This window comes from Chanos chanos, chromosome 9 (assembly GCF_902362185.1).
Source record: "Chanos chanos chromosome 9, fChaCha1.1, whole genome shotgun sequence".
NCBI classification, from domain to species: Eukaryota; Metazoa; Chordata; class Actinopteri; order Gonorynchiformes; family Chanidae; genus Chanos; species Chanos chanos.
In genome coordinates this window covers 11,706,927-11,843,456 of record NC_044503.1, presented here as the reverse complement: position 1 = coordinate 11,843,456, position 136,530 = coordinate 11,706,927, and the positions used below count along the sequence as shown (strand labels likewise).

General features: G+C 41.4%; 8 protein-coding genes and 3 non-coding genes across 16 annotated transcripts; 2 read left to right on the top strand and 9 right to left on the bottom strand.

The window, feature by feature from the left end:
- Positions 1-25,105: 25,105 nt before the first annotated feature.
- On the bottom strand, positions 25,106-32,813 carry zgc:136971 (S9 family peptidase). Its single transcript, XM_030784963.1, has 21 exons — positions 32,667-32,813; positions 32,422-32,548; positions 32,234-32,321; positions 31,561-31,636; positions 31,308-31,450; positions 30,207-30,341; positions 30,009-30,100; positions 29,746-29,783; positions 29,503-29,624; positions 29,279-29,339; positions 29,071-29,165; positions 28,771-28,822; positions 28,353-28,441; positions 27,841-27,979; positions 27,524-27,607; positions 27,347-27,427; positions 27,008-27,096; positions 26,611-26,804; positions 26,103-26,205; positions 25,843-25,949; positions 25,106-25,682 (listed from the first exon to the last, which is right to left on the bottom strand). Exons 1-21 carry the CDS (start codon positions 32,791-32,793, stop codon positions 25,574-25,576), a joined length of 2,151 nt encoding a protein of 716 aa, XP_030640823.1. The 5' UTR covers positions 32,794-32,813; the 3' UTR covers positions 25,106-25,573.
- Positions 32,814-36,411: 3,598 nt separating this feature from the next.
- Positions 36,412-36,485, bottom strand: trnan-guu (transfer RNA asparagine (anticodon GUU)). Its single transcript has one exon. It is a non-coding gene; the product is annotated as a tRNA-Asn (tRNA).
- A 614-nt stretch (positions 36,486-37,099) lies between these two features.
- On the bottom strand, positions 37,100-37,173 carry trnan-guu (transfer RNA asparagine (anticodon GUU)). Its single transcript has one exon. It is a non-coding gene; the product is annotated as a tRNA-Asn (tRNA).
- A 632-nt stretch (positions 37,174-37,805) lies between these two features.
- Positions 37,806-37,879, bottom strand: trnan-guu (transfer RNA asparagine (anticodon GUU)). The gene has a single exon. It is a non-coding gene; the product is annotated as a tRNA-Asn (tRNA).
- A 3,948-nt stretch (positions 37,880-41,827) lies between these two features.
- On the bottom strand, positions 41,828-52,643 carry dennd2c (DENN/MADD domain containing 2C). Its single transcript, XM_030785199.1, has 18 exons — positions 51,733-52,643; positions 50,186-50,310; positions 49,853-49,968; positions 49,438-49,608; positions 47,836-47,914; positions 47,412-47,456; positions 47,106-47,293; positions 46,860-46,969; positions 46,480-46,549; positions 46,121-46,198; positions 45,665-45,805; positions 45,180-45,328; positions 44,770-44,947; positions 44,159-44,200; positions 43,649-43,757; positions 42,380-42,625; positions 42,096-42,182; positions 41,828-41,981 (listed from the first exon to the last, which is right to left on the bottom strand). The coding sequence occupies exons 1-18, from the start codon at positions 52,641-52,643 to the stop codon at positions 41,950-41,952; spliced, it is 2,877 nt and encodes a 958-aa protein (XP_030641059.1). The 3' UTR covers positions 41,828-41,949.
- A 3,551-nt stretch (positions 52,644-56,194) lies between these two features.
- On the bottom strand, positions 56,195-64,871 carry ampd1 (adenosine monophosphate deaminase 1 (isoform M)). Of its 3 annotated transcripts, XM_030784159.1 has the most exons (16): positions 64,850-64,871; positions 62,819-62,824; positions 60,981-61,146; positions 60,526-60,685; positions 59,821-59,986; positions 59,471-59,690; positions 59,224-59,353; positions 58,702-58,896; positions 58,457-58,588; positions 58,202-58,365; positions 57,880-58,006; positions 57,600-57,763; positions 57,266-57,386; positions 56,988-57,161; positions 56,645-56,755; positions 56,195-56,353 (listed from the first exon to the last, which is right to left on the bottom strand). In XM_030784159.1, exons 1-16 carry the CDS (start codon positions 64,869-64,871, stop codon positions 56,195-56,197), a joined length of 2,217 nt encoding a protein of 738 aa, XP_030640019.1. The 3 variants fall into 3 exon arrangements, with proteins under 3 accessions (XP_030640019.1, XP_030640020.1, XP_030640021.1); XM_030784160.1 differs by lacking the exon at positions 62,819-62,824 and having other exon boundaries at positions 60,526-60,631; positions 64,835-64,871; XM_030784161.1 differs by lacking the exon at positions 62,819-62,824 and having other exon boundaries at positions 60,526-60,631.
- Positions 64,872-66,691: 1,820 nt separating this feature from the next.
- Positions 66,692-70,047, bottom strand: nras (NRAS proto-oncogene, GTPase). Its single transcript, XM_030783907.1, has 5 exons — positions 69,863-70,047; positions 67,807-67,943; positions 67,531-67,709; positions 67,192-67,348; positions 66,692-67,093 (listed from the first exon to the last, which is right to left on the bottom strand). The coding sequence occupies exons 2-5, from the start codon at positions 67,915-67,917 to the stop codon at positions 66,974-66,976; spliced, it is 567 nt and encodes a 188-aa protein (XP_030639767.1). The 5' UTR covers positions 67,918-67,943; positions 69,863-70,047; the 3' UTR covers positions 66,692-66,973.
- A 3,303-nt stretch (positions 70,048-73,350) lies between these two features.
- Positions 73,351-74,973, top strand: rassf11 (Ras association domain family member 11). The gene is made up of 2 exons (XM_030783906.1): positions 73,351-73,453; positions 73,577-74,973. Exons 1-2 carry the CDS (start codon positions 73,351-73,353, stop codon positions 74,971-74,973), a joined length of 1,500 nt encoding a protein of 499 aa, XP_030639766.1.
- A 956-nt stretch (positions 74,974-75,929) lies between these two features.
- csde1 (cold shock domain containing E1, RNA-binding) lies at positions 75,930-92,569 on the bottom strand. Of its 3 annotated transcripts, none has more exons than XM_030785037.1 (20): positions 92,389-92,569; positions 90,259-90,609; positions 87,713-87,911; positions 87,113-87,279; positions 86,358-86,444; positions 85,997-86,094; positions 85,778-85,859; positions 84,769-84,897; positions 84,409-84,534; positions 83,944-84,159; positions 83,569-83,709; positions 82,896-83,063; positions 80,500-80,607; positions 80,029-80,204; positions 79,706-79,818; positions 79,349-79,468; positions 78,112-78,290; positions 77,648-77,811; positions 77,343-77,475; positions 75,930-77,192 (listed from the first exon to the last, which is right to left on the bottom strand). In XM_030785037.1, the coding sequence occupies exons 2-20, from the start codon at positions 90,382-90,384 to the stop codon at positions 77,145-77,147; spliced, it is 2,580 nt and encodes an 859-aa protein (XP_030640897.1). In that variant the 5' UTR covers positions 90,385-90,609; positions 92,389-92,569; the 3' UTR covers positions 75,930-77,144. The 3 variants fall into 3 exon arrangements, with proteins under 3 accessions (XP_030640897.1, XP_030640898.1, XP_030640899.1); XM_030785038.1 differs by having other exon boundaries at positions 87,170-87,279; positions 92,389-92,568; XM_030785039.1 differs by lacking the exon at positions 90,259-90,609 and having other exon boundaries at positions 92,389-92,568.
- Positions 92,570-99,163: 6,594 nt separating this feature from the next.
- mapre1a (microtubule-associated protein, RP/EB family, member 1a) lies at positions 99,164-103,279 on the top strand. 2 transcript variants are annotated; one of them, XM_030784007.1, is made up of 8 exons: positions 99,164-99,233; positions 100,401-100,523; positions 100,969-101,114; positions 101,649-101,844; positions 101,935-101,976; positions 102,379-102,491; positions 102,712-102,864; positions 102,983-103,279. In XM_030784007.1, the coding sequence occupies exons 2-8, from the start codon at positions 100,403-100,405 to the stop codon at positions 103,031-103,033; spliced, it is 822 nt and encodes a 273-aa protein (XP_030639867.1). In that variant the 5' UTR covers positions 99,164-99,233; positions 100,401-100,402; the 3' UTR covers positions 103,034-103,279. The 2 variants fall into 2 exon arrangements, with proteins under 2 accessions (XP_030639867.1, XP_030639868.1); XM_030784008.1 differs by lacking the exon at positions 101,935-101,976.
- Positions 103,280-107,013: 3,734 nt separating this feature from the next.
- Positions 107,014-122,076, bottom strand: dnmt3ba (DNA (cytosine-5-)-methyltransferase 3 beta, duplicate a). Its single transcript, XM_030783580.1, has 24 exons — positions 121,953-122,076; positions 121,662-121,807; positions 121,277-121,481; positions 119,207-120,987; positions 118,701-118,878; positions 117,792-117,860; positions 117,377-117,450; positions 115,428-115,508; positions 114,579-114,728; positions 114,360-114,467; positions 114,059-114,199; positions 113,610-113,718; positions 113,324-113,368; positions 113,151-113,230; positions 112,866-112,978; positions 109,392-109,575; positions 109,163-109,247; positions 108,855-109,000; positions 108,562-108,652; positions 108,199-108,347; positions 108,007-108,092; positions 107,844-107,913; positions 107,587-107,705; positions 107,014-107,155 (listed from the first exon to the last, which is right to left on the bottom strand). The coding sequence occupies exons 1-24, from the start codon at positions 122,074-122,076 to the stop codon at positions 107,014-107,016; spliced, it is 4,476 nt and encodes a 1,491-aa protein (XP_030639440.1).
- Between the last annotated feature and the right edge of the window lie 14,454 nt (positions 122,077-136,530).

Sequence of the window (136,530 nt, the reverse complement as noted above, 5' to 3'; positions counted from 1 at the left end):
TTACACTGGAGCTATACAAAGCTTACAGAGAGAGAGAGAGAGAGACAGACAGACAGAGTGAGAGAGTGAGAGAGGGACTAACCATAGAGAGAACAGTAGAGAGAACAGAGGGAAGGAACAGAGAGAATGAGAAAGCAAGAAAGACTGAGCTGCGTATCCATCTCAGCTTTAAATGGATCCAGAGCAGAAGATAGTCTGTAGAGCAAAGACAGGACACGTTTATGTGGCCATAACATTCTGACCTTTTAAAAGCTGTCCTGGAACACCAGGCCTCCCTCTTTACTAAACAATATAAAACAACTCCTATTGACTCTCAAAAGGTTGGCCATGGTCTGCCAGAGCGGAGTGGTTTTTTTTTTAATCAAACATGGCCTTCATACATGAGTCCATGAAGTTTAATTTCCCATAAACTCTTCTCTCTGCCGACTCCAGAATGGCCTACTGTATATAAACTCATTTAAACTCATATAAACTCACCTCACAGCTGAGGCCCTGTTCCATTCCTCTCTGATGATGGGTAGCGCTAATGCAAAAGTGAGAGAGAGCATATTGTAATGTATACACACCGCTATTAACTGCTGAGAGAATGAGTAGCAAGAAACTGGTGCACATCTGTCCATTGAAGTAGGCTTTCACACAAAATACACACGGTCCTGAGAAGAAGTCCTTTAGCTGTCGAGTTAATTAACGACTATACAAGTAGTTGTGCAATTCAAAATAAAAGTTTCCAAAAAGATCCACCCACCCAAACAGCATGTGTATATTAATCATTAAGGATATATTCTGTGTCTCCTTAATCCACATTATAGATAATTATTTTGTATAAACCTCAGTCTGTATTATAACGTTACAGTCAACATTACTACATATTATTATTGCCAGCATACATATTTACTTGTTGTCATTGGGTACATCCCGTAGGCAATTTGTAGGGGGATTAGGGAGGATGCCATCCCCCTTGTTAGCAAAATGACCTAAATACATCCCCCTTGTTAACCTGCCATCCCCCTATATACTCTACAGTGTCAGTGACCATTGGGCCATCATCCCTGTTGGCCATTGGGCCACACCCCCCATTAAAAAATATTTATTATATATGGAAGCAGAGCTGTTGTATAGTGTAGTCAATGCTATACCATCAAAATTAGCTCTGTCGTATGGTACATACACTTCTCGAGTTTCTGTGTTTCTGTTCGCTGAAAACAGGCTACTGAACAACTGATCCATAACCCACAAGAAATTCAATACGACAGGTACAGAATCCACATGGATAAAACATTCTCTCCTGGGGTGTTGGATCAGTCATGCCTCTGATTCATACACCCGTTCACTCAAATGACTGACGCGTACGCATACACGTATTGAATACGCCAACATACACACACGGAGAACGGGCAATAGCTCATTCACCTGAACGAAACACAGCCAAAACTGAAAATTCTCTCGAGACATCCCTCAGTACCCAGCCATAGCCCTGGCTTCAGCTACCTTTTCCCCTCCCCACACAGGTCAACCTCTCTTCTGCCTGCCTGCACAATCTAAGCCCGGGATTGATCGGGCCTACTCCAACTGACAGCACCTCAACGTGAGCGTATGTCAAAAGTAGGCCTAGTCCACAGGGACAGCCTTCTCATATGGATAATTCATTAACTTTGTCCTTGCTGTCAGTTTCCTATACATCCTCTCCCCGCATTAAGAAACATACGCGCACACAGCTGTTCCGAGTTCAGACTGTCAGTTTTACCATGTTGCAACATTTCAGCAAAAAAAAAAAAAAAATCTCTACTGCATGTATAACATGGACCTTACAAACTTATTTTCTGTAAAGGAGGACTTGTGTCAGTGCCAGTGTGCATAAAGTGTATTGTTCCTTGGCTCAGGTTTATGTTAAGGGAGATCTGTCCCATGAATATCCCTTGGCTTTTACTGAAGGCTGTCTAAGCAAATCCTGTAGCAGAGGGATCTGCAGTTTTATGCGACATCTCTTTTGGGAGTCAGAGAAAGTATAACACAGTGTAGGATGATGAATAAAAAGGCTGTGTGTCTGTTTGTGTGTGTGTGTCTTTGGTTAGTTTGACTCTGGTCGTGATGAAGTTCCGGATGTGTGGAGACATGCGAACACACAAGACACACTGTATTTAGCTCAAATTTTGTGCTCTACACACAAACCCCGCAGAGATGATGGTAAGGCCATTCACTGCGTGTGTGTTCATTGGGAAAAAAAGCCCTCCTTTGTTTCTTAGAACCCCTCCTCAAAACACACGTACACACACACACACACACACACACACACACACACACACCACCCCTTCATTCCAATCGTCTCTCTAGAGATAGGGCTGTGTCAGTCAGACTGCCAGCCAAGTGTCTCACCAGAGGAGGGAGAGAGATGGAGAGAGGGATTAACAGAAAATGAAAGAAGGAGGAGAAAGGAGGTTTGTAAGGGACAGAGGTATGATGGAGGGAGACAGGTCGTAATTAAATCACTGACGATGATAAACGAGTATCCTCGTTCACTCAACACTCCCGTCTCATGCCGAAACTCATAAAATACACACACGCGCGCGCGCACACACACACACGCACACACACACATGTTTAGCTAAACCATCACTCCCTTGAATTCTTAATTAAGTCTGATCACACACTCACACACATACACACACATACTCCAATATCCTCCCTGCTGTCAAGGAAGTTTCAAGTCTAGAAGAAGTTTCATAAAGTAATTAAACACACTCGCAAACACAAACACTTGTCTACATTGAAAAATCCATGGTAAAATTAAGAAATCTTAACGCGTTAAGTATTATTCAGTATTATTCTTGTTGAAAGACACCAGAAGTTTAACATTATTACATTAACATTATTAAACTATTATTCAATTAAAAATCCACCAGTGATTCTCAAAAGGTTCATGTGTGGATAGATTCTGGGCACATCTCATTTAGAGATGAATCTTAGATAAATATGATTTCATTCACAGCTGATGCATTTATCCATCCCAAAAGTTAAATAATGTCACACTAACCACATCCACCCAAACACCTTTCACCATATTAGTTACACTCCCCTGAGAGAAATGACTAGTCCAGCTGTTTAGTTAGGGTGGACACTTCCAGCTCCAGCCGGTGCAAAAGCTGTCAGCACCAAGTAACAGATTCGGTTGTCAATAGTTTTGGGGGTGTTTGTTTTACATGTTATAAAAATGTACAACAAAATCTTTTGCTCTGTTTATTTTGGGGATTCAAACCGTCAATTGCATCAGCCATTTCACTGTTTTAACTCCATGGCAACCATTAGCCGTCAAAGACGGTGCGTTCTAACATTACGGCATGAGATTTCTTTTGAACACGGTGATGTATCTTCATTAAACGTTTTGGGGCGAGGCCTGCCAAGACTTGGATTTGCCTTCATAAATCTTCGGTCTTACTGTGAAACAAGGTTTCGGTCCAAACTGTCTCAGCGCTGGGCTCTGATCCACTGTGGTGACCGCATGTAGAGACAAGTTCAGTGAACTGCCATGGAAAAGAGCTAGAAAAAACAATGAGGATATTTATAGTCCTAAACCTCTATCCATTCTATAGACACCGTCTCTGAACTGACACTATTTCTGGCAGGGACAGAGAGAGAGAGATAGAGAGAGAGAGAGAGAGAGAGAGAGAGAGAAGCAAGGAAATGACAGGTTTGTGTGAACGGATTAAACAATGAGTGACATTGAGTGTATTATTAGTCATGGCCCGTTCACCTTGACTTGTTGGCACACACACCCTCGGACGGCATCAGGGAACACAGAATGGACACACAGAGAGAGGAGACGGTCTGGTCTACAGATTAAGAAAAAAAAAAAGGAGTGTAATCTCTGCATTTTGTGTTGTACACACATCCACCCACCCACACACACACAGACACACACACACACACTCACAAACACACAAGCACATAGGCTCTTTTATACACACGCTCTCGTGCAGGATTGAGATGGAGAGAGAGGAAAACAAAAGAAAGGAAGAAAGTCGAGTGAGAAACGATATTGCTCCTGCCAGTGGCCACCGACCTCCCGAATCTGTTTGTAATCAAACCTCTCGGCCTGGCCACGCAGCAACACACACAAACACACCTTTATACATTCACAAAGGGCTGATTGTTGTCTCAGAGTTCCCACCGATGTCTATCTGTTCCCTGCCCTTCGGACTCTGTGAAGTACATCAAGAGAAATCTGGCTATAATATACATCTACATAGCATTCTCAATCTAAGAGAAATGCAGATTAAATCTAAACTTTGCTGTCAAACAAAAGCAGGCAAGGAGCATTGGAATTTGAACGTATTCTAGCTTGGTTATATCATATGGATTGTATAATCTTAAATGTTCCATCTCCGTGCTTTTTATTTGTGCCAAATGTGGTTCGAGGACTGGACTATCCAGTATTGATCTGGTTTTGAGAGAGTTAAATAAGAGTCTCTGGGACTGCCCAAAACTGGCCTCTCCCAGGACCTCCACAGAGACATCCACAGGCCTCTGCACAGCCTGGTGCTAAAGTCGCTCCTGGCCCTGAGACAGAGGTCCTGACCCTGGCCCGTTCAGAAAGGTTGGATATGGCACTACGTCGCTTTTGTGTCTCTCTGTTGGAGCTCATTGGCTTTTTTTTTTTTTTTTTTCATTCCCTCTGCCTGTGACCCCCTCCTCCTCTTCTCCTTCCTCTCTCAATCTTTGTTTCAACCTTCTTTTTAGTTTTTCAACGGGTCTGACTCATCTCTCGTTTATCCACAGAGCGTTGTCTTACTCCTCCTCGTACCTACGGCTTCGATTCTCTTAGTTCTTTCTCTTTAATACCGTGCCAAGCTCACTTCAATTACATCCCCCACTCTCCGTCTCTTCTTCTGGCCTTCCTCATCTTCTCCTCGTTCCATTCCTCCCTGCTGAGGGTCCAAACCTCTCCTAAAAGGCCCCCCAGCCGCTCTCTGTCGCGCTCCAGGGCCCCTCGCCATTGCCACGGCGTCAGCCTCTCTCTCTTTATCCTCCTGTCTTTTTTTTTCTTTCACTCTGGCCCTTCCTTCCTGCCATCTGTCCCTCTCTCATTGATTTTCTCCATTCATTCGTGAAGAGCAAATATCTCCATTGTGTCCTGATGTCACAGAGTCATGGATGTTTTCTGCATATCAAACCAAGCTCTAACTCTTACTTTGGATCGTTGTCATACACACCAGCTAATGTAAATACACACACACACAAATCCAGAGTCAAACATACAAAGAAGGGTTAAGATGACTATTCAGAGGGATCACGAAAATGTTTCAGAGAAGAGATGAATCTTACATCTGGAATTCACGGTTCAAACAATAGTTATGCCAGACTTGCCGTCCGTGGCCAGGGGATCCAAGGGAATGTGATTGGCTGCCTTCCCTCGGGTGGGCGTGTCAGCCAAGGACTCTCGCTGTTCATATGAGGTCACCGACGCTCCATCAGTTAATGCAGCCAGCCAATTACAGCAACTGATTTCACAATTATGATTTCATATTTGGGATGTGACACTTATGAAATAAGTTTGTGTCAGCCTCACTCATCTACACTCAGGTGTGCACATTGGAAACCTCCAAAAAGCTTTTTGGTAGCTGGGCATACCAAATTTGGGAGAAAAATGGGAGGACAATAAGTAAATAAATGAGATACATTAAACACTTCAAAAAATGTTGTGTAACATATACAAATGAGAGTCCCTCTTTCAAATCGAGGAGAACTAGAGCAGCCATGCAGAACTGAGGTGGTTGAGCAACACAAACAAACAACGAACACTTACGCAAAACTGAAAATTTATTAATCGCATATTTTCAGCTCTTGCCAATTTACAAAGCGTAGGAAAGGATGATGTGTCCTATTACACACACTGGTCCAAAGTACTGATAAATCGACAAACTGTGTGTGTGTGTGTGTGTGTGTTCTCTTCTTTATTTGAAAGGGATCTCTTACTGTTTGGGCACTGCTTTGAAAAGTCATTCCCCGCTTTTTGGTATTAACCAAGCATATGCCTGGCTATCTTTACACTGGAGATACCATAGAGTAGCAAGTAAATACACCAAATACCTCTACTTTGACCGGCTCTCAGGTATATGTAAACACACATTCATAACACCAACACCCACACCCACACACACTTCTTCAGCATGCAAGCTACTCAAGGCTACAGTTCATATGTGGCTGCACACACACACACACACACACACACACATATACATACACAACCACACAAAAAAAAACCTCAAACACAGAGGCTTGGCACACCGGGTGACATACACACCACTCTCTGCTTCTGACAATGAGCCAAACAGCCACTGTAACGGCTATGCGTAATGCATCATTGTGTGCGTGCATGTGTGTGTGTGTGTGTGTGTGTGTGTGTCTGTGTACACTCCTCATTAAATCATAATAACAGCATCACTGTGCCCAGCCAGTTGTGGTTGCTGAAAAGGAAAAACCTAGAGAAGTGAACACAGGAATGTGTCAGCTCTGAAAGTCCACAGTCAACTCTAGTTCTGCTGTTAGTGGCTGGAAAATATGAAGGCAAAAACACAGACCTAACATTTACAGAATACAAAACCCAGTTCAGTGTTAATTCACAGAGAAAAAACAAACTACACACATTCATACACTCCATTGTCACAATAACATTTCGGTATGGGTGACTGTGGTTTATCGTCAGTATAACATTTCAGTATCAGTGCCTGTGGTTTATTTCACACACAGAGTGGTAAGGCTTGGCGACATGGCGTCACCACATAGTTATAGATATAATACAGCATGCACACACACACACACACACACACACACACAGCTGTAGTGCAGTATATGCATTATATACAATCTTCAGCATGGTTCTTGTCAACTTCATCTTGACAAAAGAGATTTATTAAAAAGAAAAAAGGAGAGAGAGAGAGAGAGAGAGAGAGAGAGAGACAGTACGTAGACAGTGATTGGGTCTTGGGGTTGCCGAACACGCAAGATTCATATTCCTGTAAGAGTGGTTGATTGACAGTCTACAAACAGGTTCATTAGTGGGTTAAATGAGGGGGCTGACTGTGGAGCCCCAGAGTCTGACCCCTCCAATCACATTCCTCTCCTGGGATGGGTTAATAGGACAAGGATCGTCATGACGGCCAGGCAGCACACCTGACTGGCTCTTCCATTGTCTCGTAATACACTCTTCCTGTGAAGAACGGCATCCTGGGAGCTGATACACCTGCAATGACTGAGCAGTGCATTCCAAAGCTATCATGTCTCTAATCGCACATATGAAGACATGCAACACACACACACACACACACACACACACACACACATACACACACTGTCTCTTGACAAGGGCGACACTGTCTTGAGTCAACTGAACCATTAGATATAACTTTAGGCTGAACTCTCTTTAAGTGGCTGTTCTCTCTATGGACTCTCTGTAAAAGTGTGTGTGCTTCCCAGCTCATCAATATTACAGCAGACTCCCTCAAACGACCCTAAGTACGTCTCTGACTAATCCAGCCGAGCCCAAACACCCCGAAGTGCCTCTAACTTTCCCAAAACTGTCCCCAACCCGCACTCCCCAAACACTTCCCCACCAGTGCCGTGGGTTCTGCTTATCCCAACACTCCAGGGCTCTATTTTAAAAAAATAAATAAATAAATAAAAGAAAACGTAAAAGCATTTCACATTACCTTATCTGAGACATTTATTTATTTATTTACTCTCCCAAACTCTGAGCAAGAAGTTCAAAGTGACCTATTTTTAGGTTACAGTCTCCGTATATTTCCAACCTAATTTTCCTCTATTCCTCTTAAGCTCTCTACCAATCCTCTACTGTAAAAAGAAACCCTCTCTGTTCTTCTATCACTTCTGTTACTCTTTTTTGGCATTCCAGTCTTTCCTCCCTCTTGCTCAATATCTATGTGAATTTGTGTCTGTTTGTAATATATTTTGAAATCAATGGTATGTTGTAGTCATTATCTAGCCCACTTCATATCTCTATCAAACTTTTAACACTGTATCCGTTTATGGTTGAGGTACACATACACAGTCACAAACACAGACAGACAGACAGACACACACACACATACGTACAGGGTCCGAGTTTGTTGAGATAGGTGCTTTACTGTTCTCTACACATGGACAACATGTGTGTGACCTTAATGACCTGTCTCTTCTCCCAGCTATACCCCTTTTCTCTCTCTAAATTAATTATCCCTTTCTCCCCAGTTACTCACCATCATCACAGTTTCCACTCCATTCCAGTCTCTGCTGTCAGTCATTCACTGTCTGCTCAATGGCCTTACAGTCTCACACTATAGACCCGCCCTCAAAACAAAAAACAGCCAATCAAATACCACCATTTGGTTCTTTTTTCCCTCTTACTGGTCGCTATTTTTTTGTGTTGCCCCAGTGATGACCCTTAAACTGAGATGAGGTGACCCCTGAAGGCCTGGGATTTTACTGAGGTTTGGTTTCACCCAGGGTACCTCCCTGCACGTGTGCGTACCCTCGTATACACACACACACACACACACACACACACACACACACAAACTTCATACGCACACAAACTTAAACCCGTCTACTTACGTAATGCGGCACAGAATGTTTGGATTCATCAGACGTTAATGTGCTTCAATTATAAACTAAACTTCAAAACTTAATATGAGAAAAGATGAGACACCAATTACAGCCAACAGCAAACACGCTGCAAAGAATCCAAGGCTGGGCTTAAGAAAAGAAGTTGAAGGGAAAAAGAAACTAGGTCATGTTTTCTAAGACTGCAAAGTTTTTTTTTTGTTTTGTTTTGTTTTTGACTTTTTGACTTTTACGGTAGACATGCGTGGCTTCCACTTATTCAGAAATATAATGGCAAAAAAGCAGTGTTTTTTTTTTTTTCTCCGCTATCTACAAAAAAAACCTGCAGTTTTCAAAGAAAATCCGGAACTAAATTGCACAAAACCAGGATTGATCTTTCCAAGGCAAGAGCAATGCTTTGATAGAATTTCTTGGTCTGTTTTTGATGGAAGGCCCTCTATTCTCCAACACAATGGGAGAAAATGGAGTTGTTTTAATCTGAGTGGGAATGAGTGTGGGTGTAAGGCTGTGCAAAAGGCTTGAGCTCACACACACACACACACACACACACACACACACACAGGGACACACACACACACACACACACACACACAGGGGGACACACACAAAGATCTATTCCTTTTCTATAGTACAGTGTTTATTTACACACGCCAGGCAAATCTCTCTATCTCTTCTGTGTAATTCTATTGACGGATACTGACTCAACACAATCTTGAACATGCAGACAGCTGAGTGTGTGTGTGTGTGTGTATGTGTTTGTGTGTGGGAGTGTATGCATGTGACTGTTTTCCTCTGCCATGAGAAGAAAATTGCTATTAATCTGAATGATTTATCAATAATGTTGATGTTTTGTTCAGCGCACAATGAAAATGTATGTATGTATTCTATGTGAACCTAACAGTCCCACGTGGAGGGTGGGTGCTAACATCTGTATCCAAGTATCTGTATGTGTTTTATTATCACATACAGATCACTGCTACCTCTGAGAGCTCCAGGGACTTTAGAAACCACAGAGACTCAAATCATGGGCTCCCATCCTGTCCCACATCTAAAGCCCACCCAGGAAACATCAAAAACAGATTCACTAAAATTCTTCCCCCTCTTAGGGCACCCCAGATAAAAGCCCCAGTCTACCCCTAAAACTCACTGCCCCCCCCCCCCCCCCCCCAAAAAAAAACCCCCAAAATGTTATCCAAGCCCTTCAACCACAAAAAGCATCCAAAATAAAAACCATGCAAACCCGAGAGAATCTTTTGAAAACCTCCAAATAACCCTCACTCTGACACCCCTAAACGGCTAATAACCAACACATTACCTCAAAAAAAAAAGATCCCTGACACACACCCTCATAACAAATAGTCCATGCTTTCAAAAGCTGACACGTCTTTAGAACTCAAAACCACCCAAACCATGGAAAACCAGACCTCTGCTTTCTCAAATCCCAAAAACCCAACAACCTCCATCGTTCCCCCGGACCTCCGTGAAAGTTCATCCCATACAGGCATAAACCTATGGGGTTGGGAGTATGGAATACAGGCATAAACCTAAGAGGGTGGGGGGGGGGGGACTGTAAAGTGAAAAGGAAACTGTAGAGAAAAAGCAGGAGAGGAGAGGAGGAGATGAGAGACGGGGCAATGACAGAAAAGTCTGAAGGTGAGGTGATGAGTGATGGACTGAGCTACTGGGCACTGCTTCCATTATATGAATGTGTGACTGTGTGTGGGTGTGTGTATGTATGTGTGTCTGTGTATGTGTACGTGTATGCGTAAGCACATGCGTATGTGTACGCCAAGGTGTGTGAGAGAGAGAGAGAGAGCGAAGGCAGAAAGTAGAAAGGAATCCGATGCTCTCATGTCCATGCCGTTCATCCTCACCTGTCCCTAGCTCCCCTTTTCCCTCTGCTTCTTTTCATCCTCAACTCCCTCCTTCCATCCTATCCGTTACGCTCCTGTTGCTTTAATTATTTTTACTGTAACATTTAGACCGCCACAGGAAGAGAGTTTAATAACAAGAGAGAGTCGTCTCTTCTGTCGGCAGCTAAGGGCTAGCACTGGAATTTGGCGTTAAGTTCAAAGAGCGCCGGTTGGTTGTCGTGCAGAACGCCTCCCGAGAATTTCGGAGAACTAGGGGTCTGAAAACTGGTCTGTGATGTGGTCAAAGCGGGGGAAGTCGCGCTCTACTGCACGGCACGTATAGTCACGGAAAACAAACTCCTCTCCCGCCGTTGAGAGGGTGTCATGATTGTTGCGAGCTAGTTCTGGCATCTGATACAAAGGACATTTTCTTCAAAAAAAAAAAAGCTACATGAAACAAGATCTGAAGAGGTGGGACTAAATCAGGTGTGAATGGACCATAGTAACTGTCCTGCCAAAGTTTTCTGTTGTGTCTATGTGCTACTCCAGAGACACATCAAAGAGGTGATAACATCTTTAAAAAGGGCAGATGTTTCAAAGAAGATTTAGTAAGTAAATAATACTGCTGTTCTGATTTTAGCATAGCAGAAGTTGCAATGTTTCTGTCAGGTCAGGTGAAGTAAACTGTTAGGGTACAGCACACCTACCACTTTAAAAGTTTAAAAACCTCTAGATATGCAGTTAGACATATTTGGCTTTGAATCAGTTTGTAATCTCTCTGTGGTCGTTTGTATGGTTTATCACTTTCTCAAAGCATCTCTGTGCATCTGAGAAAGTGTTAAACATTGAGCATTAAACTCTCACGTTACTGAGGAGAAGACTAACACTTTGATAGCCTCAATGTCAAAGGTCACAATTTCTCCCTGAGACAGGCCAAAATCAAATGGAAGGACAATGAGAGAGAGAGAGGGAGAGAGAGAGAGAGAGAGAGAGAGAGAGAGAGAGAGAGAAAGAGATGTATCATATTTATTTTGGGCAATGTTGTCAATCCTGCAATGCCTTAAAAAGACAAAAGAATCAAAAGAATACATCATTTTCAAAATGGGTTGTGATACCCTGAGATAAAATTCTTAGCAGAAACATACAGTGAAAGAGAGAGAGAAATATGGAAACATAGAAGCGTGCTAAACATTGTACACTGTTCATCTGCAGTGACTTCTTCGGAAAGCTATGTGTGTGTGTGTGTGTGTGTGTGTGTGTGTGTGTGTGTGTGAAGGGCGTATGTTTGCATATGGACAGCAGGGACATGTCCCTACCAATATTTTGGGAGAACAGAGATGTCCCTACCAATATTTGAGTGAACTCGTTCGCATTATCTTTGAGATGAAGTCATATTAGATCATTCCAACATGCCCTCCCAGACGCTTCAAGACGTCCAATTTAGGCATGCTAACATTGGATTGGCTGAAAGAGAGGGAGCCATCTGAAGGCTCACGTCACATGCAAATATCGTTCTTACTGCCAGACACGGAGGAGGCAAGAGCAGATCAGTGTGCTGACAACATTAAGTTATCAGGGCTGTCAGTCCATACTTCAAGAATGGGCAAAAACTCTGTCTTTCAGATGACTTACTCCCTTTCCTCTATGGCCTGCACTGCACAGCACACATGACGTAATTTTGTCCATGTCAACAAGTTTTGTACTTTTGTGCCACCAAAAAAGGAAAGGGACATCAGGAACTTTTTCACCACCCAGAGAATAAGTAATAAGTAGTAAACTAACTAGCCAGCTGCCACGTTGATTTAAAATGAAAACCTGCTAGCTACCTAACGTCACCAGCCTTTCCACTGTGGAAAATAATGTCAACTGATGTTAGTCAACCATGTTAGCTAGCATTAACTAGCAGGCTAACCCTGGCTTGTTTCATCTGTAGGCTAGCAGTCAGGTTGTTAACAGGAGTAAACATAAAATGGGTGGATATATCAAATTATGAGTTGAATTTCAGTCTAGAAATCCCATGAAAACGTCACCATCAATGAATTAGTTTGTGTGCAGGAAACACAAGAGCAGGCTGATGAGGAAACAGGCACATCCTCAGGGTTTCAGGTGAGGTCCTAATTATGAATTATAGTTTGGATATATGGGGAGGCATCAGCATTCAAGTTAGTCTTAGGATGTTCAGCAAATATAACCTTTGAAAGTCAACATATTTAGTCATGAGTTTATTTGGGGGGGGTGTTACATCAGAACAAGTTTGTTTCATAAGATCCTATTCACTCAATACTTAAAACTGCCCTCAAAAATAAATGGGGCCCCACATTTAACCATGTGTGTGTATGTGTCTTATTCATCAATGCATCGTTTTATTACACAGGGGAAACTCAGAAATCAAGTAAAGATGCCGTTGGGCAGGTTGAGGGAGAAGCAGCAGGACCTTCAGGGCTTCAGGTGAGGTCTTAAAATGATACTGCGATTAAACACATCCATTGTTTAACATTATGGATTAATTGTACATTACCAACTTACATGTAGTCTAACCATAGTCTACCTATTTTGATGTTAACTTAGCTGTAAGTTATTATAACACAGGATGCAAAAGAATAACTTGCTAATGTTGATACAGACCAGGTTAAGTTTTGTTTTCTCTTTAGGAGGTAGTCAGTGTGAGTGAGTATGATCCTAAAGCAAGTCAGTGTAGCAGTGTCATGGACATGGGGAGGAAGCCATACCAGCCTGATCCAAAATTCATAGAAGTACAGCAACTTCCAAACAAGTTGTTGCAGTTTCAGACGAACTGGTACAGTCAGTATCCATAGCTTTACTATAGTCAAACACTGAAAAAGGTTCTTTTGTTTTGAGTGTGTCAAAGCAGACCCTGCCCTCTGCACAAAGGGTTTCAATAATTGGAAGAACGCCACAGGTAAGTTTAGTCACCACCAAGCCAGCAAAACACACCATCATGCAGTTACAATCAGTGCACAGGAGCAAACTCCAGTTCACATACAAATATCAAGCGCATGGGCTGAAACGCAGGAAGAGGCGAGGCACTTTCTGGAGAAAATAACGGGTGCTGTAATGTATCTTGTTAGGCAGCGAGTAGCATTTCGAGGACATTAGGGAATTGAAGGGAATTTGTACCACCTTGTGAAGTTACTGGCAACCCTGCTCTTTCCTCTTCGCTCACCCGTTGCCATGATTATGTCAGTCCACAGTGCCACAATGAAAACTTAACCTTGCTCGGTAACACAATCATCAGAAGCACTGGAACAATAAGGTCCTCACCTGTGGTTCAGTTTTCAGTTCTAATGGACGGCACTCAGGATGTACTGGGAAAAGAGCGAACTTCCATGTGTTTTAGATATGCGGACCAAGACCTGGTGCCATAGGAAGTCTTTGTGGAATTGTATGAGGTGCCAGGGACAACTGGTGGGCAGATAGCCAAACTAGCTGTTGACGTGCTCTAGAGATTGAATGTTCCAATTTCAGGCTTACGAGGTCAGACGTACGATGGTGCTGCTAATATGGCAGCTCAGGGGCACAGACAGTGTCAAAGAGAGAACGGCCATTGGCTCTGTGTGTGCATTGTGGTTCACACTGTGTAAATCTTAGAATACACTGTGTTTGCAGTGCCTCTCCCCTGGTACGTGACGCATTGCAGTGGGTCCACGAACTTCGAACTCTGTGCAACCAATCAGGGAACATCAAGGGGCTATTGGCTGGACAGGCAGTATCAGAGGGGCATGCCAAAACACTGAAACCTCTGTGTCCGACTAGGCGGACAGTGCGTGGACAAGCTGTTGATACAGCTCTTAGTCAGTATGAGGCTGTGTTGTCCAGTTTGGAGGAAATGGCCTCAGTTGGTTCCAACTCTGGCACAAGGGCCAATGGTCTACTAGATCGATTCCAGAGGAGCAAGACTGTACTTGGACTGCTGGTAGAATCAGTGGTCCAAAAGCAGTTCCAAACAACTGAGGACATGCAGGATGCTGTTGAGTATGTTGGCTCAACTCTAAAAAAAAAAAGAGGAATGAGGAAAAGTGTGAAGAAGTGTTTGAGAGGGCAGTGTCAATGACAGACTCCCTGGGTATTGAGCCGATTCAAATCCTTCACCAAAGAACCCCCCCCCCCCTCCCCACCCCAGAAGATTCACTGGTTGGGCTAGTCAGACTAAGCCAAAAACATCAGGGGAATACTATAGGATAGATTTTTTCAAGGTGCCGGATAGTTTGGATGTTCAATTCAAAGAATGTTTGAATCAAGCAGACTTGCAGATCTTGAAAAAAGAGGTCTTGAGAATGCTCTCTTCACTGGGCAAATGGATGATGTCATTGGACAGTGTCCAGAGATAAACAGAGATAGTTTGAAGGTTCAGCTGCCAATGTTTCTCTCAAAGAATACCTTCACGTCAAGTAGTGAAGCTGCAGATGTCCTAAGAGGAATGCCGAGTGAGGTAAGAGGCTTATTCGATGAGGTTGAGAAGCTTGTGTGTTGTGTCCCTACCAATGTTGAGACCAAACCTATGCCCTTAGTGTGTGTGTGTGTGTGTGTGTGTATGTTTATGTGTACCGTGGTACTGGCTGCCTCTGTGTAATACTGAGTGATATGGGGGCCTGTCTGGAGTCCATGCTACGGGGTGCGCCGCCTGCATGATTACCCAGAGTTCCTGTTCCAGAGGGCAGCTCAGTCTGGTAGTCACGGCTCCATTATAAATGATTACTCATCCACTGCAGGCTGTCTCACTTCCTCATCCCCTCTTTCCGTATTTCTAACAATATCTCTTTCCTATTCACTATTACCACCCTCATCCTTCTTATACCCTTCCTCTTAATACCTCTTTTCTCCCTCTTTCATCACCTCTGGCTCAGCGTTTTAGCATAAATCTCTTTGTCTGTCAGACTTTCTTGTGCCATTCTCAAACTGCAGCTGCTCTTTGACTCCGGTCAGTTCATATATCAGGTCTAAGACAGGACTGCCTGACACACAAATCTCTCTTTCTCTCTCTCTCTGTCTTTCTCTGTCTCTCTCTCTCTCATTTTCTATTACTCTCTCTCTCTCTGTCTCTCTCATGGCAGATTGGATCCATATTTATCACTGAGATGTCACTAATGAATAGGTGAAAGTGCATGAAAGGGAGCTGACACATCCAAGAAAGCAAATGAACTGTTTACACTCAGTCAGCATCTCAGAATAACAGAAAGCACTTTCCCTGAACGTGTGTGTGTGTGTGTGTGTGTGTGTGTGCGCAAATATGTTAATTTGAGATCAATTACCTCTTTTCCTGCTGATGCCCTGACAGAAGCAGTCATTTAGAAAGTGTGATAATTAGATAAGTGCACACACAAGCATACACAGACAGTTTTTACAGTTTTTTCTTCCTGGTAGCCATTTTTCTTTTTGTTTGTTTGTTTGTTTCTTTTTAAGACTGATTGGTTACTTGGCATGTCTGAGCTATTGATGTTTACCTCTGCGGTTTTAAAAAGAGAGCAGATATGCAGCATAGGCATGTTTCATATACTCACCTCCACCAATCACACAAGAAATGTCAACCACCAAACTGACAAAAACAGAAGCCAGAAATGCGTTAAATCATCTAAACCTCAGACCTGACAGGGCACATTCCCACACTGGAGTATTTATGAATATGCATGTAGGTGTTCATGTCTGTAGTTTGAAGGAAGCCCAAATAAAAAACACACATACACACAACCACATTTCTTCCTAATTACTAGGAAAGACTGAAACGTCTTTGGGGATCCCATTCAGAGAGAGGAGCAGCCCCACTAGAGACACTCAGACACACAAAGGCTGAAAGTGTCATTGTTTCAAAGCAGTCTTTGTGACGACAGTAGTGTGGAAATAGCGAAACCCTTTACGTGCTGCTGTCTTAGTATCACCAGTGAATTACTACAAAATGGTTTTACTGACAGAGAGACATAGAGCTTGTTTTTGTCTTGCGTTTGAAAAAATTCTTTTCTGCGAGTGCACGCGCACACACACACACACACACACACACACACATACACACAGGAATTTCACACGATGTGAACTGCTCACCAGACAGAATGAATGGAAGATCTGACCTGTGGCTCCTCTCTTTCACAATGAAAACCTTGTGGAGTTATGTACTGTGTGTGCATGTGATTGTGCCAGGCATGATCTGTGTGTGTGTGTGGGTGTGTGTGTCGTGCGCTGGGGACCACAGTGTGTGTGTGTGTGTGTGTGTGTGTGTGTGTGTGTGTGTGTGTATGTGTATATAAAGGAGGCCATGCGAGATGGGAATTGGAGGGAGTGTGGTGGAAAAGACAGGATGAATGATAAATAGAGACTGAATGAAAAATGGGGAGAGGGAGGTACATAAAACGGCGTGTGAGAAGACTTGACAGAGACAATGTCGCTACCAGAACAGTTCCTGTTTTTAACAGATCACCCAGAAAGTGACTGTCAAGCACAGGGCAAGAGAGAGAAAGAGTATGTGTGAGAGAGAGAGAGAGAGAGAGGGAGAGAGTGAAAGAGAGAGAGAGGCTTCTTCTATTTTTCATAACAAAGATTTGTTTTTTTGGGGGGAGGGTTTGTTTTTTTTTTCGCGTCAGTGAGCCTCTGAGGGTTCCAAAAGCAGATAATTAAATCATTAGCAGTGAAAAAGCATCGTGGTCAAAATAGTTCCTCTCTCTTTTCACAATCTTTCCTCTTTCAGTCCTCTCTCTCTCGCTCTCTTTTTCTTCTCGCGTTAACTCTCTCCACGGGAGGCTGCTAATTGAGAACACATTCTGCTCTTCATGCTGTCTTATTTTCTCTTCCACACTGATTTATTTGGATTGAGAGTTCCTTGTCAAGGTATTAAGTGAATTGCCGGGTGTTTTCAGGCTCTTTTCTAAATGGAGGGAGGAAAAAGAGAGAGGGAGGTGGAGGTACAGGGCAGAGGTGGAGAGACTCTTTCAAAGAGAAGGAGGTAACTCTGGGAAGGGCACTGATTCCCCACCGTACACCCCCCCCCCCCCTTATTACGTCAACCCCCCGCTACATAAACACCCTATCCCCTAAAACCAACTGAGAGTTTTTATTATTCTCCTTGCCCAGATTCTCCCTTGTCATTCCAGATTTTTTTCATTCATTCCAAGCCCCTGTCGAACTGGATATCCATCAGGTCTTCTATCCATCTTTATGTGTCTCCACCAACATCTATAAGGTTTTTTCCTCCTCTTTTTCATATTGCATCTCTCTCTCTCTCTCTCTCTCTCTCTCTCTCTCTCTCTCTGGACCTGTGTGTTCCTGTGCTGATTTTCTGATCAGTTCATGGTGCCAAAGAACCTGGTTGAGAATGCTTGAGAGCCCATCATACTCCCCATTCCTCCTGGGTCCTCTGATCCAACACAAGCCAAAAACCTCCCAGACCTCTGGAGGATCTAATGGAGCGTTTAATCACGTCTGATCCCTTCACAGACACTGCATGCACTCTAAGAACCCTCATTGGTTCCCGGAGCTCCTCTGGGATCATCTTCACTAACGTTTCCCTTTTCCTGCGGAGCTGAGGTTTACCCCAGACGCCTGTAAATTCAGAGCAGTTAATTGAGCGCTCATCCTGGGACCTGTAAAAGAAGACCTTCATTGGGCTGGAGCTCACCCCTACCCTGCCCTGCCCCAGTTCTCAAATGCATTGTCTCAGATTCAAACTCCTCGTCCATAGACATTGCTTTGAGCTCCAGCACCTCATTTTTAGTGGCGGGTCAATGTAAGGACTGAACCAAACTACAGGAGCGAGGGGGGGGGGTGAAAATGAAAAGAGAACAGTGAGGTTGGATGTAGAGGAAAATGTAAGACAAAGGGGCAAGTGAGGACCTAAAATAAAGGATTAGAGGAGAGGGCAATTTACTGACTCCAGCACAATTTGGCTTAAACTAGATTGTCAGAGTCTGAAAAAATAGGTGCAAAGTGAGAGACTGGGGGCTTTCTCTTCACCCCAAGAGAACAGCACATTTGAAATTCCGTGACGTGACCTTGTGTAAATTCCTTGTGGCAGATTCTTCCTTGTCGTTCCATGTCCCTGTCTTGTGTAAATGGCTGTGTGCACACAGAGATAAATTAAAGAAAAGCCAGACAGAGAAAACAGGTAGAGTAAATACAGAGCACATGCGCAGCCAAAAGACCTAACCCTTATTCACACTAAACCAACTTTAGAGATCTCTGTGGACTCTGCAAGAGACGTGTAGAAGAAGTCAGCACCTGGAGAGTTATAGAGGAAGTTCACACTTTTTGACACATAGGCCAATTATAGCACTTACTAAAGTATTCCGATTTTTAAAGTCTTTTTTCTTGTATGTGCATGTGTGTGTGTGTGTGTGTGTGTGTGTGTGTGTCCTTGCGTGTGTAAAACAAACTCAAGCCTGCTTTCTCTCCTCGTTCCGAAATGTATTTGGAAATTCCTAGATGGAAACGCCGCAAATATTCCCACTCCTACTAAGAAAATAATCAGGACTGCTACTGGCAACCTTTTAAAACCGCTACACAACCGCTGACTAACCTTGAACAAACCATTCTCTTTTTTTCCTCTTTTATCAGCACACCCACACAGCTGTCTTACAGAGGGAGGGCAGTACACAACATCAGATGCTTTAAAATGTAACACAGCCAACATCAGCCACGTAGGTTCATCAAGTAAAGCAAAGTTAAACTTTAGCTGTAATCTCAGTATTTACCTGTGTGTTACGTAGTTACGGCCTATTTACTTATGGCTGTGGGCTTTTGCTGATTGGAGCATATGGAAGGTATTAGAACAGGTTTGAAGGTGCTCATATGTGATTAAGTGTAACTGTAGTTTGTTTTGGGGATTTATTTTTTAAGAACATCTTACCTTTACTCATAATGATTTCACTCAATTCCATTTTGCTGACCTGTTCTACAGTCATCCTTGGATATCACCATAAACACACACACACACACACACACGCAGGCTCACGTACTGCACACTCCCCTCAGGCTTTGTAAATATTAAGAGAAATTCTGTCATCTGAAGCCAAACACATCTAATCCTAGATAACCATTAACTGCTGGAAGATGGTACGAAACAGCAATTAGACCAGAGGGAGAAAGTGAGGAGAGAAGAAAAAAAACAGACTTCTGAGTCAGAGAAAGAAAAGACAGACAGAAAGACAGAGAAATAGAAAATGAGAGAGAGGGGGTGAGAGAGAGAGAGAGAGAGAGAGAGCAGTATAATTCTTTCAGTGAATCAGAGGGGAAATGAAGCTACACAGATGAAACCCAGACAAGATAAATAACCACTAATGATCTTGTTATAGCATAAAAACAAACAGAGATAACGAGAAGAAAATAAACACCAATACACTCATAATTACAAAGATTCTTCCTGCTGCAAGCCCACACACACAACTACAGGAAAGCCAATTAAAAGAGCAGTTTATTTTAATCTTAGTGTGGCACCAGCAGTGTATACATGACACTGATAGGTGCACTAATAAACACTAAAGTCATTAATGGGCAAAGGATCAGAGAAACGCTTTAACCAGGATTCTCCTATGATACCATAGAGGGTAGCACGTAGGTCTGTGTGTTGTTGTTGTTGTCGTTGTTGTTGTTATTGTTGTTGTTAGGGTTGAGTCTTTTCAATGAAAGCCAGGGTGACGTAAAATCAGATCTACAAAATTTAATGAGTTACCAGAGATATGAGCACATGAATATATACACACACACACACACACACACACGGACACACACACACACATGAACACATACACATACACATACACACACACACACACGAACACACACACACACGCGCGCGGACACGCACACACATGGACACACACACACACACAGACGCCCACACACACACGGACACACACACACACATGAACACATACACACACACACACACACACACACACACACACACACACACACACACACACGGACACACACGGACACGCACACACATGGACACAGACACACACACACACATGGACACACACACACGGACACGGACACGGACACGGACACGGACACGGACACGGACACACACACATGGGCACACACACACACAGCTTGACTCCATATTTTGATAATCCAAACCTAGACATATGACAAATAGCCAAAAGTTTTTCAAACATTTTTGTAACCCAGTTCACTCTCTGGGCACTGGTGAGAGACTATGCGAACGTATACATTTACCCAAACGCTCTCTCTCTCTCTCTCTCTCTCTCTCTCTCTCTCTCCTCTCTCTCTCTCTCAAGCATGTTTCTCTCGTCAGCTCTGTAGTATCTGTTTAAGGTTTGGGCCGTAACCCGTTGGGTGATAACGTTACCAGGTTGTTAACCCTCACCCCCAACCACCCACCCCTCCCTTCAAACACGCACACAAACACACACACCTCAACTTGCTAATGGCTCCACAGATTCAACCCCCTGACCCATTTCAGCACCTCTTTTCACCCTAAAATCTAATCATAACACTCTGATGCTGACAGGAAATGTCAGTCGTGTATGCTGACAAAATATTCTCGCGCAACTACATACCCTAGAAAGGAAAAAAGTTTCACTGAAAAGACATGTATAGAAAAAGACACAGAGAAATGGAGGTAGAGGGAAAATGGGAGAGAGACAAAAAGAGGGTCTGATGGAGAAATATGGAAAGATGGAGAGCAGAGGCTCTGAAGAAAGAAAGAAAGAAAGAAAGAAAGAAAGAAAGAAAACAGAGTGAGGGAGATAAAAGACAAAAAATTAGGATAGACAGAGACCTGTGGTGAGAGGCTGTTCACACATATTTCAGTGCACAAAGTGGTGATGCTCTGAAGAGAAGTAGTTTACTGACAGTTTTGCCCTTTATGTTCAGGGTTGAATGTGAGAGATGACCCCTCCCCCCCTGCCATGGGCACATAATGGACTCATCCATTACATCCAGTGACACCAGGATATAGTGCTGTGGACAAGCTCATATGTGGGTATATGGAGAGGGGTGAGATAAATTAACAGGTTTCAGTTGCCATGTCCTGTGCTAATTATCCCTGGTCAACTGTCTTCTTAATCTGTCTGCCCTCCCAAATGACAGTAAGACACATACCAACTCTCTCTCTCTCTCTCACCTCCCTCTCTATCTCTCTCTCTCTCTCACACACACATACACACACACACACATATATATATAGGCGATTTGTAGGGAGGTGAGGGGGGATGCCTTCCCCCTTGTTAGCAAAATGACCAAAATGCATCCCCCTTGTTAACCTGCCATCCCCCTATATACTCTATATAGCATTGTCAGTGACCATTGGGCCTTCACTCCTGTTGGCCATTGGACCCCCCCCCCCCTTTAAAAAATAATAAATCGCCTACTGTATATATGTCTGGAGATCTCAATTCCAATGGAAGACATGAAAAATGCTTTGAGGACAAAGTAAGTGTTGTCACCAGGTTGTCTTTCTCTCTCATACACCTAAACACTCAAAACTTTTTAAACTCAAAATATAAGCTCCCAAAAGCAAACATATGTACCACATTGCCTCTCACACACACACACACACACACACACACACACACACAGAGTAAATAATCAGTTACGGTGGGGGAAATGCTCCATTTGCATTCTGTTTTGTCCTGTCTGCACTCTCCTCACGTATGCCCAATCACTCTAATACTTTCCAGAACTTTCTCTGGTCCACCAACAAACATACTCTCATAAATGACTGTGAGTAGTCAAGGCTGGTCCTCCTCCTTTTCCACTCTATACTCATTTTCCTCCCCCTCTCTCTCTCTTTCCGTCTGTCCTCCTCTATGCAAACACATAAGCTGAAGTCAATTCAGAGGTATGCAGAAACAGAGCATCACTTGAATAATTCTTTTATTCCTTTTGACTCTTTTCACCAAAAAAAATCCTACATAAACCTCTTTCAGGAGAAATATCCATTTCCATCGGTATAATCAACAGCATTCAAGTGAGATTAGTATCTAAATCATCGGTTTTCGAACCTAACGGCTGACTAACTTTGGCCAAGTAGAAATGCACCGCGTTTCTGATTATTTTCACTCAAGCATACAATGCAGACCACACACACGCTATCTCCTTAACACCATAACCTCTGAAAACGTTCCAGTCGAATCGTAACCTCATCTTTTTCTCTCTCTCCTTCTCCATATTCATTCTCCATGGTCTCTCCGTTCTGTCTGGCTCACTCACATTTCAGCCTTCTACCTGAACTCTAAATACTTTGCCCTAGTTTTTCTCTTTCATCCACCAACCCAGCTCCTTTCTCGAACTGTCTTTCATCTCCGTTTTTTTTTTTTTTTTTTGAGCCAATATGTGCTTCTCTCAGAAGCGAGAATTCTTGCAGACTCCGGCTAAGTAAAAAGGAATAGAGCATGAAGGAGATGTTGTTATGGAGAGAGATGGAGAGAAAACGGATGAGTGGGAGGATGGAGAAAAAAAGCGACGATGACCAAAAGGAGGTGATGAGGTCATCCTTGTAGTTTCTCTTTAAGGGTAAAGTGAGATTTACGGGCATCCAAGGCAAGTGCCTGATCCATAAAGCAGTGCTGTGGGTAGACTCTGGGGTCCTGCCTCGTATTTGACCCAGGCAAAGTGAAAAAGAGCTACACCAGATCTCACCATTACCTCTGACCCAGGAAACAGCACTGACAGGAGAGACCATTCTTTTTTTTGGTTACTTCAATGCCTTAACACAAGGATATTCACGTGTACATCCAAACAATGGAGGGTCAGACAGAAACATCTCTCAAAATCTCTTGCTTCTGGATATATACGGGGGTGGTGGGGGGTGGGAGGGGGGGCTGTGTATGCAGGTGCTGGAAAACAGAATTGGAATTGATGACTTTCTTCCCGTGTGTGGATGTAGAGAAAGGAATCCATCTGTGGATTCCAGCATTCCATCAACAACACAGGAGTATGCACGCATACATGCACACACTAATGTACACATTCACATGCAAATAAGACTTTTAAGAGTTTTTTTGATCACCAAATGCCTCTACGAAATTCCAAACAATACTACATTTACACATTTGTAAACAGACCCAAGTCTAACACTGTAAATGTACGAATGGGCACACTGACAGACGACAAATTAAACATTTCTCTCCTTTCCCACCACTCTCTCTTTCTCACACTCACACTCACACACACACACACACACACAGAGCAGCTGTTTAGCAGTGCTCTTTTGTCCTCGTACTGTGTTTTGGTTTCCTGTGTGTTCATGCTGAGTGTAGAGATCAGGGTCTGATTACCATTTGAGCACCAGTGTAAGTCCACACTTCTACTGTGATTATATCTACATTTACCTACAGGAGGACATATACGGTACACCTCCTACCACCTCACATTAACACCTTACCCTCTACTCTCACTACATCTAGACACAGTTCTACAAAAATACTCCTACATTTACCCATCACTATGTCAACATCAGCACTAATGTAACCATATTCAGATTTATTTATAATTATCCCATTACACATCATTAGTGTTGAATTCATTCATGATTTCTCTAAAATGCATTTGTACGCATATTTATCTCTGCTTGGGGCATGGAAGGTTCTTAAGGGTGCAAACTCTAGATCGACCGAATCACACTCACCGTGTGCTCACTCTTGCCATTATGTAAAAACGAACACAATTTGAAGTTTTCTAAGAAAACTGTTTAGCAATTTCTGCCGTCTTCTTGCAAATATCAGAAAAAACATATTGCAGTCATCCAAAATAATTTCACAGCATCCAAAATGCATAGGCAATGAACATCGGACATCGGTGGATTGCCCAACACTGCTCTGTTACCGTCATTAGAACTAAGTGACCACTACTGGTGTTGAGTGGTACTGAACCTTACTGCAATACACTAAATTGAGGTTGTGCTGGCAAGTGCACCTCCATAAGGAGAAACACATGTTAAGAGTTCGTCATAAAGTTGAGTTAGAACGCGCTGGGTCAAGTTCAGCTCAGCATAAATTAAACATCTCCCTATTTTTTTTTTTTTTTTAGAGCGGCAGTTCTGAATAAAATTCATGCGCTGATAAACTTGTCATGAGGCATTTACAAGACAGAGACCAAATTCAAGCTTGGACTAAAATTAAAACCTTCTTTTGTCTCTAAAGCAGATACGAAATGACATCGTAATCAGTCTCAAATAAAAGCTAGTACTCAATGCTAATATTTATATGAGTGCTCTATAATGTATATCTGCATAGCAGATGTGGTTCTAGCAAAAAAATAAAACACAGAGGTAGAAAGGCATGTTGATAAGAAATCAGATGAAAGAAGATTAAACAGGAGGTCCAGAAAAAAAGGATTAATCCAGCTTTAGGCCAAATATCTGACAACACACAGCAGTGTGACTAATGTAAACAGATAATTGGGAACTGAAAGAGTCTTCTTAACTTTAGAAAAAGAGTCATTTCAAATAAATCACACACACACACACACACACACACACACACACACAATCATTTCCAACTGGATTTAATTTTTTCTTCAGAATCAAGCTATTTGTCTGGAATGAAAGCCTGAGTTTTGACTATCTGTATTAATACAGTATTGGCTTGAGCGCTGACTTACTTAAAGGCAGCAGAATGATACTGATAACATCTGACAACAGCAATGGCCAGATTCCTCATTATTCTCCCCATATCTAAACATTTGATTGGAACATTTTAAAATTATCAAACAACATACTGATAGTTTAGCTTTTGTTATACAAATGATCAGTTTAGCTTTTACAGGAAGTTTTACAGCCATAATCAGGATTACATTATCCTGAATTGTACTGAGATGACAGCGTCTAAGCACAATGCGGGCTGGCCTGCCCCCTGGTGTACAAACTGGGGAAACGTCCGAAATCAACACTGATTCCTCTTGTACTTCTGTAGAAGTACAGTTAGGTTATTAGACTCCCGAAGACAGAGCCTGTAGATCAAAGCAATAAGGTCATTGTAAGGTTGACTAACGCAAGGAGAATTGTGCGTTTCTGTTTTCCTAGCTCTGGGTGTGACCATCTGTTTTTATGTGCTGAGTGCCGAGCAGTAGACAGTTATGTGAGATTAAGATGTGTTTTTAAGATGTGTTAAGATGTTTTTGTGTTGAGCAGTAAACAGTTATGTCATGTTAAGATGCTCCTGGAACCACAGGGCAATGTTGAGGAAGCAGTTGACTTGAGTGCTCACTTTAGAGAGAGAGTGGCCGTCTTCAGCAAACCACAGCAACCTGAGAGAGACACACAGAGGACAGAGAGAGAGAGAGAGAGAAGAAATGAAAACAGGATGGATGGACAGATGTAAAAAAAAAAAGACAGATGGGAGTTTGTGTGTGTCTGTGTATGTGTGTGCGTGTGTGTGTGTGTGCGTGCGTGTGTGTGTGTTCTGACCTAACAGGAGACTCCCGGCTCTTCAGGGCTTTGTAGAGCTCCAGGCCCTGGTAAGGGGAGACTCTCTTATCCTTCCCACCCAACATCAGCAACACTGGGGCACAAATCTACATAACACAATACACACACACACACACACACACACACACACACAAATACACACACACACACATATTACTGAGACAAACATAACGCAAGCATCGTCACAATAACTCACCGTGAGCTTGTCCTACAGAGTGTGTGTGTGCCTGTGTGTTTACCTGTGCAGCGTGGGCAATAGGTGATCTCTGCAGCATGATGGATAGAGCATCTGCAGTGGGTAGCTGGCTGTAATTGTATTGCAGTCCAATAGAGGAGTATCTCCTGCAGATATAAGCAGCAAAAAAAAAAATAACACTCATACTGGGTCAGAATCAGAACTCAAGTCAGCCTCAGGAAACCTCTGTGCTCAATCTGTTCAATGATCACAAACTTACTAAACACTGAAGAAATCAGTCTGGCACCGACACTACAGTAAACAGATGTGAGTATGAAGCACTGAGCTCATAGAGGTATAAGAAAATAAACATAAGAAAAGACATGGTTTACGTAACTGAGAGAGGGAGTGGGAGTGTCTGGTTTTACATGTATCAGAAGAAATATGGGTTGGATCCTGGATCATCATTTAAAGCTGTTGGTTCATTTTTGGTTTGTTAAAGTCATGTGACGTGTATATGAGATATACTCTGTCTGTATGAAGTTGTGTATATGAGGGCTGGGTTTTAATACCAGTCGACAATGTCACTGGTTCCAAGCAGAGTCGCCGCGTTGATGACTGGGTTCCGTGCCGCACACGCTCGGTAGAACTTCGGATACTGACCAATCAGATGACAGGCCAGGAAGCCCCCGTGTGACCCACCCATAACCACCACCCTTTCGGGATCGAGGGTCGTATCAGTCTGTAGGGCATGCAGCACTGCCCTCTGGGAAAAAACAGAAATGAAGAGACAAGAGACAAATCATAAGTGGTTAATAACTGCTTTGTTACCCACCAAATCTCTGGAAAAAAAAAAACTTTTGACTGAATAACTTTATTATAAATCAAAATATATTGATGTGTGTGTATGTGTATTGTTTAGAGCAATGAATAAAACTGCTCCCCCTGGTGGACAAACATATGACTCACTTGAACATCTTTCACATCCTGACTGCCAATGTTTCCAATGAGAGACTCAATGCTGTCCTGGCCATATCCTGTGGAACCACGGTAATTCACTGCAAACAAGGGAACACACACATCTCTTCAGAAGACAGATGGTCAGGACTGTGAAACTCATTGAACCTGAATTTATGCCAATAAGGCAACTACAGCTCATCTCATAACAGATACTTAAATCATAGCTTCTTTTTACAGTGGTGCTCCAACTCTTATAGTTCAGACTGAGAGTTTAAGAAGACTGAGTGAGCAAAATAACAACCCCCCCCCCCCCCCGACACACACACACACACACACACACAGTCTCACCCATTAATACAGCAAACCCCAGTTTGATCAAAGCCGCAGCTGTGACATTCCATTCAGCTGAGAATGTGGAGTGAGGCCCACCTACAAGAAACGTTACAAACATGAACACACACACTTTTTATTAAAACAACAAAGATGAAAACATTGATTTACTGTAAGTGAATTACATGCCCTTACCATGAATAAAGACTACGACAGGAAACTTCTTATTCAAAGCAGAGCGACAGGGTTTCAGCAACAAAGCCCCAAAATGCAAACCAGCTAGAGAGAGACACAGAGGAAGAGAAAAGGGGAGGCATGAAAGAAATGAGAAAAAGAAAAGAGGGAAGTATGACTGTATGTCCTTGATCAATAACTTGAGTCATTCAGCCTCTTTTCAGACCAGCTGAATTACATCTTTCATTAACTAAAAGACTATAACATTAAATGTCTTCTGGGAAACACCTACAGTTTTGTCTCACCGCAGAACTTTCATCCTCTCATCCACTACTCACAGAACTGAGCGTTTTCCTCCTCTGACCCCGGCGTGACCTCCAGGGTCGTCCAGTCCAGGTCAATGGAAGAACCAGAGTCACCCAGAGGAGACCAGACCACACCCTCCGCCTCACAGTTACCCGGCAGAAACCCCACTACCTACACAGAGACAGAGACAGAGACACAACCAATACAACAGAGACAGCTTATTAGGGGGAGAGGTGCTACTTTTCCTTTTTTTTAATTGCAGTCAGAAGATATTTAAATTTCACTTAAGTTCTTTAAAATGTTGCAGTGTTGTTTTTCACGTAACTTTGTGGGCTTTACCGTCAAGCTTACCGCTTAAAAATATCTTGTGATCGGAACTGAGGGGCAGAACCAGGCATGGAAAATAAGTCTATATACAGAACATGGGACTAACAGGCAGTACCAGGCATGGGAAATAAGTCTATATACAGCACATGGGACTAACAGGCAGTACCAGGCATGGGAAATAAGTCTATATATTTTGTAATGAACTAAGGGGCATTACCAGGCTTGATGGTCTGTTGGGTGAGGAGCAAGAGGCCACCATTAAATTCTGATCTATCGTCAACAGCTTCCAACTGCCAAACTCAACACCTGATCAACATACATCATTATAAAAGACACAAATCATAATACAATACACATATCATTATACAGCACACATACCATCATAAAAGACACATACCATAATACAACACACATACCATTATAAAGCATATATAGACATATATCATTATACAACATACATACCATTATAAAAGACACACACCATAATACAACGCTCATACAATAAGACAGTCAGCTTCACTTGAACCGTTATATACAGTCAGACAGAATGTGGTGCAACAGTAGACTAATGTAATGCTATCAGTAATTATTCATCTTACTACACATCACTAATAGTGCTTAACCATGAGACTCACTGTTAGAGAGACGTGTTACTCTGCCAGTGTCTTTGTCCACAGTGTAAATCTCCTAAGAGGTAAAACAGAAAATGGGATTGAGGTGTAGAAGCAGAGATTTAAAACATTTAACCTGACAAAGAGATTTCACAAGTGTCTGTACCTCCTATCAATAATCATTACAGAATACATTTCTTCATTTCATACGAGCAAAAGCCAATATCTCTGAAGTGTCATGGTGTTTGCATGTACTATTCTTAAAGGAAATAAAGCAAATCATTTAGGATCTTAAAGTAAATCGTTTAGAATGTGTCCTGTTACCCTCCAATTCTCTCGGACGGTGCTGAAGACAACCCTCTGACTGTCTGAGGACCAGCAGCGAGTTGGGAGAGAATCGTACAAACCGGCGAACTCTCCTTTGAGAAAGAGAGAGAGAGAGAGAGAGAGAGAGAGAGAGAGAGAGAGAGGAGGGGCAAGGTTGTAACATTTGATCACAGTGGTCAGGGTGTGTGTTTGAGTATCTTAGTACCTCTCTCTGCTCTCCTCACTACATCCACCAACACAGAGGTCGTTCTGTTCTCCCAGTTATACTGAGGGAGTGAAAAAAAGGGAGAAAAAGAACATTAAGGATAGTTCTTGTCAGACACGGTTCTTACTCCTTTATTAAACACTTACTCGGGTCAAGTGAATCCCAAGCTCCCTGAGGCGTATATGAAAACATGTTTACGTGTGTACATGAGTGTGTGTACTGACCAGCCACAGACTGAGACACTGGCGATGAGGTCCAAACACTCGGCCCTGCAGGTACACCAGCCAACGGCCATCAGGACTGAATCGAGGACACAGCACCGAAACACAGTCACTGGACAGGGGTTCTGCAAAGGAGACAAGGTCACATGAAACCGAGGACAGTAATTTGAAACAGATTAACAACATTTACTACAATGTAATAGAAGTAACAAACAGTTACGAATATTAACATTTCCAAACGCTCACCGCAGTTTCCCGTCAGGTCAAGATAAAAAAGAGCCGATCTGGAATGTAGATTAAAAAAATAATTCAAATTTTTAGCATCGTTGGCTAGATTGAAATATAAGATGGTGTGTGCTTTTATTAGAAGCTCATGACTGGTATTTTCAAAAAATGAACTCTGGTTTTCTATGCACATTACTAGGGTCTATTTTCAGCTTAATCCTATCTTTCTAGTAGAATTAATCCTCTCTCTCATCATGGAAAAAGCACGGTGGCCAACATCCCACCTGCGATTGGAGCAGAACTTCAAACCCAGTCGAAATGGTTCGTGCCACCAGCTCACAAAAACAACACCCCGCCCATCAGGTGCCCACAGACCCTGCAGATAAAGACATTAAGACATAATCTGACGCATGGCTCCATCACACTGGAATACACAACTCTAAGTAAGACTTACGCCTGTTGGTGGACCTGTAGGGTCTTACCTGACCGGGAGACACCTGAAGAGGAGGACCTTCCAGAACAGTCACTTCTCCTTTCCTTAAATCAGCCACACACAGCACAGAAGTACTTTTCCCCACCAGCCCCTCTCCCCAGTCCTCCACATACACACTCCTGTCCTAGAAAACACAAACATACACCTCTCCCCTCCGTAAATCAGCCACACACAGCACAGAAGTACTTTTCCCCCCACAAAACCCTGTCCCCAGTCATCTATGCACACACTCCTTTCCTAAAACACACACAAACACTTCTCCTATACTTACTATAAATCAGCAACACAGGGCACAGAGGCACTCTTCCCCACAAAACACTCTTCCCCAGTCCCCTATGCACACACTCCTAAACTAAAACACACACAAACATACACACACTCATTCCTCACCAGATTAACCCCTCTTTCCCATTCACTATATTCACAACTGTGATATGCACGTGTTACGTCAAATACATCACACGTCTTACAAAACATAACCACTGCGGGAAAAACATCACTTTGCATTATGATTGTAACTAGAGGGAAAATGGACCTTGTGGCTATTGTCAGGGGAAAGTATTAATATCATAGGGACCTGTGCTTGCTTAATTACCATATGCTGCAAAATGTGTCCGTGTGTTTAGAGCAATGAGCATTTATTATGTAGAAGACAAGGCCTCTGTGTGTCTGCAACACCTGGGAGCAAACACCAAGTATCCGGTGTTCCATAAGAAAAATGATCTTGCATACCCCCACACATGTCCTTGGAAGGGTGCCTTACTGTATGAAAAGCTCTGCACTTGTTAACCTCAGTGAGAGCTGCGTTTCATCTCTGAGGTGTGCTTCTCCCATGATCATGTTATAAAGGAAAATGATTCATCACATCTGAAGTTTGTTGTCTCTGAGAATTAGCAACTCTCATTACAAGGGACTCCAAATTTCCCTCACACAACGACAGACTTTAAAACTCTATCATTTTAAACATTAATATTCTGGACACACTAGTGCTTTTGGAAGAGCAATAAGACATGTTTGTTATAGTAACTTTCACGGTTAGAGTTTCCATGGTGCACTATGAAAACCAACCCAAGAACCCTTAGGGGCTCACCTTGTCTGTCGTTTTTGTCTCTGAGCCGTCATTACTCGCCATAGACGCTGAATCTCCTGACGGCTCCACCTTTGGTCTCTTTCTTTCAGCGACGTACAGTAACTTCTGTTCACATGGCGACCAATCAAGGCAAGCAAACTGAGCTGCAAATACACACATATTAATAGAATAGGCCAACACACGCGCGTCTATGGCCAGATTCTACGAGGGGAACATAATGCAGCGAAACTTAAGCATCAGAAAATGTCCTTACCATCCTCATAGACTTTTCCGTGTCTGTTTAGAGAGGTGAGATCCAGACTTTTCACCAGACCGTGCTTACCCCACACCTGGAAAAGAAAGCATTTCTACATATTGAGATCATCAAGGATCCCGGTCTAATTACGACAGTTAAGATTCATAAATGTATACATCTGCAGATTACAAATAATGAGTAATAATGGTGACCTTTGCTCTATTTAAAGCTCGATTACAGGGGTGCAGGACAGCACACTGCTGCCAAACTCATTTCTCATGAGGAGAAATAAACTGCAATCACAAGCTTGCATCTGCATTAAATTTAGTATGTTACACTGGCCATAATCTCATTTTAAATTTCAGTTTAATTCATTCCAAACTGGTGTTTTAATGGCTTTTTTTTTAACCCAGAACACCAATATACATGTTCTATCAGTGTTAATTTTATTGAGTGTGAACTTGTCATATTATGAGACCAGTGGTGGGTTTGTCATGTGAATAAAACAGGCTGTGATTGGTTACACCTTTTAGTGAGTTGTGTGTTATCTTTTAAAAAACGGCAAGTTAAATTAATTCATACGTGGAAGTCCATTTCTGTGTTTTTAAATATTGGAAAGAAAATTTGTCAGTTCTTCCTCAGAATATGATTTTCACTTGCCGAATCAGTAACTAGACTTGTTCATTCTCACCTCCAAGTACTGCCGTCCTGCACCAGAACCACTGGTTTCCCTGACAACTGCTCGCAGTTCTCCAGAGGCTGAATGACTGCTTAGCAACCTGTGTATGTAGAGGAACTGTGTGAGTGACGGTTTGTGAACAGAATGTGTAGTCCATGTGTGATATGAAGAGAAAATGTGTGTTTTTGTTTCTCACTCACTCTCCTTGAGTGTGCATACATGGTCCTGATGGTAAAATTTGTAGCACTGTTCCCCTGTCACACTGTAGGGTCCAGTGCTGAGAGAACCGCAATCTGGCCGCCCTGCCTGACTCGCACTGATTCCACTCTGGAAGACATGCAAACATTCGCAAACGCCGACGCATTTTAAACAATGTACCAAACACATCAAAAACTATATAAGACTATAGAAAAAATGTTGCATGTTGCAGTATACAGGTTCTTACCAGTGGATACTGAAATGTGTTTGTTTACGGAGCCAGTTGTTGCTTCAGGGTACACAGAGACGGATGCTGCGAGAGGGCTGGGAAAGTGGTTTAACTGCCCGAATACCTCAGTTATCTCGGACTGCATCGTAACTTTGGGCTGCGGTGGCGATTTCTAACAATTATGTCATAAATACCGTGCAACTGTCAAACGCTGATGGTAAGAATGCGAACCACTGCAAACAAAACAGTCGGGTGAAATCGGTCTGCAACACAAATGCACCGTTTAACAACCATTTAAACAGGATAGTGAAAGTGAGAGTCAAAATCGCACAAAGTCAATGCCTTCTACAGGCTGAATCGACAAACGAACCAAAACATAGCATGTAGCTATTCACAGGCAGTGTCACAAAATGCGTAATGAAACAATCTTTGAAGCTGATGTAACAGCTCCTCGAGGACACAGACTTAATGTTTACTCAACAGACCGTTAGTCATTTGCAATTTACAGAACGGTCGGAGTTCAGAGTTCTGATTCCGAACACTGCACGGCCTTACCAGAGATTCTTCCGGACTGTACCATTTGCACATATATCCGGGGGTTCGTGGTCGCAGTCTTAGCAGGCGGTAGTTAAAAAACAACAGAGTTTGCAACAAAGAGCAATGAGGTTTATTTCACGTGTTGAAATGGAGGCCACAACGATGCACAAAAAATATGATTTATAAACTTTTGGAGTTCATTGTTCATTGTTTCAAGTTTTCTCCATGTGGGAATTAATGGGGAGAAGAGCATACAGTCTCTTTTTATGGGTGTTTTCTCTCATGGTATTGAAGAATCTCCATCACTGGCTGACCGTACTGCAGCATCATCTTGATAATCTGAGTTCTCAACACCACTGCCGCCCTCTCGCATATGGCAAGCCAAACTTGCAATGTTAGAGGATACATCTGGTATGTGTGTACAACATTCTTATCCAATTAAAGCACGGGCCCTGCTCTCAACATTTGTACTTAGAACCACCATCTCAGCATTAAGCTCCTGCAGGGTGTCTACAGCATCTTTAGTTAACTTCTCAAGAGAGGATGCAAAGCTTATGAGTTCACAGGCAGCTTTTGCTTGTGCCGTATGCTGGAAATGACATCATAAAGAAACATTCTGTCTCTGTAACAGCACATCTCATTCCAAGATGTTCCCACAATGAACATAACTGTCTCATCAGATGTGGTACAACATAAGCAGCATAGCATGAACCAGACCAATCAAAGCATAGGCACCATAACCACATACAAAATATGAATTATTCACTGTTGGAAGCAGTATTCCATCAGAAACCAACCATGAATTGTACATAACACCAGTGTGATTTTCTAAGTCCTGGGTAAGGGTAGTAAAATGAGGAGAGTAGATGTTAATATTAGAACAACAATCATTTGGTCCTGTAGAGAAGTTTCCTACCATGCTGTATATTAATCTATGGCACATTTGATCTATTGAAGCTCAGTCAGCCCATATTTCGGGCACGTTAGTTGGAACTGTGAGCTTTGGAGCACCTGCTTATGAAGAATGAAAGAGATGCATGCAGGCTTCATCACCTTGAGCTTTAGAAAAACTATGGGTGAGGGCTAGAAAGGTGTTGATACCATCAGTAGGTAATTTATAGGGCGATGGGGGGGGGGGGGGGGGGGGTGCCATCCAGCTTGTTAGCAAAATGACCAAAATGCATCCCCCTTGTTAACCTGCCATCCCCCTATATACTCTATAGAGTAGTGTCAGTGATCATTGGGCCACCCCCCCCCGTTAAAAAATAACAAACCACTTACTGGATACCATGTACCTCGTATTTACATAAGATAACCTCATCATGACCCCAGTGGATGTATTAGAGTAAACACATCAATATCAGGACAGATGACATTGCTGATGCATGGAATCAGATGAGAATGTGAAGTCCACTTTACGGCAGGTCCGTTAGTTTGTGGAGTAAATGTAAAGGCAGGTATATTTTCATAGACAGTTAGTACATATGTACATAGTACATATAAGTTCCCTGAGAGAGTCCCTTCCAGATTGAATAAAAAACAGTTGATACAATAAGGAATAACAGTCACAAGAGAATGACTGTATTGATCTCTGACATAGGCCCCGTAAGAGTCTGTGGTAACAAAGCAAAAAAATAACTGGTTCTTCTTGTAATGGTTCTGTAACACTAGATAAATAGGGCTGTCAAAGTTAACGCGTAACTTTTAAGATCGTTTTAAGATTAATGCGGGGTTTTTTTTTAATTAAATAAATAAATAACGCAGTTAATTTATGTCTCGACCTCTGACCCGTCACGTCATACAAGCGCTAATTTTTTGGATGGACTCTGTTAGAAACAGCCAAGCTTTATTCGGCTCTCTGAAAGTATTGTTCGAATATAAGCCAAAAGCTGATGGAATATTCGATAGAAATATCGTTGTACGTACGCACTGTATCAAAGAATTTGCCTTTGATCGAAGTACAACAAGTTTAAGGTACCTCTATTCAGCTTGATGCTAATCCGTATGAGACTCTCCGCAAAACTTGCTAGCATTTGTCAAACCGCGTTAACTGACCGGCGGTCGATGGCAAAGTTCACCGCGGATAAATTGACTTCTGAGATTACAAAATGGATTGCCATGGGCTGTAGACCCATTAACATGGTCGAGTACAAGGGACTGGCAGAGGCTATTAGAATTGCATCGTCTGACCCCGACTACAAGCCACCTTCTCGAGGTACCATTGTAACGAAAATTCACGAACTGTGTGAAAAAAAAAAAACAGAAAAAGAGGATGTGTTGGCTGAAGCACAGTATATTGCACTGACAGGAGACGACAGGACCTCTATCAGTAACTTCAATTATCAGGGTGTAACAGCACATTTAATCGATAAACGATGTGAACTTATGTCTTTTGCGTTAACCGTTATGAAAACAGAGGAGAGGCACTTCGTAGAGGCGTGTGCCCAACAGTTCCTGACAGCAGCACAGAACACTGTAATGTATCTTCTATTTTCATGTTTACAACACTATATCATTTAACGGTTCATTTAAAGTTAAAGTGACACATCAGCCAAAAAATGTTTTTAATAGAGATCAATCACAGTCTGCCATGTGATTATTTTTTTTAATCATTTGACAGCTCTAATTGTAAATTATCCAGCCAGGATTAAAACATGTAGCGACAGTATCTTTGTAATTTAGCTGGAGCAGGCTGTGGTAGTGGTCTTGAATTAAATTATGTGTCTTCTGCTTATTGGTTGAATCTTTGGAATAGTATGAATTCCTGTGAACTCCTCACAAACAGTAGACATTCAGTGTGGGCTAGTGGGCCTCCAGAAAGGAAACTTGTGAGGACAGGAAGCTCTCTGCCTTGGTAGCTATAGAAATTTGGATTCAGGGCATCCAGCAGAGAACCTGATCCCGGCATGGATTTAGACCAGTAACCTAAGCATGGCCAATACTGTCTATTCATGCTTTTGTTCTGACACCCTCTTTATGTAGACAATAAGACAGCAATGCCACAGATCAAACAGTTCCAGCCTCAGTAGCTTGACACTCACGGTTTGGACACTACAGAATCAGAACTGTCCCTACATTCCACATCTCTAACACCCTGTTTAAGTAGACAACAAAGTCATCTCCAAGTGAGCTGAAACAGCAAACCTTGCCAATATGTAGGGTAAGGATAGAGTAAGAATCCCTACGTTTCTCTGCACCACCACCCTGCACAAGACGACAGCAGTACCGTCCCTGGGTGGGCTCGAACCACCAACCTTTCGGTTAACAGCCGAATGCGCTAACCGATTGCGCCACAGAGACAGCACGGAAGTTGAAAGTCACAGCCTGTTGGACTCAGGGTATGGAGCTGTGGGGCCAACCTGTAAGGGAGACTCTGCTCACCCATTATTTACAAGAAGAAAAAAAAATGTTATTGGTTGGAAATAGAAGAAGATAGGAATGTGTTCGTGGATAACTGTCTCTGGAAGTTAGATCCAGGGCGCTTAGGAGTGAACCCCTTCACCTAGTTAGATTCAGTTAGCTTGTTAGGGTCTGGGCCTCCAGAAAGGAATCTTGCCCCAGGGGGAGCACTCTGTGTGGGTAGGTATAGCATGGCTCTGGGGGCTTTGAAATCTTGAGCTGGGAGCTCCAGTGGGGAACCTGACTCCAGGCATGGATTTAGATCAGTAACCTAAGTGTGACCTAAACTGTCCTTTCATTCCTCTGCTCTACCACACTATTTAGGTTGACAAGAAGACAGCAGTGTCATTCCTGAGTGGACCCACACTAACAACCTAGCCAACATGTTAACTGATTGCACAGGTGCATGTGGACAGAGCAGGTGATATTCAAGGTTTGGATGCCCCAGAGCCAGAATTGTCCCTGCATATATCTACCTCAACACCCTGTTTATTTATGGAAGAAAACAGGAGCTCCGTCCCTGGGTGGGCTCGAACCACCAACCTTTCGGTTAACAGCCGAACGCGCTAACCGATTGCGCCACAGAGACTGCTTGCATGACTGCCTCAAAATCTTGAGCCGGAAGCTGCAGTGGGGAACCTGACCCCAGGCATGGACTTAGATCTGTAACCTAAGCATGACCAAGACTGTCCGAACATTCCTCTGCTCTAACACCCTATTTAGGTTGACAAGAAGACAGCAGTGTCATTCCTGAGTAGACAACATGTTAACTGATTGCACAGGTGCATGTGGACAGAACAGGTGATGCTCAAGTAGCTCTTTTTCACTAGGATGGTGCCGGTGCGAAGCCAGTGCTGCCTTGGTGCCTTTTGAGAACCGGCCCGCATTTCCACAGGTTTGGGAACCGAATGTTATGTAGTGAAAGTTTAGGTAATTTCCGTGGGGAAAAAAATCATAGCGGACAGAACGCATCTGCTTTGCTTGCTTTTTATATTTTTTTTTGTTGTTGTTTCTCCCGCCTGTCTAGAGAACGTCAAGTACCAAACACATCACATGCTGAACTGATTGGCTCTCACGTGGTTCTCATTTGCACAGCCACTGATGTCAGCGGTTCCAACTTTTGGGACCAGCAATTCTGCACTGCCATACCGGTGACAGCTTTTTGGCGCTGCATATATCTGCGCCGACACCCTGTTTGTTTATGGCAGAAAACAGGAGCTCCGTCCCTGGGTGGGCTCGAACCACCAACCTTTCGGTTAACAGCCGAACGCGCTAACCGATTGCGCCACAGAGACTGCTTGCGTGGCAGCCTCAAAGTCTCGAGCCGGGAGCTGCAGGGAGGAATCCACCCCCAGAAATGGCCTAAAACTGGCAAGCTCAGATTGCACCACAGAGACTTCACTGACATAGGCAACCAACGCTCATGATGCTCAAGCTATGGAGTCCCAGGTGAGCAGTCTGTATGGGGTTGGTGTATATAGCTTTATTCTGGGGCCTGGAAATCTTGATCTAGCGGGAGAGAATGCTGTTCCTGCAGCCTGATTTGAGCCAGCAACCCCCATACCTGCTGTGATTCTTGGAAAAAAAAAAGGGGGTGACTCACAGAAATTAAAATGTCTAGCTAATCTTAAGTAGTTCACTGGTGAGCCATGTGGTGTAGTAGACAAACAAAAACTATTGTTAATGGGCAGCTTTCATAAGTTTCTGTGTTGGCTGTCAGATACCTCTAACAAAAAGAGAATATATAGCCATTAAAAGGAATTTCTTCATGACATCTATGAATATAAACCATGTTCGCTCGTGCACACAAGCATACCTTTATGCTCCACAGCCCTGGAGAGATGATAAAATGTTTTTCACTTTGTAAAAGTCATTGGGATGTAATACATCTGGTTTGCTAAAGGGACCATGGTAAAATAGGGGGCACCTCTGGTATCTCAACAAAAGACGTGGCAACCTATCCAGAATCGTCATATGAAACTAAAAGAAAAACAAAACAACAGATGCATTTATTCATTCTGTAAAATTTGACTTATGTAAAAGAATGCTAAATTTGACTGCTAGATACATGTATTGTTTACTATCATGCAGTGTTGGCCATGCAGCATAAAGGCCAGTCTACTCTTTATAATTAGCCATCCATGCATTTGAGAACATTTCTCTAAATCACATCCTCTATTTCAGGGCTTTCACTTTCACAACAGTCACCACATGAACACCTCCAAAGGATATGGTTCTCCCAGTACCTTGGCCCTCAGCCACAAGAGACAATGCACATGTAGGTAATTGTGGTAAATTTCTCTTGACATAGGTTTCTGTACATGTGGTGCTCATGTTAATGATGGCAGAGTTAACAAGACACTTACAGCGTACACTGATGAAGGCACGGGATGAAACTTAAGCTCCCATTTAGCTCCTCTGTGCTATTTATAATCTGAGTTTATTTCCATTGAATCTCTTGAATCTCCTGACTACAGTACAGACCTGTATTATTTTTCTTCATATCAGCTGTACCTTTTGAACACACCCAGAGATTCCTGTTAAGCATGATGTGTAAAGGTGTTTAGTAAAGCCAGTAACACAATAAACAAAGCTCTGCCTTTGAAATTCCAGGAAGGAGGTATTTTTGTTCCTGTTTTGACTCCTCCCATGTGTAGTGTCTCCAGGGGGGTATTCCAGAAAGCGGGTTTAGTTAACTCAAAGTCCTAATAGAAGAACCCTATGGCTTCATTCTCCTAGCAAAACAAAACCAGAAGGCTCTTCTGTTAGGAGGTTTACTACTTGTTCTGAGTTAAACTAACTCAGGGTTTTCAATAAACCCGCTTTCTGGAATACCCCCCCACCCCCCACCCCCCCCCAAGTCTGTGCAGTTGATGAGTATGTTTGATGTGTATGTTTGTGAGCTACTAGTGGATCTACTCTTTCCAAAGGTGGATAACAATAATCAAGCACACAGCTGCCTTTTCCAAAATATACGCAATCCCATAGAAGTCATACAGTCCTCTTTCTGGCAAGTTCAAAGCTGTAGGTACTTGACTGGTGAATGGTCAACAGTGAGTTATTAAAACTTGTCATCCAGATGACTGGTGATAAAATGTCCTTCAACAAATCTATAAAACAAAAGCTAGGTGCAATATCTTCTTCCTGATATTTGCAGCAAAACAATTACTTGTACAGTCTCCAAAGCAGCCTGTGATTAGTTATGGAACTAAAATAATAAATAAAGGTCAGGCATATACTGTATGTGGTTATATAAAATGCAGATGATGAGGAATTCTTTGATAGCCAGATAAATTTAGTAAACAAAATTTGTCCTTCCTGTTACCTGTTGTCCTTCCTGTTACCTTAGGTTTTTCTCACACCCTCCCTTCCAACAGCCTTTGGATACACCTATCAGCATTCATATTTGCCAAATTACTGATAATTAGACCATCAGACTGATTATTCAATCGGTACTTATACCTGTTTTGATGTTTATTGCGTCTGTTCTAACTGCAGGTTTGCCATTGAACCTTTGAAAGGTTTCTCATTTCCATAGAGTTTCTGAGCCTTGCATCTTCGGCGTTATGACCCATGCCTGTTTAACTGGGATTCTTCTTTGCCTACGTCACTACTGTTTGCCCTGGTTGCGTTGATACTTTGCCTGTTTTCGGATTACATCTTTGATTTCCCCCCATGTACTCGACTTACTGGTGTTTGACTCAAGCCTGTGGAACCTGTGCTTGTCAGAATAGACCACTGCTCATGCATGCAGCTCCATGGCTTGTTCAATACAATAACAGAGGTGTAAAACCTGACCAAGAAAACTTTTATTCTTAGTAGGCATGGTGTGCTGATTAAGCTGGATCCTTGGTTTTGCACGTCTAAATTCATCTGATTAATTTTGTTGCTGTTAAATATGCACCTTTTAATTCACATGGTTAATAAAAAAGGAGGAAAAAAAATCACCCTGGGGTATCTAGATTCATTTGTGGTGGACCAGTGTGTACGTTGGTATTTGAGTTAACCTTACTGTGTCTTATTAGTTAAGGGCTTGAAGATCTGTCAGAGAATCTCTGCTTAAGTGTCTCCAGCAACAGCAGCATCTCTAATTACAGTGGCTAGTCCCCAAGCAGGAAGCCCATGGAAACAATAATCTCATTTATGCCAAGACTAAAAAAACGCGCTCGAAGGAACTGGACCATAGATTGTATTTTAAATTTTTTTTTGTTTTGTGTAATTTGAGGTCAGGCTACCTTTTGCCCATAGCTATGGGGCATTTTGTGATAGCTCTTGTATTTAATGCCTCTACTGGCAACATTTCCCGTACAGATAGTCCTGACTGGTCATAGAGGAGAGAGACACCCTGACCTGAAACATTAGCACTATCTCATCTCTGTAATATTAGTTACAGGCGTAGCCTGTGGGAAAACGGAAACAACTGGGGTTTCTGTTATAAATTTCGTCCTCTTACTCATGTGGTATTCAATATGAGCAAACTCAGAAATCTAGTTTTGTAAAAAGATATTTATTCTGAAATGTTTGTAAAACAGTTAATAGTCATATACAATTATTTTATAAAACTGTACAGAGTATCAAAGTCCTTTCAAATATGCATAGCAGAAAATATGCATGATTTTGGACTTTTAGTTAGCCAATACAACCTGGCAACATGATTTAGGTAAAAGATTAAAAAGAAAACAGTATACAAAGTGGGACACAATTCTGACCAGAGTTGTGGATTACAATTTGGCCAAAAAATATCAAATAAATTAACTAAAAGGGATATAAGAACCATTTAATCTTTTCAAGTCAATATTTCTTTAAAAAACAATATTTTACACTTAGAAAAGCTTTGAAATAGAAACAAAATATCAAGCAAATTACATTAATGCTAAGAACATAGGACAGCAAAGGATAAGTATTCAGACATCAAAACAAAGTGTTTAGTTCAGGAGTCAGTACTATTTCCTACAGCAGGAGCGAAGCAGAAGGAGTCAGTACTATGTCCTATGGCAGAACTAAGTTTTAAGCCTCTGTTTCTAGAATATTCAAAAACACTGCTTCATACATGAGAAACAAACATTCATCATCAAAGTTAAGTCCATTCTGAAGTTATTTCCAAAAAAATCCACTTCCAGTTGTTCATCCAGTAACAGTTGGACAGGGACTGCTAACTGGAGCATTCTGAGCTCACGTTAAGAGAACATCTATCTCGACTTCCAGTTCGCCCTTCTGCTCTTCATTCTCTCAGGCAGAGGAACAGCATTGTGTCTGACTGATGAGTCAAAGTGCTCCTCCCTCCAGAGTCAGACCCAATCTCAGGATGTTCTCATCTTCACGATGACGGTGAGCTAATTATCTCTTTGACAGTTTGACAGAACACTTACTTCTTCTGCAGAAACTTCATCTTGTTACCTGAGTATAAAAAGAGACATATTTAAGATAAGCTAAATAGAAATATAGATTTGATTTGCTCGTTTTTTTTTTTTATTATTATTATTATTTAAATGAGAAAGGAATTGAGCTGACCTAGGCCTTTGAGAAATTTGTTAACCCCGCTAGGTTCAGGTTCGGAATCGGAGTCCAAATATTCTGTGGCTCTCACTTCAAAAAGTCCTGGAAAAAAAACCCCCAGCAGATTAAGTTATACAATCGCCCCCTCCGACACTGTCACATGAAAATTCTTACTGTTCTAAAAAAGATCAGTATCGTAAAATAAATTGTATTAGAGCATGGCAGTCCAAATGAGACACATTGGCTAGAAAAAGACGTTATGGAAGAATTTTTTGAATAAGATAATAGCTACACCTTACCCTTTACTCCACCCTTGCGATGTTCTCGATCGTGAATGAAGCCAGCAAACATTTGTGTGTCCATGAAGAGCTGGAGGAACTGCCGCACCCCTCGTGATGGATGGGACTTCCTGAAGGCCTCTCTCTGCAGTTCTCGGACTCCGCCGGCGTTCGCCTCCGTCATGTGGAGAGAGTAATGTCCCACTAATTCCACGAAGAAGCGCACAAACGCCTCCGACAACAAAGCACTCAAATCCACGCGCTCATCTGCGTTTAAAAAGAGCTCTGTGAGCAGTTGAACTAACTCTTTGTGAATACGCAAAATAAAAACATGGACTATGACTGCAAGCCATAATTAGCTGCAATACACCAGTCATGTGACAAACCTGTAACTGTATCCTAAAACAAACTTTCAAAATCAAACTTTCTAAAACAAACTTTGCTTTTTTTTACTGTCAAGGTTTGCCTGTTAAGTTTTTCCTTTTTAGTTTGGCTTTCCTTGGCCAAGGTTAACTGTAAATTACATCTGTAAATTAGCAACACACATTTTCAAATACTTTCTCCTATAATGAGAAACCATAGCCAACATGGTTAATAAACACAATAAAGGCAATCATAACCACTAATCACTGAACAAAATGACTTTACAACCAATTAATACAGGTAACTTTGAATGCCATTTGGAGATTAACGTACTGAAACCAAGTCACAAATGACTGTTCTTTTCCTCCAAACAGTCACTGTCATTGAACTCGTCATGCTATTGTAACTCAGTTTCATGTGGCACAACACACACCAAAACAAGATGCACATCAAAGTTCCCAAAATATTCCCACACATCACAGGTGACAGGCCTCCTCATAGTGTGTGTTACAGTTGACATTAGACAGTTTTAAAAATGAGACAACCAACACTGATTGTATTTACTAAGTGAGTCATGAAATGATTGTGCCACATGAAAACAAACCAGAAAAAAAAAAAAAAAAATCTGTCAGGAAATCAAAAGTCAAGATCAACAGCGTTTTGTGTAACTGATTTAATCGTGCGTTCGTGCCCATCCCTAATGTGAATAATTAGAGAAATGTTAAAGAAACATCCATCTCCTTTTAAGAAACCACCTGAATAAAAGAAACCCGAGAGTATCGTGACTAACACTTGGATGTCATGTAATGCAGTGAAATGAATGACCGCACCTTTTAAATACATGATTCAACAGGACTGACAGAGACTGAGTGGTTTTACTCTGTTTAATCTGTGCCAAGTATCAGCAACTGCTGTAAGTGTACAAACCTCTACTTCTGTAGACTTCTCCCTGGTTGAGAATTTGCTCTCTGTTTTCCAGGATCTCTTGCAAAGCAGCTTGTAGCTTATTGGGTAGGATGCAGTCTTCATCACCGAGCTATAAAGTACATGTTTAAAAAAGAAAAAAAAAAAGTGACTGTAACATGAGCTAAAATAACAGCATCATCTTCTTAAATCGTATGGCTGGAAGAGCCAGATACCTCTCTAAATACAAGGGTATGAATATAAATTCCATAAATCTTTCTAATTCTGTAGTCTCTAATTGTACAGATCTCAAGCTTTGTAATCCTCTACATATCATTCAACGCATCTATTGAGCTCAAAGACAGCGTGAGTAAACACAGACTGCTGAGATGAAACGTGGTCTTTTAGTCCAAGGCATTCAGTCAAGCATGCCCAAACCTGAACTTTCTACCACACCTACAACATCTTCAGTGATACTATGCAGAGACCAAAAGCAGTGTACACACACACACACACACACACACTCAAACACACCTGTACAATAAATCTGTCAGCGCAAAGGTCAACGATGAGAACCTGAGGGAGAGGTCAGACAGACAAAGAGATATACATCACATTCACTAAATAAAGGGTTCAAAAAGTCACACCTAAACACTTGGAATGTTTTTCAGGGCTCCTGCCTCATTTGAAAATTATTAATTGGGCATAAGTTGTGTGGGGTGAAACCTTTTGTGGGTTAATATATACTAATTTTCTCAGATTGGGTCAAAAATTAACTCATTGTTACGGCAAATTGTAAAACCACTAGATGGCACCTACACAGGAATCCATACATAAAGTTACTGTTTAATAAATTGATTGTTTTGTCACATAAATACCTATCACCTTTAAACGACCCTAAAGAAACTGAAAAACATAACATTTTTTTCTTTTTCAAAAAGGAAACGAGAATAATTTAAGCAATTTGAGAAACGCTGGCTCTTGAATAATACCGCGCTTTGTCCTAATCAAATCACAGACCTTAAATGAGTTCCCCTTTTGTTCTGAACAGGCATAGCTGATATATAAACTGTCTTTCAAATTGAATTTTAGTGGCAAATTCTTTCCAAACAGGGCATGACCAAGTGAAAAGCAGAGTTCCTAACCTCCTCTATGGGCATGTCTTGTAACTGTGGGAGAGATGCAGACAGAGCCCCCAGTACGAACGGAGTGGGAGAGCAGCATATGTCCAGCATGCTGGCCGGCAGCACGGGCACAAAGGTGTGTTGCCAAGTGAACGGGTAGAGCAGCGCCAATGCCGAATGGGCACAGCGTGATAAAGTGCTGTAAAATTAGGCGGGGGAAAGAGCAAAGAAAGATATATATTTGATACACGATGCGAATAAGAGAAAAGACCATATAATACATATTATATATATAATACAGATATATATAATACAGAACTTTGTAAATCACTATGATGTGTTTACATTTGCAAATATTCAAAACAACATTTGATTGGGCCAAAATTTAGACATTTGTCATTTGTGAATGAATGTTATAACTTGATGTGTACCTGAGTTTGTCAGCGATGAAAATCACTCTCCTTTCCAGTAACAGTGAGGCGAAGACTTGGAGGAGGTGTGGTATGCTAAGACACTGGAATAGAACCTCAAAATCCACATGTTCCAGTCTGGAGTCCACAGGTCGGCACAGAGTGAGAACCTACACACACAGTCACACACAGCCGTGACTCTACTGCATCTGTGTTTCATCCAGCTGACATATGTAACGACCAAGGCAAGTACACTGACGTACACACTGTACATCTGAAGTAAATCTAGCTTTCTATTTCAACAGAGTTCAGATATCATTCACTTTCACTGAATGCTCCACCTGACAGAACTCTTAAATATTTCAACTTCTCATTCACAAAAAACCTCTGGGCTATTTCCATTCAGACATTACCTATCTGAATAAGGGTTTCTTAGCCATTCCTGGATGTAGTATTTATGTTAATGTTTATCTTGTTCATAGTGGAAGTTTCAGATGTGGTTGTACCTCGTTCCCTGTGCCAGGTAAGAAGCTTTTGACTGTGATGGTGCGTCCAGGGGCAGGAAACGGGGCTTCCATTACACTACGCATGAAGGGGCTCACCAAGGCAGGGGAGATCTCCCTCCTTCTTTCCACCTCTTCCAAAATCTTTTCACAAACACACACACACACACACCGACACACACACACAGATTTCATCATACACTGCACAGACTTCATCCAACAGGTAAGAAAACAAGGTTTACCAAGCTTCTCATGTCCTAGGTCAATAAATTGCATATAATGACACCTATGTGTACATAAAACAACCACAGAGGGTCAAACGGATGAGAAAACATAAGCCCACTGTACAGTAAGTCCAATGTAATTTGTCCAGTGAAAGAACATAGTTTTGAAAATATCTGAAAAAGTATTTCATTCGCAGTCGCCTAGCAGTTTGCGTTAAGTCAAAAGGGGACCGACCTTTGCAAACAAATTGAAGCAGCCAAGTCTGCTAACAATACAGTGAACCTCAGGCAGTCTCTTCCCCTTTCCGCTGGGCTAAGAGAGACAAAGACACATAAACACAAAGATGTGTCAAAGGGATTATTTTACACTCCTCACATGTGTCCTCCCCTATTGAACAATGACTGAAAAGCGCTGTGAGAAAAAAAAAGAAAGAAAAAAAGAGAGAAAAACCTGAGCATGACAAAAGGTACTTTGTGACAGGAAAAAAAAAACAAAAATCTGCAATCCTTCATACAAAGGACGCTCCAGTGACCATGAAGTCATTGTAATTTTTTTTTTTTTTCCCCCACTCGACTTGGCTGATGCAGACTCACCAGGATCTTACGACAGTAACCAAACCAACGACTGCCGTCTTCCCCGGTCAGCACAAAGGAAAACGTTTCGCTGCAGACAAGAGGAAAATGTTCATTCAAAAAGACAAAATACCTTTTTTGGTTGGCTATTAACTTACAGTGTTGAAGCAAGTTGTCAAAACACCAACGGATTTATGTCGGCTGAAATACTGTAACCTTCGAACTACATTTCTTGGTCTTCAAAAGCTCATTCTATTTAGACACAGTGAATTAGTTAAAAGCAGTGAATTACTCAAGGTCTGGTCAATCAGACAGGCGCTTGTGAATCAGTAAGGAGTAGTGGGGGAGGTTAGAGGAGTCAAATGAGACATGAATCAAGCGGCTGTTGTCTTAAAGCTGACCTGGTCATGTCAGCAGATGGGCGCCAATCTTGGGAGTCCGGGAAACAGAACTTGGGGATGGCCTTCAAACGATCTTCTGCCTCTCTGGAGAGTCGGGACGGTTTCTCAAACTACTCCCGCCGTGAGGACAAACATAAAAAAATGAAGGTGAAGACCATTTGACTGTTAACAAAGACGGATAAAGTGATGGATTTCTTCAACAAACACGATGCTGGAACCACAGGAACTTTTAAGTGGTCAGTGTACCTTAGTGGGGAACTGTTGAGTGATCTCAGGCGAGTACGTGTTACCGGGGGAACTCTTTCTGAGTGACACAACCACAAACAGTTGGAGGAGCTGTTGTTGCTGCAGCTGTATCAAATCTCTCTCCAGGGTACGGTACCCTGGCCTCCTTTTCAGTGTAGACTGCACATAAACCAAGCGGTGGGAACCACCTGCGAAAGAACCAATTAAAAATGACCGTGAATTATTTAGAAAAAAAAAAAAACACAAGCCAAAAGATGACACGACTCACTGTAAGTATGTGGCAGTGAAATGAACAGATTGTCTGACCTTTGCTGTTCTCCTCTGGGTCGCTTTCTGTCCCACTAGTTTCCTCTGGAGCAGAAGACAGAGAGAGAATTCTATTCACCAGTGTGTCTTTGGCTTCCTCAACAGACATGCATTTATCTACTATCCATATGCAAGGTTTCCAGGGTTTCCAGGAATTATCAATGGTATCAAAATATCTCCAAAGAAAAAGATCCCATGCTAAGCATTTTGATGGAGAATAACTGAATAAACACTGACATTTTGCCAATAAGCTGCCCTGGTTCCTAAAAAACCTGGGTGTTATTTCTTTCTGCATGGATGTTTCAGTTTAAATGACCGTAAACATGACCATCTGTACCTCATAGATAGAATGCATTGCCTTTTTTTTTCTACTGATGTTCTCACTGATGTCTTCATTTATAATCTACACAAATGAGCGAAATACCTCTGGCCATGCCTGTTTGGCTCTTTACTCTCTTCCACCCTCTCTTGGCCTGGAAGATCTCTTGAATCTTATTCACATACTGCAATTAAAAACACATGTAGAGAGAAGAAGAGGGAAAGAAAGAGAGGGGGGAAAGAGAGAGAGAGAGAGAACTAGTGGATTAGTGCCTTTAACATGCAGAACACACATTTTTTTTTAAACCTCTCATTAGCTCTGCTGTAGTTGGCTTCTGTATAACTGTATCTCTGTGTAACTGTACAGCTAGTTCAGGTTGGGAGGACAAACAGAGTGTGACAGACACACTCCAGACAGTCAAAACTAAGAGAGAAGAGAGGAGTCTGTGCTCATTTAAACGAAACCCTGGGGGCTCTCTTCACGTCGATGTCTAGACTGAGAGAACGTTGCCTCGATACCCAGGGTATCCCCTCTACTACAGAACGGAAACAGATTACGCCGCTGCGTCTTCTCTGATAAGACACATTCCTCTTTCTGTCGCCATACTAACATGACTCTTCAGAATGTATACGTTACTCCCGTGACTTCAATGTAACATCGCCAGCAAAATCTAAACGTGGACGTTAAGACGGTTTAACATTTCTTTCTGATGAGGATAACTGGTGGACATTCTATTTGATCCCATTTTAAAACATTGTGTCTGATACCGTTATGTAAAAAATTAAAAGTGTTACGAGCAAGTGATGGAGAAGACAAAAGACAAATGAAGAAAACGAAGCTGTAGTTGAGATGGAAGTAGTTTGTTCTGTATGAAGTAATTGTGCATTTTTTTAAACTAATGACTGTGCTGCCAAAGCAAAGCAGTTCTCGTTTAACCTCTTTTATTATTTGGACTCCCCACCAATGCTTTATGACATTCCTGCGTGAGTAGGAAATTGTAAACGGCGCCAATATTTGGAACAAGAGAATACATATTTTCTGTTTGACATTTAACGTTCCATGTCACTACGCACTGCGTTTTCTTGAGCGTTCACATTTTAAATAGCCAAACAGATTTGATGCATCAGTTGTGAAAATGAGAACATTTACAGTAGAGATAGAGACTTCTTACCTCCCCAGACAGCTCTGTCTCATCAGACAAACTCCCAGCCATTACCTGCATAAGCTATTCACTAAAATCTTGGGGGTTTTTTGTTTTTTTACACACAGTTGAACCAAATACAACAAACCCTAAATGTGTATAGCAACAATATAGAGTGAACCCTCTATCATGAGTCTTTTCTAACCACATTGACTTATGTCGGCACATGGCCTGCTTTTAGCTGGTTAGTCAAAACTGGAGATAAAAAAGGGCATTTCCTCACCCAGTCCATCTCCCTACCACTTCCTCTCTCCCTCTTCCTCTTTCACACATCAAAAATGACATCCCCCTTATATTACGGTTTACTTTTGTTTTGTTTCTTCTTCATTTCTGGAAAAATTCATGCTCTCATTTCAATGTCAAATATTGTTTTGATTGCATCATCACAATTGACTTTCAACCAACCCCACAGCTCAGAGACATGCCTGAACACAACAAACACATAAACTGAACAGACACTGTTACACAACTCCTGGTCTCTGTGTATGGAAGGTTTTCCTTGTTACCTCAGGATGTCGGTATGTCTTATAACCCGTAGCCCGTTTCGACGCGGCTGATCTGGGTGCAGATACGGTGGATGCATGACTTGATAACGTCACCGAGTCCTTGTGTTCATTGTGCAATCCCATCTCCATTCTGTCAGTTTTGGGACGTAAGGTGAGAGGCCTAGGGGGAACCTGGATGCAGAGTCAATTGAGTGAAAAACAGATGAATACTGTTGTCTCAGAAGGGAAAACATAGGTTTTTTTTTCCGTCCAGACCAATAGTCACGTTACATATAATCCATACCAGCTATAACACCACATATTAGAAGTTACTTACAATATTATCGCTATATCAACACCACCACTTCTAGGCCTCCACAACATTCATGTCTTTGGTTAGCTTGTTTAGCTAAAAAATAAGAATTTCACTAACTACCTTCGGGGTTCTTGTGGTCGGCCTGTGAGTGATGGTGCGGTGCCTTGACCGCCCAATGGGCAGGCACATTGGAGACAGTTTGACATCCTCATATGGATTCTCCCTGGGCAAGTCAGCTGTTGAACACAAAAAAAACCCAATATGACATAATTATACACATGATCTTTTGTGATCATGTATAATTAAATGGAACAAGTTACTATTTCATCTATACAAGCACATGTAACACCACATCAGACTTAGGGGGACATGTAATTAAGAAAAACAGGCATCATTAAGTCCAAACACATGGCTTAAGTGACTCAGGCTCTAGTGGGATAAGTGCTAACTCACGGATAATGTCCTCGTAGATGCTGTCCTCAGACCGAGCGTGGTAAAGCCCTGAACGCCGACTCTCCTTCCCCCTCCCAGCCTGCTGGGCCGTCAGTCGCACCACATCCTCAAACTCAAACGACTTCCTGTGGAGAACGACCATATCAGTCACGTCAAACCCATTTACGAAGCATTGTTCAAGGAACCGCCTGCCGCACGTGAACCGCACGGCGGAAATGCTATTATAGATTTTCTTTACAAATAAATAAATAAAAATTGACATGGGAAAAACATGATCGATATATTCATCGAAGATCACGTCTAAAACATTACTAAAAAGAATAAATGGACTGGGAGGAATGACAAGCAGAGAGGAGAAGAGGCAGCGTAAACGCTGGAGTCGGAGAGTGGGTGAGCGTGTGTGCAGAAACGGTTGAATTTGACCCCTGAACCCTTGGCTGTGAGGGAAGTAGGCCATGTCCAGACAATAGGCTGCGATTCTGCCAAAGACCAGCTGACATCACAACTGGGAAGAGAGCCAGCTGCTAAACTCTCACCCACTCACAGTCTAAAACTCACTCAGCCCTCCACTGAGATACTACGTTGACCAACAAATCAACTGAAAGCTAAAAAGATCCGGCCCAAGGGGCTTAAATTTGCTGACATAATTATCTGCCAATTAAAAATAGTCCAAACACAACCACACTATTTCATCGAAGCAAACCCACAATGAGGGCTGAGCTGTAAATTCTACTCTAATTTTAGTTTTGAACTAAAATTTTTGTTCTATTTTGTAAACAGTGTTGAGAGCAGCCAGTGGAAAGGAAGTAGGGGTGCTATCTTGAGCCCAAGTAAACATTAAGGGACCAAAAAGGATTATTACAAAATTAGCCAAGCTTTTTCTATGGATATCAAGTGTCCTTCTTAACAAAACACTGGGACACAAGTCATTGTGTACGTACATTTTTACGGATCCGCTGAAAAATAAATCAGTGTGAGGTCAATGGTCTTTTAACACAAAGGAACAAGTTCATGTAAAGTGCACCATAACACTTCGTACACTTGGATGCTATTCTTAAAATGAGACAATCTGATTGGGAGACTATTCTCATGCAAGCATTCTTCTACAGAAATGGCTATGTGATTGGAATTATCTTAAGTTTACCTTTGACTCTACAGTGGAAGTCAACAGTCAACAGCGAAGTTGCTGATTAACAGATTATGGGCTTTCTGCCTGAGGTCTGGCTGTAAATCCAGCCATACCTTTATTATCCATTAACGGTTTACACTCTGTTTCAGTTCCCCTCCCAAACCAAAAACCGGTATCCATACAAGATCCTCTAGACGGTTAGGACATGACATGTGAGAATAGGGTGTAACGGAGTAACTGAAAAATTTGTAAACATTGAGGTTAGCATGACAAACCAGTAGTGCAGCCATGTTGCTCCATCATTAAATGATTAAAACCATTCTAGAATACTCCAGCTTGCAAACAGTCAAATTACTGTGCAGCCTGCTGTGTCCGATCAGCTAATCTAGGCTAGCATTACATGAATTTTACTGCTCACCTGTTCTTCCTGTTTCTAGAAAATCCATTGCTAGGGGTGACAGGACAAGGTGGTGGCGGGCAGCTCGGGGGAGATAACACGCCCCCGCGTCTGACCTGTGGCCGACAGGCATTGGAAGCTTGGTTTTCCCACTGAGCAAAACGTGAGGGGGGACACTCAACCCCCCGGTACTGGAACGTACGCTGTGGTTTAGGTGGAGGCGAATTCGGATCCAGGGAACCAAGACTTTTAGTCATTGCCGAGGAATCTCGTTCTTTCTCCCAGAGTGACTCATCCCCCTCCAGCCTACGCCAGAATCCTCTGGAGGTGTAGAAGTTCCCAGGCGGAAGGCCCTCCTCAGGATCGTCCATGGGCCGAGGTGCAGGATCATCGATGACAGCATCTATGACACTATCATCCATCTGTTCCCCATTATGAGTTTTAGCATGTTTATTAACGACGGATTTGTTTTGGGTTAAAGTCGTCAATGCTCTAGGCGTAGCAGCTGAGTTTGTAGCTTTATTCAAACACGTGTTGCTCTGTGGAGGGTCTGATTTGCAGCCGACTCCGACTTGTTCGTGGAGTCCTTGCTTTTCCCTGAAGTCCAAACCCAGACTTTTGGCTTTGGAGATGTTAGTTTTACTATGAGGTGCACCATGGCGGTTATCGATATGTACTCCATTTCCTAGGATGTCCGCAGAGAGAGTTCGGGATACAGCGACCCCATGGGTCTTGGCTTTCACATTGTGGCCTTCCTCATGCTGGCTCAGACCTTCCCACTGCGAGATCTTCTCCTTTATGTTAATACCAGGACTACGAGTATGCATGCTAACCGTGGCAGGAGAATTCCACATCGTCATCGCTTTTCCCTTTGCTCCTCCACCTCCTCCTTCCATCCTTCGTTTTCCATAATCCACTCCAAGGGCCAGCATGGTGACTGGGCCACAAAAGAAGTCAACCCTCACTGCACACACATTTCTGCAGGAGAACTCTGCACACACCTCCTGTTGTCTGATGAGCAAAAGAAGTTTAACGGTGACAGCAAGCCTGTCTGGTCGCTGGTCAACCTTTTACAGGCTGAGGTCAACAGAGTTCAACTACTGCGGTCTCCTCTCCAGCGTATTTATATTTCCAGTTTTTGTGCCATTCTTCTGTCCCTTTTGAGTCCTGTAAAAACACAAAAGAAAAAAAAATCATGAGAAGGAAGACTCAACACAGCAGAACGAGGATGTTTAAGAAGGATGCAATTAGGTTAAGCTGACGAACACACTGCCACAGACACAAACCGCTGTAGTAGCGGCAGTCCTCAGGATGTGCATGAAGGGAAGAAGCCAAGAGAGGGACTGTCTCAGTCAAGGTCAGCGACGTCCAAAAATAAAATCATCCAAGAAAAGGGGGAAAGAAAAAAAAAAAAAAAAAGGACAACGACAGGAACACGGTGCTGAAGCGTAAGCCTATGCAGGCAGTCTGGAAGGGCCCAGTTATTCCAGAAATGATCCCAAGCTTTTTATTTTTTTTCCTCCCAGATGGGCCATCCCAAAACGCCACCATGTATCACACCATTTAAGGATAATGTAATTCAATTTCACTCTTTTCAAAAGCCTCTTTCAGCAGTACACGAAAGGACAGGCATTCCAAATATTTTTCAATCCCTGCACAAAGAGGAGAACCCTCTTCAACACACAAGAACACTGTTAAACTCACAGATAAAACATCAGTCATGAAAACATGCGGAATTTCATGCATACATATAAGCACAACACGACGGCCAGCGATCCGAAAACAAAAGATTCTGGGGTTTCCTATTTGTTTCCATTTTCAAACTTTTACTGTAACTGTGATGATTCAGGCAGCCAGCATATAAGCTCCAGTCTGATGCCAAAGTATTTTTGGACAAGTTGCCTGTAATGTCGAAAGGGCTGAAACCGTTTAGAGAGGAGACGCGGTGAAATTCCTCAATGCTGACCATCTACACCATAATAATTCTGTGTGATATATTCCAGAAGAATCTAGCACTGAGGGAGGGGAGCTGGGTAATAAATATGAGGAGAAACAGTGAGTCGGTCAGTCTAGCAAATGACGCCTTTGTCTAATTTGACCTACATCTAACATATGCACTGGAATCTCTCTCTAGATCAGAGCCAGAACCCATCCAGACGAATTATCACATCAACTGACCCAATTGTGAATGTCCGTGCACAAGTGTGTATGCGAGTGTGTTTTGCAGGAAGGCCTAGCCTGTGTTTCCTGAGTCACAGGAAAAAAGGATCAGCAGAATGTTCATAATGATGGTTTAGGGATTTTCTTCTGAGTGGACACAGTCCTGTTTTTTTTTGTTTGTTTTTTTTCAAGAATCCCTCTTTTTTAAGTCATTTGAAATTCACAACGTTCATTCCACATGGACATAAATTTAAGCCTGAATTATCTCTAGAAATGTAATTCAGTAACAATTATCCATAGCTACCATGAACGACACAGCACTCTCCTCACTGTTTAAACTCAAGCAATGCAGTAAATCTTATAATTCCACTCATGTTTGTTGTTACCTATTCCCATACAAAGGAAAGAGGAATTAGTCAATCTAACATCACTGACTATTCTAAGACCATAGTTATGTCACGCTTCGTTCCTCTTTAAGTCAACTATTTACAGGTAGCCTATTACCACAACACAGCAGTATAAATGACGGCTGGTGTCCTTTAGAGCGAGATTATCAGTGCGTAAGCAGGAGAAACCAGACGCCGACTAAACCGCTGCTGCCAAATGACACCAAGTCATCACACAGCTACATTAAACCTAATAGCACCTTTGAAATCGTTTGTGAGCCGCCCACCGCAGTCACTGCTGCGTGAAGCAACTTGTTCAGGGTGGGGTGGTGAAACAAGAGGGGGACAACGTGTGATTCTTATACAAGCGAGTCCTTCTGGCAAGTGGTAACGCTTATACTAAATCATGACATTAAGTAAATGAATGTGAGTAAGCGTTAATTTAAACTCCTAATTAAAGAATTAATCAGTTTTAAAAAGTTAGTGTTCCAAAAACCACAAGTGAACTTTAACGTACTGTGCAAAAGCATCTTATCAGTAGACCCTTAAGAATTCAGTTAATCTATTTTAAACACAACAACAGACTTCAACAAAATAGTTAAATGAGCATAAAACGCTTTGTAATTCTTGGCACTCACCTTAGAGATGAAGTTTGTGATTGTGGTAAATCAAGGCAATCAGCAAGAAAGATGTACTTCCTTCCTAATATAACTTTACAAACGTTGCTTCAGCACCGCACAACAGTTTAGATTACGCCTTTGTTGTATGGGAGAAAATCACTTGCCAAACTTCGTCCATTTCGCTTCAAAGTTTTAGTCGAGTGAACTGAAGTTAGAAATGAGCACACGACACAAAGCCAGTTGTAATTAACTAAGCAAACACTCGTTGAAGAAAATTCCGTATTCGGTAAACAGGTCGTTTAAAGTTTGAAATTTAGACTGTTACGATTCCAGGCAAACTATCCGTGTAGCAAGTTAGCAAGTTAGCTTCTATTCATTCTTTAACGCAAACTTTTAGAGTCATGATCTTTCACTGACAGACAAACTTCACGCTAAGAGTTGCTATCTGTCGACTCGAAAAAGTGATGTCTCGTACTTTGTTACCACTCGCTGCCAAGTTACGTTCCCCTAAACATTTTCTTATTTCTGCATTGATCCTGTGAGCGAAGACGTCATCATCTGCTGTCAATTTCCCACTCTGGGCTCAGTTTCTCACTGTCGACTCATCAGCAGGATTGCGACACAAGGGGAACGAAACGAGTTGACTCACTAAAGGTTGAAGCAGAAGATTGCATGGTGTGAATAGGAAAATTCTTTGTTTAGAAATTGCTCTCAAAACCAGTAATTTAATCGAAATGCTGTTGCAAATCGTTCAATTCTAAAAACAGAAAAAATAGGGAGGGAAAAGACATGTTTGATTGACCGATTTCATTTTATTTGTCAAAAATCATTCTTATAGCAGTCTCCCGAGTAGTACCAACACACACATAAACAACATACATACACACTTGTAAGGGCCCTGAACTTAAGCTTTGGACCAGTAAGACATCCCAGATGGCCTGCTTTTACGTAAGTAATTACACAGAAAAAAAGAATAAACACACTCAAGGTGTTAGAGACTTTCAGCAGGATGTGATTAGCCACCAGCAGAGCAGTCTGTGTACAAGAAGGCTCTTAAGCTTTTCCCAGGAGCAGTTAACATGAAACAAGTAAAAACTCTTTGCAGAGAAAAAAAAGGCTCTGTTTCGATCTCAGTTGTGGTTTGTTGACCAAACCTTAAAAAAGTACAAAGACAAAAGTCAAAGTTAAGCCTTATGAGGTTCTTTCTCTGCTCCATGATGCTACACATGACCACAGACCACAGACTGTCACAAATCAGCACTCAAATCAGCACTTGCAGGCTCTAACATTATGCCCTGAGCATATCTTTCAGTGCATTCAGTCTTCAGACTTCAGGCCTTCCAAGATCAGATCCAGCTCATAAGACAAGGTCTCAAAGCGGAATGCCATACGGATCTGAGGCACATTGGTCTTGCGGATGTCGTTGCCATCCGGACCCTCCGTTAGATAGCTGGAACCCAGGAAGCGCTCCTTCTCCTAGTAATATGGGATTTAAAAGAAGTTTGAGAATCAAGGAGCTTGAACTTATTCCATAACTTGCCAGTAAAAACAAAACACAGGTAGGCTTATGTTTCAGTCATGGGAGTTGTAGAACTGGTTGTGCAATCAAGGTGAATTTGGTTATGCAATTTTATAGTAACTCTTGGTCCAATATATCAGATTTCAGACACATTTACAGTGTGCAGCAAAGGCACACCTTATTTTATTTAAAGATTTGTTTATTTTGGAGCCCTGTTTAAGAGTAAGAGTTGTCAGAAGACTGCATACCTCTGCAGAGAGCCCACTCTGGAGTACACTGTTCTTGGCGATTTCACACATGTCACAAGTGCTAAGCTTAAACACCTGAGCTGCAATGGCATACTCTTCCATCAGAGGCTCCTACAGACACAAGATATTAGACATAGATACACGTCACAGATCACACACACACAGTGTAAAGACAGACATCTGAGATATGTTTAGCTGAGGAGTTCAGTGCGTGTGCCAAACCCAACCAATCACAGCCAATCACTGGTATGGCACATAATTCTAATGATTTAGAAGTGCATGATTTATCCCAGAGATATTTCACTAAATACTTCAAAACTGAGTGCCAGCTCCTGGGTCTCACCTTGGTGTAATGGAACTGCATTGGATCATCAGTGGACAAAGACACCATCAGACCCTTCTTATGGAACTCAAGCAGAGGGTTCTTGTTGTACTCCAGGAAAAGACTGTTGTTGCTAAGAGGGGACATGGCAATGGGGACCTGAGCCAGGTAGTAGAGGTACTGCAAGACAGGACTCTGTAAGACAGGGAGATGCGATACTTATTAGGAATGCTGGATATATATTTTTTTTTCAGGACTGCAGAGGTATGTGTGAGGTAAAAAGTTGGATGGTCACTGACCTTCTTGAGATTGAGACCGTGGGAGATGTTGTCAGCAGTCATAAAACAGGCAAGAAGATGAGTGACAGCTCCAGCTTCTCCACAGTGGGGCCTGAACAGGAAAGTGTTCATTCCCCTCTTCCTGCAAAACACAAACACACAGTCTTTAGCACAAAGTATCCCCTTAGTACTTATACTTCTCTTTAAAATTAATGTAACCCTGCTAGTAAGCCTCCATGTTTTATTTGATACCACACAGTGCCGTTTTTAGTGTTATCTTGAAAAAAAAAAAAAACCCACACATTTCTCCTAAATGCATCAAACCTCAAATAAGATGAACAGATAAAGTACTTACTTGCGCAGTTGATTAAGCTTTGCAATGTTGGCATACATGTAGTAGATATAGTAAGTGTAAGATGGGTTCTTCACAATGTCCCATTCCTCTGGCTTTGGACTCTTGGTGGAGAACATGTGACCACTGTGTTTGGACTCATCATCTACACTGTCAAAGCCTGTGATCTACGAGCAGAAAAAACCCCCAAAGGACATGTAGAGATGATTGATTCTTTTGGTCACACAGTTCTCTGTATTTAGTTCTCTGTGTGTAAGTTTCATACATGTTAGTTGAAACTCACATGTTTGAGGAAGACACTAAGTTCAGGGTTGGATTGAGGGTCAATGGTAGCCTGGAAAACGGGAAGGAAAATGTTCTCCAGCATCTTTCCAAAGTGTGGAACAAAGTTTCTGCCTCTGAAAATGTCACTAAAATAAAAAGTCAAAGATGAGATTAAAATCGCTTGTTTAAAATGTCTAGGACATTTGAAGAAGGGGAGCTGAGGGGAACTATAAGCAGATAAAACAGATAAAACATTAATAAAGTAGAGAAGTCCAAAAAAAATATGTAGACCTGAGAGCAAAGAGTTTTCATAAGTATTTAAGTGGGTAGGGGATACATACTAAATTCTAGGCACTTGAATCATCCACTTAAGGTTAGGAGAGAAAACTCTGTGCTGGTTGAACCAGCTTGCCAGCTTTGTCCACTCATTGGGGTTGGAGCCATAGATGGACAGACGAGGTTCAGCATACTGGTACTTGGCCTCCTCAAGATCAGTTGCCACTTCCTGAACCATAAAAGTTATAGGGATTACTAGGTTTTCTTTTCAGTGGGAAGGAAGTAATAAAGGTAAACGTGCGGTTTACAAGCTCTCTAACCTTGATGATTGTGGCAAAGTATTCCCCTTGAATATGATTCTCAGTCTTCAGGTACAGGTCACGCAACTCGCTGGCTCCAACGGGGTTGTATTTGGCGTTGAATTTGTCAAAACGTTGGAAGGTTTGCCTACCCTAACAAAAAAACAGTTAACAGAAAATGTAAATGACCACTTGTTTGAGTCACAAAGATAAACGACCAACTGGCAGCTGCTAATATGAAGAATGAAACTAGTCTGGATTCTTACAGCGTGCACGTCCAAGGAGTCTACTGTGAGATCATAGGGGTGCAGGTTGAGAGACTGAAAGAGCTCTTTCATGGTCACTTCTTTGCCTTTCAAGTTGTGCACCACCCTTTCTGCGTCCACACGATAGGACCTCTTGATAAAGCGCAGAAGATGCTTCTGGTTCATACAAGCTGCTGCATGAATGTGAGTGTCAACCTATTACAACAGAGACAACAAAATTATCAAAGTTACACCCATCTAACTTGCCTCTCTCTCAACACTCAACAATTGTGTTATTTTAAATAAGCTTTTCATGCAGGAAACAACAGCCGTGAACATGATATAAACAAAACTTATGTATTTCATAGATTTTTAAATGGTGACATTCTCACTGATATCCTCCTCAACTGTATCACTTCTGTGTCTGTTAGTTCTGCATACAGCCATTTAACCAGTGTATAAACAAAGGGTATATGGGAATTTGTGTATTGATATATAAAATACAAGAGTCAATTGTAACCACCACATGGTGGCCTGTTGTACCTTTCTGCAGTTATAGAAATCCCTGTGGGGGTTATTCTTCACTTCTTTCATCTCTTCCATCTCATTCAACATCTCGTGTACATTGAACTTGGAAAAGAGGAACTTGAGACGACGATGAGTGTACGTCTTTCTACACGGGGCCCAAAACAAGTTTTTACCGTTGGCTTCACAATAGCAAAACTTAAGTGGTGAGTCATATGCTTTGATGAGTCAGCAAAAAATGTAACTAAACGTCTGCAGGACTCACGTGGGGCCTTGTGCGATCAGAGCAATGAGGAAGTTCATGTCATCGATGAAGGTGGCGTAGTCAGGACCAGGAACGTCCTCTGGCTGGTGCTTGTCTGCCGCCTCATTGTTTTTGTACACGTAAATGACACCTTCCCGCATGCGCGCTACATAGCCGAGGTTTTCAGGCAAGTTCTTTGTGCAGAAGGGGTCCTCGCCTTCTTTAGGTGGAGCTGTGAACACTACGACACACACACACAACGCAGTAGGTTACTCAGCCTCTTTACATCCTCACATGACTGGAAAAAAAAAACCATGACTGATAAGTTGTGTGTGATAGTTTCAGTCCCTTGTCTAAGTCGGCCTGCATACCTGGCTGTACCTGATCCGCTGGGTTATGTTTTTCACCTTCAATTTTGCGCAAATATTCAGATGCAGTGTGGGGGAACCTCTGGTAAGCTAGTCTCATGTACTTTTCCCTGATGGTGAGTGCACGATACAGACCCTTGCATGACAATTCAAAGTCATCCATAGTCACCTAAAGAAAAATAAACAGATTAAATTAGATGTATCTTATGGGTCATACAATTCATGTTTAGTAATATTCCCATGTAATGTCATGCTTTTTTCCCTAGCATTTTTGTATTAAAATCTTTCACATAGTTGTTGAAAACAAGGGATGAAGTGATTGACCTTAACAGGGCCAGAGTAGATTATTTAACATTTTTGTGAAGAAATCACGGGATGGACAGCAGCAGAGGCGAGCTGAGATGCTTTGAAGATTTTCCACTTAAAGGTCACGCATATGTTCCTGAAACCCTAGCCAGTGCTGGCCTCTTCTTGCTGGGGGGTAAACCCTGACCTGGCTGATCTATTCCAGTGCCAAGGTCCTAGCTCTGTCCAGTGACACATAGTGCCTTAAGAAACTCACTTTGACCATGGGGTCTGTTGCAAGGGTCACTGTGAATGAGGTACAGTTTCGCTCTTGACCTTGCATAACTAAGAAGGAGAGCTATGTTTGTTGTGAGGTATAAACAGATGATCTTTAAAATTTTGAGGAGAGTTTTGAAACCGTACCCCAGCTGCGTAATCTCCCATGATGGCAACTCTCTGGAAATGAGGTACTTCCAAGAAGGTTGGTTTCTCTTCTGGCTTTTTGTCATGAGCCAGAATTCGTTTCTTGCTGTAAAGAGTTAGGTTCAGGGTTAGGATTGTGCTTTGGGGTGGCTTGGACAAACTAGTATGATTATCTAATAACATAATAATAATAAGTATTTCCCAACATGCTATTATGCAATAAATATATACCATCGTAATATTGCATCACTAAATATAATACATTCAACATATTTAAAGAAACAAAAAAAAAAGAATAGACGAAGATTCAAGTTGATGTGTAACATGTACAAATTACATTATTTTTCCCTTATAGAACATGAGGTAAAAGGGCAAATGACAAAAAGAGTTTGTATTGTACTAGGGGCTGATTAGATCAGGTGAAGGTGTGCCGTGTTCCGGGGGTCCTACTTTACCGTTTCTCAGAATCGTCATGAGTGGCCAAGTGTTGAACCAGCTCCTGGTGGAGAATGGGACAGTCCTCAGCTACATCAAACAGGGAGATTTCCTCACGGACATCCTCATCCTTCGTCTCGGACGCAAACACCTTCTCGGCGAAGGCGCGCATTTTGTCGTCCGTCTCTGAAGAGCAAACACGCTAACTTTAATGCCACCAAATTGTTGAGTGTGGTAGGGGGCAGATTACAGATGCATCCAGAAATGCTCTACAATGCAGCCTCTAGCTCACTGCTAAGACCACAATTTTTGGCTATGAACACAAGAATTCCCATGCACAGATGAATGTCTACGCCAAAGCACAGACATAAAGCCAAGTTTTTACACTTTTAGCATAGGCCGCACTGAAAACCTAAATACTGCCCTCTAAATGTATCGTGACTAAGGCCTAAACATCGTATATCTACTTCCAGCAGTTTCCATGCATAGCCATAAAGACGGTAACCTAAATGAGCAGACTTATGCCTTCATACAACCCTGTCACAAACATCTTTTGTGACAAACTACATTGTATGACGTTAAGAAACGAATAAAAGCTGACAATTTTTACAGTCTATTTCCAGCCCGCAATGTTCCACATCAATGTTGCACATCATGTACACATGTCTCTGCGAGTTCAAGACGTTTTCTCACTCTTCCTTATACTTACTCTCCTTGGCAGCTGAAAAGACATTTTCCAGTGTGTGAAGAGGGTCTCAAAGACAAAGTGAAAAGAGAGGGAGGTTTCATGTTAGAGGGAGTATAAGTACGTTAACAAAGCAGAAATTTCAGCTAAAAAAGGATGATTGACTATATTGTTATGGCTACATGGTTATGAAATGTGTATTTATTAAGACAGTTGGAATAATGCATGCCCATGTAAACGGTAAACATGTGAACAGTAAATGTAAATATTAAAGTGATAGGATAGCTATACAAAGACACCATGGGTAATTAGCATTGACAATTAGTGAGAGATTATACAAAAGATGAGACAAATGATGAAATAAACAGATGGTAAATTGTACATTCCTGTTGTTAGATTACACAGTGACTGATTTTAAGTTACTGGTTGAGTGAAATGAATGGGTCATTTAACAGTTACCAGAAAATGGGTGATGTTTCACAAGCTCATGAAATGGAAATACAGTCATTCATTCCATTAAAGATATGCATACAAGAAGGCCAATTTTCTCCTTTGAAAAAGGAAAAATTCAGTTGTACTTGTCGGGGATCAAACAAAGGGAGAGGATACACAAAGAGCATCTGCATGTGCAGTTTCAGATGTCTGAGTACAAACGCAAATCTTCACACCTCTGTGGTCTTCACCTTAAGAAATGTATTCCTTTAAGGGCATTTATTCATTTATTAGTTCACTTTCCACATTGCTCTTTTGTTAAATTCACCAATTGAAACAAACTTAAGGACTCTTGTACTGATTTGGATATGAAATATCATTTAATTTGGGAAAGTGAACAGTAAGTGAATAAATGGCAACAGCAAGAAGAAGGGACGCCCTCGACGTAACCGAGCACTGAGAGTCACTCAACCTCCCAACATCCTTTGAAGCACCCGCCACCCCAATCACTTTGCCTCATACAGTCTTTGCATTTTCAACATTCAACCAAATCTTCCCACCAAACCACTACCCCACCCCTCCCCTCCCCTCCCCAAGGCGGAAAGGTTGAATATCTGTTGCGTTCTGTGTGCAGGACGGTTCAGTGTGACTGGTGCGAAGAGAGAGATTTTTGTCGCAGGATATATCTAGTTTCATCCATGCATGTGAGAAGCTTCCCTCAGCCAATGCAGCCCCCACAACCCTGACCTTCTCTGAGTGTCTCCATACTTACGCTCATCTTCTGTAGGGTCCCAATCAAAAAAAGGGACAGAGCAGAGGAGGAGGAGAACAAAGAGATTACTCACATGAAAAGAAAGAACAAATTATGTGCAATGAATCTGTGCAGCTTTAAAGTTTTTTTTGAAATGTTCTAAAATATTGACTTAGATATAAATGATACTGAGCTACTAGTTCAGTGCAAAACAATCTCAATTCCTCATTTTCAGGAACAGAAACACAACCAGTTGACCTGCACTTAGATACATCACATTTGTTACAAAACAGATTTTGGAAATCAAATGCATACAGTTGCAGGACGATAATCACATTCTGACGTCATGTCTTTTACTGCATTGTAACGCTCCTCCTGCAGCTGGGGTCCTTCAGTCCTGCGTTCGGCAGTTTGAGCTGTCTCTCAATGATAGTGTTTCTATTTTTCACGCTATCAAAATTCTTGGTGACATCAGAGGGTACTAACCTTTCCTAACCAATGAGCTATCAGGATTCAGATTAAACATGGAAAGCACATGGAGAGCAATGAGTGTGTTGCAGAACCCCCCGCCCCCCCACACACACACACCACCACCATCACCACCATTAATACTCTTAGACAGCAGCATATCTTAAACAAAGCACTACAAACATGTAATATGAGTAATAGGAGTAATACAACATTACAGAGGATAACAGATTCTTAAGAAAATAATCCGTATGCAAAGGGTATAATCTGAGCTTTTTAAGGAGAAACAAACAGATCTAACTGTGGGTGTATCATCAGTGGTAAAAATAAATGAGGTGAGTTACATTATGTACCGGAACACTTCAGTCAAGAATTTGCTGACTGCGCACGACTCTCAAACTACCCTCTCTCTCTCTCTCTCTCTCTCTCTCTCTCTCTATTTCACTTCATTTTCCAAACCACCAGTAAGATCTGATCCTCCCGTCACATATGTTCTCAATGCCACAGCTATTAAGAGAAATAACACACCACCTAGCCACAGCTGTGGGGAACATCATTAGCAAAACATGACGTAGACATAATTTTGTCAGATTGCACCACTCTTGTGTGGCATAACTCGTAAGAAACTTTAGACCAGGCGCATAGCTCAAGAAACTCAAAATTATCCCCAGCTATTTACAAAGAGAAGCTTTGGAACTCTTAGCTTTTTAAGTTTCTAAGACAGGTTGTAAATTGAGTCCTGGATTATGCTGAGTGCTGGATACTGTCCAAATTGCAATGAGGCGCATAAAGAATCTTAATCCAGCATAACAGCTGAAAACATCAAAACAACTCCAGGAAGTAACAAAAATCGGATGACTAGATCAACAGGAGACAAAGAGCATTTGATATTTGACATGGTATGCACGTCTGGTGGGGTGCTTTTCAGTCTGATTTCCATAAACAATATTTAGCTCATACCAACTGTAACCAAAGTTGTAAATTTTAACTACAGCAGGTCTCTCAGGGTGAGGGCACTGACTCTCATAAAAAGGTCAATGAATATGACCATGAATCAACTAACAGGTGGTCTCAGATGCCCCTCCTGTGAAATATGAATTGCTGATGGTTTTGTCTTCATGTGCCTCGTCGGCAGGGCACACGTTGACATAACCTGTTGCTGAAAAGAAAATTTGATTTCTTGCATTCTATCTTAGTTATGTATTTAAAAAAAAAAACTTTTGTACGAACACAGTGTTGTTCTTGAAGATAGAAAAACCCCTGAGTGAATAGCCAGTAACTCTGTATGGTAAACAGAGAAGTCACTTGATGCAATTTCATTTCCTGGAGTACAGCTTTTATAAGATGTCACCTACCTCATGATCTAACTCTGAAGATGAAATAGAAAAATCAGGATTACGGTCAGTGGTTCAAACGTGGCTTTACTTGAGCGACTTTGAGCGCATGTCTCACACATGGTAGTTTCCTTTTGTGTTTTCAGTTGTTTCAAACAGAAGCACCTAACATTTGGGCCCTCAGTTGTCTTCTAGGACGAGAGCTTTTTGGAAACCCACCTGGTATGATGACTTTCGGCATGTTGATGGCTATTGCTTTGCACAAACGCCTTCCCTAGGAGACTTGGCGGGCTTGTCCGTCACTGTGGCAATGCAGCGGGGAAGTGTGGGGCTGACTGTGTGTTCAGGGCAATATGAAGCACTGTGTGCAGTGTAACCAGAGCCATGTACCCTCACTGGACACAAGAGACGCAGGACAGGGAATCCTGTGTGGACAACTCTATTTTAAGTTTCAACGGCCATGTTCAAGACATGTGCACGAAGCAAGAGTGTGTGGGTATTATGTAACCATGGCAAAGGAAAAAAAATGAAAAGAGAAAACAGACAACGACAATGCCTGTTCAAAATTAATTTAATATTAAAACTGACACTCCGGATCACGGTAGGCATGTTACAATTTCAATGTTACATATTAAAATCACCAAAAGAAATGTTGTTTATTAAACTTTGAAATATCCAAAGACAGAGGTTGCAACAAGCTCCCAATTAAGAGCAGAGAAGAGTCCCTTACAAACCATGATGAGAAAATTAAGAAAAGAAAAGAAAAAAAAAAAAAAAAAGGTACAAGGCAAAATACAAAGCACAGTACAACCCCTTCTTGAAGTGGAAAAAAGAAAAGAACAAGACCGTCTGAAGTCAGTGATTTCTGAGTATTTGCCATAAGAAAAGGATATGGGGCTAAAGAAACATCACACCTTTGTTAGGACAAGGTTAAAGTAAAGCCAACACTTTCACATTCTACTGACAGACAACCTTGCTTTTATTATTTTAGAAGAAAAAAAAATCAAATAAAATAAAACTCAACAAATTCCTAGTAGGTTGATGGTCATGATACCTCCTCTGATCTCCTATTAAAACACAAAAATAAAAACAACATCCATATCTAAAAAAATATTACCCCACCGCCACCCCCCCCCCCAAAATTTTTTTTTAAATTACCCAAGGAAAACCTTTGTAGGCACTCCATAAGCACAGTCCCTTTGGTGGTTTGCTTTGAAAAGTAAAGACAGAGTAAAAGCATCACAGACATCCAGGCACACCAAACGGCTGACACCAAACCAGCTCTCATTTAGCTGTTTCATGTCTTAAGACAGCAAAATGGGATGCACATAAAAGGCAAAAAGTAGTTCTGTTCAACAAACGGCAATTTGTGGATTGGGACAACTTAAGGTATCCAAGGATAAATGTAACATTATTCAGAGGGCGAATTAATTGGCGCGTTTGACACAAAGATAAGGCACAGTCAAGCACTCGATGTTAAGAAAACCAACAGGGAGCGCTCCTCTTTCATCAACCATTCATTCATGTTCTGTTTAAAAACAAAACAAAACAAAACAAAAAAAAACAGTTATTAACTTTCTAAATAAAGCCAATTTCGAAACGTAACACGTATATTTGGCCGAAGACAACGAAGCGACATAAAGCATTAGACAACAGTCAGGTCCACATCTAAAAAACACCACCTGACACCTGCTGGTCAGTTGAGAGCTTGATTCAGATGCTGTCAACAGGTGGGTGCAATATGTGTGACTAAATGTATCTGGCTGTGGTTTGATTTCTTGCCAACACATTGGGAGAAAGAGAGAGCTCAAACATGATCATTGTGTTAAGGGGGGGGCGGGCAGAGAAGATGAGCTATGACATGGGCTCTGGTGACTTTGGCAGCTATGAAAACCAGATTGACGAAGCAGCTGATCCTCCACAGTATTCCTGAGTATTAAACTGTAGATTACGTCACGTCAAACTCTTAAGTGAGGAAAGATGTCAAATTCCTGTGCTTCACAAGAAACAAAGAAAGAAAAGGAAAAAAAAAAAAAAAAAAAAGAACATCTGCGAGGATGAAAGGATCCAGACGTTCCACACAGTTAAAATACTCCATCACTGCAGACCATCAGACAAATCCAGAAAACAAAACAAAACAAAACAAAACAGAGCAGTTCTGCATTTAACCATACTGGCCAGAAGGGGGCCTCGTAGCAGAAACTACCACACAGGGACCAATCTCAGGTATACGGTTGAGAACAGGACAAAACCGCGCCTCAGAAATGTCCGGTCCCGAGCGGTCAAGAAGGCACTCGACTGCCCAGCTAATGAGCTGCTGATGAAATATTTGACCCGTTTTATTCACATAACCGCACATGAGACTCCCAAACAGCCCTGTTTCCTGTCTTCTCTGCTATTCAGCTTCTTCATGCGATAATGCCGAATCTCACGAACGAGGGTATAAAAGGCATCTTCCACTCCCTGGAACAGCAAAAAGCAAAGAGTTTAAGGTTTAAACAACGGTGTTTGGAAAACAAATTTTGAAAGTTTCTGTATCACTTTGAGGACGTGAAGCTTACCTGTCTGGTCTTTGCTGAAGTCTCCACAAATTCAATACCGTAGCTTCTTGCTAGTTCCTGTGCCTGCTTTGTGTCCACAGTCCTGGCCAAGTCACATTTATTACCCACTAGAACCATGGGGACGTCATCCGAGTCCTTTACCCGTTTGATCTGCTCTCTAGGAAATTCCATGAATCAAAATCACAGTTCAGAGAAATGAATAGAACAAACTCATTCCCATTCTTCACCTCTTTCTAACACAACAGACACTAATTAAGCACTCCTGATTTAAAATGAAAAAAACAAACAAAAAAAAAAACAACCACCACCTCAGTTGTCAGCCATTTAGTGTTGCCTTACCTGTACAAGTGTACATCTGCGAAAGACTTGCTGTTGTTAATGGCAAAGACACAAAGGAAGCCCTCGCCCGTTCTCATATACTGGTCCCTCATTGCACTGTACTCCTCTTGTCCTGCCGTGTCCAGGATGTCCAACAGACAGGTCTCACCGTCAATCACCACCTGCTTTCTGTAGGAATCCTGTCCAAATCAGACAGTGGAGTCATGATACCACTGCAAAGCTACACCATGGCAAAATGTACAAATGTGTCTACCAGGTGCTTTTAATGTCTCTTACCTCAATGGTTGGATCATATTCATCCACAAAATGGTTCTGAATAAGCTGAATTGTCAGCGCGCTCTTCCCCACGCCACCTGCTCCCACCACGACCAACTTATACTCAGTCATCTTACAGTCTTACAGTCAGGCTGGTCCTAAAGAAAGAAAAAGAAATGTCAACAGATTCCTCAGCTGTGTGGACTTTATATCAGCCAAACATATTATTCAAAACATTTTAATGTAGCCTTCTCAGTCAGTAATACGTGTATAGTGCTATTTGAATCAGGATCGTAAATCAAAAGTTTTTGCACGAGTGACATTACAAATAAAACAATATGTATAAAATATGTTTGAAGAATTCTCTCTATTCCAATACAGGGCCTGTTCTGACTGTACCCCCTTAATGCTGGACAAGTTCTTCAGACATTATCAAATCTATTTATGGAATGTCATGTTAAATGTCAAAATGTCAAAGATCTTCTCAGACTACAGCCAGTAAAGAGATCAGGTATGTGTGAGGGGAGAGGTTTGCTATGCTGCACCATGGGGTACAGCTCGGTGCTAAACGCTGTACCTTATAAGCAAACCTGAAGCTAGTCTGACTTAGGTACATCTCAGGCTGCTTTCTCTTATGTTCCACAGTGTTTTTTAACTCAGCTGTGCCTAGGGTTTCTTCACAGAGTTAATTAAAATATCAGTGGGGGGAGGGAGAGAGGGGGGACAGTCCTTATTGAAATGACGAGTACAAGGCTGTGAAATTTCTAACCAGCTGATCTTACGCTCTCTGATGAGTGACTTGTCTACAGGCGGTAGGAATATCGTATTCCATGATTACTGAAGCACGGGGGCAAAACCTGGGCACAAGCACAGAATGCGAGCGGACAATCATCCGGCTGGTCCATGCCCAGCACTCAAATTGCACGTGTTCTATTTCAACGATCACTTTACGGCAACAGCCCGACTCGCACACCAACACTTGACAGCATTAGCTAACCGCAACTCCTTTATACGCCACTGTGAAAAACTCTGGTCTCACACTGTGACTTCTCTAATGGGCAAATCACAGACCACTTGACTGTAACAACACCAAAATTACAGATCACTGATGTTCTACACTGTGGAAACCAGGTGGGATGGCAACAGGGGACCATGCAGTGCAATGATGTGCTACATTAACAATGGGTGGGATCCATTAAAAAGAAGGAAAGGGAGGGGGCTCTGTTTTACTGCAAGCATTACATGAATTAACACTCACTACAATAGATTAAGAGCAAAACCACCTATAACCCTTGAGAAAAAGTATTTTGTCTGGGCACAGGCAATCCATTTTCACATGTGCAAATCAACTGCTCCACCCACGACTGGAATCCTGATTTAACTGTCTTGAATCAAAGACTTTGGCAACTAATGACAAAAAGTTGGCAGTAGCATCTACTTTATGGAGCATATAAATTGATTGTGAACTCTATACTGGCCCTTAAGTCATACGAAAAGACAACTTGCCAAGTATATCCTGAGTGCTTAAGTCCTTACCTATTCTCCAAACTACTTTACTTGGGCAGGTGGTTACACAATGACTTTATTTCAGCTGCCCAAACTAGCTCCCATGTTTAACTTGTTCAGTTACTAGCTAAGTTAATTGCAGGTTAGCGTTCACTGTTCTAGAACTCAAAACGCTAGTTCTCTAGCAGTTCCTAGCTAAACATGTAGATGGCTTAAAGTCATTGGTCGTAAGTTACCAGCTGATCAGGAAAATGAATAGAAAATAATAGAATTCGCTCAGCAAATAAAATTTAAGCAAATGCCGCAGGCCTCGATACAAAATGCTACACTGTAACCTCGTTCCACCAACTTACAAAAAGTCAGCTTGCTAACTCAGTATATTAAAGCAACATTGAACTGTCTCCAATTTCAGTGCGGCTTTTATACCAGTAAACTGAAGGTTCTTATAATTAATGCACTTTATCTTCTGTGTTCTGCCTCACCCTATCCTGGTAACGAAAGTTAGCATTGCTGGTACAGTTAGCTATGTAAGCGTCTGCTGAAGTGCAGATAGGGGGATAAGGAAACTCACCGCTTCGCAACTCTCCCGAGGCTGTGCTAGTAGCTAGTCGTGCTACAAAGATATAGACATACCGAGTTAAATGTAAATGTTTAATATTTCCGTTGGTTTAACTACTGTGGACAACAGCATTGATGCCTGTGCGATAAACAAACAAATGGAAAAAGAAAGGGTTAGTCAAAAGAAACAGTTAAATACTGAATTACAGACAGCTACGCTGCTCTTCACCGAAAAGTTCTAGTAGTTGGCCTACTTCCTGTATAAGATTGTCATCAATAACATCAAAATAAAAGTCCTTCATTTTACCCTAAAAAGATGTCTGTATGATTTCATTAAATCTCCATACCATGAGAACAATGCACAATACCATCGAATACCAAGTTGAATTAATTAGTATGACAGCGGCCCTTTGGGCTTGAAATATTTTCTCAAAAGCTTGTTATGAGCGTCCTTCTTGCTGCAAATTATATATGTTCTCGAGAAATAAACAATTGCCAGGCTCTGAATACGTTAAGAATGAACAGTATTAACAGTACGTGCAAAAACACGAGACCCAAACGATGAAATGAAACATAAGAGTTTTACTGAACGCAAAACTGACAAAGGCTCAGATAGGAATCATTAGAGCAACACAGAAATCTCACTGCTAATGCTTATGTGTAAGAAACACGTGCCCCCTACTGGGCAAAGGTAACATCAAGCCAACGTCTACATTTATTTTATCTGGATCATCATAACGCTGCCATATGCACACTGTTTGCTTTTAGAATTAATGTTTACAGATTTTCCCTGACACGAGAGGTTGAATTTTGGTAGCAATATGCTGAGGAAAAAATCATTTTAAATTCATTAAAAATGTGTGTCTCTTAGTGAGTTAAATAAGGTTTAAATTGAGTATGGGCTTTTTTTTTTTTTTTTTAGTTCACCTGCTACCTGTTCCACTTCGTTGCGCTTATTCAGAAATGCAATTCGGAAACATTCAAAAACAAAACGTGATATGAGGAATATGTTAAACATTACTTAAATTACGACACTTGCTAACAGCTAATAAAGCCAGGGGACCCTAAAGCTTCTCTACACAAAAGTAGCATCTGAGAATCTTCTGTCAGTTCAGACTGATGACATTTCTGTATCAAAAGCTAAAAGTGTCCCAAACACTTAAAAGACAACTGCACACAAGTTTATCTCTAATTACATCAGTCCTCCAAACATCCTGATCCATGTCCCAGCATCAGTGAGGTATAAATGAGACAGATCGGTGAGAGCAAGAGAGAGAAGAGCTGATATTTGGCAAAAGGCAATGTTAGGCAGTTTGGAAGATGCAACCTCATGGGTAAAATCCATAATGAGCTTGTTTTCTGATCATTCTCTGAGATAGTGTGCTCTAAATTACACTGGAACGGCCGTTTGTCCTGTTTACTGTTTTGACAAAGTGTCTCTTTACATTCATGGTACATACAAATAACAAATTAGACAAGTTTTTATTTAAAAATGCCAGTTTTAATAATCAAATTCCACTTATTTCATCTATTTTCTGTGTTACAAGACTGCTTCATTGGCCCTTTTGTGTTCTGATAACAATCTGTTCCCCCCTGAAAGAAGAAAACCCAAACTGTAAGTAAATTCCTCAAACATAGCTTGGTGATGCATGATGGACTCAGAACTCCAAAGTCCCCCTTTTATCTTTTCACTGTGTGTTATGTTTCCAGCGCCATGTTTTTCTATGTGTTGCATCACTAATTAGCATCAGATTTATTTCTTAAAAAAAAAAAAAGTTCAATCAGTTTTGATTAGGTTATGATACTGTGTATGTTATCAGTTATTCATCATCAATAGTAAGCTGCATTTAGTCATGGAGTTGGATGTTTCGCTCCAAACTCTTTGTAAGGAATTAAGAAAATCAGATTTGAAAACATTAAAAAAAGAAGAAAACTGAAAAACATGTCTCTGCCAAATTTGAAGGATAGTTTTTTTTTTTTATGAGATCTATGCTCCTCCCAACCCCAAGTCCAAAACAATTTTGTAGACAGACCACCCCAAAACCACACTCATGTCACTTATCAGTCTTCATCTGCCTGCTTGGTAGAGGGAAAGGGTTTGTACACTCTCAGTAGAATGGTTTATGACCAAAGGAATTTCAACTTCTTTTCAGTAGCACAAACACGGCTCTCCTCAAGGATTCTAAAAGATTATAGGATTGTATTTCAAGTCTCTGGTGATCCTAAAATATCTCAGGAGGTAAGTATTTTAATAGAGATACATATTATCTACCATACATTGAACTGTCTCTTTATACCATGTTGTACAATATTGTTGTATTAATTCATGGGTTGTTTTTTTTTCACGTTAGACAGCTTAAACCACACTATTTTGGAATGCTTTACAGAGTTCTTACACATCTCTACTACTTTGAAGGTTTTCTACACTTTGTTGTGTCAGTGCAATAAAGTACTTGGGATATTGTTGTCGAATGTACACCGATGTGTCTTGACCACACAAGCTTTCTCAGAATTGTCACTGGCCTGATGGGAAGCTGGCTAGTCATTCTCCTTCCCGGTTACATCCACTTAGGAGGATTTGTCTGCTCTCGTCTAGGCTTGGCACACCCAGGGTTCTTTTACCTACACAGTCATTGCCTTCAATGTTTCTCATATTCCAAGGGATAATCAAAACATTATTGTGAAATTTTGTTAGACCTGTCTCCTGAGCTTTTTCTTTTAATAAGTTTGTAATAATATTTTCTCTCTGCGCTCATGGTTTAATATGTGCCTCAAACTGAGAGAGAGAGAGCCAACAAAAACTGATTAATGTATTCTGAATAATACGAAACATTAGAATTCAGCAACTAGCAGGGGCCAATTAAACGGACGTGTGATTTGATCTGTTGCTGAATTCCCTTAAAGCCATTAAGAATTATTAGTACCAAAACTGATTGGATGCGTATGCAACTAAACTATTTCAATTTCTATATTATGTGCTCAGAACTTTTTAACTTACTCTACATTTGTACCAATGCAAACCTACCAAACATTTGATGGCTTATTTATTTGATAGTCTCTCCCTAAGTGAGGTAATGTATGGTCTAGCCATATGGAATATGACAGGAAATATGATGCACTGATTTTTTCCATGAAAACAAGAATGTATCTGATGTGCAAAATGCATTCCCCCTTTGAACCTGAGAAAAACATGAAACCACAGATGTATACAGTGATACCAGAAGCATGCTGATTACAGTAGACACAGCTGAGAGGCTTGACTTCACTCATCTCATTACTGCAATGTCTTATCTTCTGCACATACCATAACACAGCTATCGCACATGCCCAGTTCCAATGCATTCAGGTTATGTATTTCAAAGACCAATGGAATCTCATTTCACTTTATTTCTTATGTCTTCTTTTTCACTAGATAAGGTGGTGAGATCCATACTACCTCAGTTCTAGTGAGAAAATAAATACCAAAGGACCAAAAAGAGCTGAGAAAATACTTTCTCTGTCATGGAGCTAAAGGTGTCAGTGGAAGGCGTCCAGCGTATTGTTTGTGGAGTCACAGAAAGAACGACCTGTCAAGAGGTCGTCATTGCTTTAGCTCAAGCCTCAGGTTAGTAATAATTTGTAGACTTTTTCTGTTTGCAAATTTACTCCAAAGCTCATGCAACAGTCAGTCTTTAGCATACCACACATGATGTTATCACGTTGTCGCTTTTTTTTTTTTCCTTCCCAGGCCGCACAGGACGCTACACACTGAGAGAAAAATTCAAAGAGTACGAACGCAACGTCACACCTGACGAACGGGTGCTGGAGTCGCTGGAGAAGTATGGTGAACAGGCCAGGGAGGTTCAACTTATCCTGAAGCACAACGGGCCTTCCCTCTGGGAGGAAGCAAGCAGACTGAGAGGAAGCAGATACCAAGCTTGTGGTCAGTTAAGACGGGTAGACAGAGGGAGTAGAATCCAGCAGGACAGCGATGCGGCCGCCAGGCTGTACCGACAGAGTTTACCGCCATTATCCCGTACACGTATCCACTCAGAACCGCCCCCAGAAGAGCCCAAAAAAACAAAGAGGAAATCGCTAACTCTAATGGAGGAGGCTTGGGGCTGGTTGGAAAATTTGGGCAGGGGAGGAAAACAGCAATTAGGGCGAGATAAGGGGAAAGGCAAGGATGAAGATAAGGGAAATGGCTATGCTAGTAAGATATCAATCAAGCCAGCAAAAGATTCTTCTGTCCCAGGGGCTTTGCAAGGGAAAGACAAAAAAGAAAAGGTTAAGGTTACTGAGCACCACAACATAATCAGTTGTCTAGGCAACCATGGCAAAGACGGTGATGATAATGAAACAGGTAAGAAGCCTTCAGGTAAGCAAAATAAGGGACAAAAAAAGGACCAAGAAGTGACCACATCAAAGAAAAAATCAGAACCATCAGCGGTTGAAACCAGATCCACAGAAACAGCGAAAGATGAAAGGGAAGAAGTAAGAGAACTGTTGATGCGTCAGCAGATCCTTTTGAAAGACCTTCAGATCAAGATGGATTCCACCGATGATCAGATCTGTGAACTCGAGGAGCAGCATAGACGCGTGCAAAGCCCCGACGCCGCGCAAGACTCGGCGGAAGAGGCCGAGCAACTCGAATATTGGATGAATGAACTCAAAGCTGAGGAAGGATATGAGAGAGACCTGCAGAAACAGTTCTTTGAGATGAAGGAGAAAGCTGCTGAGTGCAAGGCTAAATTAGAGGAATACAAATTCAAACTGAACAGGCTGGATTTAGCCAGGAACACGACGGAGGAACCAGGACCTAATCCACGTAAAGATCAAAAAGCTAAGACATTAAGTTCAGAGGCTCTGGCAAGTCCAGTTTATCACTGCAAAGCAGACGTACAGCCGCATCTTACAGCACAAGCCCAAGGACCAAATGGAGACAGCGAGGAGAGGATATTCGATTCAGAAGACCCTTATGTGTTCATATCTCCAGACCAGATATCAGACCCCCAACACTGTGGACCAAAAGAACTACGAGAGTGGTGGAGTAGATGGTCTGAAGCTCAGAGGACAGCAAAGACAAAACCAAAGATTATTCATCGCTCAGAGATAACAATCCACCTGGGAAGCACAAGGGTTTAGGATTTTAGGATTTGACACAGGACCACACCAAGAATCAGATTTTTGCAGAGACATTCTCTGTACTTATATGAATTTAATTTTCCAATGGCTGCATACATTTTTAAAATATCAGAATCGTTTTTTAAGTTTTATCTTTTTTTTTTTAATATGCAAGACTGTACATCCTCTATTAGCATTTGTGTCAACAAGATTAACAAGACTTCTTTTACCTCAGTTTCTGAAATGTAGCAGATGCATGTACCTGACTTTTAACTAGAAATTTGTAATCTGTTGCAATTAAAAGTGTATTTTTACAAATCGGTGAGTGTTTCGTTGTGGATGGAGTGTCCCGCCCCCGTTTTCACAATAACTCGAGCACCACGCGCTAGATTGTGTTGATTTTCATAAAACGTTTATTTCAATTGTTTTCATTCAAGACCATTAACAAAAGTATATAGGAGAACATCTGTATGCAGTTCAACAGAAACCCAGTGATCTCCAAAGTTAAGTCGTTTTGACAGTAATTGTTCCATTTCTCTCAAGAAGCACACAGCTTAGTGCCCACCATTATCATCTCTATCCACACTAATTGATATCCTTATCCTTATGATTTTTATTCTTTTTATTCTTTTATTTTTATTTTTTTTTAATTTGTGTATTACCTTTCCCCTTATCTCGTCTTATTCAAGTTATCCGTTATGCTAAGATGCTCAAATTCTCCCACTAAGTAAAAAGCACACATTACATACAGTATATTGTCAATCCACAGGGACTGGAAATGCAGACCAGTTATATTTCTACGTGGAAAAGCCACCTTAAGGTTGTTCTTATATTTTCGTGGTTGGCTGGGGATAAAGGATACATCTAAATTTTTTTTTGTTTGTTTTTTTTTTTTTTTCCTTTTGTTTTTAGGCACCTTATTTACTTTATTAATTTATTCATTAGCAGACATTTTGAGCTTAAATAGAACAAAAACAAAACAAAACAAAACAAAAAAAAAGCAAAACGTATGATGTGCAAAGAAAAAGGAGGGGGAAAAAAAAATACATTGTATAAAAGGACCACTGGATACAAGATGCTGTGTGGAATTCTGCACCCGAAAGAAAAAAAAAAACAAAACAAAAAAACTGTATGGATGGAGCATGTGAAACCCAAACCAGGCGTCGATAAGGATCCAGAAGTTCAACCAAAAAAGAAAAAAAAAAAAAAAAAAAAAAAAATCAAACCAAACTTAAATCTGTGATAATAAAAAGAAAACAAATCAGAGTAATGTACACAATCACAAGTACATGAGAACCTTTTAGGTCAGGGAGAGGATGTAGGGATTAAAAACTGCTCTAAAAACTGAGCAGAAGAGACCGGGGGTGGGGGTGGGGGGGTGGAGCTGTTTTGAAAAAAAATCGGAGCCTTCGTAATCTGAAATGTAATCTCTTTGTGAAAGAGCGCACCGCTTTTTTCCTTCTGAATCCACGAGGACAACACTCTACATACAGGAAAATCATTTCAGGTAAAGAAAGGGGGGGAAATCTAAACAGGAGAAACCAAACGATAGTAAAGCAAATAATAATAATAATAATAAAAAAAAAAGTCTCACTCACACAAAAAAAAGACCATTCACAGGTGCAGAATTCCAGCCAAATTATTGGGTTTTCAGCATAGATTGGAACACAACACTGTCACACAGTCACCACCTTTTGAGTCTAAGCGATGACGAACCCCACAAAATGTTTTCTTCTTATTCTGTCTCAAAACCTCCTCGCTCCATTCCCTCCAACATTTGTTTCTTTTTGTTTTTTTTTTTTTAAACGACTTGCACGCACACACCCAGGCACGCCCACATTCACATTCGCACGCAGGACCAAGGGGGTTCTCTCTTCGCTTTAAAGCTCGTGAAACACAACCGGGCTCACGGGAGAGGCAGGGGGACAGATGAGATGAGAAGATTTTGTCGCAAGAAAGGACAGGGATAGGGTTTGTGCATGCTGAGGTTTGTGTGTGTATGTGTGTGTGTTTCTCTTTTCCAGAATATGCATGTGTTGACACAAAGTATTTATGTGTGTGTGTGTGTGTGTGTGTTTATGTAAATGTGTAAAACAGTGCAGATCCCTTTCCATGTCCTCTCTCTCTGATTGCTTTTATCCTGCGGGACGCTCCTGTCACTCGGAGGAGGGTCCAGGATCAGTCAACAGTACTCAGTCAAGAACTCCAGGCTGCCGGGGCTTTCTCTCCACATTAAAGCCCTGGGCACAAAAGAGAAATAACAAAACAACAAACAAAAAAACCCCATTACTAATCAACTCTGTCACAGACCGCTGTCGCATAATTAAAAATAACACATTAGGAATGTATGACTTGGTTCCCATAGACAGTAGGTAATGAGTCGTACATACCTTTGAGTTGTCTGGGCCACGGGGCTGCCTCAGAATGACCAGGCGAGGGGCACTGGCGTCATCCAGAGTGATGCTCTTCAAGCGGTTGACCAGGCGATCGGGACGGGGCGTTGCTACCGGTTTTGGACCCTCGCTGTAAAAAGGTATCGTGGTTCCATTAGGAATACAAGCAATGGACTATCGGTCTAGAAAGCGTTGAAAAGCTGATTAAACCAAGGACATGGCTCTCATGTTAAGCCAGGTCCATTAAGACAGTTGATATGAATCAGCTGTAAACCAGGTGGTGGCGGCATCGGTGAACTTACCTGACTCTGCGGACGTTACAGGCACTGCATTTTCCAGTGCGCTGGTTTAGGATGACTGAAAACTCCACCTCATCTCCAGCCTGGAGCTCCAGGCCATCCTGCACCTCCTTCACATGGAAGAAAAGTTTCTTACTGTCGCCGACCTCGTACGTGATGAACCCAAACTGTAGAACAGAATACAAAAATATGTTTGTTTGGTTAGGTGACAAACATAATGAGGGAATTACTGTCGATCACTATTTAAGTGTACCTCCGCCTGGCAAAAAGCAAATTTTCTTGTCGTCATAAAAATACAAGCAACTTTCATTGGTCTAATTCTTAACGTAACTTGACAAAGATTGTGGCTTGTTAAACAAGACATGACAAAAGAAAAGAGTTTTGATTCTTTCCGTATACAATTATCACTTCTTTGTCGTTTCCAGACATTTTTTTCATTCATTGACTACATTTGAGCGGTGTGGCACCTGGTCCTTGACGCTCTCCACCAGGGCGCGGCGCTGAGGAATGACGTTACACGCCATCTTTTGGCCCGTCTGAGCCACCGTACACAGCTGGAACTTCACCGTCTCTCCTTTCTGCAGACAGTCCGCCTTATTGGCCATTCCCACGATGCCAAACGCGTAACTCTGGCCTTTACCGGAGCCTGCGCGGGAGGAGGAGAGAAAGCGTCGTTTTTAAATCGTATTTTTAATCTGCGGGGCTACGCAGACCACCTCCGACGTTTGGCGAGAATGAAACGAAAGCCTGGAGTAGGCTCCACGACTTCAGACACGGTTCAGGTGGTTCTTCCAGAGAAGACGGAGGAGATCTGATTACAGTCCTCCATATCAAGGCCTAGAGCTGATACACATTCTCTGCTCCTTTCAACCATTTCTGAGATTATCTGTGCGCTTCTGACGCTTCTGAGTGCCACGGCATGGGACAGGCAACCACATGTCTTGTGAATAGGGGCTGGAAACGGCCAATCAGCTGGTGTTGTAATCACGTTGAGGAGGAAACCAAGCACAACGTGTCTCTTCACAGAGAAGTAGACTGAAAAGTCTTTGTTGGTTTAAGCATTTTGCTGTAGTCAAAGCGTATCTGCAGTGGTTTTTTTTATGATGCAAACAGGCGTCTATTACTCTTTCTTGACTACCTAATTTAATAAGAGTGAGAAATTTGTTTGTGTGGACAGATGAAACGATGCGTTAACTCTCTATTAACATGTACAGTTGTGAATATCCTCTTTAATCTTAAAGCTTCTGTCAGCCCAATCTCCACAGAGATTCTCTGAGAAATTTGCTTTCAATTTCTATGCCTACAATATTTGTTGGTTTAAGAGTTAACAGAAACTTAGCTGCAAGTGCATTTTCCAGCAAGACAATTACCCTAAATAAATATTCACAAAGAAATGGATAACAGACCACAAAACTAATGTTATAAATGGATCAGTTCAGACTCTGAACATAGACTCTTTCAAAGACCTTAGGCCAAAACAGAACTACTGAATCTTATTCATTCATAATCTCATCAATGTAAAAATAAAAAATTAGGAAAGACCACCATTTAATGTTGAACGCGTTCAAAAGTTGAGATTTTAGAGTCCACTTTGCGTTGGGATGGAGTGTATAGATGTGTATGGTTTTCTTTAACAAAAGGGATTGGCTGATTGAATTAAACGGCAGGGAATGAGGATGAAACCTCTGCTGTTCCTCAACTGACCTTCTTCAGTGACCTCAATGAGCCCTTGGTACTCGGTCTGCGAGGGGTCCACGCTGCGGAGGGGCCGGACCACCTTCCCCAGGAGCACGGTGCTCCCAACGTCCTCGCCCACGCCATTCACTGCCAAAGACAGCAACAGTCGTTACAGCAAGAGAGAAAGCAACAGGGGTGGAACAGAGCTCCTGCAGGAGACCCCTTAACAGTATTTCACAAGCCAAGTGGAATAAAGAATCAGGCAATGATGTACATGGCTGAGGATGGAAATCTAATGATTGAAGAGAGGCGAGAAGACTATAAAAAAACAGGCAGTTGTGAATCAGGGGAGGTTCTGGGGTTTTTTTTTTTTTTAGTTCTTACCTGCTGATATCTTAGTGACCTTCTCAGCGCTGATTTTGTTTCCTTTGCCTTTGGACAGAGCGTATTCCACGGTGTCGCCCAAATCTAGACTGTCAAGATCGCCGCACACTTCACTATAAAACACAAACCAAAGAAGGTAATCACAAAACTGTCGTTATAAAAAAAAAAAAACAAACCAAAAAAAACCCCCCACCAAAATCATGACGGGTCATTTTTGAGGAACACCGCTTGAAAGAGGAAGAGGAGAATGAAGAGAGGAAACCGTGTGCCACCGTGATTCTCTCACTGACTGGGGACAGATACACCTGTTTTATTGATGATACCTGTAATGGAAGAAGATTTCCTGGTCGTGGTTGGCGGTCTCGATGAATCCAAAGTTGTCTTTCAAGGTTGCTATGTATCCCAGGAGTCTCTTGGCATTGGTGGTGCGATTGAGTATCTTGATGGAGACGGCGCTCTGTTGTCCGGTTCTCTTTACCTCACTGATGGAGAACTCCACCTGGATGAATGTAAGGTTGTTGCATTAGAAGAGGATTTATAACTCTACAAGTCTCTGTTAGTGTTTCATCTCTCCCTGCATCTAACTGTGTGAAGGCGGTGTAAAAATCAGTGGTTTTAACAAAGAGTTCAGTGCACCACTAACCACTGTAGACCTTCATGCAACCAGATCCCAGCATGCACAAACACAAGATTTTTATATGACTAGACTACATGTTTATCTATTGTAAAAAAAAAAAAAATCACTAGAAACCAAGTGCAGGTGAGTGAGAAAACAGGGCGGCTTGCTTTATCACCTTATCACCCTGCTGGGGGAAGACACTGCCCTCCAGGTCCTTGATGTAGTAGGGAATGGTTAGCTTCTCCCCGCAGTCCTCATAAGCAATCACTCCCTCTTCTGATTCCTGAGACACACACACACACAAAATAAGGTCAGTTGCATAAACTGAGACAAGACAGGAAAATGAGATGGGTTAAAGCAACTCCACCAGCAAGCCCACCAACAGCTTAGTACAGTCCTAGCATGGTACAGGAATATCCGCAGATACCCATGTGTCACAGAGGTGGACTAATGAGTCAGGTTATGTTAAAGGAAAACAACAACAAAAAAAAACGTCTAAAAAAACCCCCCCCTAAGATCTGTGCTTCTTCTGAGAGAATTTCTTCCAAATGATCTAGACTTTATATTAGTCATTAGTATGTGGTGAGCGCAATCACACGTTTTGTGATGAAACTGAACATCTCGTTCATTAGTTTTCCTTATTTGTCACCACACGTGTGAGACGGAAAAAAAAACTGGCGTTCGTTAATTTCGTTAGAACCGTGCTAGCAGCCCTGCTGAAAATACAACAGCTGACGAGACTATGACGAGGTGAAACTCAAAAACAGAACTCACCTTCTCAACTTTAACCTTGGGACATGGAGAAAGAACCCAGATTAATGTTTTCTGCTAAAAAACTGTTTACATTTAAGAACCTCTACAGCAGTTATAGGAGACTGAAATAATGTAGCTGCGATGGATGGGAAAACCCGTTGAGGAAGAAATCATTTTCTATAGTTATATTTCTGCTTCAGAGCGTCACTTTGTGTCAGATTTTAGATTAGACTACCACACCGTATGCTTTGAAGTCTCCAGACTAATATTTGTGGTGTATTAAAATGATTCTGTTGAGAGAGATGATGTCAAGTCTTTGATTGGATGCTAGCATGCACAGGCAGAGTGCCTACCTTTTCTTTTTTCTAATGTAGGAGAAGCATGAACAGAAAAAAAAAAGAAAGGGAGGGGAGGGGGAAAAAAAAGGGCAAAGAGGAAGATTACAGAGAGAAAGAGAAGATAAATCTAAAATAAAACAGAAAAATACTTCATGCTTTTGGAACAAATATTCTGATAAACAGAAGAGTTCCAAAATCTATTGTCTTAGTCTCAGCCGCATTTTTTTTTTTTCATCTTGTAGTTTTATGATGAAACATAATACTTAAAATAAATCAAAACAAATCTGATTCTTTATTGGTAAACTGTTTCCTAGAACAGAGCTGCTCTGCTTGTTACACTAATACTGTACTGTTAGGAAGACACAACAACCCAACTGTGGAGAACAAAGGATGTAGAAGGTTTATGGTGTAATACAATGTTACTTCAAAATATGACTATAGCGCAACACGCGGTTTTAAGTGTCCATCTTAGGAACAGAGTGACTAGTGTTCTACAGATACAGGGTCACAAACCAGGTCATATTCAATGGTAGGGGTGTAACGGTACACAGGAGTCACGGTTCGGTTAACACCATGGTTTGGACATCACGGTTCAGTACCAGTTCGGTACAATGGGGGGGGAAAAAGCAACAAAACACAAATGCATGAGGCTAGGTTTCTTTCATTTAATTTTGAACAGACAGTAATGCAAGTTACAGTTCGTTCCACCTAGTGTCGTATAGTCCCCCCCCGAGGTAGCCGGTGCAGCCTGTGGTGCAATGTGCCATAGAATGGAAATCACCATTTTCCTTGCCCTTTTGAAGTCCCTGAGATGAATGTGCCATGGAAACATTGTCAAAGCATGAAAACATGCATTCTCCTCCTACAGCCGTACGATCTATGGGAAGAAAACAAGCCTTTCTACAGCCCGTTCGGAATTCCATGTGTTTTGTCACAACGGCACATGGCAGCCTACAGCAGCATGTAGCCAATCGTCAGCTATTGACAGCCAGCACTGCCATCTATTATTCCTTAAGAAATGCGGTTTACTTCTGACTACAATGGACCTACAATGTCGTCATATGTTTGCACCACAATCGGGTCTCAAATCTCAGAGAGAAGAGAGCAAACTAACTATGAGAGAGTGAAATGAGAGACTAGCGCTTGTGAAATCTGGCTCCACATTAACGTTCATCGATCTTCGCGCATAGGCTACCGCGTATTCTCCGTATGACCGCCCGCACCGGACCGTCACGTCCCTACCGCGGCGGTTCGGTACGCGCGCACGTACCGTCACACCCCTACACAGTGGTGTCAGAAACGCTACACCGCAACGCACTCTGGCGCTCCCAAATTAAAAAGAGATAAAAAAAAAGTCACAGCGTGACATGGCAACATCAAGGCCGCTTGGAGTTCAAAGATGAGGAGGAGGTTGAGGTAGAGAGGAGAAAGAAATGACAGAAAAAGAAACAAAAATGTCGACACACGCCACTCCGCTCACCTTCTCTTTTCCCTTATTGGGGCTGGCGTTTTTGTTACCGCCAGGAGTGACGGCCTCCTTCTCAATGACACCCGCGAAGCGCTGTTCAGACTGAGTGTGGAACGACACCGTGCCCTTTGGCAGTTTTTTGATTCGCACTGCGTGGTTTCTCTGGGCAGACAGCATGTCCTGGCATCCGGGGGAAAAAAAAGAAACACCACCACAGTCAAGGTTTCAGGTAAAGCAGCTCAAGCAGTAAAACACTTTTTCTCTGTAGGTGTCTGACAAATTTGAAAAGACTTTTGTTCCCAAGTCTGTGCTTTCCACTTCCATTTATACCCAACTGAAAAAACAAAAAAATCTACACATTTCCGGCCTCACTAATGGATCTTACCTTCATATCAAGCTGCCCTGACTTTGTCCTTCCATCTCCCTGTCAAAGTACAACACTGATGCTACATCAAACCTCCTAAACTTAAATGACTTCACACAAATCAGCTCAAAACTGCATAATGAACAAACTAAACTATACTCATGACGACGCCTCTCTCCTCTGGCTGACCTGACTCGCAAGTGTCCTTGTTTCCTTAAGTGGGACTTCCTCCTACAGCATTCCAATAAAGGAGCATTTTGGGGGGTGGGGGTCAATGAAGTGTGAGGACTGTGTGTTAAGGCCACTATTGCACTGACTCACAGGAACCACAGTGAACTCCACTTCATCAGAGATATGCAGTGGGCTCTCCTCCAAGACCTCGCTGAAGTGGAAAAACATCCTGGCATCCCGCTCCACACACTTAATGAAGCCAAAGCCATCACGCATGGCAGCTATCACTCCCTAATCAGCAAAGAGAGAAAGGACGGAAAGATACCAGGATCAGGGGAGAGAGAGAAAGAAACGTTTCTTCAAAAAGGAAGAACGGTGGCAGCAAACCAATGCCAAATGCTCAACAGACAAAGTCAAGCGGAGGTGCTACACAACGTACGTGTTGTATTAAGAACAACGAAAGAAAAGCTGCATTTAAAACATTTTAAAACTGGTTGCTGTCACAGCGTTAACATAAAGCCTTACCATTTCCCGGGATTCTTTAGTGAAATGGAAAGTATCTGGGAGAATGTCGATGTTAGTAGCCCGCTCCAACTTGTCCCTGCGGTCTGTGGAAATGTTAAACTGAACATGGTCGCCCTCCAGCAGCGTCACTTTGGACTTTGTATCTTTTTCTCCAAACGGAAGTTCTTTTTCAACATAATTAATCCTGGCAGTAATTCGTCCTGGAAGGGGATCGTTCTGAAAGACAAGTAAAAAAAAACCAACATTAGCTGAAAGGTTGTAAAAAAGCAATATCCAGAGAATCATACAAAATACAGTTCCACGATCAATTAAGTTCACAGGGCCCTATACTGAAAGAAAGGGTCATCTCTAAATAAGAGCAAAGCTTTTTCAGTGTTTCGTGCTTTAACAGATCTTTCAGGACTTTCAGATTTGCAGTGTAGAAGTGCAGAGGTAGTGATGAGAAGTGGGACTGCGAGGCCAGACCTGGTTCTTGGTGGGGACTTTGGGGATGACCTTGGTGACAGTGCCCTCAAAGTGCTCTATACTGATGTCCTCAAAGATGACTGTCCCCTGAGGAAGCAGACGCACATCAGTGGCCACCTCTTTCCCCTGTGGATGACAGAGAAGAGATCAGACATGATTAAGAGCGGTTTGAGGACATTACATCCTCACTTCAGTCTAAGCGCACGGTTTTGGATAAGTTTGCTGTCGATTATCAAATTTCACTTAGTATGATTATGTACATGTAATTTCTGTATTAAACAGTATCACACGCTGTTTTCACAATAAGACAGCAAAACGCCTTCAGTTAAGGTTTAATGAATTTGGACAATCTGGACGTACGTTTCTGTCTTTAATGGTAAACTCTACATCATCTCCAGCCTGCAGAGCCTCCAGGTCGCCCTTGAACTCGCTATAGTGGAAGAAAATCTCCTTAACAACGTCTCCTCTCTCGATAAAACCAAAGGCCTCCTGAAAGAGCAAAAACACATCAGATACGAAGGGGCGCACAGAGTACTAGAGCAATTACATCAGTTCTCGAGTTTCTACGTTATCGTTGAGTACTTGCTAATCGCGTGATGCTAGATCTCGCACACACTCAGTTTCCAGTTAGAGCCCTTGGTAAACAAGAGGAACAATGGCGACAGCATAAAAGAGTGAATTGATTGTTTGTTTGCTTTATTGTTGCATTTCACTGTGCAAATTTCCTTTCCCAACTGTCTGTGTGATGAAATAAAGGTGCAACGTTTGTGAGTTGTGGGCGGATTTCTCAAGGATGGCTATAACAGCGAGTCTGTCATTTAATAGACTAGGCTACTAATGCAGCCATACAAATGTTGTTAAAAGATGGATACAAGCAAATATGACTAATTTCATTTAGTCAGTTTACTAATGATGACCAGGCAAACAAACAGCAGCTATATCTAAACACAACAGGCACATGTAACGGAGAAATAATTATGCGTTTTCAAATATACCCGGGTTTAACCCATTATAGTGCACACAACACGCTTTGTTGACTGAGCTTTCTATCTTGGGCTACTGTAGAATGTTGGTCACGATAACATTAAAATATCGTCGGTATCATCCATACTGCACCATGGCGTAAGGTGAGACCAAGTGTTATCTTCATATTGTATCGTTAATTTTATGCTTTGCCCTATGCACTGGGACTAGCCGCACCATAGTTGCATAGTCTTTTAATTGATCTAGCGGCACCACCCACCTGCACCGCGTACTCGAGTTTCTCAGGAAAAGAGTACTCAAGTGGGAAAATTATGTACTCGTGCAACCTCTATCAGAAACCAGCAAAACACACACACACACACAAAATGTTATGAGATCTACCAACCTTGGTGGCACACACAACTCCCTGGCATCTCATTTGTTTCTTCTTCACCAACACTATGTTGTGAGCACTAACTGCACCAGTGCTGAAAAATAAGAGAAAGGAAAAGAGCATTTACACTCCAGATTCTCTCTTTCTCTGTCTCTAAAAAAAAAAAAAAAACAAGCTTTCAGAAAGTATGCAGTGCAGCTCCCAAAAATCAAAGACGACACAGATACTCACTGCTTGTTGGTTTCCATGTAAAAACTGACTTTGTCTCCTGTGTCCAGCTGTTGATTACCCTCCACGTCATCTGGAGTGTAAGTCAAATAGAATACCTCCTATGTGGGAAGGGGGGGGGGGGCATGAAACATTACATATTCAATAATCACAAAAGATTTCATTTCTGATTAATGTGCTTCTAATCAATAATACTGAATTCAAACCAAAAACATTGCATGTGAAGTAAATCTGAACTATCAGCTTTGTTGCAACAAATCCGAACTACAACACTAAAAACGCAGTGTGGTGATTCTTGATATTCAAGTTTTCTTTTCAGCATGAATACTAAGGTTTGAGTGGCGGAGAGGAGATTTCGACATACCCCGTTCCTTTCGTAGCACACACTACCAGTTGGAACCTGCCCTGGGGCTGACTTCCCGTCCAGATGAGTGGGGATGGCTGAGACAACCTGAGAGCAAGCCACAGTCCGAGAGAACCACATGGTTAGGCATGGCATGAGAGCATGGTCCACACAAAGCCAACAAGCAGAGTCAGGCATCAAAGGCTTATCTACCTGTTCTTATTCTAGCCATTAAATATGACGATGAAAACTTATTACAGAGTGAAGTGAATTACAACTTCAACATTTTTAACCACACATTAATTGTTTTTTTTTTTTTTTTGCTAGTTATTTTACACTATGTTCAAAGCCCTGTACTAAACACAGTAAAATTTCCATCACACACACATGAAAGACAATGCAGCTCATTTTAAATCCACAATTCATACTACAGTCAAGCGCATTCAAATTTTTTTTTAAAATCTGTACATTCAAGTTTTTGCTTTTTTTTTTTTTATTTTTACAAATAGCATTGAACCGACTTTAAATCAGAGGAACTGTACCTCTGCCTTACGTTCTCTAATTATGAACTGAACATTTCACGCAGACTTAAAATGAGCCCAACACCCAGGGAGAAAACACACACATACACATACACGCAGACAAAGAAACAAACAAACAATACACACACACACACACACCCACACCCACACCCACACCCACACACACACACACAAGTATACAGACTGGTGGGACGAAGACAAAAAGACAACCAAAAATAAAATGTGTTCCTTAACTGGATGTATAAAACCATGCAGGACAGTAAAGGGAGAGGCGTGCAAGTCAGGCCCCACCTGCCCAGTGATTCGCTCTTCAGGCAACACATCAGGCTTGATCTTTACCAGCTTCACCGCTATTGGTTTGCCGGTGCGCCTGTCTGATGACACCTCAAACTCCACGTCGTCTGAGCGTGGAGCAGAGGAGGGAGAGGGTGGAATTGGGGAAAAAAAAAAGAACAAGACGTGACTCTTCCTCGTTTAACTGTAGGGCTTTAACGCAGTCAGAGGGCTTAGCTTCACGCTGAGCGTTGAGTCTGAGCGGATTGAGAACTTGTGTTCACATGTTTTTAGCGGGTCAGGTAACGCAATCCTCCTAGCGCAGAACCGGTTTCTGCAGCTTTTAACAAAACTCGCTAGGTTCTGTTCTTTGGTTACATCATATCAGCTGGAAAAACCAAAATGCCCCGCAGCTCTGGAGAAAAAGTCATCAGTGTGCTGTTTGCCTCTTTGAAACCCTTTTATGTAAGTACAAAATGTGCATTGGGCGAGATTTTTACGATCTAAATCAAGGCATCCAATATTTGATACGTCATTCCAATGGCACCATCCATTCCTCACCTCCAATCTTGAGCTCCTGCAGGTTTCCGTTGTACTGGGAGCAGTGGAAAAACAGGCGAGCTTGGCGCTCAGAGCACTGGATGAAGCCATAGGAGGTAAGCAGTTTCTCCACCACGCCAGTCTCTCTGAGGCCGACGCCAAAGCCGTTGGCAAAGGCTGTGTGGCCATTGTTGTGGAGCAGACTTGGATCAAAGCTCATCTACGCAATAAAAGTAAGGACAAATACAAAAATGTAAGCGTTGGGTTAAAATGAAGTGTTGTCTTTCTGCTTCAATTTCTTCCTCTTAAAACGTCTTATGATTGCATGACTCAAATGAATGACATAAATGGTATCATGTTCATTTTCTGTTTAATTTGTGAATTATGTATTCATTGAATGCCACCCACATGACCTCATTTTGCCAAAAGGCTTTGCCTTGGCATCGCTCCACAATCTCGTTTACCTCAACTGGGCCTCAAGAGGGCGGTCAAGAAAACAGAGGTGAACACAACTGACCGTAACCTTTTTCACCCGCCTGCTCAGTTTGTTTAAAACACTCTCACTGACTCAGAAAGGCCGGGTTCGTTCTGTCGTTTGACCAAAAGACCACGCTGGTTGTTGTGCACCGCTTCATACCACTTCTGCACACTGACACACCATGCACTAAAACCAGCTTTCATTTACCGTGTGACCAAACCAACTGTGAGACATTTAAAAAATAAAAACCACATGCACAAACACCGTTTTAATTTTAAGAAACACTTCAGTTATAAAAAAAATATTCAATGATTGGCACAATGGTTTCAAATTCTTTCACCTCAAAAGATATTTAGATGCTTTACTAGCATGCTCTTGATCAACACAGGAATATGTAATTAAAAAGTTATGGGGTTATTAACTCCATTCACACATCTCAAAGCTTAGCCCATGCTATTATCACCAAATCCACACCGAGTCCGTTGATTAGTGAGATTCTAAAACCGACACTGGGGCTCCACACACTGCCCATCCATGCCCACTTACTGATCTCTGGTACAAAGGGGTCCGTTTCTGTTTACTGCGACCCGTCGCACGGGGGGTCTGGCACGACACTGAGGCAGAGCGGGGTATAGTAGTGGGGGCAAGATCAGCGGCAGGGGGCAGAGGGGGGTCGGCGTACACCCGCTCCATCTTTAATAGCGGACTGAGGGCTGACGGGCACTGCTGGAAGGAGGGGCGGAGGGGAAAAAAAAACAAAAAACACGGGTGGTTCAAAAAGCTGTCCGTCTTTCCCGGGGAGGGACCACACTGTTCAGCCAAGCGCTGTGAATAAACCGTGTTTACATTTCTGTTTGTGCTGTAAAACATTAACCAAGGAACACAGCTCAGGGAGTCAGGGTGTTCCAATGCCTTCAGAGGACAAAATAACTCAGCGATGAAAAAAGGGGGTTCTGCTTCCTTACACTACTATCCAATCACTGTCCTAAATCTAAAACCTCACTCGCATACACGCACACGCGCACACACACAAGTTTCTGTCATCATGGGTGGAATTTTCTGAATGGAATTACACAATTAAACCATTCGGGACCCCCCAAAAAAAAGGCTCAAACAGGAAAATCTTTTAATAGTGTTTTGGTGCAACTATTCATCTACCCAACATGCATTCACATCAGGCAGATGTTCTGCCTATGAGAAAATGGAAAGCTGGACAGAACAAATACAGGTAGTGGTAACGAAGGGATGAAAAATGACTAATGCCTTCTTCTAGGCCATGCCGGTTAAGTCACTATTAGGCTTCTAAAGCGGACGGTAGGTAGTTAAGAGGAAATGGCTAGATAAAGCACAACCAGTTTAGAGAGTACATGGCAAATGGATTAGATGGAAGAGCCCAGACCAGCCTCGACCATGTGGCCACTCATTAGCTCCACTCAGGAAAACAGCTTTTTGTAGCAAAGTAGCCTACATCACATTATGGTGTATGTATGTAAATAAAAAAAATCTGAGAGAGTTACTGATATGCGACTGAATTTTTTGCAATAAAAGTACCGTTATAAACTTCCAGGATTGTGTGTACTTGTGTCTGGTTGCCCAGTTCTTACAAGCAACTTCACAGTTCGGTAACTTGTAAAGGTGCTGTAATTTCCCAAAATGAAGAAGATGACGGGGTTAACGCATACAAAAATCTAGTTAGTAAAATGACAAGCGTTTTGAATTCAGCCTCCATCCCCAACGAGAAAATCCAGGAGAAGAAATGATGTCATAGGAGGACATTAGCGGTTCTACTGAGAAAAAAAAACAAAAAACAAAACAGCGTACAGTCAAACAGTGTACACGGTCAAGCCGAACGCTGCCAATGTTTGCGACTGCGGTCCCGTCGGGCGCCACCTCTCTGTGACTGCGGTTGAGCCGAGGCTAGTCTCCGAGCCCAGGAGGATGGAAAGGTTAGGCCAGACAGAGCGGAGAGCGGTGGAGTGTCAGGGAAAGGGAGGGGTGGGGTGGGGGGGGGGGGGGTGGGGGTTCTGGAAGGCGGGGTATCGATGAGGAGAAGGAGAGGGGTGGAGCGTCGGGGTAAGGTGGAACTTACGGATCGGCCGTACGGTGACAGGCTGAGTCCGACGGGGGAGGTGCTGCTCAGGTCAGCGCTAACGAACGCGGTGGGCGGCGAGGCGGGTAAAGTAAACTCAACAAAGCCTTTCCATGGACTGCCCATATTTTTCCATTAACTTTAAACCAAACTCTTCCCAAACAAAAACAAAAACAAAAAAGACCAAACAAACCCTGTTGTGTTGTACTTGAAACACCAGCTATGTTTGTTTTCCCCAGTGTGCCTCAAGCTTTTTTCTCTGTATCGGCCTATTTTAAGGTTGTTCTTTGTTTCAGTTTTTTTTTTTCCTCTCTTTTTAAACAAACCACCCAACGACACACCTCTGGATTTCTGTAAAGGTGAAGAGAGGGAAGGGGAAGGGGGGGGAGAGGGGGAGGGGGCGACAAGAACAGCCAATGAGCAAAGCAGCACAGTTTGAGGAACGGGCTGTGGGTTTGTTTTAGGAGCTGAGGGTAGACCACTAAGTGTACAACAACATAAGGTCACACGGTTATGTTTTAAACACTGAGGGACACTGTCTGTCTTGGGGGGAGGGGGGGGGGGGGATTCCTTTTCTTTAGGAAACCAACACTCTACAATGTTATTATCAGACACAAAAATATCTGCGCCTATGAAAAACTGCCCTGCTGAGTGAAGCAAACATCCAGAGACAACAAACAGCTGTTATAACACGGGGAGCTCCAACAGGCTGGATTTTGTTACAGTTTTGAGTTGTTGGGATCGTTACTGGCATGTCCAAACACATGCTGTGAACTATGATCAGCTTTAGGAAAACCAATCGGTTGATACTATATTACATAACAAGTGTTTCACCAATTATTTCAAACATTCTCACTCTTACAATCACAGCCACCCAAATGGACCAGTACAGTCGGCCCTGCAGGGGTTAGGGGCACAGGGCCCACGCAAAAGTGGAAAAAACACCAATATCACTAGTCCACCCCCCCCGGCCAACGTCAACTCTTAATTAATACTGCAGCCCATACTTATGGTAGTAAATGATAAATTAATAATACATATATTTTATGCATTTATGACGTACGAAACTTTGCAAGTATGCAACAAAAGGAAATCTAAACAAACAAGCAAGTTACGTTTTCTTCCTTTATTCTTCCTTTATAAAATACACATCACTCTGACATTTTCTCTCAATCTGTACTCTCTTCTCTTGAGGGTTTGGTGGTAAATTATGTCTCAATGCAACAGCATGAATAACAACGAATAAAAAGTCAACAACATCCTGGAGGGGACACGAAAAGCACAATTATTGGGGGGGGGGGGGGGTGTACCACATTTATATTCTCAAGTCTACGGAGTTGTCTGCAGTTTTCCATGGTGGGCAGCAAAAATTCCCATTTAATTATTAATGGAAAACCCGCGAATAATCAACTCCACAAAAGTCAAACCCATGGGTGTGGAGGGTCGACTGACCAATCAGTGTGACACCTCTGTAAACTGCTAAAAATACTAATGTTCCTCTGTCAACAGAGCTTTACTTAGGCTTGACATACTGAAAATGTCTACTGAAGGATTTGGAATGCTGAAAATATATACATATTTTTTTTTTACAAATGGGGTAGACATGTTTGGTCTTTGAAAATGACTGAAATTACCACAGGAATGTAATGCCCACTGGACTGTCAATGGTATTTAGATATAGAGCAGTTCTATCAATGTGACTTAAAATGTAAAGATCTCTACACACTGTCGCAAACTACAAATGCTATACCATAATGCCAATAACACAGGCTCTCTCAGTGATGAGACATCTGCTGTTCCTCCTCACATTGTAAAAACGGGTTCATGGGGAATGGAAGGATCTGTCATGCCTCTGTGACGCTTAATGTCAATCAAACATATTACACACACACTGCACAAAACACTAAGCTGGCATGGCTTTTCTTGACCAATGTGTAACTTGGTTCTGCTAAACCCTCCTCACTGCATCCTGTGTTTCACTACTTCCTCTGTGAACGCTACACCAACCCCAGTGAAGACCAGTTAAAATGTCATCAGAGCAGCAGGGCTGGGGTGGGGGGGGGGGGGGAGAGGACTCTGAGCCTTGTATAAACATGTGAGTGCATGCAAGATGGATTTCAAAAGGCTTACCTTGATTTGTTTCCCTGGGACCGTTTTGCCCGTGGACACCTAAAAAAAAAAAATTCACCAAACTCGATGTTTCTGATTCTGTATTTCAGTTCACAAAACACGCACACACACTTGATTCTGCCACGCGTTCTAAAAAGTTCCAAAGAAACGAAAAAAAAAAGAAAGAAAGAAAAAAAAAAAAAAAGAATCGAAAGCCGTCAATAAAAGGGGGGGGGGGGGCAAAGATAGGCTAAAGCGAGTGTTAGAAACACCGCTTTCAGCACAACGAACAATTTGGGAGGACAATGGAGAAAGAGAAAGGAAGGTGAGGGTGAGAGACAGAGAGTAACTGAAGAGGAAAACAAAAAAAACCCTAGCAGACAGCAGCCCTCTCCGCACCCCAGGTGAGACGGAGGTGCGGTGAGGATGAGAAGGGCTTGGGAGCAGCGTTGGGACGTGTGCTTTGGCAAAGCTGTTGAGTAGGCACAAACTTCTTGTCTCAGATCAAGGGGTTATCTTCGCCTTTTGCTTGGTTGATTGCTTTTTTTTTCCTTTTCTTGAGCTCGTTTCTGTTGGGTTCTCTAAAACACAGATCTTTGGTTGCTTGGTTTGGTTATTGTTGTTTTCCTCGGAAATTGAAGCTCTTGTTTGTTTGTTTGTTTGTTCTTCCTTCTTGTGTAACTTGTTGCAGCTTTGCAATGTTTCAGGGTGTTCTTTTCCTTGATTTGTTGCCTCTGTGTGATCTGAACTTGAAGTAGGAGTTTCAGGTGGTACAAAATCAGTTCTGTTTCACTTCATACTGTCAAAAGGGAGAGAGAGAGAGAAAAAAAAAAAGCATAAATCAATTTCAGAGCATGATCAACCTGTTCACACTGATAACCATTTACAACTGCAAATGTCAAATCCTCCACAGTGCTAGACATACAAAGCATACATACTTACATACAAATCAGTCCTAAGGATTTCAATTAAATGCCCAAGCTACACCCAATGAAGCACCAATCTTGTGTACCACATCTACACTGTGCACTGTTACAACAATGACTGCAAGTTTTTCACTTAGAACTAATACCTCCTAATATGGATCAATCGTACGAACTTGTCTGTGAGCTAGTCCTCAGACAGCAGCCATTTTCCCTTTGTTTGAATAAAACTCCATATTATTTGTGCAAAGTCTTATCTGGCCTAAAAATAAAGCCCCCCCCCCCCCCCCCCCCCCAGCTGTCCTAGCACACGGGCTGTGACACCAGCTGACTGACTGCGTGTGCTTAGTCGGACGGATCAACAACAAGTCCCTGTGCGTAGCAGTCAAGACGATATTTATGGAACACTACTGAAAATCAGAGGCTGTTTCACTGAAAACTTCATATAGGTCAGCACATGCCTACTTGGTTCTTTTTGGACGACACTTGTGAAAGATGGCTCTGTAAAAAGTTCCGAATGGACTCTTCCGATGAGCTGAGCTTTGATGTTTTTCTGTCAGTGGGTGAGCTAGACACCGCTACACTTACAAAGTGATACTTAATCTAGACGAGCAGTTTCGCAATGAGAGCCACCACACAGACGCTCAAAGGATAAAAACAAGGGCAGAGGAGGACTCAATTTCACCTTAAAGGAGGAGTAGAGGCAGGTAGAACGTAGAATATCATGGGACAAGTATGCCTTTAAATGTCATAATGTATAATTTTGAAAGCATTATTCATTATCAGAACTCAAAGACACCATCTGAAAGTAAATTCTTCATGCTTACAAATTTGCAAGACCCAAACCTGAAACAAATCAAATGACCATTAAGGCTTAAAGTAGGATCATATTTGTACTGACCATAGACTCGCTTGAGACACACAACTGATTACACTTCTGGTACCCAAATGAGGTGACTTCATCCCCATCAGGTTAAATCAAATTTTCAGTTCAATGTATTTGTATAGTGTTTATGAGGATTTTTCCACATAGTATGGTGGAAGACACAACATGCTGTCATTGAGTCACAAGTACTGAACTATGAGAGAGACCATACACATTAAATATATCAAAACCAATTAAGGTTTGATATTCCATTCTAATTCTTTTTTGGTTGACAAAGACCTCCATTCGAAGAGAACCGTATAACAACTGATTGTTTAGTGAGGTTTCACTACTAATTTCAGACATGTACCTTTAAGTAAATAAACATTAAGTGTAAGTGAATAAAATCGCAGAATGTTGGGAAACGACTTTGTTAGCGAAGAAAAACAATACTGTCCTTCAGTAGCGCGTGCTTTTAGCTGCGGGTGACGCAGTCCAAAAAGCAGTTGCATTCCAAGACCGCCCACTGTAGCCTATGGTAGTGATTGGTCGATTTTAGTGCTGACTTGCTACGACCCCTTTCCCTTTCCACCCAGGCAAGCGGCACGAGATCAATCGAAAAGTATTTGAACATCACGGCTGCGCCACAGCTATGGTCACTAGCCACACGGTTTCAGCTGGCATGACTGTTGCCGACAAAAGAAATGATAAATACATCATTTTCATCATCATACAGACGTATGGTAAAACATGTGGATATACGATCGAGTAGGTGGCCTTAAAACACAACTGTTCAGGAAGAACTCAAACGTTCCAGAGTCCCGTTTAACCTAAATGCCATTAAACGTTGACAGCAGGCAAGCCTCGTTGGTCACAGATATTCGCATTATTAAAAATGAGAATCTCTGACCAAATTAAACTAAAATGTTTTGAATATAACTCTGCAACAGGGAGAAATTATAGGCGAGTTCCTATGCCTGACTTACAGATACTCTTTAATTCACCAAACAACCTGGCCTATTTGGCTGGCTATTTCACTAAGCCACTGGCGTTGGCTAACCACGTTATTCCAAAGGCCCCCAACTAGACATAAGCGGTCAATCCAATCTAAAGACACGGTGAAATTATACTCTGCATAACAGTCTGTCACAGTTTATTCTCGGTGTACACTAAATAAAAACAGATTATTTTTTAATTGATTCAGCAAATCAATGTCTACGAAATGCCAACACTGGGCCACGGACAACAAAGACAACGCGTGTGACGCGTCTTCACAGCTACAAGCAGCATAGCCAAAATGCTAACGTTAACTGTCCTCAAATCGTCCAAGTTAAAACAAGGAAATTAACACTGTCGTCCGACTACCTCAAACTAAAAAGGTCAACGTGAACGGTTGGTATTTTAATAAAGATACGAAGGACAACGAAAAATGACCGTAAAGATCGTAGTCGCTCTGATTAGTGATGGCTACAAAAAGTATTAGCCAGATACAAAAAAGCCGAAGAAACACTGCCCCCACCCAGGCCTTCATTCTAGCCGTAAAATTAAATAAGTGAAACACTACAAATGGCTCTAAATACGAGCATCGGCTACATAAACAAGCATATTTCACAAAAAACGTTTAAAGTCTAAACTTCACGCCCCGAAATAATTTAAAACTTACCCCAACAGCTTTCAGCACTGTCACCAGCGCCGCCATAAGCAGCACGGCACATTACGTAGTGAGGACAGCTATGACATATCGCGACAATGGTAAGACGCGTGCGAGACTTTGCGCGATTTTACTATGCAATATACAAATCCAGGGGTAAATTGAGCGATAATCTGTATTTTATTTAAAATAGTTATTTTATTATTTGAATGTTCCTATCTCATTAACTGTGCCATATGAAATATCAGCATTTAAAAATGTTACATGTTCGGTATTACCGGAGTATAACTTGCCACTCTACTTTTTCTGCACAGAATGAGAAAATTGCGGTAACTATTATAATAACAAAAGGCATCAAAGTCATTTCTGAATTTGGATCGGGCTGGTGATCGATTCAAATATCCTGGTCATATGTCGTCGTTCATATATATCCATAGGTCAAGATAATTTGAAGGGGAATCCGTTTTTTAGTTGCTCAGTTCTTGGCAGAGATGGAAAAAGTAAAAGCAGAAGTGCTTTTGCTAAAAAATCACTCTAGGTAGAATAAAAATATCCCTCCTTAAAAGTGTTTAAGTAAGAATAAAATAGGCACTCACTTACACTTTACACTGGTCAGTTTAACTCTACTGTACTTTTTTTTTTTAGCAAGAGTACTTCTGCTTTTACTTTTTCCATCTCTGGTTCTTAGTGAAATTACTAAGGCGGACTGTCAGTGTAAAGTATTGTGAGTCATTAAATTCAGTGGTTTGTTTGATGTAGTGCACTGGCTATTGGCAGCGGCCAGAAATTAAACAAAAATTGCAAGACACGAAAACTGCATATGTATGCAGTTTATTGCTGTAGGAAGGATGATCCATATGTAATAGTGCATTCCCTTGCAATTACATGGTGAACCTATAATTAAATACATGCTCATTTACAAATAAAATTTCTTCCACTTCAGTGTTCTCCATTGAAAACTAGTTTTACTCTCTAGTGATTCAAAGTGAAAAACAGTCATCAAAAAATGGAGACAACGAGCAGCCTAAAACTGCCTTTCGGCCCTGAAATCCTATGGATTTGCCATTACGCTCCATGTCTTGCGTGTCCGCTAGATGGGGTATTTTTGGATGTTGCCGTTCGATTCGACTCCATTTTTTTTTTACATATTGTCTGAAGTAGGCGGGTGCGGAAGCGTAGAAACCGCGTTAGGACGTAAATGACTGAGTTCGAACCAAATTTTAGACATTAATAGGCGATCTTTTACTATCCTCTGCTTTCGAACGAACAAACAGTTACGTATTTCAGTCCAAATGATTCTGGTTTTGATAATGCTGTGTTGAAATGGAGTCTGTTTACGAAAGATTTGATTCATACGACTTCGAGAGCAATGCCAGCTTTCAGAGAGGTTTAAGTACTATCAGTAACCTCGGCGACAATCCAGAAGAGACCCTGAAGCTTAAAATGTTCTTTTATAACAGGTTCGTTTAAATCACCTATGCTTATAAGTGTTAATTGCAACTATCAACTACAGCTGATGCAGCATTACTTTGCGTTTATGACCAATGCCAGTTTTTCAATCCTCCAGGTTCATCGAACCCATTGACTTGGAAGGGTACAAGCAGTGGCAGACTTGTCAAGCTCCCATATCATCTTCAGTTAGACAGGACCCAAGTGCTGAAGTTGGACAGAATCAGTCTTGTCTGGACATAAACAGAGACAACATAGATCCTAGTTCGGAGCATTGTAAAGGCGAACAAGCGTCTTCCCCTTTGAACAGTGATACTCAATCGCTACCTGAGGCCTCACTGTCTTTCGTGGAGGTGTTCCGAATGATTCAGGCAGGGGAGGAAGTCCCTGGACTAAAAAAGCTGGACATTAAACCAAATCATCAAACTCCGACTGCCTCCCAAAAGTCCCGGAAACTAAAACCCTGGGAGAAATAGAATTCATCCTGAGGATAAAACAAACTTTAAACGAACTAACATTTCCATTCAACACTTGATTCACCAAACATTATGAAAATAACAAGTAATCGTGAACAACACTACACATAATAAATACAGCAACCATTATTTCATCTTTTGCTTTTATTGAACATATATAAGGATGAGAATTACTTTGAAACTTTATTGGATTCATTTGAAGTATCTTTTCCCCTAAAACACCTGATTTTTGGGTTGCTTTATTGGTCAGCTCTGTAATGGTCAGCAAGCAGGGAGAGAACTGTACAACAGAATTTTCACAAACTCACGATTAATGTCTCTCATCTGCAATCGTTCCCTAATGAATATAACTTTGAAACTTGTACTGACACACCACATTCAGCAAATCATGGGCTTGATGTTAATTTATGAAGAGAATCTGGACTGTTAATCCTTGAGGTAAATAAAAGTGTAGTCTGTATGGTCACTTGGTCGCCTGTCGGTCCCACTCATTGCTGTGTCCAGTCCTCCATGATTAATTTTTCTTCCTCTTCATCTTAAGTTCTAGCAGACAAGAGTGCGCTCTCAGGTGTTTACTGATGCTACTCTCTGTAGACACAATCTTGATTTCAGGGATTTAAAAAGTTCATCTAATGACAATAACAACTCAAGTCTTCAGGTACCTGTCAGACAAAATGCATGAGTAAATGCTTCTTCGAATCAAAGTGTCCTTCTAAGTATTTTAAGAGAGTGGATGCCCAGGGTCAGCTGGTTGCTTTTGACACAAAGGAGAATGGGGCTGCCAAATTACAGCTTTGAGAATTTAAGCCCAATGAAATAATATGTGTACACAATAGATCATATAAAACAAGGACACTTTTTTTATGTTCGTGTCCAAGAAAGAGATGGTGGATAAACAGTTACTTCAGCTGGTATTCATACACCTGACAACTGTCTCTATTTCAATATTTGTGAAGAAAATTAATATGACCCTCTTATTAAGACTATAAAAATCCATTTAAGAGAAGTTTCAGATTATGGGTAGATGTGAAGGCTTAGGAAATTATTCAGTCTTCCGCTGGAATTCAAGAACAAGGTTTACACTAGTTTTCCTTGAAACAAAGCTTGTTCGTTAAGTCGGACCTCAGTAAGATATGGCAGTTTAGGATAAAAGGCAATAAAACTCACTCTGGGTAATTAGGAAATACATTCCCTCTTATCATAAATTGGCATATCTTACTGAGGTCCAACTTACCGAAAAAGCTTGGTTCTTTCCTTCATTATTTCCCCTTTCTATAATTTTAGTTTTAAGCAATGCAGATATTCGCAGTTTTTAAAATAGTGTCTTTTTATGCGATTTTGAATATGCGCGACTAACAACTTTGGAACCTTTATTTTGATATTTATAGCGAGGGTCATGAGCCGGAACAGTTCTCGTGGAAAGGGCTGGGGCCGGGACAGCGGCTGTGTACAAAATTACCCGCCGGCGAGTGAATTTCCGACGGCTTAACTCTGTTCAACAGGTCTGTGAAAAGTTTTCCAACCTCCTTTTGATAGCTAGGTGATCTCACACTTGGTTGTGGCAACATACTCTCTGTTAGTTCAAACTTTACTTTAACTTTATTCAGAATGCGACGTGTCTGTGTACACAGATTTTCCAGAGTGTAACAGCTAGTTAGCTTCACAGTGTGCAAGTAGGTTAACTTATTTAATGTTTGTGTGGGTCAAGATGTTCAAAGTAACTAACTAAGGCTGGCGAGGTGACTATCTGAGATTCTCAAACGAGCTTTTAATGACATCTTTTGTCAGATTTAATATATTTTTGTGGCTTATTTGCGGTACGAATACGAGGTATAAGATGGTCGAGGGAGAACACATGTCTAAAAAAATTGGGAGGTCTTTTCTACCGTACAAAGCTAGCTAACTCCAGCGTAAACTAGATAGGTTAATCATACATATAATTCAACGGTATTTTTAGGCAGATAACCACTACTTGCGACAAGTTAAGTTTTCTGAAGTATTTAGGTGTTAAATATCTGTTTGTTAGGAATCCATACTGGCTAATGTAAAAATTGATGTTGCTCCCCGCTCTCCACACTAGCCTCCTAGTTGGTCAGAACGTTAGTTGGCTAATGTTACGTTCGAGCCAAACAACGAAGCCAAGCTGATTGTTTCGGAAGTTAGTTTGTTAATGCAGTGAATTTGTAAATTCTCCAGACTTGCCTGCATGTATTACCACTTTACACGTGGATATCAGTACTAGTGATGAAGTCTAGTTGACATCGTTAACTAGGCATAACAATACACATACAATATAGGACAGGCACGTAAGTTACGGCTTGTTGAAGTAAATGCTCGGCTACGTACTTCCTTCCAGGGCAACAGTTAGTTAAGTTCATATACCCTCGAACTGTAATTAATTACGTTACTGTGTGCCGTAAAGCATTCAAGTGGTGAACTAAGTAACTCGATGCTTCGATGGAAATGCCTCGACCAGCCATCGAAATTTCTTGACAGCAAATGTCGACATACAGATAGGAGAACAGTGGCTACATTATAATGTCGAGAGTGTGACTAACTGATAAGAGGTCAAGTGTCTGTGACATGCTCAGTTGATGAGTGTTTCTCTGAGTCAGCCACAGCACATTAGATGACTTTTCTCTTACATCATTTTTTTCCCCCCTTGTTAGCCATGGCTGTGAACGTCTATGCTACATCATCGACCAGTGAGAATCTCAGTCGACATGATATGCTGGCATGGATCAACGAGTCTCTTCAGTTGAACCATTCTAAGATTGAGCAGCTGTGTTCTGGTCAGTCAACCCATACTTCACCCTGCCTCTTTACACTAGGGACAGTAAAAGCTGTTCTCCTTTTAACCTTAAACAAACATCCTCTCTTTCATGAATAGATCCTCATCTATTACCCAGTTTATGGATTTTAGTGAAGTAATGCTAATTGGCGATAATGAGTAATTGGCTGTATATTTAGATGGCTGCATTTAGTATGCTACATTCAAGCCATAAGCCTGTCCTAATTGCAGCAAAACACTACTCACATAGTTTTGCATGATATGACCACACAAATGCATGCAGATGGCATAAAGGTTTGATTCCGTGACAGTCATGTAGTTTTTACATTGACTGTGTCTATAAAACATTATATGGCTTTTTGTACATAGAGAAAGTAGATTTAACTCAGGCCTTCTGTTGGTTTTGTATTTTTTTGTAAGTAGTCCAGTTATGTTTGTGATTTCAGGGGCAGCATATTGTCAGTTCATGGATATGTTGTTCCCGTCAAGTGTTCCTTTGAAGAAAGTCAAATTCCAGGCGAAATTGGAGCATGAATATATTCATAACTTCAAAATCCTCCAAGCTGCTTTTAAGAAGACTGGGGTTGACAAAGTACGTGGACATTTCATTTGTGGCTCCCAGAGTCTGTGCATAGAATGGAAATGGTCATAGAGCTCCCCACTCATCTGTTCTGTGCTTTTTTTTTTTTTTTTTACTTCACTGCTCATGTTTACCCTCCTCTTTCTATTTTTCAAAGGGAAAATGAACTGTCTGATCTGAGATGTTTTGTAGTCTTCAGTTAAAGTGCACAGCATCTTTAAAAAGTTTTAAGTTTCATTCAAACATTTTCGAAAAATCACAGCGTACTCTTTGTGTTACTTAGCTCTGAGAGTCAAGGAGACCATTTTAATGTAGGCTGTTTTGCAACCAGTACTTACATGCGAAATGGAAAATGATTGCAAAATGACCGCATTGGGCTAAAAGAACACACGCTGAATATTGTGTACAACTTCATTTTCTCTCATGAATTTCCTGTCACCTCCACTGCCCTTTTTGTTTTCTCAGACTGTTGTTGTTGTCTTGACTGTTTTCAGACTCGCTCGTACAGCGAATGCTTTCAGTAAATACTCGCTCTGCTCCGTCCAGGTTATCCCCGTCGATAAGCTGATTAAAGGCAAATTTCAGGACAACTTTGAGTTTCTGCAGTGGTTTAAGAAGTTCTTTGATGCCAACTATGAGGAGAGAGATTACGACCCTGTGGCCGCCCGCCAGGGTCAGGACATGCCAGCTGCGTCAACCCCTGCCCCCACCATGGCCAGCAAACCAAAGAAAGTCAGCACAGGTTAGTTAGAGGAGAGTGTGTTCCTTACTGGCTATTACAGAAACCAGTGCCAATTCAGCCTCATGTTTGTCCTCGCTCTTTCGATCTTAGAGGAGGGCCCCACACCTGTTGTCAAACCAACACTCCCAGTTGGTAAGATGCCTAATAATGTGTGAGCTGGGCTAAGGTTTTGTCAGGTTAATGTGCACTTTTTATGACAACACTTGGGGATAGTCATCATTTCTCTCTGAGCACTTAAATGGTAGGGGTGGGTTTTTTTTTTTTTTTTGGCTTATTTGAACAAGATAACAGTCTTCATTCACCTTAGTCAAATATCACTGGTGTTTGGGCAAGTATTTATCTCTGAGTGTTTGGTTTCTTGTAATATTTAAAACTGCACATGTTGTTTCATGCTCAAGCAGAAGCCATAGGCTTAAATGCTTTACATTTCTATAATAGCTCAATGCCTCAGTTACAGCTGCCATGTACAAACTAGGGTATTAAAGGGGTATGGTTGATATGAATAGCCTAGTTATCATTCCCTCTGAATTTCAGCCCCTCAGCGACCAGTGACACAGGCCAAGGCTCCACCCAAGACCACACCCACCTCAGCACGGAGAGCAGGGGGCGGGTCCGGAGATGACGACAAGGCGGAACTTATCCAAGAAGTGAGGCAACATTCACATAATGATACTGTCATTTATAACTAGCCATAACCAAAGTCTATTTAAAACAAGCCTAATAAGCTATTTCAAAGCTTCTCTTTGTATGTCAAATGAATGTTTTTTTGTTTTTTTTATTGATTGTGTGATTAGTCATCTTATACAGTGTAGATCTCTTGTTCTCTTTTCATTTGACCTTCTAAATCATTTTTCTCTCCGTCATTAGATCAATATGTTGAGATCCACCATTCAGGATTTGGAAAAAGAGAGGGACTTTTACTTTGGAAAATTAAGAAATATTGAACTTATCTGTCAAGAGAAAGAGGAGGAGGGTGACCCGACAATGCAAAGGATTATTGATATTCTGTATGCCACAGATGTGAGTGTCACCATTTAAAAACTATATTTTACGTAAACTTTTTGTATTTTTTTTTTTTTTTTATGTAAAGTGTCTGCTTGTACAGTATAATAATCATATGTCCTGTTTTCTCTAACAGGAAGGTTTTGTCATCCCTGAAGATGAAACCGCTGCACCAGAGGAATTTTGATCAGTCAGTAATCGATATCATGGCCTTAAATTGAGGTTTTTCTGTTTGACACAAGTTCTCCAACAGTACTGCCTTGATGCATTGTCCTTTGGTTCTTTGTCTTTTGGACTTTGACCTGCAGTGAAAAGTTTTTTTTCTACACCATCAAATTTTCTATATTTCTTATTGATTCAAAACATTTTAATAGAGTATTTTGATAAACTCATAAAAAATATTGTAATTATTAAAGATATTAGTGTAATTACATTTACGGCTGTGAAATTTTGTGGGGGGTTTTTTGTCCACATATACTTGCATAATGCCTCTGATTTGAACGGAGCTATGGGCTATTTTATTTAGACCATAAAATAACATGAGCATGAGAAATAAGAGTATAGCTTTCTGTTTGGTAGTAGAAGTCGACAACTTGTCTCTACAGCAGTCTTCTTGATGTAGATCAGTGAAACTTAGGGGGGGGGGGGTTGAGCTGTTTTGCTTCACCTCATAATTATTGTCCTTCTGTCAACAAGAGTTCAGCCTAACTTTAAGACTTCAAACTAATCTATCACATTCCTCTGGGGGGGAAAATGCAATATTCTTCTCAGAGAGAGAGAGAGAAATGGTGAAGAAAGTCAGCATGCTGACTCAGCAAACTCGCATCGTGCGTTTCACTAAGCTTTTATTTAAGAGTGTTATTGTGTATCTGCTAGAGTCATTGGGGACTAACCACTGCTCTCCTTTGTCCAGCACGGCTGTTTACTCCAGCTCTCGTCTGAAGAGCTTCCTTTAGTTAATTTCATCTCACATTATCAAGAGTTTTAGCCTCCAGATAAGATTGCGTGTTTATGTTTTCCTATCAGCCGTAAGGTTTAATTTTTGTCTGTCTGATGTGTTAAGAGACAGGATGTTTGGTCAACTAATCTTGCTTCACTTGCGTTTCCTCTTTCCCATACACAAAGCAAAGAAGAAGCATTTAGAAGAAGTGCTAACAGCTGATCGATACTTAAAATGAAGGTCATAGAAAGAGGATTGGACTGCCTAAATCCATACCACACAAAAACACCATCATGTTGTCTTTTCTCACAAACACTGGTAGAGAGTCAGTCAAGGCCTGAGGCTGTTCACTTTACTGCTTTAATGTTAATGCCTTTGCAGGTGAGTATCAGCATAGGGATGGGAACAACATAAACACAGTATACCTCTATTAAGGACACATAAGTGAAATGTAGATTGACACGGATAATGATTACTAAGGGTTATGGGCAAAAGAAATATGCCTCTAATGTTCTTAAACACTTCCATTCTAATAATACCCTTGCCCCAAAGAATCGGGACAGTCATCTAGACCGATTTAAAAAATCATTTAAATTATGGTAAGTGTCCTTGCTAGAAGTTGCTAGAGAGTAATGTTTTTTTGAAAATATGCTGTTGCTTGTCTAATAAATTTGTTGAGCTTGCAGGATTCAAATTCAGTGGAAGTAAAGCTGAAAAGTTATATCAAGAGAAAAGGAACAGAATTATTCTGAATGATAATATATTTTTAAAAAATGGTGGACTGACAAACTCACATAGGGAAAGCATTCAAATAAAAAATACCAGGCCAGTTTATTTCACATCAGTAACATAATTACAGAGAAGGCGCAATCACATGCTTGGTTTGGGATCGAGGCATAATCCAGGTACAAAAGTATCAAACTCCAGCTTAAGGAATACAGATTTAAAACAAGAATTTAGCACCGCAAGAGCCTGTTGACTCCTTAAAATGAAAAAAAAAAAAATGAGGTATTAATTTGAAAGACTTTAAGTGGTACAAATATATAGTACTTGCATGATTCAAGACAATAATTAGAGAAGAAATCTGAGGGTCTTTGTCCTCCTGGACCTTTGACCTGCTGGTAATGCATTTCCTCGTGAGCCAATTTTGCAATGCAACACTGCACCAAATCATAAAATAAAATAATAAAAGAAGTTTCTGGGACCTTCCAGAGCTTTAAGACTACATTAAAATATGCTACGTGTATCTGGATACATGCATTCACATTCAGCAGATTCTGACTACAACATCACATGTCAATGACCTCTACCATGTCAAAAACGGATCAGAACAACTCTAAAGAATACTTAACAAGTTAGTCATCGTATCTGGATTACAAGATAATATTCAAAAATAGCCATGATTTATGTTTTTTGATTTAGTTTGTGATTTGCATTTATACTGTGACAGCCAATATAGTTAATGTGATATTTGGGCTGTAGGGCTATCAATACTGTTTTGAGAAAGTATTTGAACTTCTCAAGCCTATCTACCAAAAAAAATGCGACAAAAACATACAATTCCAGCCTGAAAACCATTACAATTAAAAACAGCATCAAAGTTGATATGATTTCATAATGTAATCCTACTATGCAGAAAACAGTCAATCATAAGTAATAGGGGCCTAACAGACAGGAAATACAACACTTTACTGACAATATGTCTATGATTTATGACTAACACAGTCACATAATTATACACACAGCAGAACACTATAGTAGTTAGAGCTGAGATTGGTTAAAAAAAAGTCCATTTCTAGTACTCTCCACATACAAAGGCAGAAGCTTTGTTGCTTTCACCATCACCAACGTCAGCTGCGTGTTTAGCCACAGTGACATAATCTACAGCCATTGCTACGGAACATGAATAACAAGCCTTTGCAGACATGTGTCACTGTACGTGACTTAGTTCCCTTTAAAATTCCTGATGTCCTGAACAAAACTGCATTTCAAATATGCAGATTCACAGAAAAAAAGGTTGTTGGGTTTTTTTCCATTGAGGCACTTGCGTTTTAAGAGTTTGTGTCCATATTTCAACTGTCTTAATTCCACATACTGTATGTACGACTTTACAACGAGAGACGATTGAGAAGTAACACCATCTTCGTGTCCTTCACTACATACAACTCTGGTAAACGATCACGGGTACACTGCCAATCTGACAGTTGGGTTGTCGCGTAATATAAATACTGCTAAAGATGAAGGGGGCTGGAATGCATCCCCTTTAGCTTTGTTCCTATTATTATACGTCACTAAAAAAAGACCAAAAATAAAATGGCAAAATGTGTAAAATGGTAAAGTGTGTGAAAATGTAGCTAAAATTGTTGGAATTGTAAAATATTCAGTTCAACCTCTTTAGTCATCCACATGGTATTTGGAGATGGAGACAACTATCAAATAATACTGGTGAGTTGTGTACTGCTGGCAGAAGGGAAAGACTGTTCTGTGGGCATGACTATGACTTGACATCAAATGACTGAATTTTATTCGTCTTTGGTGTTGTTATAAAAACACAGTTAAAAGGTTCACTTAGAAATTTTGGAGTTATAAAAAAAAACAAACTGAAAAATTCTTTGCAAATAAACATACCATTAACCTAAACCATTAAGCCCTTAAAAAAACCAGTCACAGAAATGTCTACAACTTCATCAAAACAGTAATTACAAAGTTAGTGACGTTTTAAAAGAATCTAAGTAGATAAACAAGTGTGGCAAGATCCTAATGGTATCTTTAAAAAGTATAAAAGTCCCAACTCCATAATGTTCATTATTTTCAATCAACAATTAATAAATAGATATAAAATAACATTTCTCAAGACAATGAACCAGTCACAGAACAGTGCTGAGGTAGTGGGTGGGCTTTCAAGTGGCTCTTTGCAGTACAAAGTGAAAGTTAGACTTAAACAAACGATTTCAGATGTACAAAAATGGTTTAACCAAAAAGTGTCTGTGCATTCTGAGGACCGATGAGATGAAGAAATGGATAAGATCATTTAAAAAAAACACTATAAAAGTCTGAACGTAATGACGATAGAAAATTCTGTGTGGCCATAGTCTGAGAATCATGGAGAATTCATTCAAGACAGGATGAGTGATGGGTTATCATATATTACTGCTTCCCCTACCTCTTACTTTTATGTTTGGTGCTCCTGTTGCCTGTCTAACCAAAAGGAGCAAAAGGTAGACCAGCTATTCACAAGCAAAGTAATCCTTCAACGGGGCGAAGAGATGCCGAATTACAGGGACGCTCCAGGAGCGACCTAAAAGCTTCTGCCGCTGACTCCTGCCCATGTTGTTCACATCTGTGTAATGCTTGGGAAAACCAAAAATCCTGGGGAAAAAAAAGGCAATGTAATGTATTAAACAGAAATATTACAAAAAACCCTGAAAGTTGCAACCCAACTGTTGTGATATCTTCGTGTTTATGTTGGCTGCTCGGTTGCTTAGCAACCAAAAATGTTGTTGCTATTTTGGTTGGGTTGACCAACTCAATAACAGCCCATCAAGATGGCCGCTCTCAGCAAGGCACCAGAGAAACATACGTTAACCTTTGTCTCCTACACTTTGGGACAGGTGGCTACAAGATATCCGAGAGGAAGGTTGGGTTGGTCATCAACAGAGTGGTAATTTCTCTGTCATAACTGCTTAATTCAGACTCCCTCCACTTTTTTAAAACGCTGCTGTAACAGTAAGTGACTCTAATTCTGTAAGTGTGAACTCAGAGCGCCACAATTCAAATACTTGTCAGGTAAATTTCCTTACCTCTCCATCTCTGTGCACCATAAATAGTCTTCCTTTCCATTCATAGAGACTGGCAAGGGTCCCATCTTCCCCTGCTTGATGGAGTTTGACTTGGTTGTGATGGTGCGCACCTTATTAAACTATAGGGGCAAAAATCAAACATTTTCAACACTTGAAACATCTTGAACGATGCAATCATTTGAAAGAATTTCAATGGACATATCCATGTATGATTATCTTAAAAAAAATCAATCAATAGTTGTCTCTGAGGGTCTGACCTTTGCGAGGCGTCCTACTTCCAGGCAATCTTGAAGATCTACTTTATCGCTCAGAGAGGTAGCCATGGGCCTGAGGTCACAAACATATTTGCATATATTTGCATAAATATGTGTATGACATAAGCATGCAGGTATATATGTATGTGTATGGACATATGCTGACCTGTTCATTCCGGGTAGATTTCCCCAGAAATATCGGGCCCTGTGAGCTGGACTGACTTTCACAGCGTCGATCAGAACAGGGTTACACTGGAAACACAGGAGAAACATTATGACTTACCTACATGAGATCATCTTTAATATAACAACTATCAAAGAATGGACAAAAATAGAAGAGAGGAGACGTGTTCTCTACTTCTAAGAAGCGACAGATGTCAGCCTTATCGTGGGCACTCATCGCTACCACGTTCTCGAAAAGCCAGAAGAATGGACGGTCGTCATCCTCTTTCGGTCTCATCATCGTCAGCATTCTGTAGTACTCAAAGAAGAGTCGACCTGTGCCCTCTGAGGGGGAGAGGGAAACGAGAAAAATGCACACTTTTGAATATTTTCTGACATTTTGTGACTAAAAACCTCCTTCATGGAAGCAAAACATCATCTGCCCAGTTACCATGGGGTAAAGTGTTACAGGGTGGGAAATGATAAATGGTCTAAGCTAAATAAATTGTAAAATAATGTATAAAGGCTTCATCAGAATATGCTGCAAGATGTTTCTTACCAAAAAGTCCTTTTCTAGCAGGATTCACCATAGACAGATCATTACAGGGGCTTCCACCAATCAGGAGATCAAATGGACCCCACTCAGCCAGCTACAATACAAAAGGTGAAATTTTACATGATGATACTACGTAATGAAATGTGATATTTTACATGCTCGAGAAAATGGGCTCATTACAGAGGTAATAGCAGACCAAAATGGTGTACTTACAATACCATACTCAACTAATGTATTTTAAATGCCATCAGACGTTTTGAAACCAGAGCCAGGGGTATTGTGTTTTGCGAACTCACGTGTTTCTTGGTGATAGTGCGCACGTCATTTACGTATTCTATCTTCCCCTCATGTTTGACCATGCCCACAGCTATGGAGTCGTCACAAATCTCTGAGGCTATGTATCGTTCCACTTTAAACCCAAGGTCCCTCAGCACCAGATAACCTGAGGGGAAAAATCAGCATAACTTCTTCAACTTTACGGCTTAAGCCTCTAAGCTACATTTCGCTCAGGACATTTCATCTTCTGGTGCAGTATTCGTCTTCCTGAATCTCAGTTTAGCTTATTATTAAACAGATGTCACTAAACCCCTGGGGTAAGACATACCTGTGGCAATGCCATCAAAAAGAGACAGGACTCGGATGGGCCTTCTGTGATGGGCAGGAATTGATGGATAAACTCTGTGAGGCTCCTGGATGAAAGTGTGAACACAGTTAACTTATCAAACGATCATCCAAGAAAAATATGACAATATGATATGGCGGTAAACTGCCTCAGGGGACAAAATAAGTGGAAGTACAGTAAAGAAGAGTGGAGAAAAACATGAAGCACTTACGAATTCGAAGGCACTGTTATTGGCGAAGAACTCCTGCACGCGTACGCTCCAGTCAGGTCTCACCTTCAGGACTCCGTACCTCTTTGGTGGCAAACAGATGTAACAGCTCCATGGATCCACCTCCTTGAGCTGATCAAAGGTTTCTGGGCCAACCAGAATATTCAGACAGTCTTTACAGTAACACCTGAGAGAGAGAGAGAGAGAGAGAGAGAGAGAGAGATGTGAGAACTTTTTTGCATCCTGCGGTGTTTCCTTTGTATCAGGAGCATCTCCCTCATTTTGTATGCATTATGATAAATATTACATCAAAATTGTTTATATATAGAATCATAAAACATAAATTTTAAGTAACCAATACAATAGGTCACTTGCTGCATTTGTGGAGTAAGAGTCCTTTTTTCTTCAAATTTCCTTCACGTGTTTACTAGCTTACTGTTATAGTTGTGACCATGCCGGTATTATGGTGTTTTTTACATTTTGGGGACTTCTACTGGGCACTGTGGTATGCGGTGTGTCACATCTGCTTTTCACTGTAACTGAAAGCTGCTTTCATAAATGCGTGAAATGAGTTTTTAGTGTCATTCCAATCCATTTTCATCCTCATCACAGGGCACAATCTATAAGCCTTCCTCTTTCACATTTATATATCAATGTATTTTGTACATTATCTCTGTTAAAGATGATGTTTGTACACTGGCATCCTGCAGCAGATAAGCAGCTAGCGTCCTTTCTTAGTGCGCTACAGTAAATCCCCAGGCTAAGAACGTCCGAGTTATGGACAACTCGTACTTACAAACGGACTGCCATAAAGTATATTATATGATCTCATATAAGCAGACATGCTTCAGGATTGCATGGAGTCCACTGACTGGGAGTCTCTGAGTGGCCCTGAGGACAACAACAACTCATTTGCTGATATTACATATTCATATATCAACTTCTGTGAACAGATCTGCCTCCCACCAAAACCATCATAAAGTACAATAACCAAAAGCCCTGGTTCTCCAAACAGCTTAGAGAACTCAGTCGTCAAAAAGAACAGGTGTACAGAGAAGGTGGATACATTCAGGCTGGCTTGACAGAGCCTCAAGAAGGACATCAGATCTGCCAAGGAAAAGTGCAAAGCCAGGCTGGAGCGTGATTCAAGCACCAACGACTCTGCAGCTGTCTGGAACACACTCAGGGCAATCAAACATTACAATAAGAAAAGCCCAGCAATCATCCCATCCCCTGGACTTACTGATGACCTCAACACCTTTTACTCTAGGTTTGAGAGGTCCCCCATCACACACACTGATGGTCCAACATCCACACCACCCCCATCATTTCAAGACCATCAGCCTGCCCCCACCCCATCTCAGGAATACAACCCCCCCCTCCAACCTTCACAGAGATGGATGTCCATAAGCTCTTCACACAGCTGAATTCAAGGAAAGCCCCAGGACCTGATGGTGTCTCCCCAGCCACACTGAGGCACTATGCAACCCAGCTCTCACAAGTGTTCCCATGCATTTTCAATCAGCCCGTCTCTGAATGCCATGTGCCACCCTGTTTCAAAGCAGCCACCATCGTCCCAGTTCCAAAGAAGGACAGAATTACGTGCCTAAATGACTACAGACCCGTTGCCCTGACATCCATAGTCATGAACTGTTCGAAAGACTCATCCTGTCCTTCCTCAAACCAATCACAGACCCTCTTCTGGACCCTCTACAGTTCGCCTACAGAGCCAACCGCTCTGTGGACGATGCTGTTAACCTCAGCCTCCATCCCCTAACTACAGCATTTGGACACACCCAGCACCTATGTCAGGGCTTTGTTTGTGGACTTCAGTGCTGCCTTCAATACCATCCTCCCCGACCGTTTGCACACCAAACTGCCACAGCTGCAGGTACCCCGCCCCATCTGCAAGTCGATTATGGACTTCCTGACCAGCAGGAAGCAAGTCGGCTCACAGGTCAGGAACAGGTGCCTGTGAGTGTTCTGCAGGATGCCAGAGCCAGAAAGCCGGCGAGTAGGATAGTCCTGCTCGCTGCCTCATCAGAAGACTTCCATTCGGCCGCAGATTCTGCTCCATCAGGACCAGGACCTCCAGACACCAAAACAGTTTTTTTTTCCCTAAGGCCATCACTCTCCTCAACAACTCATCGTAGCTCCCACCTCATCCCCCGACTGCCCAACACGCATCATCACTTATGCTCCATCTCCACACTCATGCACGCACACACACGCACCTCACACACATTGTATAGGACAGTGCAACCCCCTACTATAGACCCAACCATCCTGCCAGGACTGTGTAATATGTAGCATAATGTAGCATGCATTAGTACTTAACCTGTACAAATATTCTGTATATACATTCTTATTTAGGGTTATTTTATTTTATTCCATTTTATTTTATTATTCTTGTATATTTATTCTTATTTACGGTTATTTTATTTTTATTATGTTCTCCTTTTACTCTCACTTTTACTTAATCCTAGTGTTCTGATATCTTTTTGTGTCACCGTGCTGTACCACCAAGTCAAATTGCTGCGTGCATTGTACATCTGGCAAATAAAGCGATTCTGATTCTCACTCTGACTCAGGTATCTCAGTAGAGTTTTCAGGTATCTGTACTTTACTTGAGTATTTATTTTTTTGACAACTTTTTTCTTTTACCTGCACATTTTAACACAAATATCTGTACTTTCTACTCCTTACGTTTTCAGAACAGTCTCGTTACTTTAGTTTGAATGCATTGGAGGGGTAGTATCGATTATTTTTATTTTTCATCACTGTGCGCCTTCCCAACCTAAAGACCGATTTCAACCTAAGTGTATGGGACATAAACATATAGAAAAGACGATCCCTTGGTGCACATCACGAAGTGAGGTAACAAGACGAAACAGACAAGAAAGGGAAAGTGTGTTCTCGTGTTGATCGAGGTTAATGTTCATTATTTTCAGTATATTGTTTTTTATTTTATTTGAAGTTAGAATGGTTTAATAGTCTTCGAGTTATATTAATATGACATGAGGTTCAGTTAGCTTTGCACAGCAACATGAAATGTCCCTCAAAGGGCTACTTTTTACTTTTATACTTTGAGCACATATTGGAGCCTGTACTTTTTCACTTTTACTTGAGTAAAGAAGTTGAATCAGTACTTCTACATTTCCCAGAGTCTATTTTTACACAAGTATCTGTACATCTACTTGAGTAGAGAATGTGTGTACTTTTGCCACCTCTATGTAAACACTGCATGCTTTTACTCGTATTCTTGAAGTTATTTTGGGTTCTATGACCAAGTTCATGCAAACAAATCCGTGAAAGAAACAACTCATTTCACGCCACTCATCTAAGTAATTGTTTAGCTTGCTGCACAGCTGACTAGGGCTGTGTTGAGCGAGGCCAGAGCAGTTGTGCATAAAACCCAAATCTAAAAATGTTTGTGTCTGTACATGAAGTCTAGATGGCTAACTGCTTTGTGCTTACCTGCAGCAACTAGCATTTCCACACAGAATGACCTCCAGGCCAGCGCAGCACACAGTGCAGTAGGACTGGTATCCGTCTTCATCGTATCTGTACAGAGTCTCAGTGAAGTTCTCCTGCGGAAGACGAAAGCACACCGGACTAAGTAAAGCATGTGTGCTGGGACCAGATGGACAACTTGGTTACATACCTAGCGTGCCAGCTCATAAATGCAAGCTAGCATGATGATACTCTAGAGCAAAGAAGAAATTACGTGACGCACTTCTTTCTTTTTTTTATCTTTTTTACCTTGCATTTCAAACAGAGACTTCCTTCAAAGAGTGGATGAAAAATCTCGACGTCAGGAGTTCCACACGAAAGGCAGAAATCTGAAACAAAAAAAGCAATGACTTTTGTAGGACTGCAAGGTGCCACTAAGAAAGAATGATGAATGCAAAAAAAACAGGTATATCCTGACTCACCTTCAATGTTTTTGCCTTTGACCGTGACCTCTTGGACCATTTGTTCTGAGAAACAGATGCGGAAAAGAACGTCACAAGTTATTTTCGCCAGAATAATGAGGCAAAACTACAATCACGTCAACTTTCTATGATGACAAGTTCCTGGAAAAGGACACAACTGATTACCCACATAACACACAGTTCTTATAGGGATGCTATAAAGTCATAATACATAAAAATCTCTCTCTAGGAGAGACATGCCACATTTCTCTAGGAGTTTCAGAAAGACGACAGATGTACCACCTACCTCTGCTGTAACTCTGAGTCATATAGGGTCTGCTCTTGATCACGTATTTCCTCTTTGCTGGAGGCTGGTAGTCTGACATCGAGGAGTCTGACAAGTCCATTTTCGAATTGTTACAGATGTCTGTGGCGTGGGATGATGACACAAACAATATTTCAGCTTTCAGTCCAGAGTGAATATTGTGTTTAGCCTGCAGCTCCTCCCACACTCAACCCTAGCATAAATGTCTCACAGAATCTGACTGCAATTCAAATATAAAGTACAAATATTGGAGCAAGAAATGTTTTTTGGCTCGACTGATTCTGTTTACACACCAAACACAATGTATTAGTGCATTCCAGGTCTCCATAAGAACATCTATGGCTAAAGAGTAGCTATATGTGATGCAAGTTCTTGTTCGATCAGACAAAGATATTAATTGACAGATTAAAGCTTGTGAAGACTCATGTCATACCATAGGTGTCTGGGGGAGGTATGAAACCAACAGGACCAGTGGGCTGGAAGCCACCAAAGGCCCAGTCCAGCATGACCTTCAGCTCCTCCTCTCTGTTGACTGTGTCAGGGAAGGACTTCTCACAACGCTCGCCGGCCAACTGGAGATTAAACATGCGTGTTTTTATCATAGTTCACTAATGCTTTATTGTACATACAGAACCTTTTACATTTTAAGGTGCATACCAGTGTTAACAATGTGACCAGACCCTAGTCCCTTGTACCAAATTGGAAAAAGCAAAGCATTCCATGTCTAAGTACCTCTAGAACCTGGTAAATGGCATCCTTGTAGGTGGGTAAGCTGGCATAGGACTTGTTGCAGAAACACTTAGCAAAGGCCGCAAAAGGCAAAAGCCTTTCCGTATAGATCTGAAAGAATCATGGAGTCACGGTCAGAGTCAGAGCAGAGTCAAAGACTGTAGTAAATCTACACGACCAGGTAATGGAATGAACAGAAAGACATACAGAGTTGGTCTTTACCTCGGAAAACATTCCTTCTCCGAACCATTCCACGCGTCGCATGGACGGAGGCGGCGCCTTCCCCTTCCAGGCCACCACCAGTCCAGGCCACCAGGAAAATCCCTTCACCTTTCCCCAGACCAGCTCTCCTGTTGTGAAGCCCTTACCATCCTATAGTGACATAGAGAGGAGTGTCTTCTGTTCAGTCCATTTATATTCATACAACTCCTACAACATACAATTCTAACAGGCATTCTGAGTAAGACTGAACTGATCGAGAGAAATAGTAAGTCAAAGGTCTGAATTGTAAAATCTAGCATGCTAAGGTTAGTAATTAAAAAGTTCATCTACTTTCATTTTTTGAGAACTCAAATCAGACTTAAATTAGGAACATCAGATTTGTTCAATCGCAGTAATATTTTACAGTGTGGAAGCAAACAGGCAAAATGTCCTCTGACAAACTAGTCACAGAAAAACCCTTGCAAATGCAGGACTAAATACATATTGTTAGAAAAACTGCCTAAAAATTAGTTCCTGAGAGAGTAACTTGGAAATGACTGGAAAGGAGTACACCTTCAGAAAGGCTTTGCAACGCTGTAAAAATCTAATTAAAGAACTTCATTTGAAAACAAAACCTATGGCTACTCATTCTCCTAACTGTAACAAGTGAGTGTTACCATATAATGCAAGTCAAATCCGAATCAGCACAAACATAAGAGATGAGCTAGTAACATTTGCTTAACTCAAGGCAATCAGCATGGTATAATGTTTTCATGAGAATTTAACTATTAGGTCTTACAGTGAACAGGTAAAGAGAAGTGGAATAGTTTAGCAAAGCGATGGTTGATCACAAGCACAAGGCAAAGTTACCTGATACATCTGACCTTTCTTCACATGTTTGGGACTAGGAGTAAAACCAGTTGATGCTGACAAGGCAACTCCATTTTTCACCTGAAATATTACAGTCAACATGAAATCATGCACAAATAAAACTGTGGAAAGGGGAGCCCACAGCAAAACACAGCTAGAACTAGAATGACATGAAATGTATGCAAAAAAAAGGCTTCATCATAGAAACACCTCAAAGTTCCAAAGACATCGTTCAGCCAAGAACAACAGACTAATCATGAACATGTGCTTTTTTATGGACACTCTCCAGATGTGTTTGTATGTTAGTAATCATAACAGGGGCTGGCAGTCCTTCTCCTAGATGGCAGTAAAGTTTAAATGTTTTGTTCAAACACTCCCTATTTAGCTTACCATGGTCCCAAGGAACTTCTGAATATTAAATTCAGATGTGTTAGATCAGAGCTGGAACAAAATCCTCTGATAACATGGCCCTCCAGGAGAAGGATTATAACCTTCCCCAGGTTAACACATAAAGAGCGAAGGGCAACATATACGGCAAAGACAAGACGTGAGATGAAAGAGCAGACAAGGATGAAAAGCATTCAAAGATCGAGAAAAGCCCAAGGACAGAGACGAAGCAAAAGCTTTTTGGGGTAGAATAACGTAACCATGGCAATCATGCATCTTAGACCTGTATCCAGCCCAAAGGATGCTACCAGAGGGGAAGCTACAGAATTAAGGGCACAAGCACTGGGGCACATTCCTCTTGATTTGGCTCCCCTATCTCATCTTTACTGTGTACCTACCGGTGCAGGGGGGGACTCTAGTGTGTTTTGGGGGGTTTTATGCTTGTCATCGTTTTCAAGGCTCTGTGGTTTGACCCAGGCGCCAGCACCGGCCTGAAAGACGGTGCGGGCTTGCGGCTTCTGGCGTAAGCTGTTCTCCCAACCGCATATCCCCCTAATAGAGCTCTGAAGGATGACAGACACACACACACACACCCACGCTCAACCCAACCCACTCCCAGGGTCACCACCATCACCAGAAGGGTGGTGCATGCAGACCCGAAGGAAAACGTGCGTTTAAAAAAAAGGAAGGAAGAAAGAAAAGGTTAATAAAGGTGTAAGTCAGTGTGACAAAAAAGACGAGACTGTAGCGATGACATGCAAGTCCTTGGAGAAAATACATGGCATCTAACCATGGGTGTCGTGTTCACGCTTTAAAGTTAACTTTACGTCTTGAAAACTTTCGAGCTTTTATTTCTGAAACCCTGTCAAAGACAGACATGGCTCTAAAAGTCCCCTGAGAACATGTCATACTTTGTGGTAGTGAGCTCGCTCACTGGCCACATCTTTTGAGTCCTGTTCATGACGCAAACGATTGCGTTCATGAATTATCAAGAGAAGAGTGTATGAACAATAATGCTCTACTGATAGCTTTTGCTTTGTTTTTGACTCAAATATCAAATCAAGATATGGGTAGGGAGCAACCGATTTGTTTCACGTGGTCAGCAATTGAGAAAAAGGCCTTCTGAGGAAAGAGAGAGAGAGAGAGAGATCCGGTCCCACCGATCCTCAGTAGCAATTTGATACGGTTCATTAATCCAATCATTTTATAAGGCTGAACAATTGACCATCTCCACAGGGAGACCTGCAATCAGCCACAACTAGCAGACATTGTGTTGTTTGTCAGACAACATTACAAAATATGAGAGTGTTTAAAGATGACATTTGTATCTATCTAAAAGCATTCCAAGCTGTTATATTCTAAACTCTATACTATTTTACTAGAAGATTAATACATACTTACAAAGACGGCAATACAGTAAAGACGTTAGGAGTGCTGATAACCAGCCAGTCTGAACGGAGGGATGGCATACAGTAGGATGGAAGTCTTTGCTGCAAGGTTAGGTTTTATGTGGGTTGCTCGGTAACAGGAGGACGAATCGTTAAAAGCTATGAAGTTATTACCTCCTGAAAAGTAGTGCTAGTCCAAGTGACATCATCTTCGTAAAAGATAGCATCGTCTTGTTTTAAATCTGTTTCTGCAGGAAAACAAGAAACTGCTTACATCTCTTTCATTTAAACAAATCTGTTTTCGTTTGGATCCATTTTCAAATCAACACATTTCAGCAGAGAGGTATGTACTGTTTGTTGCTTGTTCTTGTTGTCATTTCTTTTCTTTTCTTTTTTTTTAATATACATGCAGTTCATTTTTTTTTTCACTTGTCAACATCAGTCACTTAAAACATTTTACAGTCATGCCACATATGAAATTACACAGATGAAGACTTCACAAAGCTGTTTGTCTTGTAGCTGAATGTCAAACAGTTTGTGGTAGTGAACTGATCGGGATTCACTTAAAACTTAAGTGATCCATTCCTGCTTCTCTTACTGGTGATCTTCTGCAGTCGTACAGTGCACGGTTTCAGAGTGTTTGTTACGTCAATCACCTCTGGAAAACAACACATTATTTCTATCAGTTGAACTGGCCTGTGTTATAAGCCTGCTGGACATATTTACCCAGAGAAAGAGATAGCCTGTGTAACCTTGAGATAGCACATACAACCTGATAAATAAAGTGAAGATGATAAGAAGTTTGTTGTAATACTAATATTTAATATTTACTTCTGAATATATTGTTGTAACGTATCGTTACATTACTTTATTACAGTACTATTACAAAATAGATTTATCAAATCAAAAAAAAAAAAAAAATCAGTCAGTCAGTCATTGCATATGGAACAGATTGCAAGGAACTGGCAAATATCTTGAATACTCCTCTTACTTTTACCTTTTGGTAAGTCAGTGAGTTGTAAACAGACCATTTGGGGATTACCATGCAATTTTTAATCAGATGCTTTCTTCACTGGCATTATATCTAAGTATAATAAACTACCCCAAGAAAAATACTTACCACACAAGAGATAGTTGTGTGAGAGGAGAGATCACTGAACAGAGACAAGGCCTAGTGCAGGAGTATGAATCAACCACTAAAGTATTTCAAAGCTTACCACTTTACTCTTACGTATTTCATTTACCATGGTGTGTTACACATCTCAGTGCATTCCTGTCATTTATTTTCAGTGCACCTCATTGCGTATAACACCCCATATACCTCGTCAGTTAGTAACTCCTGCACCAACTTTTGCCAGTCAGCCAATTAGCTAGTTATGTACAAGAAATAAAAAACAAAAATCACTGAAAACATCATTCTTGCACGCTTAGTTGTAGACCAAACAGTGATGCCATCACATTGTCTTTAACCATGTTAATTTCTCTGGCATTAACTCACCACTTCCAGATAAACTGCTGGGGGCTTTCTTCTTCCTGCCATTCCTGATTGGTGAGGTCTTGGCACTAGTATGTTCTGAGGACGAGTCATCATTGGTCAAATCCGATTCCTTTAAGATCTCTACATCACTGTCTGTCAGGCTGTCATCAAGCAGGGCGGCATCCCCATTCTCCACAGCCTGTGTGAGAATGTGAAAATAAAAATCAACAGTTCAGTACTGGCACCAGGACAAAGTCTTACACTTGTTCAAACAGTATTAGCAAAAACCAGAGCTAAACTTAATAAAGTTAATAAATTCCGAATATTTTTGCACCCACGATCTGGCAGTTAATCATATAATATTTATGAACAGCAATTAGTGGATATTGCTGTAAATCTGCCCAAGAGTAAAGTGAACACAAGTGACAGCCAAGCAAAATTTCAGCAAGGAGACACTATTTGATAACTACTTACTACCTAAGTACCACACTTAGACCAAAAGAGAGAGTAATGCTCTTATTCCATACCTGTGAAAAGACTTTTTCAGCTTCAAGAGGAGGGCATGGCAAAGCCAAGAGACTCAGGACAAGCTTTCTGAAGATGGATTCTGGACCCATAAGCCGTAGGACAGAACTCCAGTGCTTCTCCAGAGAGGGTGAGGATATTTTGTGCGAGTCCCCAACAGCACACCCATTCTCAACATTGCCTTCAACCTGACCTTCCTCTACTAGCTGGTACTCCAAGAACTCATCAGTGAGTTTGGAAGTCTCCTCTGGGGTTGTGGTAAGACCCAACTGGGCACCCAGGTCAGCTACAGCCTTTCCAGTGACTTTTAACCTTCCTTCTGGGCTCAACAGCTGAGACATACTCCTCAAAACACCATCACTCAAAGGCAAACCTTCTGCCAAACTAGCAGTGAGTGTTGTGTAGAAGGATAGGCACTCATCCTGGAACTCCTTCGCAGTGTCCGCTAATTCCGCTTCTCGCTCTGACAAGAAGTCCTCCACTGCTGTCCCACCCAGACACAGGTCAGCACCAGAGAGGTAGAACTTCTTGTTCTTAAGGAAAGTTGCATCTCGTTCCTTCAGAAACCGCACAACAGCCTGTGGGTGAAGGAAACTGCAGGCATATGAGCGCAGGATCCCACTTGCGTCTCGTAAAATCTGCACAAGATCTGCTCGGACAGAGCCGTCCCGACTCTCGAGCCGCTCGTCGAAGGCACGGAGAGGCTCCAATGCATGGCTCAGGAACATGAAAGTGACTCTGAGTTTAGGGCTCTCCAGCTGAGAGCAGATGAGTTTGGTCTTTTCATCTGTCTGACGGCAAGAGGTGAAGTATGAAGTGAGTTCTGCCCACATTCCTAACATCCTTTGAAGAAATACACAGAATTCCTGGCACCGGGAGCTGAGTGGTGGGTTGGATGTGCCAAGTGCACCTACACCTGCGAACAGAGCTTTCAAGTTGTCATTCTTGGTGGAGCAAGTGGAGTAATGTCCATAGATATCAAAAATGAGGTCCTGGACCAGTTTGAAGTGCTCCGTCACTCCGACATGGCAGGCAGTGTTGGCTAAGATGTACAGTCCACCAAGAGCTGTCACCTTTGGGTTCAGTTCTTTGAGCCGTGAAGCAATCCTCTCAAAACTGTTGTCTTTTACATCAACATAGAAAGCAGCCATGTTGCTTGCAGGAAGTTTGAATTTCTTCAAGGTATCAACCAAGCCACTGGCCACGGTATCACCAGAGTCTTCAGCAGTCTGCGGGAAAACATCTAAGAGTCTGATGTAATGTTTTGCAGTCTTACTATCAAAAAACCCGACAAGGACAACACAAGCAGTGCTCTCCTGTCCCTCACCCAGTGTCACCCGTCCATACAGGTATACACAGTAAGGCATTTGCTTGCAAGCAGAAACAATGTCTTGAGGGTATTGTAGTCCAAGGACATGCCTTGCAGTGTGATGTGAGACTTGGTTGCTTGGCACTGACAGACTGATGAGGCAGTGGGTTTGAATGAATTGCAGCACAATCTCACTACAGGTGAAGGACTCAATTTTTCCATTGGTTTGCTTCTCCAGTGGTTCCTGCAGAGTCTTGACTGCCCTTTGTCTGTGCTTTTTAGTCTGCTGGTGACGTTTAAGATCATACAAACCTGAGTGGAGGACATTGAGGTTAAAGTCACAGATAGTGCAGTAAGCATAAATGTCCCCTAGATTACTCGGCCTAACCCATTTGTAGACATCTTCCCATTGGACATCATAAGTGATGCGTTTCCTCCCAGACACTTCCTTATCTGTGCTAGATTCTTCTTTCCCTCTGGCTGTGTAAAGCAGAAAATAAGAAAAAAAAACAAAGAATCATGACACCAATTACTGGTGTGCTATGTTTCAAAATGTATGTCATCAAATATAATTCGGTAACTTTATTTGAAAGTTATGCAAACTCGTTGCCTTGATTGAGTCAAGCACATGATATTACATGACACAAGTTAGTAGTATTTGGTTGAACAATGAATTTGCATGAGGTTTGAGTGAAATCAATAGTACATTTTATAATTTATGGTAATGAATTAAACTCAAGAAAAAACAGTGCCAGAGTCTCACCAGAATTACTTGAATTATTCAGGTGCTCTGAAGTCTGCAGGAAACAAAGGTACGGCTCCATGGGAAGAATCTCCTGACCATTACGAGCTGCAACTGGGTCATACACCTGTCCTGATTGGTTGGCTTGAAAAAACACCTTGAACCACTTAAGAAAGGCAAAACTGGCCTTGAACTTCCTTTTCATCAGCTCCTCGACAGGAATGGCCTACAGGAACATGGACGAGATGTCAAATGCTCCAAAGAATAAAGTGATCAGAAGCACACTTGAGATTTCCTATGTAAATAAACTGTCAAAAACCGACATGCTCATTCAAAAACAAAACAAAAAAAACCACCCAAATAAAGCGCATATTTAAGAAACAAGCTCGTGGGAAAGTTGTCTTACTTTTGTGATGCCTGTTTTTTTGAAGCTTTCTTCCAAGAGACTGTAGTTTTGAAGGATATCTGCCTGTTCCTGAGACTGGTAATTCACTTTGCTCATGTTGACTGACCCTGGGAAAAGCCAGTCCATCAACTGGCAAAAACATGCACCTGCATATAGGCAGACAAAAATCTTATATTGACTTTAGACATGGCATACATTTTTACTTTCTGTTTGCAATATCTTGTATGGTGCAATTTGCTCAGAAAATAGAAAGTCATTAGTACAGAAGAAAAAGACAAAGTTTTGCATTACCTGAACATATCTGCTCGACCTGAGTAAAATTGGTCTGTAAAGATTTATTCAACCAGCCTAACAACTGAAAGCGGTTGCTTTTCGCCTCTGGGCTGTCCAGGGACAGAGTCACATTTGTTGCCATTTTCTTTTATTCCTGAGAAAAATCACAATTACATAGTTCAAAACAGTAATAGTAATAGACTACATAATAACACATTTAATTGATTTGCTATGATGCAAGGTGGGCTTTATCTATGTGTTATAACAGCTTCGAAAGTAAGTGATTCTGAACCATTCCCAAAAGATATTTTTGTGAGGTCCAGACTTCACAGTAATGGTCATACAGAGTCCAGATCATTCAGTTCTGGGGGAGCAGTCTTTTCAGCAATTCAGGACTGCTGTAAACTAAATATCTGTTCTTCTCGTGGGGGCTTGGTCAACATTTTGCCATGACAAAGCCTGAATTTCTAAACAGGCACGATGAGGACGGTCTTTCGGGCTAATGGCTGACAATATTCCATCTTAAGTCTTGGTCGACAAAAGCCCAGTGATTTTGAGACAGGCGCCAAAGTAGGCAACTCACATCAGCAAGCTATGCGTGAAACAGGTACCGGTATTTATTTGTTCCACTGTGCTGTGTAAACCATTAAGCAGCTAAAGCATGGAATACAGCTAGGTGTCAGATGAGGTTTAAGCATTATAGCATTATAGTCCTCTAGTGACTCAGACGGTAGTATTTCAATAATTAGCAGGGTAGTGAAACACACGTATTGAATTCCTGCCCAGTTATTCACTGGACTATGATAATACATCTTGTGTAATAAAAATCTATACGCTTGCGCTTGCACTTGCATTTGCATTCAATTCCTGGGCTGAGCGACATTCCCCTCCTCTCTTTCAGTGTAAGGCAAAGACCAAAAAATCTCGCGGGACAACTTTTGCCGCGAAGATTGCATGCTTGACAAGAAAGTTTTTCCCTGTCTAAAATTGTGACTCACAGATGCTCCTAAGTGCAGCTATTCCAGCGGGGAAGCTCGGTGTCTAAAAACTTAAGTATCACATAGCCGGCTTTCTGACACAGTCATAAAACTTAGCAAAAGGAGTATCATGAGATGTCATAAGCAGGGAATAGAGAATCACAAAAAGCCCTTGATCTGACGAAATTAGACCCACTCTGTTTTCACATGTAGGTGACTCACCCACAACAAAACATAAAAAGGTTAAGATTATGCGCTGAGTCGCTTTGTGTCGGTTGTGTGTGGATAAGCTACACACAGCCCCCAAACAATCTCTTCGTAAAATCAATATGTAATCGTTCTCAAACCAAGCCTGGGTTTACATGCAGTGTTAACTAACACATCAACGCTTGCAATATGATTTAAATTGAAATGTGGCAATATTTTCACAATGTCAAGATCGGTTGCTTTTGTGTCAGCAGGTTTGTCTTTGTGCTTCTGCGACTAGTTGGCTACGTGCAGCTAAAGTGAATATGAGTTCAGAATATAGAACGGAACTCATTGTGTTTTAGTAGCAAAGTTGAGCCATCGGGTTTACAAAATACTAAAAAAAATAGATACATATGACCTTTAGAATAAGTATCATATGTCCTACCTCCGTTCTTCCTTGCTCGCGTGGAACACTAACGCCGGGACCTATATGGCAATAATCTTCACACACAATGGATCCCAGTGACGCCATGTATTCGTACTATTTCGCCTGTTAGGATTGGTCGAGTAACTGAGGAGGAGGTCCCGCGATGCTATACTACTTTAATAGCTAGTCACAATTCGTAACTATGGTTCGACCATTTGCTTTAACAGAAAACTTAATGCATGGTATCCTATAGTATGCAAATACTGAGCAATGCATTAAGTTCGTTACATTGTCTCGAAGCCGAATCGTTATTTGTTACTGCATCAGGATATGTAACTGTCCATAGCCTAACAGGCCGCATGCACATGTCCGACCTTAAGCGACGATTACTGCTACTCCAACGCTGTATTTGACGAAATAAAAATGTTGATTTCAAAATTAATTTAGCCTAGGCTAAATTGGGTTAATTATGTGCACTGTCAAGCAGGTCTGTTTGCTGATCAGTTCACTCAATTTCTCAATCCCAAAAAAGAAGGCCGATGTTGAAGTGGTTCCCCTGCAGTTTTTTCCCCCAATTAAAGCCAAAAAGTAAGTTTCGTGCGGCTGTTGGTGGTCAAACTCGAAACACCAATTCATTGTTTAGGCATAGGCTACGTAGCTACGCAAATCTTCGAGATGGTCTTTAAACTGGTACGTAATACCACGTGGCATAAAATTATAAACTGTAAACCTATGTGTGGGCACACGTAAAATACCTGTAGCCTACGCTATAAGTTCGTTTCGATTGTTTCACCACCGACTGTCACTGTTTTACTTTCCTAAAATTCAATCATTTTTCAATCAGAACGTTTTTCACGTCGACCAAGAGCAGGCTTAAGCTTTGCTGGCTTCCTCCGAAGACTCGTTCAGTGAGTGTGTCAATGTGACAGCTTGGTCTTTATATATTTTCTTTTAATATGCACCGAGGGTTTAATTGTACTATGCTGTACCAACTCCTTCACCAACCCTTCCACTCTAGTCTACCCATGAATTGGCTGATAGCCCTTAATGAGCATTCATTCGCTACGTTAAAATCTGCCAAACGTGCCTCATTTAAAATGGCGTCTACCCGCTGTTTCGGTCTGGTGAAACACCAGTTTACGCTAATGGTTTTCTCAAGTGAAGAGGGTAGTCGAGTTGCGTCTCGCTGCTAATAGTAAAGCAACACGAAGAACACATTGCAATTGTGTAAATGTTTTTCGTTGCTATTACAGTGTAAGGTAATGAACTCTACAAAACACACATTTCTCTCTGAAACCACAGGCTTCAAGGAAACAGTCGTGTCATTAGCTGTCAGTTGGTGTTTGTGGGGACTGTTTTAGTGTTCTAAGAGTCAATAGGAGTGCCTTTTCGACTGCTGCTACTTCTGTTGGAGGAGCCGGGTTGTTCATTCATTCATTCATTCATTTAATGGTTCATTCGTTTATTGTTAGAAGCTACGTCGCCGCTACGGTTTAATTTTGTCCATTTTTAAGTGTATTTGGGCAGTGGGGGTGAATGTATACATATGAACACTTATTAAAACTGTCTGGCTTTCTGTCCTTAGAACACAGTGCAGGCTCAGGATTTTTAGAGATGCCAATAAACGGAGATTCAGAATGGAAACAAGATTACGTACAGCAAAGAGAGATACAGACTACCCATTTTGCATTTAACCATAGTCTGTATGTGAATATAGTCAGAAATATATATATATATATATATATATATGGCTTTAAACATCTGTGATCAAACAAACAAACCAAAAATCACAAATATAAAAACAAAAAGTTGACCTTCTAAAAACACAAAAATCTCCCTCACTTCAAGGTCATGTGCTGCTTCCAGGAACTGATGGTCACAAAATAATAATAAAAAAGGTTTACGCATCTGATTTATAAATTATTGTATATCCTCCACTAGTTTGGCTTCAGAGAACAATGTGACAGCCAGCCTCTTGTGGCGACTGTTCCCGGACTCCACACATTAGCTTGACAGAAAGCAACCATATGACATTTTAGAAATTACTTTACCACAGCAAAAACAGAAATATCAATATATTAGAGACCCACCTTTCTTCTAGATTTTCTTATGTACCAGAATGTTTTTATAAGCCTTAAAGATAAGGAATATTCATGCATTCAGGGTAGGACACACGAAAGGTTGATTTGACATGAAAATCAAATCAAATCAGTTAAACAGTTTTTACACCTGCACAGCTTTTAACAGAGGATTGCAGTCCTCAGTGAGTATTATTACTGTTGTGCATTAATTTTATATTTATCTCAGATAAGTGTTTTCCAAGAGACTGCTCCCCATGTGGTCAGTTATAGACATAAACACATCACAAAAAAACTGTCAAAATAATCTGTTTTTCAATTCATTCATGATTCTTACATAACAAATAAAAGTGATTGTGATTAAGCCATGTCAGGTGTTCCAAATGATTCTATTTGTGACTGTGAGATTCACATGGAACAGGTGTGAGTTTCGATGATGTGTGGGTGAAATTCTCAGCCTGGGCCAAATGAGACTGAGTCCCAACGCCACACGATACCTGTTCTGTGACAAAACAATGGAGTCTAACAATGAGTCAGATGCAGTGTAAGTTTATTGTATAGTTCAAAAGGCATACAACAAACTGAGTCAGGTCCCGGGGAGTGACTCCCGCATTCTCACAAAGCACCGATTCTTATACATGTTCTTATCAATTCCCCCAAAAAAGATACACATTACCTCATCTCTTTGTAGTGGGGCGCCTCTGCCGGCCCAGCCTCACAGATTCCCTCTCAACTCTGTATTACATCACATCATTATTTCTTATTTTCCTTTTACTCCTAGCACAAGTGGTCACCAATAGTTACTGCCCTGCTCACTAGTGGTATAAGACGTACCATGAGACCTTGAACGTTTCGCCATCTGCCTGCGTTGTTAATGACAACAACACTCTGGCAGAGGCTCCTTCCTCATCTCACAGGCAGTCCTTAAGAGCCTCACTGACCTCTTCTTTTTGAACACAGAGAACTTGATATTTCTTGTAATACAAAAGATTGTATAGTTATAACTTTTAATATAAATGATTACATTGATTCACCCCTATAATAATGAATACATTGTGGTTACATTGTTTATCATGGTTACTACGGTTAGTTTAAAGGAGAGTAATAATTTTCCAACAGATGCCACACCTGTTTACAGTTCTCTCTGAAACCCAGACCGCTAGAGTGAGAGAACCAGGTGTCTCCTTTACCCACTATGTTTCTCAACTCAGTTCACTTCAGTTCACTTCAGTTTTCTTCTTTGGCATTAATGTTAGTTCACAATATTGCGAAGCTATGAAATATTATGAGGTGATAGTAATATTAACCATTTATAACAAAAGGAGAGAAGCATTAACAGATAATGCTTTAGTTATAACATGCACATACACATCTTCACTCTCTCTCACTCTCTCTCATTTGCTCTTTGTCTTGATCTCTTTATCTCAATCTGCATATGCAGTTACATGGGTTTGGGAGAAAACTGACACACAGAGAGTAAAGCAAACAGAGAATTTTGTTGTTTATACTTTTGGGGAAGTGGTACTTTTTTTTTTTTTTTTTACCGTTTTTGAATGGGAAGTAACATCAGACGTGGAATGCATGGAGGTCTATGAGCGGGGCTTAGAAAACACTGAGTGTTCAGACAGTGGTGAATTTACACCCCTCTCTCGCTGTAATGGCCCTTTGATTATACCCCACCCTGCTGAAGAGGGTGAACAATGGAGAGGAGAAGGAGGAGGTATCCGTGGCTTTAAGGCTGCCATCATTCCTCTCAGAAGTATTGTGGACAAAAAGAGAGAGAGAGAGATGTGTTGAATGGGGAGAGAAAATGAGGGAGTTAGAGAGAGATACAGACAAAGGGGGTACAGGTAGGTTGGGTTCAGAGAGAATTGGTTGTGGTAAAACTACACACAACAGCACCGTCTCCATCAGACACTAGCCACACATATCACCTCCTGCGGGTTAGTGATAATAGCTTAATACCACTGTGGGAAAAAATATTGCTTTGCACTGTGATTGTAACTTTTAGAAGGAAAATGTGCCTCATAGCTATTATCAGGAGTAAGTATTAATATTATAGGGACTTGCTTAATTACTATATGCTGCAAAATGTGTCTGTGTTAGAACAAGGAGCAATTATTATATAGAAGTCAAGGCCTCTGTGAGTGTGTGTAACACATGGGAGCGAACACCAGGTATCCTGTGCTTCATGAGAAGAATTATTGTGTATACTGCCACACATGTCCTTGGACTTGTTTGCCTTACTGTATGAAAAGCTCTGCACTTGTTAACCTCAGCGAGAACTGCGTTTCATCTCTGAGGTGTGCTTCTCCCATGGTAAAGGAAAATGATTCATCACATCTGAGGTTTGTTGTCTCTGAGAATTAGCAACTCTCATTACAGGGGACGCCAAATATCCCCTACACCACAAAAAAACATAGAATAGTATTGTGGTTTCAACCAAATGACACATTTCTCTGTGCTATACACACCTCAGGAAGAAAGAAGTCCTGCCACTCAGGCAACAGACAGACATGAGGCCACCAATGGGAAGGAGGTTACACAATTGTAGAGAACACAATCTATCACATGAATCAGAATTAGAGGGTCCCCCACAAACACTCCAGTTGACTCTGTTTGTAAAGATAACGGCCCATCAACCACAAACTTCCACCAGCCAAGGCGTAAATCATGAAAGCCCCGTGAACTGTTTGGTTGAGCTGGTCACTGGTTTTAAACTGGAACGCTCGGTCTTTGCGACAAAATTTGCTGTTTGTTAAATTGCTTGTTGTCTAACATATTTGAAATGGAATTTCTGTTTGGAATGTTTCGTTAGACTATTTTAAACTACAGCACACAATTGTAGAGAGAACACAGAGTGGAAAACCAATCCCAGTTCAAGCTGTCTTTGAATCCAGGTCAGTGGAGACACCTAAACCAGGGTGACAGGGGTCAAGGTGGGCTTTGTGTGCTTGACCCTTTTATCAGTCTTGGAGACGAGAGAGATTCTGTTGGTGGTTTCAGTGAGTTGAAAGTTCACGGTTTCAGGAAATAATGAAAATTTTGGCTCAATAAAGCTAGTGATAAACCAGAAAAGTGTCCAGTACATCCGTAAGTCTGAGTTTTGTCAGGTTGACCTAAGAGATGATTCTTATTATTTAACATTCTAAATATTTTACCATCTTGTAAAGTGATTTATGTTGAAGCCTAAAACTTCATTTAGCTTAGGTTTTTAATTAGACGATCCTCTATAGCTGATAGCTCATGTGTGGGCTTCTGGTTTAAGTTAGTATACTATGAAAAAACATAGTATACTATGAAAAAAACACTCTTTAGAATCTTTGAAAGTCCTTTGATGTCGACCTCTAAAGTTTATAGATTACATTTACCTGTCATTGCTAATTCACCACAGTTTTCCATTCAGACAGTTCTTTGGTCAGTTTTAATGTCACATTACATCATCTTTCGTTGTCATACTGTGTAAAAGTAACAAGTTGTTCATATAAACCAAAATATGACAGTGCATCATTTGTTGTCTTCTGTACTAAAGCAACAGAAGAGAGAGTGGGAGAGAGAGAGAGGCAGAGAGACAGAGAGAGAGAGGAAGATGGAAAAAGGTGTAGTCATGTTGGAATGCTTTGTCAGGGGTTCAAAAAGCTACAAAAACAATTTATCAGTGTTAAACGAACACTGAGAGTCAACATGACTGATGTTCTGTGCAACAAAGTGGGATTTCTGCCTCTGTTAACAGTGCTAATACATAAAAATGCAGAGACTGTTCTGTTGTCCAGGGATTACTGAGAGCAGAACTCAACAATTTTCTGTTGTTAGTTCTCAGTGTCACCAGCTTGCATTCAAAATGCATTACATAAACCACACACACACACACACACTCTACAGAGTCCCAGGCGCACATGCTTAATCCACGATTATTGGTGTTTGTTGCGAAATCGTTGTAAGTGCTGAAGGAGGAAATATGTAAAGGAAGTAGCGAGAGGCTGGTGAAGCAGAGTTGGTTAAAGAGGAATGGCACCCAAAGAAAGTGGAAGAAGGAGAGACAGGAACAGGGAGACGCTGGTGACTGAGGTCAGACGGGTAAAGACAGAGAACAATAAGTGATGATTGTGACTAGTTTGATCAGACTCACCCCTTTCCCTCCAGGGGGGAGAAGCTCACAGTCACCGTAGGGGATGGCCATAAGCATGTCATATCCAATCAGCCAGATTGACAAGTTGTGCACAGTCAGTGTATGTGTGTCCCAGCCGTGACACTGCTCTTACCATTCTGGTTGATTGATTAGGGATTAGACCCCCAAGCCTTAGATTACATGGGTTGGCGAGAACAAACTAAAAGTGGAAATATAATAACTAGCTTAACTACTAAATTTATGTTACCAGATTAGTTATGAAAAATGTTGGGGTTTTGCACAGAATTTGTGGGCATGGGTACATGTTTTTTTTTGCATGTTTTTTTGTTGAACGGTATGAATAATATTTATGTTCGCTGTGATATATGACTAACCCAACAGTTCTGTGTGGATGCAGTTTTTAGAGAATAAGAAACATTGTCCATAGTGATAGTGCAATGTGCTTGATAAGGTTTCCAGTCTGTGTACAAGTGTGTGCATGCCTGTGTGTGTGTGTGTGCGCGCGTGTGTGTGCGTGAGAGAGAGAGAGAGAGAAAGAGAGATGGTGAAAAGGGACAGGAATGGGAGGTGTGGGGGCAGAGTTCGGGGTCAGAGGGGTCACCCACACTCTTTGCCTTTGTGTGGAGTCATTGTGTTTCCTTTACGGAGGGGCCCAGCCGGGGCTTAAGCACAGAAGGAGGGAGCAGGGAGAAAGTCACAACCCATCTGTAAGATGTTATTGAGGCACGGCTACTGCTGGGGCAGTTAACAAACACCACCCGTGCTTCACCTTACACAGTCCAGCTACCATATTAATGTTTCACCGTCAGTTCAACGTCTCTGTTTGGTATCATGATTCAAAATCTCAATTCAGTGTCCATTCTCAGTATCTCTGTTCAGTGTCTCTATTTCGAATCTCTGTTTGGATAAAAGTGCTTGGTATCTCTGTTCAGAATCTCAGTTTAGTATCTCCATTCAGTATCTCAGTTTAGTATCTCCATTCAGTATCTCTATTCAGAATCTCAGTTTAGTATCTCCATTCAGTATCTCAGTTTAGTATCTCCATTCAGTATCTCTATTCAGAATCTCAGTTTAGTATCTCCATTCAGTATCTCTGTTCAGAATCTCAGTTTAGTATCTCCATTCAGTATCTCAGTTTAGTATCTCCGTTCAGTATCTCTGTTCAGAATCTCAGTTTAGTATCTCCATTCAGTATCTCTGTTCAGAATCTCAGTTTAGTATCTCTGCTTAGAAATTGAGTACTTTACTGCTATTTACAGTTTTTCAGCAGTGCTCTAATATTTAATTTTTTAGGTTTGACAATCAAATGCCTTTTTGAAAAAAGTCAGCAGGGTAATTTACAGTATTACCCTTATGGCCAGTATAAAGTAGAACACAAAACACACATTCCTTTCAGATCCCATGTATTATGAAAGTATAATTTTCAGTACTTCCTTGCAGTTATTCGTTTATAGGTCATGTTTGCTGACTGCTAAGGTTAAAAATATGAACTTTAGTTAAGAGCAATTTTAAATCATTCAGTCCAAAAAGTTTAGATTTAACGGCATTTTTTAGAATTGTGCCGACTGTTTTATGGTTCGACTTCATTTCTGCACCATGGCAACATCCAGAGCAATGTTCTTGACCATGACAGTTACGCGGATCGATACCACATCCTCATACAGGATAGTTTCTACCTGAGGAGCTCATCTGTTGCTCCTTGTTGATTGGTCAAAGGAAGGAATACAGTGACACCTGCAGGAAGTGTTGTCACTGCAAAAGCCAAACACTTTTTTGTTGTTGTTGTTTTGTTTTTTTTAATCGCTGAGTGATAATAATGAGCGAAATGTTCTTAGCTGTTGTCAATGCAGAGATAAAGCACTCGCTCATCTCAGATTGAAAACATTTAATTATGCAGCAGGTATACCCGCTTACCTTAAAAGACTTACAGCAACTGTGCCCCGTGACAGACGCGGCTCTCATCAGGTGTGAAGACATTCTGTTCCTGATAGTTCTTCATCATTTGTACGAATCGAAATTGCAATTGCAGGAATGTGCTGGGGGTGGGGAGTAAAGCGTAAGGCTTACACAGTTTGGCAGATTAAAAAAGACTGATTGTTGTAACCTGGACCCAATATGTGGTTCCCAATGATTGATGAAGGACACATTTTGAGTTCCTCTGCCGCAGTTGTGCAAAGCAAAAGGACCTCTTTGTGATCGGGCAGCTATAGACTCCTACACCCTCAGGAGTCACACAGCCACGGCTCTGACCTTGAGTTACCATGGCAACCCCCATTGCTCTGCATCAAACTTCAGATGAAGGAACATACATTGAAGTGCATGAAGAGCTCTGAATACATGCTTATAAACAACAACTCACTCTCCTTCTACACACACATACACGCGCATGCACACACACACGCACACACACACAATTCTGTAACAGTCAGTATGATGCTGATGGTGAATGCATACTTTATGTCAGATTGTATCAATTCAGCATGTGTTTAACTCCGAGGTCAGCGGTAGACTTTACGTTTTAATGCTGAAAACGCAAGGCGAGTTGATATTGTCCCTAACAGGGTGGAGTGTGACACTGCCTATAGCGCAAAATGTAGAGCGATAGATAACAAGCTTTCACACTCTCCATGTAAAACAGTTTATATTGTTCAAATGGCTGTTTCCAAGACAACTGTACAGGAATAAGTCTGAACTAGTCCAGGTTCATCTCAGTACTCCATCTTTAAAAAGTGAAATAATCAGGGTTTGTGTTAGTTTGTGTCAACTGACATAATAGAGTGATGATGTGACAGAGGTGATCATATGTGATGTGATTTGATGTGGTTTTTTATCAAATTTAGTCTATAAAAGTACAAAGTAAAAGTTTAGTTTAAAAGTACAGTGATCGCATTGTTTTGTGCACATGACATTTAATCGAAAAGCTTTACCAGCGATTGACCCTTGCTCTATTGATACGGCCTCTTTGTAAGTCTGTTTTGTTTTTGGTTTCGTTTTGTTTTGGGGGTTTTTTGCCAACAATGCTAATCTTAAAAGTGCTGGTATGATATAGCTTTAACTGGAGTAGATGCAGTGAACTATTCTTGTTCCAACAAAATGGAAGTCTGTTTCCATGACAATGCGGTTAATTATTGTTAATGACACCGAACAGGGCTGTTTTTTTCCTGCACAATTTCGTTAATTAAAGTAAAAAATCGTTTTTGTAGACTTTTTAACCTTTTTATATAAAGATTTTTATATGTTGTAAAATATAGAAGATACTTCGTCTAAATTTCAGAAAAAAAAGAAAAAATCTACAATGCATTAAAATAAATTAAACAGCAACTTCTTGTAGAGAAGAGTTGTCCTCTGAGTGTATTTTATGTCTCTGTAAACTGAACGCCTCATTTAAAATATTCACCAAAAACATGCAAACTTTACATATATGAAAAAAAATTCATATTTATTCAAAATTGCCTACACACACACTCAGTAGGAGCTGATGTAATTACCTGTCAGGCATAATTTATAGAGATGACCCTTTATAAAGTTTTTCTCACATAGAACAGTTTCATTAATGCATCAGAAGGTGGTGTCATTTACATAAAATAGTCATACTATTTAGGTTTTTTTATTAAGCCCCATTCAAAACATATGTAACTGACAAAACCAAAATTATAACCTGTCACACAGTGCAAGTAACAGAGCTTCCACAGTTCATAGTAGCCTCCCTATGTCATTTGTGTCTCAATGTAAAATGTAGTTGACTATAATGTACATTAGAGCACTCACTCACTCACTCATTATCTAAGCCGCTTATCCTAATTAGGGTCATGGGGGGTGCTGGAGCCTATCCCAGCATTCAATGGGCGAAAGGCGGGGAAACACCCTGGACAGGTCGTCAGTCCATCGCAGTACATAAAAACAGTGGTTCGGTATTAACAATGCTGACTGACATTAAAACGAGCAAATGCCTTTTAAACAAACTCCTCTGCAGTGGTCTAAAGCCAGTTTCTCATGGAATGTCAATCAGTGAATCCAAGACACAACAGAATAATGCTTTCATAAATACTCCCTTTTGTCTGAACACTAATTCCAGTCTGATTGCAAAACCGTGAGCAAAAAACATACTTCCATTGAAACAATTAGCGAAGCAGAAAGAAGTGGAGAGAGTCATGTTGATAACGTGTTTGGTCCGTTCATGGTTTCTTTTAGTGTGTTCTCCAGGGCACAACACCACTCCATTCATGTCTCCGCTATTGGTGACAGAACACGTGACCCTCCCATAACATCAACGCTGTGATTTTTTTTTTTTTTATTTCTTCGGATACCGACATTGTTTGGCGATCCAGGTCACAGTGCCACAACTCGTTCACCGTCAAGATATAAAACGACATGTGGTTTATGATTGGCTTGACTTTTCCTTTAAATACGACACGTAAAGTCAGGTTCTCTGAACAAAGAGACAAACAACTGAGGCCGGATTGCACAAACACATTTGAAAGTTTTAATTAAGAGAAGGGGTTATGCTAGCATATAAATAGGCACGCATAATTGTCAACGATCATGAATGTACATCTTTTAATTTGTTGATAAAGTAATTGCGCCGTATGTGAGTGGATAGCAGCAGTGCCGTTACCATGGTTTCCGCTGGCAATACCACTATATGATTAGCTGAGGGAGGGAGTCGACACATCTTGGCCTGTAACGCCTCTCAAGGATCAACTGTATATGGTTTTGAAGAGGTACAGCCGAATATTCAAACCAAAGACCTCCTGTTTGGAGTATGTGTCATTCCCCCCCCCCCTTTCAAGCCTCTAACAGATTGGCTGACGGACTATCTGTTTCGTTTGGCAGTTTGTCCGTTTTTGTATGTCGGTTTTTCTGTCTATTTCGGTCTGGGGTTTTTCTTTTTTCTACGTTTGTCCATCTGTCTGTTTAACTGACTGACTGTCAGTTTTCTCCTGTTTCTGTTTTACAGGCCATGTCTCTGTGACTGTACTCCTTCTCTGTGTTTTTTTTTTCCATTAGTAGATCTAACATAACAACCTGTTAGTTTGTTTGGCACAAATCTACCTGTCAGTAATTCAAGAGGCAAGGCAGTAAACTGCGCTAGTGTTTGGAAACCTCTACAGTAACAACAAATGCACAACAGTGGACAAAAGTAAATGGTTTGGGTAGTGTTGACATTTTATTCTAGTTTCAAATATCTGCATGAAGAATGTTCTATGTTTTTCTGAATGTGCTGTTTAGTGGCCTCAAAAGACAAAATTTTCAGCCAGGGTTGCTGTAAACTTTTGTGTTTACCCTCCACCTCTCTCTCTCTCTGTTCGACTCAACAGCGGAGGGTGACTAAACAGGGGCCTGATGGCAAAAAGCCCAGTCCACTATTTCTCACCCCATCTGATCAAACAGATCAAACAAGTGGAGCTTGTGGCCAAATAGAGTGGGACAAGCTTTGTGTTAGCACAAAGATATGTGCGTGCGCGCACGCACACACACACACAAACACACACACACAAACACACACACAAACATACACACACACACATCACATATATCTGTCTTTCTGTACATCTCTTACATATAGGGTGAATTTTTTTTTTAATGATAAATCAGTGACTGCTCCTGCTGGGTTCTCTGTGAACCACCCCTAACACCCCCCCAGTGTGCTTCCCCTCCATCCTTCTCCTTCTCTTTTCTCTTTCTCCTCTCACAGGCGCCCAGCTTTTTATGATTAACCAGACCCACCGGTCTGTGCTCCCCCTTGGTTGGTCGTTTCCTGTTACTTGGTTACCAGTTGCCACGAATTGCCTGGGCCGATCGCGTTGCCATGGTGACCGTGCCCATTCTGTCGTCTCCTGGCTGCCTCTTGGCTTTCCTGTCCTGACATCCCCCACACCCTCCAGCCCTCCTGGCCCACCCTGAGTCTCCCAGCCTCCTCCCTCCACTGTGTCCCGCAAGGCTGTCAGCATGTGTGTGTGTGTGTGTGTGCGTGTGTGCGTGTGTGTGTGTGTGTGTGTGTGTGGGTGTGTGTGCGTGCCCTTCCCCCCTCCCCACCAACCTGAGTGCCCCAGACCACCAATTTAACACCTGCTGCAGGATTCCATCCTTGCCTGGCCGTAGAGAGAGAGAGAGAGCGAGAGAGAGAGAGAGAGAGAGAGAGAGAGACAGACAGAATGCGAGAACATAATGTAATATTTATACCGTGTTCTGTACTAGATTTTTAAAAGAAGAAGAGGGAAACTTATGAAACTTTTCAAGAACCGATACACACGTAGAATGTAACAGTTAAAAATACTGATGGTGGAATCCTTCTGCATTCTTTTTTTTTTTTTTAATGTTGGTTTTAAATGATACTTTTTTGAATATTTTTTATGAATGTATGACAACTGATTACTTAAGTTTGAAGGCACGGTTCAGAATATATATACCTGACTGCTCACAATGTAAGGGATTCAGCTCAGTTTGTCTTTATGCAATACATTATAAACAATAACACAAGCTAAAGTTTTTCAGCAAAACATGTTAAAGATGTGATGTCTACTACAGCGAAGCACCAAATTTAACTCAGAAAATGCATTTGGTCTAGAAATCACATTGTTGTGATGTCCATTCATTTTTTTTTTCTTTTTTCTTCCTTTTTTTTTTTTTAATTTGCAAAGGTTATGTTTTTGAGCTCCATGCAAACATGTCAAATATGGTCTCTCTTGAGGTGTAATGTTGGTAAATGCATGTACTATCAATGCCTTGGGGGGGTAAATGTTGGTAAATACAGGCACTATCAATTTGTATAGTGCAGTTCCATAAAGAAAACCAT

What these genes read in the sequence shown, in the direction of transcription:
- rassf11 (XM_030783906.1), top strand. Translation starts at nt 73,351, where the DNA reads ATGGAGCTAAAGGTGTCAGTGGAAGGCGTCCAGCGTATTGTTTGTGGA. An exon ending in TGCTTTAGCTCAAGCCTCAG is followed by an intron (nt 73,454 to 73,576) that starts GTTAGTAATAAT and finishes TTTCCTTCCCAG; the next exon opens with GCCGCACAGGACGCTACACA.
- csde1 (XM_030785037.1), bottom strand. Translation starts at nt 90,384, where the DNA reads ATGGGCAGTCCATGGAAAGGCTTTGTTGAGTTTACTTTACCCGCCTCG. An exon ending in TACATGGAAACCAACAAGCA is followed by an intron (nt 85,860 to 85,996) that starts GTGAGTATCTGT and finishes CTTATTTTTCAG; the next exon opens with CACTGGTGCAGTTAGTGCTC. An exon ending in CTAAAGAATCCCGGGAAATG is followed by an intron (nt 83,710 to 83,943) that starts GTAAGGCTTTAT and finishes TTTGCTGATTAG; the next exon opens with GGAGTGATAGCTGCCATGCG.
- nras (XM_030783907.1), bottom strand. Translation starts at nt 67,917, where the DNA reads ATGACTGAGTATAAGTTGGTCGTGGTGGGAGCAGGTGGCGTGGGGAAG. An exon ending in GCAGATGTACACTTGTACAG is followed by an intron (nt 67,349 to 67,530) that starts GTAAGGCAACAC and finishes GGAATTTCCTAG; the next exon opens with AGAGCAGATCAAACGGGTAA. An exon ending in CTTCAGCAAAGACCAGACAG is followed by an intron (nt 67,094 to 67,191) that starts GTAAGCTTCACG and finishes TTGCTGTTCCAG; the next exon opens with GGAGTGGAAGATGCCTTTTA.
- zgc:136971 (XM_030784963.1), bottom strand. Translation starts at nt 32,793, where the DNA reads ATGCAGTCCGAGATAACTGAGGTATTCGGGCAGTTAAACCACTTTCCC. An exon ending in TGTCGTAGTCTTTATTCATG is followed by an intron (nt 27,428 to 27,523) that starts GTAAGGGCATGT and finishes CGTTTCTTGTAG; the next exon opens with GTGGGCCTCACTCCACATTC. An exon ending in ACCAGTGACATTGTCGACTG is followed by an intron (nt 26,206 to 26,610) that starts GTATTAAAACCC and finishes TTATATCTGCAG; the next exon opens with GAGATACTCCTCTATTGGAC.
- dnmt3ba (XM_030783580.1), bottom strand. Translation starts at nt 122,076, where the DNA reads ATGGCAACAAATGTGACTCTGTCCCTGGACAGCCCAGAGGCGAAAAGC. An exon ending in CTAGCACTACTTTTCAGGAG is followed by an intron (nt 115,509 to 117,376) that starts GTAATAACTTCA and finishes GTAATATTTCAG; the next exon opens with GTGAAAAATGGAGTTGCCTT. An exon ending in AATCTACCCGGAATGAACAG is followed by an intron (nt 107,914 to 108,006) that starts GTCAGCATATGT and finishes TTGTGACCTCAG; the next exon opens with GCCCATGGCTACCTCTCTGA.
- mapre1a (XM_030784007.1), top strand. Translation starts at nt 100,403, where the DNA reads ATGGCTGTGAACGTCTATGCTACATCATCGACCAGTGAGAATCTCAGT. An exon ending in GATTGAGCAGCTGTGTTCTG is followed by an intron (nt 100,524 to 100,968) that starts GTCAGTCAACCC and finishes TTGTGATTTCAG; the next exon opens with GGGCAGCATATTGTCAGTTC. An exon ending in CAAACCAACACTCCCAGTTG is followed by an intron (nt 101,977 to 102,378) that starts GTAAGATGCCTA and finishes TCTGAATTTCAG; the next exon opens with CCCCTCAGCGACCAGTGACA.
- ampd1 (XM_030784159.1), bottom strand. Translation starts at nt 64,871, where the DNA reads ATGCCGAAAGTCATCATACCAG. An exon ending in AGCGGATCAGGTACAGCCAG is followed by an intron (nt 59,691 to 59,820) that starts GTATGCAGGCCG and finishes TGTGTGTCGTAG; the next exon opens with TGTTCACAGCTCCACCTAAA. An exon ending in ATTCAAGTGCCTAGAATTTA is followed by an intron (nt 58,007 to 58,201) that starts GTATGTATCCCC and finishes TTTTTATTTTAG; the next exon opens with TGACATTTTCAGAGGCAGAA.
- dennd2c (XM_030785199.1), bottom strand. Translation starts at nt 52,643, where the DNA reads ATGCTGGCCCTTGGAGTGGATTATGGAAAACGAAGGATGGAAGGAGGA. An exon ending in CCATCTGCTGACATGACCAG is followed by an intron (nt 46,550 to 46,859) that starts GTCAGCTTTAAG and finishes TCTTGTCTGCAG; the next exon opens with CGAAACGTTTTCCTTTGTGC. An exon ending in TCGCAAGGGTGGAGTAAAGG is followed by an intron (nt 42,183 to 42,379) that starts GTAAGGTGTAGC and finishes TTTTTTTTCCAG; the next exon opens with GACTTTTTGAAGTGAGAGCC.